The sequence below is a fragment of the Aquarana catesbeiana genome, linkage group LG10 (assembly GCF_042186555.1).
Source record: "Aquarana catesbeiana isolate 2022-GZ linkage group LG10, ASM4218655v1, whole genome shotgun sequence".
Lineage (NCBI taxonomy): Eukaryota > Metazoa > Chordata > Amphibia > Anura > Ranidae > Aquarana > Aquarana catesbeiana.
Window position 1 is genome coordinate 221,535,804 of NC_133333.1, and position 134,770 is coordinate 221,670,573.

Sequence of the window (134,770 nt, forward strand, 5' to 3'; positions counted from 1 at the left end):
GGTGTATTATAGTAGATAAGTGTATAAGGGAGTAGAGAGGTGTATATGGAGTAGAGAAGTATATAGGGGTGTAGTATAGTACAATAGAGAAGTATATACGGAGTAGAGAAGTATATAGTATAGTAGAGGGATTGGCGCTGTCCGTGGTGTGTGGTACTGAATTGCGGTGTATGGGATGTACAGTATATAGGGAGTAGCTAAGTGTATAGGGGTGTAGTATAGTACAATAGAGAAGTGTATAGGGAGTAGAGAAGTATATAGGGGTGAATAGGGTGTAGAGAATTATATAGGGGTTGTATAGGTAGTAGGGAAGTTTATAGGGGGTGTAGTATAGTAGAGTGGTATATAGGGGAGTAGAGAAGTATAATGGGGGTGTAGTATAGTACGGGTTTATAGGGAGTGGAGAAGTATATAGGGGGTGTAGTATAGTAGAGAAGTATATAGGGGTGTATCATAGAACAATAGAGAAGTATATAGGGAGTAGAGAAGTATATAGGGGGTGTATAAGGAGTAGAGAAGTATATAGGGGGTGTAGTATAGTACAATAAAGTAGTATATAGGGGTTGTATAGGGAGTAGAGAAGTATATAGGGGGTGTATTGGAAGTAGAGAAGTATATAGGAGGTGTAGTATAGTACAATAGAGAAGTATATTGGGAGTAGAGAAGTATATATTGGTTGTATTATAGTAGAGAAGTGTATATGGAGTAGAGAAGTATATAGGGGTGTAGTATAGTACAATATAGAAGTATATAGGGAGTAGAGAAGTATATAGTATAGTAGAGGGATTGGCGCTGTCCGTGGTGTGTGGTACTGAATTGCGGTGTATGGGATGTACAGTATATAGGAGGTGTATTGGGAGTAGAGAAGTGTATAGGGGTGTAGTATAGTACAATAGAGAATTATATATAGGGGGTGTATTATAGTACAGTAGAGAAGTATATAGGGGGGTGAATAGGATGTAGAGAATTATATAAGGTGTATAGGGAGTAGAGGAGTATATAGGGAGTGTATAGGAAGTAGAAAAGTATATAGGGGTGTAGTATAGTACAATAGAGAAGTATATAGGGAGTAGAGAAGTATATAGCATAGTAGAGGGATCGGTGCTGTCCGTGGTGTGTGGTACTGAATTGCAGTGTACGGGATGTACAGTATATAGAGGGTGTAGTATAGTAGAGAAGTATATAGGGGTGTATAATGGAGTGGAGAAGTATATAGGGGTGTAGTATAGTAGAGAAGTATTTAGGGGTGTATAGGGGAGTAGAGAAGTGTATAGGGGTGTATAGGGAGTAGAGGAGTATATAGGGGATGTATATGGAGTAGAGAAGTATAGAGGGGGTGTAGTATAGTAGAGAAATATATAGGGAAGTAGAGAAGTATATAGGGGGTGTAGTATAGTAGGGGTGTATAGGGACTGGAGAAGTATATAGGGGGTGTAGTATAGTAGAGAAGTGTATAGGGGGTAGTATAGTACAATAGAGAAGTATATAGGGAGTAGAGAAGTATATAGGGGGTGTATAGGGAGTAGAGAAGTATATAGGGGGTGTAGTATAATACAATAAAGAAGTATATAGGGAGTAGAGGAGTATTTAGGGGGGTATAGGGAATAGAGAAGTGTATAGGAAGTACAGAAGTATAAAGGGGGTGTAGTATAGTACAATAGAGAAGTATATTGGGAGTAGAGAAGTATATAGGGGTGTATTATAGTAGAGAAGTGTATAGGGAATAGAGAAGTATACAGGGGGTGTATAGGGAGTAGAGAAGTATATAGTATAGTAGAGGGATTGGCGCTGTCCGTGGTGTGTGGTACTGAATTGCAGTGTATGGGGTGTACAGTATATAGGGGGTGTATAGGGAGTAGCTAAGTGTATAGGGGTGTAGTATAGTACAATAGAGAAGTGTATAGGGAGTAGAGAAGTATATAGGGGTGAATAGGGTGTAGAGAATTATATAGGGGTTGTATAGGTAGTAGGGAAGTATATAGGGGGTGTAGTATAGTAGAGTGGTATATAGGGGAGTAGAGAAGTATATAGGGGGTGTAGTATAGTAGGGGTGTATAGGGAGTGGAGAAGTATATAGGGGGTGTATAAGGAGTAGAGAAGTATATAGGGGGTGTAGTATAGTACAATAAAGAAGTATATAGGGAGTAGAGAAGTATATAGGGGTGTATAGGGAGTAGAGAAGTATATAGGGGGTGTATTGGAAGTAGAGAAGTATATAGGAGGTGTAGTATAGTACAATAGAGAAGTATATTGGGAGTAGAGAAGTATATATTGGGTGTATTATAGTAGATAAGTGTATAGGGGAGTAGAGAGGTGTATATGGAGTAGAGAAGTATATAGGGGTGTAGTATAGTACAATAGAGAAGTATATAGGAAGTAGAGAAGTATATAGTATAGTAGAGGGATTGGCGCTGTCCGTGGTGTGTGGTACTGAATTGCGGTGTATGGGATGTACAGTATATAATAGGTGTATAGGGAGTAGAGAAGTGTATAGCGGTGTAGTATAGTACAATAGAGAAGTATATAGGGGGTGTATTATAGTACAGTAGAGAAGTATATAGGGGTGAATAGGGTGTAGAGAATTATATAGGGAGTAGAGGAGTATATAGGGAGTGTATAGGAAGTAGAAAAGTATATAGGGGTGTAGTATAGTACAATAGAGAAGTATATAGGGAGTAGAGAAGTATATAGTATAGTAGAGGGATCGGTGCTGTCCGTGGTGTGTGGTACTGAATTGCAGTGTACGGGATGTACACTATATAGAGGGTGTAGTATAGTAGAGAAGTATTTAGGGGTGTATAGGGGAGTAGAGAAGTATATATGGGGGAGTAGAGAAGTGTATAGGGGTGTATAGGGAGTAGAGGAGCATATAGGGGGTGTATATGGAGTAGAGAAGTATAGAGGGGGTGTAGTATAGTAGAGAAATATATTGGGGAGTAGAGAAGTATATAGGGGGTGTAGTATAGTAGGGGTGTATAGGGACTGGAGAAGTATATAGGGTGTGTAGTATAGTAGAGAAGTGTATAGGGGGTAGTATAGTACAATAGAGAAGTATATAGGGAGTAGAGAAGAATATAGGGGGTGTATAGGGAGTAGAGAAGTATATAGGGGGTGTAGTATAGTACAATAAAGAAGTATATAGGAAGCAGAGGAGTATTTAGGGGGGTATAGGGAATAGAGAAGTATATAGGGGTGTATAGGAAGTAGAGAAGTATAAAGGGGGTGTAGTATAGTACAATAGAGAAGTATATTGGGAGTAGAGAAGTATATAGGGGTGTATTATAGTAGAGAAATGTATAGGGGAGTAGAGAGGTGTATAGGGAATAGAGAAGTATACAGGGGGTGTATAGGGAGTAGAGAAGTATATAGTATAGTAGAGGGATTGGCGCTGTCCGTGGCGTGTGTTACTGAATTGCAGTGTATGGGGTGTACAGTATATAGGGGGTGTATAGGGAGTAGCTAAGTGTATAGGGGTGTAGTATAGTACAATAGAGAAGTGTATAGGGAGTAGAGAAGTATATAGGGGGTGAATAGGGTGTAGAGAATTATATAGGGGTTGCATAGGTAGTAGGGATGTATATAGGGGGTGTAGTATAGTAGAGTGGTATATAGGGGAGTAGAGAAGTATATAGGGGGGTGTAGTATAGTAGGGGTGTATAGGGAGTGGAGAAGTATATAGGGGGTGTAGTATAGTAGAGAAGTATATAGGGGGTGTAGCATAGTACAATAGAGAAGTATATAGGGAGTAGAGAAGTATATAGGGGGTGTATAAGAAGTAGAGAAGTATATAGGGGGTGTATTGGAAGTAGAGAAGTATATAGGAGGTGTAGTATAGTACAATAGAGAAGTATATTGGGAGTAGAGAAGTATATATTGGGTGTATTATAGTAGATAAGTGTATAAGGGAGTAGAGAGGTGTATATGGAGTAGAGAAGTATATAGGGGTGTAGTATAGTACAATAGAGAAGTATATACGGAGTAGAGAAGTATATAGTATAGTAGAGGGATTGGCGCTGTCCGTGGTGTGTGGTACTGAATTGCGGTGAATGGGATGTACAGTATATAGGAGGTGTATAGGGAGTAGAGAAGTGTATAGCGGTGTAGTATAGTACAATAGAGAAGTATATAGGGGGTGTATTATAGTACAGTAGAGAAGTATATAGGGTGTAGAGAATTATATAGGGAGTAGAGGAGTATATAGGGAGTGTATAGGAAGTAGAAAAGTATATAGGGGTGTAGTATAGTACAATAGAGAAGTATATAGGGAGTAGAGAAGTATATAGTATAGTAGAGGGATCGGTGCTGTCCGTGGTGTGTGGTACTGAATTGCAGTGTACGGGATGTACAGTATATAGAGGGTGTAGTATAGTAGAGAAGTATATAGGGGTGTATAATGGAGTGGAGAAGTATATAGGGGGTGTAGTATAGTAGAGAAGTATTTAGGGGTGTATAGGGGAGTAGAGAAGTATATATGGGGGAGTAGAGAAGTGTATAGGGAGTAGAGGAGTATATAGGGGGTGTATATGGAGTAGAGAAGTATAGAGGGGGTGTAGTATAGTAGAGAAATATATTGGGGAGTAGAGAAGTATATAGGGGGTGTAGTATAGTAGGGGTGTATAGGGACTGGAGAAGTATATAGGGTGTGTAGTATAGTAGAGAAGTGTATAGGGGGTAGTATAGTACAATAGAGAAGTATATAGGGAGTAGAGAAGAATATAGGGGGTGCATAGGGAGTAGAGAAGTATATAGGGGGTGTAGTATAGTACAATAAAGAAGTATATAGGGAGTAGAGGAGTATTTAGGGGGGTATAGGGAATAGAGAAGTATATAGGGGTGTATAGGAAGTAGGGAAGTATAAAGGGGGTGTAGTATAGTACAATAGAGAAGTATATAGGGGGTATATTATAGTAGAGAAGTGTATAGGGGAGTAGAGAGGTGTGTAGGGAGTAGAGAAGTATATAGTATAGTAGAGGGATCGGCGCTGTCTGTGGCGTGTGGTACTGAATTGCGGTGTATGGGGTGTACAGTATATAGGGGTGTATAGGGAGTAGCTAAGTGTATAGGGGTGTAGTATAGTACAATAGAGAAGTGTATAGGGAGTAGAGAAGTATATAGGGGGTGAATAGGGTGTAGAGAATTATATAGGGGTTGTATAGGTAGTAGGGAAGTATATAGGGGGTATAGTAGAGTGGTATATAGGGGGTGTAGTATAGTAGAGAAGTATATAGGGGGTGTAGCATAGTACAATAGAGAAGTATATAGGGAGTAGAGAAGTATATAGGGGGTGTATAAGGAGTAGAGAAGTATATAGGGGGTGTAGTATAGTACAATAAAGAAGTATATAGGGAGTAGAGAAGTATATAGGGGGTGTATAGGGAGTAGAGAAGTATATAGGAGGTGTAGTATAGTACAATAGAAAAGTATATTAGGAGTAGAGAAGTATATATTTGGTGTATTATAGTAGAGAGTTGTATAGGGGAGTAGAGAGGTGTATATGGAGTAGAGAAGTATATAGGGGTGTAGTATAGTACAATAGAGAAGTATATAGGGGGTGAATAGGGTGTAGAGAATTATATAGGGTGTATAGGGAGTAGAGGAGTATATAGGGAGTGTATAGGAGGTAGAAAAGTATATAGAGGGTGTAGTATAGTACAATAGAGAAGTATATAGCATAGTAGAGGGATCGGTGCTGTCCGTGGTGTGTGGTACTGAACAGTATGGGTGTGGGATGTACAGTATATGGGAGGTGTATAGTACAATAGGGAAGTATATAGGGGGTGTAGTGTGGTGTACTGTAGTGTAGTATAGGATAGTGAAGTATACAATAGGATATTATGGTGTGGTTGTGTTGCACAGAGGATCGGCGCTGTCCGCGGTCGGTGGTGCTGAATTGCGGTGTATGGGAAGGGGGGGGGGGGATCCTGTATTCGGTAATGTTCCGGTTCGGGCGGTGATCGGTGGTGGGGGCGGGGAGACCTTGAACGGACAATGTTATCCGGGGCCAGGTGCGGTGCCGGGACAATTCTCGGTGCGGGGACAGAGGAGCCCCGGTGCTAGTTGGGGACCCAGCACTGCGCATGACACTGCGGCTGTCCTTTGGCCTGGCCCCACCCCCACCTTGTTGACTGGCGCCTCCCCCGACCAATCAGCGCCTCCCCTGGAGCGGGGCCGGCCAATGGGCGCGGTGAGGGGGCGGGAGCGGCCGCTATAGTCGGTGTCCGGTGCGGGCAGAGCGGAGATGGAGATCGGAGGGGGATGACACGGCGGGGAGGATGAGGCTCCAGAGCGACCATCGTACGATCTACTATGATCCGCTATGTGCGACATTTCATCGCCGTCATCTTCGCCGTGTGCGCCCCTCCCCGGGCTCAAGGTGAGACCGACCGACCCACCGGAGCTGCCCGCTCTGCCAACTACCCCACTACTTCTGCCTGACAACTACCCTGCACCCCCCTCCTGACTGTGTCCCCCAAACTGTCCTGACCCCAAGGTGCCCCCAACCCCAGATCCCCCCCTATACCCTTCTCTCTGTATACCCCCTCTTCTCTACCCCCTGATACCCCAACCCCCCCCCTCCCTATGATCATAATACCCCCTCTCTTCAGTGTCTGTGCCCCAGAACCCCCGTCTGACCCCCCAGTACCCTAATATACCCCTTCTGTCTCCATTCTAATACTGCAACCCCCCCCCCCACCTCTGGTGACTACTAATACCCCAGTACCCCCCCCTCTCTGCCTTCTTACCCCAGTACCCCAATTATTATTACCCTCCCCTCCCCCCTCCCCTGTCTGTCCTCTAATTCCCCCTTCATGTCTGTCCTGAACTCACTTCCCCATCCTTCCCATCTCTATACTTCAACCACTTCTCCCCCCACCCCCGATGTTCTGCCTTCTAATACCCCAATACTCCCCCCTGTCTGCCCTAATACCCCCCAGTACTATCTCTAGTACCCCCTTCCTCCTGTCTGTCCTCTAATACCCCCCATGTCCTCTCCTCCTTCCTCACCTGCCACCCCCATCTCTTCTCTTCTCATATTCCTGTCTGCCCTAATACCCTCAGTACCCCCTCTGATACCCCAGTACCCCCATTCCTCCTGCCAGCCCTCTGATACCCCCAGTACCCCCTCTGATACCCCAGTACCCCCATTCCTCCTGCCAGCCCTCTGATACCCTCAGTACCCCCTCTGATACCCCAGTACCCCCATTCCTCCTGCCAGCCCTCTGATACCCCCAGTACCCCCTCTGATACCCCAGTACCCCCATTCCTCCTGCCAGCCCTCTGATACCCTCAGTACCCCCTCTGATACCCCAGTACCCCCATTCCTCCTGCCAGCCCTCTGATACCCCCAGTACCCCCTCTGATACCCCAGTACCCCCATTCCTCCTGCCAGCCCTCTGATACCCTCAGTACCCCCTCTGATACCCTCAGTACCCCCTCTGATACCCCAGTACCCCCATTCCTCCTGCCAGCCCTCTGATACCCTCAGTACCCCCTCTGATACCCCAGTACCCCCATTCCTCCTGCCAGCCCTCTAATACCCTCAGTACCCCCTCTGATACCCTCAGTACCCCCAATCCTCCTGCCAGCCCTCTGATACCCTCAGTACCCCCTCTGATACCCCAGTACCCCCATTCCTCCTGCCAGCCCTCTAATACCCTCAGTACCCCCTCTGATACCCTCAGTACCCCCAATCCTCCTGCCAGCCCTCTAATACCCTGTTATGTCTGTACTCCACCCCACCCCCATTTTCTGCCTTCTAATACGCCCTCCTGTTTGCCCTAATACCTTCCAGTACTCTATGCAATACCTCAGTAACCCCCTTCCTCCTGTCTGCTATAACACCCCAGTGTCCCCCCCCCCTCCATCCCCTGTCTGACCTCTGTTACCCCCGTACCCCCCTTCTGTCTGTCCATTAACTTATCTAGAACGCCTCTCCTTCTGCCTGACCTGCCACCCCCATCCCTCATCTCTTCTGTGTTCATACCCCAAAATCTACCCCTTCCTCTCCTAGCACTGTTTGCAACTTTCCCCTCCCCATCAGGGCACTATACAAATCTGAGTACATTGCTGTCTACAAAGGGGACAGTAGAATTATTTTACTGGTTATTTGATGGGCCAGGGGCAGTAGGATTATATTGCTGATCATTGGATGGGGCAGTAGAATTCTCTCTTCTCTCATTGGATGAGGCAGTAGGATTATCTCTCCTCACTAAATGGGGCAGTAGGATTATCTATTTATCGGATGGGACATTAGATTCATCACTCTGATCAGTGGATGGGGAAGTTGGATTATCGCTCCCTATTGGTTGGGGCAATAGGATTATCCCTTCTCATTGGATGGGGCAGTAGTAGATTTATTCCTCTGATCACTGGCTGGGGCAATAGGGTTATCTCTAATCATTGGTTGGGGCAGTAGGATTATCTCTCCGATCACTGGTTGGGGCAGTAGGGTTATCTCTCTGATCGCTTGTTGGGGCAGTAAAGTTGTCTCTCTGATCGCTTGTTGGGGCAGTAGGGTTATCTCTCTGATCACTGGTTGGGGCAGAAGGGTTACAGTGCCTTGCAAAAGTAATTCACCCCCCTTGGCATTTTTCGTGTTTTGTTGCCTCACAACCTGGAATTAACATGGTTTATTTGAAGATTTGCATTATTTAAGTTACTGAACATGCCCACAACTTTGAAGATGTTTTATTTTTTATTGTGAAGCAAACAACAAATAGGACAAAATAACAGAAAAAGTCAATGTGCATAACTGTTCACCCCCCTAAAGTCAATATTTTGTAGAGCCACCTTTTGCGGCTATCACAGCTCTAAGTCGCTTTGGATAAGTCTCTATGATCTTGCCACATCTTACCACTGGGATTTTTGCCCATTCCTCCTTGTAAAACTGCTCCAGCTCCTTCAAGTTGGATGATTTGCACTTGTGAACAGCAATCATTAAGTCTGACCACAGATTTTCTATGGGATTGAGGTCTGGGCTTTGAGTAGGCCATTCCAACACATTTACATGTTTCCCCTTAAACCACTCAAGTGTTGCTTTAGCAGTGTGTTTGGGGTCATTGTCCTGCTGGAAGGAGAACCTCCGTCCTAGCCTCAAATGACACACAGAGTGGTACAGGTTTTGCTCCAGAATATCCCTGTATTTAGCACCATCCATCTTTCCCTCAAGCCAGTTTCCCAGTCCCGATTGCTGAAAAACATCCCCACAGCATGATGCTGCCACCACCATGTCTCACGGTGGGTATGGTGTTCTTTGGGTGATGTGATGTGTTGGGTTTGCACCAGACATAGCGTTTTCTTTGATGGCCAAAAAGTTCAATTTTAGTCTCATCAGACCAGAGCACCTTCCTCCATACATTTTGGGAGTCTCCTACATGCCTTTTTGCAAACTCAAAACGTGCCATTTTGTTTTTTGCTGAAAGTAATGGCTTTCTTCTGGCCACTCTGCCATAAAGCCCAATTCTATGGAGCGTACGGCTTATTGTCGTCCTATGTACAGATACTCCAGTCTCTGCTGTGGAACTCTGCAGCTCCTCCAGGGTTACCTTAGGTCTCTGTGCTGCCTCTCTGATTAATGCCCTCCTTGCCCAGTCCATGAGTTTTGGTGTGCGGCCGTCTCTTGGCAGGTTTGCTGTTGTGCCATGTTCTTTCCATTTGGTTATGATAGATTTGATGGTGCGCCTAGGGATCATCAAAGATTTGGATATTTTTTTATAACCTAACCCTGACTTGTACTTCTCAACAACATTGTCTCTTACTTGTTTGGAGAGTTCCTTGGTCTTCATGGCAGTGTTTGGTTAGTGGTGCCTCTTACTTAGGTGTTGCAGCCTCCGGGGCCTTTCAAAAAGATGTGTATATGTAATGACAGATCATGTGACACTTAGATTGCACACAGGTGGACATCATTTCACTAATTATGTGACTTCTGAAGGTAATTGGTTGCACCAGAGCTTTTTATGGGCTTCATAACAAAGGGGGGTGAATACAAACGAACATGTCAATTATCAGTTTTTTATTTCTGAAAAATACTTTTATGTATATATTTTTCTAATTTTACTTCACCAACTTAGACTATTGTGTTCTGATCCATCACATATAATTCAGATTAAAAAAAAACAAAAACATTGAACTAAAGGTTGTAAAATAACAAAATAGGTAAAAGGCCAAGGGGGTGAATACTTGTTGCAAGGCACTGTATCTCTCAGATCACTGATTGGGGCAGTAGGGTTATCTCTCTGATCACTGGTTGTGGCAGTAGGGTTATCTCTCTGATCACTGGTTGTGGCAGTAGGGTTATCTCTCTGATCACTGGTTGGGGCAGTAGGGTTATCTCTCTGATCACTGGTTGGGGCAGTAGGGTTATCTCTCTGATCACTGGTTGGGGCAGTAGGGTTATCTCTCTGATCACTGGTTGGGGCAGTAGGGTTATCTCTCTGATCACTGGTTGGGGCAGTAGGGTTATCTCTCTGATCACTGGTTGGGGCAGTAGGGTTATCTCTCTGATCACTGGTTGGGGCAGTAGGGTTATCGCTCTGATCATTGATTGGGGCAGTAGGGTTATCTGGCTGATCACTGGTTGGGGCAGTAAGGTTATCTCTCCAATCACTGGTTGGGGCAGTGATTACTGGTTGGGGCAGTAGGATTATCTGGCTGATCACTCTTTGGGGCAGTAGTGTTATCTCTCTGATCACTGGTTGGGGCAGTAAGGTTATCTCTCTGATCACTGGTTGGGGCAGTAAGGTTATCTCTCTGATCACTGGTTGTGGCAGTAGGGATATCTCTGTGATCACTGGTTGTGGCAGTAGGGTTATCTCTCTGATCACTGGTTTTGGCAGTAGGGTTATCTCTCTGATCACTGGTTGTGGCAGTAGGGTTATCTCTCTGATCACTGGTTGTGGCAGTAGGGTTATCTCTCTGATCACTGGTTGTGGCAGTAGGGTTATCTCTCTGATCACTGGTTGTGGCAGTAGGGTTATCTCTCTGATCACTGGTTGTGGCAATAGGGTTATCTCTCTGATCACTGGTTGTGGCAGTAGGGTTATCTCTCTGATCACTGGTTGTGGCAGTAGGGTTATCTCTCTGATCACTGGTTGTGGCAGTAGGGTTATCTCTCTGATCACTGGTTGATGCAGTAGGGTTATCTCTCTGATCACTGGTTGTGGCAGTAGGGTTATCTCTCTGATCACTGGTTGTGGCAGTAGGGTTACCTCTCTGATCACTGGTTGGGGCAGTGGATGGGGCCGTAGGGTTATCTCTTTGCTCATTGGATGTGGGTTGTGTCCATAGAGGTGTCGTGCTCTCTTGTGGAACATATCAGTCGCAGGACATCCCATATCCAGGTGTTGGCACTTCCTAACCTGCAGCAGTTGTTGGCATTTGCAGCACCGCAGTGGAGTCTGCCTTGGCATCATAGTTTTGTACAGGCTAGGCCTTGGCAGAAGCACAGAGAGGGCAGAGGAGGGACACAGAGTAAGCTGAAATTTCCCTTTATGTTGTGTGACCCCGCCATGTCCTCTCCAGCTCTCCTGTGCCATTCTGTGTATTTGATGGGAGCGATGAGGAAGGGGTTAATGGATGGCTGCTGCAGAGTGATAGTGAGCGGACTGTCCATGCAGCAGGGGCGGTGAAGGACTGTGACCGGGAGGGCTGTGGGGTGCTGACAGGCTCCACGTTTTTATCTTGTCAAATCTCATTAGTGTGAGTCAGTGTCACAAGTCGTGTAGAAGCACAGGAGGGAGATGACGGTCGGAGAGCGGAGGCTCTGGATGATGTCATCTGTAATTCATGAATTCAGTGCCATGTGACGGGCGGCTTGTCCCGGGTGGTTTTGGGTGGAGTTCGGAAAGGACAGATAGATATGGCAGAGCGTGTGAGGGATCGGTTCATTAGGGGGGGGGGGGGGGGGGATCCGGTCACGTCATTAGATGCGTGTGTCAAAGAAAGTTGGCATGACCGACTTGCCGAGGAGACCTCACCTGGAGGCACCGCGTATTCCTGGGAACCTTCTTTAGAGGCTTAACCCTTCCTCTGCCAGCTCCTCTGTGCCTCCCATCAGGTACCAGTCGGCTGCGGTGTTTCCAGCAGTGAAGGGGTTAATTTGTCTTGCGCACTGATTTAAAGGCCGCTGATTGATGACAGCTTGAAGTTTCCACCAGTAATTGCAGAAATGATCTTTGCTGAGCGTGGGATCCCTCCCCGCTCAGTCCTCCGGGCACAGAGACCGTAGTCTGCAGGAAGAGGGCAATACAATTTGGCTGCACTATTGGCAGTGCTGAGAGGAAATGACATTTTCCTGCTGGGGGAATTCAGTGATTGGTGGAGAAGCTCACTTTGCCATCACTAAGGTTCGATGTGTGTGGGGGAGGGGGGCTTACATCATTACAAATGAGTGTTCTGCTCCATATATTAGGACAGGGGTCTTCAAACTACAGCCCTCCAGTTGTTCAGGAACTACAATGCCCACCATGCCTAGTCATGTCTGTGAATGTCAGAGTTTTACAATGCCTCATGGGACGTGTAGTTCCGCAACAGCTGGAGAGCCGTAGTTTGAAGATTCCTGTATTAGGATGTTGCCGATGTAATCCATTTGAGCAGGTAGTGTGATGTCCCGTATTTACAGCACTGATTGACTTGGAGGAAGAGTTGTGTGAGTGCCCCCAGGGCTGGAGCTCCAGGAACTTTCAATGTCTCTCTGTGTGGGTGATGCTGAGCAGAGCATGATGGGTACATTGTAATAATTGTGCAGAGTCTGGGATCCCCCTTGATCTCAGCAGGCAACCACAAGGCCCAAGACAGATTGGACACACCATGTGTGCATCTCCACAGGGGACTTCTGGATTTAAGGGCCCATTTATACAAGATGCAGGTTGGTTGGATGCTGGGACCCCACCTGTGGTCTCATCATTCGCCTGCATATTCACTTCCTTCCTTGTTGGCACTGAGACATGTGGAGCACTTCCCCCATTTCCTGTGGACACTCAGGTCAAGAAGTGAAGTGAGTACTGGCTCCAGTTTTATGGTATGGTGGTGATCCGGGCACACAAATGACTCTTATGCCGTGTACACACGGGCGGACTTTTCGGCATCAAAGGTCCGACGGTCTTTCCGATGGACTTTTGACGGACTTCCGACGGACTTTTGAACGAACGGACTTGGCTACACACGATCACACCAAAGTCCGATGGATTCGTACGTGATGACATACGACCGGACTAAAATAAGGAAGTTCGTAGCCAGTAGCCAATAGCTGCCCTATCCTCGGTTTTCGTCCGTCGGACTAGCATACAGACGAGCGGATTTCTCGATAGGAACTGGGTGCGGTGGAGTTCCGGCAAAAAGATTTGAAACATGTTCCAAATCTAAAGTCCGTCTGATTTTCGACTGAAAAAGTCAGCTGCAGGTCCGATGAAGCCCACACACGGTCGGATTGTCCGACGGATTTGTTCCGTCGGACCAGTCTGGTCGAAAAGTCCGCCGGTGTGTACACGGCATAAGCCTGCATCTGTCCATATACAAGGAATACTTCTAGTACTAAGTCATTGGTTGGGAATGAGGGGGGGGGGGCAAGTTGTATTCACACAGGAGCCCTTTGCTGCCTCCATGCTCTATGAATGCCATCAATCCTCTGACCAGGAGAATTCAAGTAGAACTGTAGGCAAAACTTTTTTTTTTTTTTTTTCATTTTAGATACAATAAGGAAGGATTAGAAGCCATGCATGTTATTTTCTGCCATCTGTGTCAAATTGGAACGATTACCTTCACTTCCTGCCCCATAGCCAAAACAGGAAGTGTGAGGAAATCCCTGCAAATTAAAGGAATCCCTTTGGGAAAGGCCAAGATTTCCCCCTTATTACTGTTCTAGGGACAACCCAAAATGTGGGATTTTCTTTTACTTTCAATGATGGAAAAAAAATTTAAAGTTTTGCCTTTATGCACTGGTAGAATTTTATGTTACATTTTTTTTCCTATTTCAGGAATGTTTGATTTTCCAATCGTTAGTGAGGTTAAATTGACATGCAGTGACGAGAAACTTCGAAGGAGCAAGGATGGTAAATTTCCAGCAGTGGATGTAGTTTTTGTCTGGGAAAGTCCATTCATTCTGGCTGTAGATGACACTAAACAGACTCTCCACCCAGAATTTCTGGTGTCTGATAGGTGATAGAGATTTAAAGTATAAACTAAAGGCAAACTTCTTTTTTTTTTTAGTTTTGGATAGAGTGGAGAGGAAATAGAACGCCTATTAGGTTTTTATTGCTCTCTGTGCCCCTGTTACGAGAATGAATCTCACTATTTTTCCTGTTTACCATTATCATTGAAAGTGAAAGTAAAAGAAAATCCCACATTTTGGGTTGTCCATAGAAAAGTAATAGAGGGGAAATTTTTCAATGGGGACACTAGTTTGCAGGGATTTCCTCGCTTCCTGTTTTGGCTATGGGACAGGAAGTGAAGGTAAATCTCCCCAACAAGGTGGCAAAAATGGCCTGTAGTTCTTCTTTAAAGTGTCTAACCATATCTTTTCAAGGACTCCGCGTTGAGTTTCCTCATGTTAAACTGCCTCTATGAGTTGCCATGCTCCACCTGTATATGAAATATCACTTTTTGGTGCCTCAGGGCAGACTGTCCATCTTTTCAATGGCTGTGTACGTCATATTTTATAATCACTGGGTCTAGGATGGCATGATGTCCACTTCTCAGGCAATGCTCTGCTCCCGTCCTCAATACCCCCAGTACCGTGCTTTCTCTTTTACCCAGGTATGGGAAGAGATACATTAATAATGTGTTGCTAGTTCCATCTGTGTTTAGTTTGGGAGGAAAACCAAAAAGCATGCACTATTTGCAGGTCATGGGGCCAGAGTAACACCACTGTTCCTTATGGAGCACTGTGGAATATTGGGAGCTATTATATTCTGTGTATGATGAGCAGTGCATTGTGGGATATTGAGTACCATGAAATCCTGTGTGTGGTGAGTAGTGCATGGTGGGATATCGGGTGCCATGACTTCTTGCGCATTGTGTGATATTGGAAGCCCTGACATCCTTTGTATGATGGGCAGTGTGTTGTGAGATATTGGGCACCATTATGTCTTCTGTCTTCTGACCTCCCACATCTCAGACTTGAGAATTCCCTGAAGTGGATTCGGCGCCGGTCAGTCCTGGGAATCTTCTAGTGGGCACTCTGTATATCTCAGGCTTGGAAATGGCCAAGATGGAACTCTGGGCCTCTCATGCCGAGAATTTCCAAGATGGGACTCAGCAATTCTTAGGCCATGGAATGCTCTGAATGAGACTCCACACTTCTCTGAAGCGAAGGACATCCTAGCTAGTTAAGTTGTATATTCTTCCTGCTCAAGTTGCTTAAGTCTTTCTGTAGTTTCCTATAAACTGTGAAAGATGGAACTAGCAGGGTTTCCACTTCCATTTTTGTCAATGACCCTGTAATTGATGCCATGCCACATGTGTCTTGCCTGGGGTCTGTGTTATTTTGTCTCATCACTGCTGTCAGTAAACTTCTGCAGATTACACAATATTTCATTGCTGTCATGTCTACCAATGACGGTTCCATTTCTTCTCCGGGTTATTAGAAGATTCAATCCTTTTGTTTAGTTCACTACATGATATAGTTAATAGCCTGAAACATGCCACTTCTATAACTTCTGCTCTCCTTCCGCTGACCCTCTCTGCTCTCCTTCCGCTGACCCTCTCTGCTCTCCTTCCGCTGACCCTCTCTGCTCTCCTTCCGCTGACCCTCTCTGCTCTCCTTCCGCTGACCCTCTCTGCTCTCCTTCCGCTGACCCTCTCTGCTCTCCTTCCGCTGACCCTCTCTGCTCTCCTTCCGCTGACCCTCTCTGCTCTCCTTCCGCTGACCCTCTCTGCTCTCCTTCCGCTGACCCTCTCTGCTCTCCTTCCGCTGACCCTCTCTGCTCTCCTTCCGCTGACCTTCTCTGCTCTCCTTCCGCTGACCCTCTCTGCTCTCCTTCCGCTGACCCTCTCTGCTCTCCTTCCGCTGACCCTCTCTGCTCTCCTTCCGCTGACCCTCTCTGCTCTCCTTCCGCTGACCCTCTCTGCTCTCCTTCCGCTGACCCTCTCTGCTCTCCTTCCGCTGACCCTCTCTGCTCTCCTTCCGCTGACCCTCTCTGCTCTCCTTCCGCTGACCCTCTCTGCTCTCCTTCCGCTGACCCTCTCTGCTCTCCTTCCGCTGACCCTCTCTGCTCTCCTTCCGCTGACCCTCTCTGCTCTCCTTCCGCTGACCCTCTCTGCTCTCCTTCCGCTGACCTTCTCTGCTCTCCTTTCGCTGACCTTCTCTGCTCTCCTTTCGCTGACCTTCTCTGCTCTCCTTTCGCTGACCTTCTCTGCTCTCCTTTCGCTGACCTTCTCTGCTCTCCTTTCGCTGACCTTCTCTGCTCTCCTTTCGCTGACCTTCTCTGCTCTCCTTTCGCTGACCTTCTCTGCTCTCCTTTCGCTGACCTTCTCTGCTCTCCTTTCGCTGACCTTCTCTGCTCTCCTTTCGCTGACCTTCTCTGCTCTCCTTTCGCTGACCTTCTCTGCTCTCCTTTCGCTGACCTTCTCTGCTCTCCTTTCGCTGACCTTCTCTGCTCTCCTTTCGCTGACCTTCTCTGCTCTCCTTTCGCTGACCCTCTCTGCTCTCCTTGTGCGCATGGACCCTCACTGCTCTCCCTCCGTGGACCCTCTCTGCTCTCCTTGTGCGCATGAACCCTCTCTGCTCTCCTTGTGCGCATGAACCCTCTCTGCTCTCCTTGTGCGCATGGACCCTCTCTGCTCTCCTTGTGCGCATGCACCCTCTCTGCTCTTCTTGCACACACACGCTCTACATCAGTGACCTCCTAATTGCGGCCCAGGGGCTAGAAGCAGCCCTTTGCTTGCTTTAACCCAGCCCCTGGAGCACTATTTCTATCCACCAATACCAACAATTGGGCATAATTCCCAATGACACCAATGATGAGACACAATTCTTCACAATGATACAGATGGGGCACAATTCCTCCCACTGACACAAACGATGAGGCATGGCTTATTCACACTGACATTGGGATCTTTACTCCCAATGGCCTTAGTCTGGCCCTCCTTAGGTGTGAAGGATAGTAAACTGGTCCTTTTGCTTAGAAAGTTTGTAGACTTCTGCTCTACACTCTTCTTCCCTAAGTGCTCCATACTTCCCCTCTGCAGACCCTTTGCATCCTCCTTCCACAGACTCTCCAACACCTTCCTTGTCTTCTCACAATCAGTACTCTGCTTCTGCTTCCAAACTTCCCTCTGTGGGGAGAACTTCAAACACTGTGGATTAGGAGGAAGTGTTCAACTCATGATATTCTCCAGTAACTCTGTTCTCAGGCTCCACTCTGTATGCAGGAGGTAGAATTCCTAATCCCTCAACCTTGTGTAACCTCCATCTCTGTTCTGAGTGCTGACTTGTTAGACAGCCCAGAGTTCACTTCTGGCCAGCCTGTGTAACTTAAATGCTTCTTTATTGCTGGTTCTCTGCAATGCAAGCTCCTGTGATCACAGCCATTATCTCATATATTTTTGTTTTTTTTATAGTAAACTTTCAACCTAAACTTCATTTTTTTTTTTTTTTTTTTTTTTTCTAGAGCTTCTGATACCCCCACTGTTGAGATTTTCCTGCATTTCTGTCCACATCTCCTTGACTGAGGGAAACATTCTCAACTTTGATCTTTGTTACCAGAACACGTGTCCACGTTGAAAGATTCCCGTTCACACCCGGGTCTAGGGACCTCCATAACATTTTGTATGCTTCCTCACTTTCTCTCTTACCAGGACAATTAGAGAGGCTAAATCTTTTAGTGGAGATACAGTCCATGCATTGGCCGTAGCAGAGACAAATCTTTCCCACATGGTGCAGCTAAACTGTCATATTGCCGTATTTAAAGTCCTACTCCAGCCAAAATGTTCTATGGTATTATGAATGGAGTGGTGAGGAGTTGGGGAGATTTCCTCTTAGTAAACGGTTAGAACATTTTATTCCCTTCTGTACCTTCTTGTAATGGTGGCAACTGATTCCAAAATTTCTTGTATGGGAGACAGGAAGTGAGGTGAAATCGCTACAATGAGGTCACAGAAAAAATACCTGACAACTTTTTACTCTTGCTGAAGCAATATGAAACTGAAAACAGATTTTGGCTAGAAACAGGCTTTTTTTTGCCAATCTGTGTTCACCTCCAATCCTCAGATTTCCATGTCACCTCTGATCCTCCAGCTTCCATGTCCAATCCTCAGCCTTCAATGTCCTCCCCAATCCTCAGCCTTCCATGTCACCTCTGATTTTCCGCCTTCCATGACCCGATCCTCAGCCTTCCATGTCACCTCTGATTTTCCGCCTTCCATGACCAGATCCTTAGCTTTCCATGTCACCTCTGATTTACCGCCTTCCATGCCAGACCCGATCCTTAGCCTTCCATGTCACCTATAATCCTCATCCTGCCACATCACCCTGATCCTTGATTCACCTTCCATGTCACATCCGATCCCTAGCCTTCCATGTCACCTATAATCCTCAGTCTCTCATGTCCACCTTGTATAACCTGGAGGACAGTAAGGTGAGGAGCAAAAACATTTACCCCCCCCCCCTCCAATCATTGTTTTATACATGTCCTTCATGTAACTCTTCACGTGTTTATCTCAGATTCAGGCCAACACCACCCTGTATCTGTGCCGGTACGGGAACACCTCTCACTGTTGCCTCTTCCCATCCACATCTTTTAAGCAGATAAAGTTTATTTATAGATTTATGAGGATTTTTTTTTCTCTTTTTACAACTCTCCACTTAAAATTCTGATCTCAAATCGTAGTAAACAAGTTTGACTAGCGAGAAGGAGTGTTTGTTGCCAAGTGGCAGCTATAGCTCACACAGCGGCCCACGCGGACGCCCACTCACGCGTGTGTATTGATACAAAACATCTTGTAACTTCTCATAGCTGGGTATCACTTTCCATGGCGGGACCAGGAATGTAGCCAGAAGGGATCCCTGTCATCATATCATTGTTTTGACAATGTTGACTTTTTTTTTTCCCAGAAAGTATGCTAATGAACCAAAAAAGCTGAATTGTCTTCCAGCTGAACTTTTGTTTCTCCTGGCGTATGCATGAAAGTTGCTTCTAATAATGAAGCTTGGATATGCTGGAAAGGCCTCAAGTTAATGAGTGAAATGTCTGATCAGAGGCAGATAGGACAAGAAGCAGTTGACATAGTTTGGTGGCATATATAGAGGTCATCTATGTTCAAAACACACAGAGCATAAATAAGGATCTCTTGAATTGGGGCTCTGCTTAGTAAAACTTGTTGGTGAACTTACTTAAAGTGGTGTTCCGGCCAAAATTATACTTTTTAAATAAAAATACCCCTATAATACACAAGCTTAATGTATTCTAGTAAAGTTAGTCTGTAAACTAAGGTCTGTTTTGTTAGTTTATAGCAGTAGTTTGTTATTTTATAAACTTACAGCAGGCTGTGGCCATCTTAAGTGTGGGCATCTGAAGCCAGACTGTATTTCTTTCTGGGGCTCATCCTTGCAGATCGGCAGTGTCAGAGGAAGTTGCTGCCCCTTCCCAGAAGACATTGCAAACAGGAAATGATGCCATGGGCCACGGCCAGGGAGGAGGAAGTGAAAAATGAATACAGCAGATATACAGTAGGTGCTGAGAAAAAAAATTAAAAATATCCAATTCGTTTACAGTGCACCGCTTAGTGAGGGATGCTGAAGAGTTGTAAAAGTGGGTGGAACTCCACTTTAATCACATGTTATGTCCCCTGCTGTTCCCTTTTCCCTGCACCAGGGCTTGCAGATCCAAGCTGCTTTGTATAATCAAATGATGGAGATGGAAGAGGACTGGGAATCTTATTGAACGGCACTGTACAGAATTGCAGTTTTGTTTTCTTAACCTTATAGAAGCAGGACATTGTCAGGCTTCATTTCCTGGCGTAGGCCCAAAACATTACAGATCCTCAGGCCCCTTTCACACGGTCTGTCCATTTTTCATCCATCTGTTGACGTACTCCTATGGGCAAATGGATTTAAATGGATGGTCATCCGTTTACATCCAAATCCATTCTAAGAGTGTGGCAAATCCAGGGCCATGCACTCTTCCCAATATTTTAGAAAAAAGGTTAAAAGACTTTCATTTCTTGCAGTTCGGTTTTCAATCCGTCATGTACTTATATAGCTCTAATAACTAATAAAGTGATCCTTTTTTTTTTTTTTTTTTGATGAATGGTGGTTGTAGGAGCCCTGCATGTAAAAAAGCAAGTTTTCTTTGAGAAGATTAGGCGCACTTGCTGAATCTAGTGAGCTGTGGAATGTCACACTTAGAAGGTGGCAGGGAGATGTGATCACAGCTGTATGTAGGCCATGTCATATATTAACAGGCGCCTGTAGTGTGAGCTGTGTGTGCAGCACTTATCTCATATTGGAGTCACAGTAATTCCTGCCATAACCCCCAACATACACCTCCCATACCTGTATTAGTTACTTGGCTTCAGCACCACAGACAGCTCCCCTCAGTGACACTGATCATAAAAACTTGCCCTTCTGATGATCCGCTAGCACTGATGGTCTCATTAATGCCTACAAAGCACTGCATGTCTCAGAGGGGGTCAGGTATTGATGTCTGTGTCAGAGCTGATCAGGTATTGATGTCTGTGTCAGAGCTGATCAGGTATTGATGTCTGTGTCAGAGCTGATCAGGTATTGATGTCTGTGTCAGAGCTGATCAGGTATTGATGTCTGTGTCAGAGCTGATCAGGTGACGATGTCTGTGTCAGAGCTGATCAGGTGACGATGTCTGTGTCAGAGCTGATCAGGTGACCATGTCTGTGTCAGAGCTGATCAGGTATTGATGTCTGTGTCAGAGGGGATCAGGTATTGATGTCTGTGTCAGAGCTGATCAGGTGACGATGTCTGTGTCAGAGGGGATCAGGTATTGATGTCTGTGTCAGAGGGGATCAGGTATTGATGTCTGTGTCAGAGGGGATCAGGTATTGATGTCTGTGTTGGAGCTGATTAGGTGGCACTGTTGGGCTCAGAAATGATTAGATAACACTTTTGGTGTCGGAAGTGATTAGATAACATTGTTGATGTCAGAGGTAATCAAGTAACCCTGTGTCAGAGGTAATCAGGTAATGGGTTCTTGTATGTGTATGGATTTTGTGTCTGGTGTTTTCATTTTTCATGGTTGATTGGGTGGCGTTGTCACTCTTGCAGGTGATCCAGCAGCAAGGCTTATGTCATTGGTTATCCAATAGCTTTGTCAGTCTGTGAGGTGATCTGATATCATTGTTGGTCTTGGTGATCCAGTTAAGGTGGTGTTTTTTTTTTAAAGGTCATCTGGTATTATTGGTTTTGGGTGATTCCGTTAAGAAGCTGATCTCAGAGGTGATCTGGTACTGTTGTTGATCTTTGGTAATTCAGGTAAGAGGTTGGAGGTGATCCAGTTTAGTTATTGGGCTTGGAGGTCATCTGGTAGCACTGGTGAACTTGGAAGTGGTGTGGTAATGTTATCACTCTAGAGGGTGGCAGCACTGGTGTTGCTTGAAATGAAGTAACACTGTCAGTCTCAGAATTGATCAGATGGAGTTGGGGGGGCGGGGCGGGCATTTTCTTATCACTGCAGATATACAGCTCTCTATAATGTATGGGGGGACAGGACACCCCCCTTTTTTTACTCAATATACATCCTTGTACAATGTATGGAGGAGGGGTACGACACCCTTTCTTATTGCTACAGACTCGGTTCTGTATAATGTATGGGGGGGGGGGGGCAAGGACACCCCTTTTAATCACTTTAGATGCAGCTCTGTTCAATGTGTGGGATCGGCAACAGGACACCCTCCAATAGCTTATTCCCCGCAGTTATTACCGTTTGTATCTCTTGACCCTCCCTCTTAGATTGTAAGCTCTGTATACATTTACCCCTGGATGTTGTAAGGCATCAGAAAAGAGCATTAACAACAAATCTATCTTTATCGTGAAGAGTTCCTTCTTCAGTGTCCCTTCACCTATAGGGAGTAACCTCCAGTTTTGGGTGGCGTAATGTAAAACATTGCTTTTTTTTTTTTTAATGTGGCAAATCATAAAAAATTGAAAGAGGACTGGACCCCCCCTTCTCTGCTCTGTATAATGTATAGGAAGACTGGACCCCCCCCCCTTCTCTGCTCTGTATAATGTATAGGAGGACTGGACCCCCCCTTCTCTGCTCTGTATAATGTATAGGAAGACTGGACCCCCCTTCTCTGCTCTGTATAATGTATAGGAGGACTGGACCCCCCCTTCTCTGCTCTGTATAATGTATAGGAGGACTGGACCCCCCCTTCTCTGCTCTGTATAATGTATAGGAGGACTGGACCCCCCCTCTCTGCTCTGTATAATGTATAGGAGGACTGGACCCCCCCTTCTCTGCTCTGTATAATGTATAGGAGGACTGGACCCCCCCTTCTCTGCTCTGTATAATGTATAGGAGGACTGGACCCCCCCTCTCTGCTCTGTATAATGTATAGGAGGACTGGACCCCCCCTTCTCTGCTCTGTATAATGTATAGGAGGACTGGACCCCCCCTTCTCTGCTCTGTATAATGTATAGGAAGACTGGACCCCCCTTCTCTGCTCTGTATAATGTATAGGAAGACTGGACCCCCCCTTCTCTGCTCTGTATAATGTATAGGAAGACTGGACCCCCCCTTCTCTGCTCTGTATAATGTATAGGAGGACTGGACCCCCCCTTCTCTGCTCTGTATAATGTATAGGAGGACTGGACCCCCCCTTCTCTGCTCTGTATAATGTATAGGAAGACTGGACCCCCCTTCTCTGCTCTGTATAATGTATAGGAGGACTGGACCCCCCTTCTCTGCTCTGTATAATGTATAGGAAGACTGGACCCCCCTTCTCTGCTCTGTATAATGTATAGGAGGACTGGACCCCCCCCCTTCTCTACTCTGTATAATGTATAGGAGGAATGCCCCCCCCCCCCTTCTCTGCTCTGTATAATGTATAGGAGGAATGGACCCCCCCCCCTTCTCTGCTCTGTATAATGTATAGGAGGAATGGACCCCCCCCCCCTTCTCTGCTCTGTATAATGTATAGGTGGACTAGACCCCCCTTCTCTGCTCTGTATAATGTATAGGAGGACTGGACCCCCCCCCTTCTCTGCTCTGTATAATGTATAGGAAGACTGGACCCCCCCTTCTCTGCTCTGTATAATGTATAGGAGGACTGGACCCCCCCTTCTCTGCTCTGTATAATGTATAGGAGGACTGGACCCCCCCTTCTTTGCTCTGTATAATGTATAGGAGGACTGGACCCCCCTTCTCTGCTCTGTATAATGTATGGGAGGACTGGACCCCCCCTTCTCTGCTCTGTATAATGTATGGGAGGACTGGACCCCCCTTCTCTGCTCTGTATAATGTATGGGAGGACTGGACCCCCCCTTCTCTGCTCTGTATAATGTATAGGAGGACTGGATCCCCCCCCCTTCTCTGCTCTGTATAATGTATAGGAGGACTGGATCCCCCCCCCCTTCTCTGCTCTGTATAATGTATAGGAGGACTGGATCCCCCCCCCCCTTCTCTGCTCTGTATAATGTATAGGAGGACTGGACCCCCCCTTCTCTGCTCTGTATAATGTATAGGAGGACTGGATCCCCCCCCCCTTCTCTGCTCTGTATAATGTATAGGAGGACTGGATCCCCCCCCCTTCTCTGCTCTGTATAATGTATAGGAGGAATGGACCCCCCCCCCCCTTCTCTGCTCTGTATAATGTATAGGTGGACTAGACCCCCCTTCTCTGCTCTGTATAATGTATAGGAGGACTGGACCCCCCCCCTTCTCTGCTCTGTATAATGTATAGGAAGACTGGACCCCCCCTTCTCTGCTCTGTATAATGTATAGGAGGACTGGACCCCCCCTTCTCTGCTCTGTATAATGTATAGGAGGACTGGACCCCCCCTTCTTTGCTCTGTATAATGTATAGGAGGACTGGACCCCCCCTTCTCTGCTCTGTATAATGTATAGGAGGACTGGACCCCCCTTCTCTGCTCTGTATAATGTATGGGAGGACTGGACCCCCCCTTCTCTGCTCTGTATAATGTATGGGAGGACTGGACCCCCCTTCTCTGCTCTGTATAATGTATGGGAGGACTGGACCCCCCCTTCTCTGCTCTGTATAATGTATGGGAGGACTGGATCCCCCCCCCTTCTCTGCTCTGTATAATGTATAGGAGGACTGGATCCCCCCCCCCTTCTCTGCTCTGTATAATGTATAGGAGGACTGGATCCCCCCCCCCTTCTCTGCTCTGTATAATGTATAGGAGGACTGGACCCCCCCTTCTCTGCTCTGTATAATGTATAGGAGGACTGGATCCCCCCCCCCCTTCTCTGCTCTGTATAATGTATAGGAGGACTGGATCCCCCCCCCCTTCTCTGCTCTGTATAATGTATGACCCCCTTTTCCTGCTCTGCAGAATGGATGTGACCCGCACATCACACACAGCTGTCCTCTCGGGGTGTGGATATGTCAGTGCTTGTCACTCGGGGTCACCACCGTCTCCTCCATCACTGACTTTCTCCTGTGTGTCAGAAATATCCACTGATATCACTCCCCAGAGTTGGTGATGTCACCGGCAGCCAATCAGGTTGCTGGCAGAAAACGCTTGCTGCAGTCTCGTAGCTGAGTCCATGTAACCCCTTCCTTGCTGAAAAGAATCCTGTGCATGTTCAGCCATCCTTCTCCTTCTAGAGCCCCCTTCCCCCACCCCATGTTGCTGTGTGACCGGTGACATCACTGAGGAAACGTGACCCAGCAACAGAATCCGTGCGACTCCTTCCTTCCCGCAGAGCATTACAAGGAAGCATCTGCAGAGCATCTCTACCTTTTATTTATCAGACAAATGAGAGAGAAGATGTATTGCAGATGATGTAGTGTGTCCCCCTGTGCCCGCTGTCCTGGCTGGAGGGTCCCATTCACTGAACACATACAAGTCATCACAGGCAGCTTATCCTAGTAATCTAAATCTTCTAAAAGGCTTGATTTGTCTTTAACTTCCATTTTCTTATGAATTTCCACATTAAAAAAGCAATGCTCCTCTCAGTGTCTGTAGGGGTCTATGTATACAGAGCTCCTCTCAGTGTCTGTAGGGGTCCATGTATATAGAGCTCCTCTCAGTGTCTGTAGGGGTCTATGTATACAGAGCTCCTCTCAGTGTCTGTAGGGGTCCATGTATACAGAGCTCCTCTCAGTGTCCGTAGGGGTCCATGTATACAGAGCTCCTCTCAGTGTCTGTAGGGGTCCATGTATACAGAGCTCCTCTCAGTGTCTGTAGGGGTCCATGTATATAGAGCTCCTCTCAGTGTCTGTAGGGGTCTATGTATACAGAGCTCCTCTCAGTGTCTGTAGGGGTCCATGTATACAGAGCTCCTCTCAGTGTCTGTAGGGGTCCATGTATACAGAGCTCCTCTCAGTGTCTCTAGGGGTCCATGTATACAGAGCTCCTCTCAGTGTCTCTAGGGGTCCATGTATACAGAGCTCCTCTCAGTGTCTCTAGGGGTCCATGTATACAGAGCTCCTCTCAGTGTCTGTAGGGGTCCATGTATACAGAGCTCCTCTCAGTGTCTGTAGGGGTCCATGTATACAGAGCTCCTCTCAGTGTCTGTAGGGGTCCATGTATACAGAGCTCCTCTCAGTGTCTGTAGGGGTCCATGTATACAGAGCTCCTCTCAGTGTCTGTAGGGGTCCATGTATACAGAGCTCCTCTCAGTGTCTGTAGGGGTCCATGTATATGGAGCTCCTCTCAGTGTCTCTAGGAGTCCATGTATACGGAGCTCCTCATGGTGTTTGTAGGGGTCCATGTATACAGAGCTCCTCTCAGTGTCTGTAGGGGTCCGTGTATACAGAGCTCCTCTCAGTGTCTGTAGGGGTCCATGTATACAGAGCTCCTCTCAGTGTCTGTAGGGGTCCGTGTATACAGAGCTCCTCTCAGTGTCTGTAGGGGTCCATGTATACAGAGCCCCTCTCAGTATCTGTAGGGGTCTATGTATACAGAGCTCCTCTCAGTGTCTGTAGGGGTCCATGTATACAGAGCTCCTCTCAGTGTCTGTAGGGGTCCATGTATACAGAGCTCCTCTCAGTGTCTGTAGGGGTCCATGTATACAGAGCCCCTCTCAGTGTCTGTAGGGGTCCATGTATAGAGAGCCCCTCTCAGTGTCTGTAGGGGTCCATGTATAGAGAGCCCCTCTCAGTGTCTGTAGGGGTCCATGTATACAGAGCCCCTCTGTGTCTGTAGGGGTCCATGTATACAGAGCCCCTCTGTGTCTGTAGGGGTCCATGTATACGGAGCTCCTCTCAGTGTCTGTAGGGGTCCATGTATATAGAGCTCCTCTCTGTGTCTGTAGGGGTCCATGTATACGGAGCTCCTCTCAGTGTCTGTAGGGGTCCATGTATATAGAGCTCCTCTCAGTGTCTGTAGGGGTCCATGTATACAGAGCTCCTCTCAGTGTCTGTAGGGGTCCATGTATACAGAGCTCCTCTCAGTGTCTGTAGGGGTCCATGTATACAGAGCTCCTCTCAGTGTCTGTAGGGGTCCATGTATACAGAGCTCCTCTCAGTGTCTGTAGGGGTCCATGTATACAGAGCCCCTCTCAGTGTCTCTAGGGGTCCATGTATACGGAGATCCTCTCAGTGTCTCTAGGGGTCCATGTATACGGAGATCCTCTCAGTGTCTCTAGGGGTCCATGTATACGGAGATCCTCTCAGTGTCTCTAGGGGTCCATGTATACAGAGCTCCTCTCAGTGTCTCTAAGGGTCCATGTATACAGAGCTCCTCTCAGTGTCTCTAGGGGTCCATGTATACAGAGCCCCTCTCAGTGTCTCTAGGGGTCCATGTATACGGAGATCCTCTCAGTGTCTCTAGGGGTCCATGTATACGGAGATCCTCTCAGTGTCTGTAGGGGTCCATGTATACAGAGCTCCTCTCAGTGTCTGTAGGGGTCAATCTATACAGAGCCCCTCTGTCTGTAAGGGTCAATGTATACAGAGCTCCTCATGGTGTTTGTAGGGGCAAATTTACAGCAGAGCTTCTCTGTGTCTGTGGAGGGCCCTATTTTCTCCCTTTAAAGACCAACCAGTATCTGTCTCTTGCAGGGGCCCATGTCTGTGCCCAGTGAGGGCCTTTATCTGTCCTGTTAGGGCCTGGGTCTACCCCATGCAAGGGCCCCCTACCTGTCCCCGTGAGGGCCAATATTAGTCCCTTGTAATGGGGTCTGTGTCTCCCCTGTGATGTTTCTCCTCTGAAGGGTCATATCTGTCCCTCGTGAGGGCCCATGTCTCCTCCCAATGAAAGCTTGGCCGCCCCCTGTGAGGCCCTGTGTCTGTCACCTGTTGGAGCCCCTTTTTTGCCTCTGTAAAGGGGTCATGCGTCCCCTTTTAGGGCTCATATTTGCCCCCTGGAGAGACTTGTGTCTGTCCCCTTCAAGGTAGCATATCTGTTCCCAGTGTGGTACCATATGTCACCTGTAAGGTGTCATTTCTGTCCCCTACAAGGGCCCCCAATCATTCTCCTGTTCCCAGTGTGGTGCCATATGTCAGCTGTAAGGGGCCCAAGTCTGTCCCCTGCAAGCTACCATATCTGCCCTCTGTGAGGACCCATGTATGTCCCCTCTGAGGGTTTGTATGTGTCTCCTGTGAGGCCCCTATTTTCCCACCGGGATGTCCTGTGCTTGTAGTCTGGAAAAGCTATTTGTGTATTGTGAGTGTCCATGTCTGTCCCATACAAAGGCACCTGGGGGGATAATTAGATATCTGTTCTGGGTTAGTAATACTTGTGTCTTGTGGGCCCCATGGCATGATCTGTAGTGATGATGGATGGGGAGGATCGGGGTTGGGCAAGGTAAGTACGGAGGTCCTGTAGGGAGCCCCTAGTCCAGTGATGGTGAACCTTGGCACCCCAGATGTTTTGGAACTACATTTCCCATGATGCTCCACTACACTGCAGAGTGCACGAGCATCATGGGAAATGTAGTTCCAAAACATCTGGGGTGCCAAGGATCGCCATCACTGGACTAGTCTATATGACAGGTGAGTGTGTGTGTTGTAGGTGTTGGGCCCTTTCATATGTTGATTTCTCCTCTATGGATGTCTGAACTACATTGGGAAGGCTCTTCACCTTTCTAAATCCAGAAATGTGTTGTATTGCAGGAGCAGGGGGCCTGCGGGAGGAGCCACAGTTTGTGACCGCGCGTGCTGGAGAGAGCGTCATCCTGAGGTGCAACGTGGTCCATCCGCTCACAGCGCATCCTCCGCCCTACGTTGTGGAGTGGTTTAAGTTTGGTGTTCCCATTCCCATCTTCATCAAGTTTGGCTTCTATCCCCCACATGTGGACCCAGAATATGCAGGTAACTGTTTGCTGGACTGTTTACCGTTTTTTGCTACATGTAATAAGGTTATGTAATATGTAATAATGTTATATGACAGTATGTAATGTTACGTGTGATATTACATGTAATAATGATATGTAATAATGTTATATGACAGTCTTTTATCCTTGCACATTGTGGAAAGAACTGAATCGGGCTCACATTCTCATAGTCATTTTAAACCCTTAGATATACCCAGTAAAGTATATATGGCCTCAGGTGATACAGAGATAGAAAAAAAAAATGCTCCTACATAAGTTGTACCTGTTTATCTGCAGCCCTCTCTTCTTTACTGCCTTTCAAAGTGCTGAATTTTTTAAAGCTTGTCTGAGCTGTCAGGAAAAAGGGGGCGGAGAGTTGAAGTTAGACTCTGCAAAGCTCAGTGAGGAGAGCTCTGATAGCTGATTGGAGGTAAGGGACACACTCCCCCTTTACACAGCACAAGGAACAGAACTGAGGCTGTCAGTCACATGCTGTGTGCTGGTGCTCCCTCCCCTGTCACTCTTTTTTTGTTTGGTGTCAGGAAAACTTGTCAGAAGTGATTCATGCTGATGGAGGAACAAAACAGCAGACAGAAATACACTTAATGCTCTTAATTGAGACAAGCACACACTATAGAGAGGGATGCTTTGCTCATATTTCATGTTTGAGGTTTACAACCTCTTTAAAGGCGTTGTAAAGGTTCACATTTTTTCACCTTAATGCATCCTATGCATTAAGGTGAAAAAACATCCGACAATGCCGGCCCCCCCAGCCCCCCCGTTCTACTTACCTGACCCCTCGAAAGTCCCGCGCTCGCTCCTGACATCCTCTTCGCCGCTCAGCCTGGTCGTTGATTGGCTAGAGTGGATGGATTGAAAGCAGCGCAGCCATTGGCTCGCGCTGCTGTCAATCACATCCAATGACGCGGCGCGCCGGGGGGGTCGGGGCCGAGCGATACAGTTGGCGGCTATAGCCACCGGCTGTATCACGGGAGCGCGCCCGCAAGAACTAAACACCATGCGAGAGAGCTCACATGAAAGTATTTAGCTCTTGCAGGGAGGAGCTGAGACAGCCGCCGAGGGACCCCAGAAGACCAGGTTCGGGGCCACTCTGTGCAAAACGAGCTGCACAGTGGGGGTAAGTATAACATGTTTGTTATTTAAAAAAAAAAAATACCGTTACAATCCCTTTAAATCTGACCCCCAGCCTTCCCTTTAATCTTGCACAGTTTTACAGGCTTCTGTCCTCTGCTAAAATGACATACTCTGATTTCACTGCACACTGTGAGCTTCTCACATTGTACATTAGAAGCTGCAGCAAGTCATATAGAGCCCGCCTCATTTCCTGGCTGTAGGAAGTCCAGCATCATTTAGCCCTTTCCTCTTTAGTTGTACTGTCCCAGTCCTGCCCCTTTTTATTTATTGAACTTGAATTCCTCCGATCATGGAGACTCAGTATCACATGTGGGCATTGCCTAGGGTGGTCTGCATGCAAATACAGCCTGCCTAGGAATGCCCACTTCTTCAGACTGACATTCACCCATCAAGGCAAATTTTTAAATTCTATTTTTTATTGAGTTTTAAAGAAAAGTAGGGACAAGTATAATAGCATAATGTGACATAAGGGTCAGGTTGCACAGTGACCAAATCATAAAAGAAAAAAGTTGAATCACATATAAAAATTGCCACCTGGATGTAGAATATACAATGCACAGCTTATAAGTGTAAACAGTGTCCATCATCTATTACACCTGTATACCATTATATATCTCAGTACAATAGGACATTACAAGCTTGATTTTTTTTTTTTTTTTTTTTTTTAACGGTTTGCTGTTCAGCATGATTGGCACTGATGTGTGGGCACCTCCCAAACTGGACACATAGCGGGAGATTTACTAAAACTGGAGCACTCAGAATCTGGTGCAGCTGTGCATGTTAGCCAATCAGCTTCTAACTTCAGCTTGTTCAATTAAGCTTGGACAATTAGGCCTTGCTCACACTGGTACGACAAGACAATCATACGACTGTGGATCCGACTTTACCCTGCGACTTGAAGTCCTACATCATTCCGACTTCAATGAATGGGGATCTTACTTAATGGAGGCACTTTGAGTCTGGTATGAATCTTTAGGGGGAACTTCACGTCAAATTAAAAAAAAAAAAAAAAAAAACGGCATGGGTTCCCCCCCAAAGACCATACCAGGCCCTTCGACCTGGTATGTCACCACCCGGGGCATGATGGGTAGTGATGTAATAAGGGGCGGGGCCTCCGGGTGATTGCCCCATACCAATATAAGTATTGGCACACTACGCACCCAGCATTAGAGCGGGAGAGAGCATTGAGTCAACATCGGAAGAAGAACAGAGGGAGAAGACAGTGGAGAAGACCCAGCAAAAGAGCGAGAAGACAGAGAAGAAGACCAGGCAGAGGCAGAAGAACCGGAGAGGGCTAGAAGACATCAGCGGAGAAGACCCAACAGGGGAGAAGAACTGATAGAGGCAGAAGACATCAGCGGAGGCAGAACAGCCGGTGCTGTGTTAATAAATTACTTTAAAAAACCTGTCTACTGCATTTTATTTTTTGACACTTTTTAGGTGAGTGGGTAGGGGTACAATGTACCCCATACTCATTCACATAGGGTGGGGGGGCCGGGATCCGAGGGTCCCCTTTGTTAAAGGGGGCTTCCAGATTCCAGTAAGCCCACAGCCCCTGAAAACCAACGGCCAGCGTTGTCGGGAAGAGGCCCTTGTCCTCATCAACATGGGGACAAGGTGCTTTAAGGTGGGGGGCGCAAGGCCCCCCTGCCCCAAAGCACCCACCCCCCCCATGTTGAGGGCATGCGGCCTGGTACGGTTCGGGCTGACCTGCTGGGCTGCGTGCTTGGATAAGGGTCTGGTATGGATTTTGGGGTGACCCCATGCCGTTTTTTCGGCGTTGGCGTTCCCCTTATAATCCATGCCAGAATGAAGGGCCTAGTATGGTCTTGGAGGGGGAACCCATGCCGTTTTTTGTTTTTGTTTTTTTTAATTTGGTGTGGAGTTCCCCTTCAAGATCATCAGAGCACAAGTCGCATGCCAAAGTCGGATCAGTTAAGATGGCGATCCAACTTTGATCCGACTTCAGTGATAATCAATGGGCTGAAGTAGGATCAAAAGTCGGACCAAAGTAGTGCAGGGAGCATTTTCAAAATCGGGCTCACTTGTGTCGGACCAGTTAAGACGGCTCTCATAGGGAAACATTGTTTTTTACACGTCATGCTACATGTGCTCCCAATGTCGGAGCGTTTGTCGTACCAGTGTGAACCCGGCCTCAGCCCTCATTCACATCGAATGTGGCTTTGTGCTACTTCAGCGCGCTCATATGGTTTCAAAGCTGCCAGTCAGTGCGATTTCATGTGAAGCTTGTCGAAATCTGTGCAACTTCATGCACAGGTGTCAATGCAAGTCACACATGAAATCACCAAAAATAGTGCATGAACCTTTTCAAAATCAGTGCAAGTTGCACCGATATGAATGATTCCTTAGGCAGAAATAGAATGCAACTTGTCATGCGCCTTTGATCTAAGTCAAACTGATGTGAACGGGGGCTAAACCTCTTTTCAAATTCTGTGTGCACCAGCTTTAGTAAATTCCCCCCATAAAGTATAGCAGCATAAGCTTATTTGCTGACAGAGCTGGCTGTAGCTTTAAACAAGTATTTAGCAAGCTCCGGACAATATTTACTAACCATCTAGTGTTTGCAGAGCCCAGGGTGTCCCAGAGCTTGCTGAATTCTCCCTGAAGCTCCATGATGGTTTGCACAAAGCGGTAGGGAGAGCTTCCATTGAAGGCTACTGTAGAAGTGAAGGATGTTTCCAAAGCTCCAGAAAATCGGCTAAAAGCTCATTAAGTGCTTTTTAAATGCTGTTTATATTAAAATATACCTAAGAGGGTGATTATAGGGTTTCTGCAATAAGAAAATAATAAAAGTTGTTAGTTCTAAATTTGGGAGGAGTGAGAAGGAATTGTGAGTCATAAGCTCCATAGTAAACAGCCCTGGAGATCGAAGGAGAGGAGCTCCTTTTAAAAGCTCCAACTCCCAATAACTTTAGAAGATACAGAGACTGTCACTGTTTTCTTATCAATAAAGGTGAGGATTCAGTAGCTTTATAGGTCTGGATGACTAAACTCCTGACATGTCACAATATATTGCAACAGTATCATTTTGCATTATAGCTCCACCTTTTATCATGAAAAAGCCACCCATTAAATTCTCCCAATAACGTCAGAAAATATGGAGAGCATCACTGTATTCTGTTCATCAATAAAGTGAAGGGGTCAGTGACTTTAGAGGTGTGAAAGAATCAATCCCTGACATATAATATTCCATATTCCCATCACTCATTTTCCTGGATAAGGTTCTAGAAGTTTTTTGGGTGCTGGAAACTGGATCAGGAAGCCACCTTGAGGATATTTTGCAGCACATCACGGATCGTCAAGTAGCGTCCAAACTTTTTTTTTATTGAAGCATGATCACATCACAGAGCAGGTAGTGCAATGTTTCGGAGTCACCCAGGACCCCTTCGTCAGGCATGCCTCATTGTGTCAATCCCTGACATGTCACAATACATGGCCACAAAATCATTTTTGAAAAGCTCCACCTTTTATAGTTAAAAGCCAACCTTATTCTCCAGACCAATGACTTTGTCCAGGTTGAGGTCATGTCTCTCTGTAGTAGGCATGAGAAAGCATTGCCTCAAACCCCCCAGGAACAGCAAAGACACCAAGATTTACATGATTATGCCATCTCTGAGCTATCATCTCGGTCCAGATAATAGACACTGGCCCTGATGATGCCTGAACAAAGATGGTGAAATCCTTCTGGGGAGAGAAGAAGATAAAGGCATGTGGGATTACGGTGATCTCTATGAGAGGCGATACATCTAATAAAACAAAAAAAAACCTGGAAGTGTTACACTGACACATTGCTTTGCAAAGCGTACTGGAGGGTGTAGCTTCTTAATATGGAAGGCCCTCTCTTCATGCTGTCCTGGAGACTGGTATTATTAGAAAAGAAAACAGAAAAAAGTGGGCCCACCAGCCTTGTGCATTATCCTTTGATATATTTATTTATAAGAAAAATTATTAAAAACTACTCACAAGAGTGGAAAGAAAATCACACTGTAACAATCTTTGGCTTGTGACAATCCGTCTACTTATAGCAGTCTCCAGATCCTGAAGAGAGGACGTGCGAACTGCAGCTGGCTGATGCGTTTCGAAGGATTACCTTCTTCCTCAGAGCCTGGTATTGTTAGACCCTGTGTATGGCACTCTCTCTTGGAGTTGGGTAATATGAAGGTCCTCTAGCTCAGTGGTTCTCAACCTCAGTCCTCAGGTACCCCCAACGGGTCATGTTTTGGGAACTTCCCTTAGATAAAATAGCTCTTATCAATGCCATGTCATTGATATTGATTTAAAGCAGCTGTGCAAAGTAAAGAAAAACATGAAAACATGGCCCATCGGGGGTACTTGAGGACTGAGGTTGAGAACCACTGCTCTAGCTCATGATGCCCTGGAGGCTTATAACTTAGTGGCCCTCTATCTCATGCTGTCTTTGATGCAATTTAATATAGAGGCCTTCCATCCCATGCTCTCCTGGAGGCTGGTAATGTGGAGGCCCAATATCTTGTGCTATTCTGGAAGCTGGTTATATGAAGACCTTCTAGGCAATGACCACCTCGAGGCTGGTAGTATGGAAGCCTTCTATCTTATGCTCTCCTAAAGGCTGCTAATAAAGAAATCCTACCTCTGATGCTCTTGTGAGGGCCGGTATAATGGAGGCCCTCTGTTTGATGCACTCCCTGGAGGCTGGTAATATGGAGGCCTTCTATGTCATTATTTCCTACTGTAATATAGAGGTTCTCCTTCCATTGCCCTCCTGGAGCCTGTTCATATAGAGGTCTTCCATCTAATGCTGTCTTGGAGGCTTGTAATATGAAGGCCCTCTGTTTAGTGCCCCCATAGAAGTCTTATAAATCTAGAGCCACTCCACATACAAGAATCCTAAACATTGTGTTTGGTAATATATTGGCTGACTTTTACTTATTTTGCTACCTTTCTAGGCCGTGCCACCCTCCATGACAAGGCATCGCTGCGCATTGACCAGGCTCGCTCACAAGATCAGGGCTGGTACGAGTGCAAAGTGCTGATGCTGGAGCAGCAATACGACACATTTCACAACGGCAGCTGGGTACATCTGACAGTGAACGGTGAGTATGGTGTATGGGCAGCGCCTGAGGTAGGGGAATTGTCAGAACACGTGACGGGGTGTGTTTTTGGGTCTCATTATATTCGCACTGCCAGGTACAGGACAAGGGGTGGGTGAAAGGGACAGCTGCCCTGGGCGCAATAGTTTACTGGGGGCGCTTTCCTTCTGTTGCAAGGTGGACAGCAGCAGTGATTTTGATAAGCAAGTGACTGCTGGGTGCAGGATCCCCTAAACTTGCACATCATGAGCGGGGAAGGGGGGTGCAGTTTGGGATCTTTGCCTTGGGCGCTCGATGACCATGTCCCGGCACTGCGCACTGCTTCCTCTGTGCTGGGTCTGACTTTAGGCAAAATCTGACCAGTTTCAGGACATGCTGCAACTTTTCGTTCTACAAATTAATTTAGCCTTTGCTTTATGAATATTTTATGTCTGGGATGAAGAACCTTAGCTGACCAGTTACATCCAGCTTGGACACTCTTCATATAGAATCTGGAAATATGCATCAAGTGCAATAGGGGCAGCCCCCTACGTTGCTTTTTATCTACTTCTCTACTCCCATTTCTGCCCTAAAAGTCCAAGAGGGCTTCCCCTATTGCACTTGATGCATATTTCCTTTTTCTGTATTTAGGATGTGTTGCAGTTTTGCACATTCAATTCCCATAAACGTTTTTTCTTCAAACAGAATCTGACATTTCAAGCCTCTTTTAACTAGCTTACATGGGAAGAATTTTTTTTATTTAAAGGGTAACTCTGCTTTCATGGGGAAAAAAACTTGGCAAGGAAAAAAATATAAAATATAGCATATACAATTGTGACACAAGGCATATTTTAATTGAATATAATTAAAAATTACCTTTCCTTTTCAATCTTCAGCTCTGTAATTTTTTGTAAAATGCAATATGGCAACCTAGAGGCATTCTATGCACAGATGGTGTACAGAAAGCCCCCCCCCCCCCCCCAAAAAAAAAAAAATAATTTCCTGCTTGTGTGATTGGCTCTATGAGTTTCCCAGAAGTCTGCACTATGATACCAGTCAGAGCCCTGCAGGTGCAGCAGATGATTGATAATTATCAAACCGCTCCCAAGCAGATTCACTGTACACATGGACAAAGACAAACAGCTATTTCTTCAGAATTACAAACGGTAGGAATCTGCAACAAAGTTTGTTAAAATCCTTATAATGTACATAGATCACCCAGAGGGGAATGATTTTTTTTTTTTTTTCTCACCCAAAGTGGGGTTACTATTTAAAGCCGAACTTCATTAAGGATATCGGGGAACTGGAGAAAGTGTGGCGAAGGGCAACCAAACTGATAAGAGGCATGGAGGAGCTCAGCTATGAGGAAAGATTAGAGGGACTGATTTTATTCTCTAGAGGATATTAAGGGGGGATATGATCAACATGTACAAATAGATAAGGGGTCCATATAGTGAACTTGGTGTTGAGTTATTCACTTTAAGGTCATCACAAGGGACAAGGGGGCTCGCTTTAGGTCTAGAGCAAGGGTCTCCAAACTACGGCCCTCCAGTTGTTCAGGAACTACAATTCCCATCACGCCTAGTCATGTCTGTGAATGTCAGAGTTTTATAATGCCTCATGGGACGTGTAGTTCTGCAACAGATGGAAGTCCGTAGTTTGGAGATCCCTGGTCTTGAGGAAAAGAGATTTCATCTCCAAATACGTTAAGGTTTCTTCACAGTAAGAGCTGTGAAAATGTAGAATAGACTCGCTCCAGAGGTGGTTCTGGCCAGCTCAGTAGATTGCTTTAAGAAAGGCCTGGATACTTTCCTAAATGTACATAATAGAGCTAGATACTAACATTTATAGGTAAAGTTGATCCAGGGAAAATGCCTCTCGGGGGATCAGAAGGAATTTTTCGCCTGCTGTAGCAAAGTGGATCATGCTTTGCTGGGGTTTTTCGCTTTCCTCTGGATCAACTGTGGGTATAGGATTGTGTATGTGGGATTGTATTTTTTTGTGGGTTTTTTTTGTTTGTTTTTTTTGTTTTTTTTCAACCTAACTATGTAACTATGTAAGTCTTGTACAGATGAGCAGGATGTGACCTACTTAAGTATATAGGTTGCAAGTCTGGCTCTTTTTGGCCTACTGAAGTGACCAAGATAGTAATTTCTTTTACTTACCCATTGGACCAGCCCTTCTCTGCCTACAGGTCTGCTCCAAGGTATGTCAATGAGTATGCTTTTCTGGGGAACTTTCATTAGTGTTCCCTGACCTGTGTGACTTGTAGACACAGAAGATGTTATATTTGTCTTTCTCTCAGCATTCAAGTTACTGAATGGGCTGAGGAGGTATTTCTTAAGACAAAATAATAATAGTGATCCTGTGATGTGTTGTGCTATAGTGCACAGAATACAGTATTACTGTTCTGGCTCTGAATGGTTTTGTATTGCTATAATTTGGAAATACTTTCCCCAGAGGAGTGATCAGGAAGAAGTTGGCCCTGTGTGGCAGAGTTGGCCTCAGTTGCCCCCAAGGTGGCTATTTTTATTTTACTCTGCAGTTGGTGAGAGATGGACTTGGCAGATGAGTCTTTATTCATCCGTCTTCCCTGTTTCAGTTGGGAACCCCATATTCCAATGTATTTGGGATGAACATTTGGTACCTGGAGTGGTATATTTGTGTTCTTTCATGGTTCTGTCTTTTTCATCTGTTTGTTCTGTGCAATACAATGTGTCATAATTACAGTAATTACACATTTCCATTTCTTCTCCTAAAAGTCGCTTGCTGTTCAGACATTCAGAACTTTTTATCTTCAGCTTTTTTGGGGGGTTTGGTTGGAGAATGTGTATTGTTTATTGTACAGATCTCTGCTGCTATCTGTGTGTATATGCAATCTGCGGTCCCTCAATGTCCTATTGTATTACTTGGATTTCTGGTTGTCATATTGTATATCCCTGATCCCTTGTTGTCGTATTGTATATGTCCAATCTATTACAGTTTTAGTGCTTATCTATAATACCCCACTGTCATATTGTAGATCTCTGATCCCTCACTGTAATAGTGTAAATCTCTATGCCCTGGCTGTCATATTGTATATCTCTAATCCCTAACCGTCATATTGTATGACTCTGATCCCTGGTTGCCTTATTCTATATCTCTGATCTCGGTTGTCTTATTCTATATCTCTGATCCCCAGTTGTCTTATTCTATATCTCTGATCCCCGGTTGTCTTATTCTATATCTCTGATCCCCGGTTGTCTTATTCTATATCTCTGATCTCGGTTGTCTTATTCTATACCTCTGATCCCCGGTTGTCTTATTCTATATCTCTGATCCTCGTTTTTTTTTATTCTATATCTCTGATCTCGGTTGTCTTATTCTATATCTCTGATCTCGGTTGTCTTATTCTATATCTCTGTTCCTCGGTTTTTTTATTCTATATCTCTGATCTCGGTTGTCTTATTCTATATCTCTGATCCCCAGTTGTCTTATTCTATATCTCTGATCCCCGGTTGTCTTATTCTATATCTCTGATCCCCGGTTGTCTTATTCTATATCTCTGATCCCCGGTTGTCTTATTCTATATCTCTGATCCTCGGTTGTCTTATTCTATATCTCTGATCCCCGGTTGTCTTATTCTATATCTCTGATCTCGGTTGTCTTATTCTATATCTCTGATCTCGGTTGTCTTATTCTATATCTCTGATCTTGGTTGTCTTATTCTATATCTCTGATCTTGGTTGTCTTATTCTATATCTCTGATCCCCAGTTGTCTTATTCTATATCTCTGATCCCCAGTTGTCTTATTCTATATCTCTGATCCCCGGTTGTCTTATTCTATATCTCTGATCCCCGGTTGTCTTATTCTATATCTCTGATCCCCGGTTGTCTTATTCTATATCTCTGATCCCCGGTTGTCTTATTCTATATCTCTGATCCCCGGTTGTCTTATTCTATATCTCTGATCTCGGTTGTCTTATTCTATACCTCTGATCCCCGGTTGTCTTATTCTATATCTCTGATCCTCGTTTTTTTTATTCTATATCTCTGATCTCGGTTGTCTTATTCTATATCTCTGATCTCGGTTGTCTTATTCTATATCTCTGATCCCCGGTTGTCTTATTCTATATCTCTGATCCCCGGTTGTCTTATTCTATATCTCTGATCCCCGGTTGTCTTATTCTATATCTCTGATCCCCGGTTGTCTTATTCTATATCTCTGATCTCGGTTGTCTTATTCTATACCTCTGATCCCCGGTTGTCTTATTCTATATCTCTGATCCTCGTTTTTTTTATTCTATATCTCTGATCTCGGTTGTCTTATTCTATATCTCTGATCCCCGGTTGTCTTATTCTATATCTCTGATCCCTGTTTGTTTTATTGTATATCTTTGATTTCTGTTTACTATTTTATATATTTCTGATCCCTCAATGTCTTAAGGGTTCATCTAGCATACATTTCCCACATGTGCATAAAATGCCTACAGATAGCCTTGTACATGAACTCTAATACCCCGTACACACGATCGTACATTCAGACAACAAAATCCATGTTTTTTTTTCCGACGGATGTTGGCTTAAACTTGACTTGCATACACACGGTCACACAAATCTTGTCGGAAATTCCCGAACGTCAAGAACGCGGTGACGTGACATGTACGATGAGCCGAGAAAAATGAAGTTCAATAGCCAGTGCGGCTCTTCTGCTTGATTCTGAGCATGTGTGGCACTTTGTGTGTCAGAATTGTGTACACACGATCGGAATTTACGACAACGGATTTTGTTGTCGGAAAATTTGAGATCCAGATCTCAAATTTTGTCTGATAGAAATTCCGATGGAAAATGTCCGATGGAGTCTACACACGGTCGGAATTTCCAACAAGCTCCCATCGAACATTTTTCGTCGGAAAATCCGGCCGTGTGTACGTGTGTACGGGGCATTATTGTGTAGATTTGAACCCTGGCTGTCTTACTGTAGAACTCTCATCCCTGGCTGTCTTATTGACCGTTAAATTGTATATTTCTGATCGCTGTGGTCTTATTGTATATCTCTGGTCCCTGGTTGTCATACTATATTTCTGATCCCTTTATATCTTACCATATGTCTCTGATCTCAAGATTTCAGATTGTACATCTCCGATCCCTAGTTCTCATATTGTATACCTCTAATCCTTGGTTGTCTTATTGTAAATCTCTGATTCCTGCTTGTCCCATTTTGTGCCTTTTATCCCTAGTGGTTATATTGTCAAAACGATTGGGACACCTGCCTTTTTACACGAACATGAACTTTAATGACATCCCAGTCTTAGTCCGCAGGGTTCAATATTGAGTTGGTCCACCCTTTGCAGCTATAACAGCTTCAACTCTTCTGGGAAGGCTGTCCACAAGGTTTAGGAGTGTGTCTATGGGAATGTTTGACCATTCTTCCAGAAGCATATTTGTGAGGTCAGGCACCGATGTTGGATGAGAAGGCCTGGTTCGCATTCTCCACTCTATTTCATCCCAAAGGTGTTCTATCGGGTGGAGGTCAGGACTCTGTGCAGGCCAGTCAAGTTCCTCCACCTCAAACTTGCTCATCCATGTCCTTATGGACCTTGCTTTGTGCACTGGTCCAAATCATTTGGTGGAGGGGGGATTATGGTGTGGGGTTGTTTTTCAGGGGTTGGGCTTGGCCCTTTAGTTCCAGTGAAGGGAACTCTTAAGGCGTCAGCATACCAAGACATTTTCAACAATTTCATGCTCCCAACTTTGTGGGAACAGTTTGGGGATGGCCCCCTTTCTGTTCCAACACGACTGTGCATCAGTGCACAAAGCAAGGTCCATAGAGACATGGATAAGTTTGGGGTACAGGAACTTGACTGGCCTGCACAGAGTCCAGACCTCACTCAACCTCATAGATTACCTTTCGGATGAATTAGAGCAGAGACTGTGAACCAGGCCTTCTCATCCAACATCAGTGCCTGACCTCATGAATGAACTTCTGGAAGAATGGTCAAACATTCCCATAGACACACTCCTAAACTTTGTGGACAGCCTTCCCAGAAGAGTTGAAGCTGTTATAGCTGCAAAGGGTGGGCCAACTTAATATTGAACCCTACGGACTAAGACTGGGATGCCATCAAAGTTCATGTGAGTGTAAAAGCAGGCGTACCAATACTTTTGACAATATAGTAAAATTTATGATTTCTGTCTGTCTTATTGTAAATCTCTGATCCCTGTTCATCATATTGTATATCTCTAATCTTTGATTGTCACATTGTATATCTCTGATACCTGGTTATCCTATTGTATATCTCTGATTGCTTTTAGTCTTATTTCCCCCATTTCTATCTTTTTATAGCTCCCCCAACCTTCACTGAGACCCCCCCACAATACCTGGAAGTGAAGGAAGGAAGTAGCGTCACTCTAACTTGCACTGCTTTTGGGAATCCAAAGCCAACCGTCACATGGCTGCGAGAGGGCGAGTTCCTCGGGGGAACCCCAAAATATCAGGTTGGTAAAGACTTCCAATTCCCCCCTGACCTGTAAAGTGAATTTGTGTGGGTTAGTTGGCATTTAGGTTTAATTTTGTTGTGTAGAAGAAGGGCAATATAGCAGGCTATGCAAAAACCATGGCATTTTTTTTTATGGACACTCAGAACTGAGCAGATATTTCAGTGACAGCCCAGGATCGGAGTAGGTGGAAGTTGGGGGTCGCTGTGGGTCATACACCATATAGGGTGTAAGTGTCAGTGGTTGCAGTGAAGGTGTCAATGACATGTTGTATGTTCCTTGTAGATGAACGATGGCAGTCTGACCATTTCTTCGATTGGGCGTGAAGACCGGGGCTCATACACTTGCCGCGCTACCAGTATTCAGGGAGAAGCAGTTCACAGTACGCGGCTTCTAGTACAAGGTAACGGCGTCTCATCTGCTCCAGGCTGCCATGTCCCCGGGGTGTGCCCTCGCTGCCTGGCCTCCAGGTGACAACATGGCCTGTTTTGGGCAGCTGAGGTAATGTTTCTTCTGTCCCCAGGGTCGCCTTTCATTGTTTCCCCTCCTGAGAACATCACCGTTAACATTTCCCAGGATGCCCTGTTCACATGCCAGGCTGAAGCGTATCCAGGAAACCTCACCTATACCTGGTACTGGCAGGAAGAGAATGTGTTCTTTAAGAAGTAAGTTGTCCCAATAACCGTTTTTTCTGTCAGATGATTATATCTATCTAATTCAAGCTCTCTGTGTGTCTAAGCATCCATCCATCCATCAAATTGCGTGTAATTGTGTGTGTTAAAGTGTTCATAACCTTAAAATAAAAAAATTGGATCCTGTTACTTTAAAGCATGTTATACAGCACAGTTCTGTGTAATTTGGCCACCTGTATCACCTGAAATACCTGGCTGATCCTGGCTGGCTATGCCCTCCCCCCATGTAAACTGACCACGGTATATCATGGCTGTTGAGCCCTGACACTGTAGTCAGTTTACATGCCTCCGTTATCTGCTCTCTCCTCTGTCCCCCTCTCCCCCCTCCATGCCTGTCAGCTTTTACCAGTGCCCGCCCCTCCCTCCTGCTGCTGAAATAACTGTAGAAAATACACAGGATCCCCTCTGTTAGAAAGCATCCTATGCTGCAGCGTCTGTTCTTTGTAAAAAAAATATGCCCATACTACCTAATTTCAGTGTGCCACTCAGCGCTCACGTGATTCCTCGCCACTCCCCTTCTCCCTGGCTGACGTCTTAGCTCTCTCCTCCCCTCCTCCCAACTGACGTCAGCGAGGGATTCTCGGCCCCTCCCACTCTAGATGTCAGATCAGGAGAGGGAGCAGCGAGGAGTCACGTGAGCGCTGAGCGGCGTTGTGAAATAAGGTAGAAATGGGCATCTTTTTTAAAAAGAACATACACTGCAGCATAGGACACTACCTCATGCCCTGTACACACAATATGATTTTCCGATGGAAAATGTTCTATGGGAGCTTGTTGTTGGAAATTCCGACCGTGTGTGGGCTCCATCAGACATTTTCCATCAGAATTTCGGTCACACAAAATTTGAGAGCTGTCGTAAATTCCGATCGTGTGTACACAATTCCGACACACAAAGTTCCACGCATGCTGGGAATCAAGCAGAAGAGCCGCACTGGCTATTGAACTTCATTTTTCTCGGCTTGTCGTACGTGTTGTACGTCACCGCGTTCTTGACGTTCGGCATTTCCGACCAACTTTGTGCGACCGTGTGTATGCAAGACAAGTTTGAGCCAACATCCGTCGGAAAAAAAACATGGATTTTGTTGTCGGAATGTGCGATTGTGTGTACGCGGCATAACGGTGTGAACTGCAAGATTAAATGAAGCTTTCATCAAGGTTTTGGTAAGCTTCAAATAGCTTTCTTGAAGCTTATAGGCCACATTAAGACTTGTGGTTGGGGGAGGGGGGCAGCAAAAATGCGTGGTTGAGTTTTACCCCCCTCCCCTTAAGCTGCAATAGGCAGCGGATGGGGATGTTTACATGCTGCAGCTGTGATGATTTACTTCATGCCAATGGAAAAGTTGGCCCAACTTGTGATGGTCAGCAGGCAGCAAGCCCTCTCAATGCTACACATTCCATGTCAATGCGGTTGCGGTGCGTTTGTCAGCAAAATTGGGGTTAAAACAGGCGGTGAGGAGGCATCAAATCGCTTCCTCCCTGCCTGAACATTGCCTCTGAGGTGCAATTTGAATGCAGATCAGGCTTCAAAGGCAAGGGAGATTTAGACAGTCAAAATTTACCCTTGAAGCACCATTCAGTTCCAGTTTGGGATTGTTAAAGTTGTACTAAAGCTTTTGTTTTTTTTTTCTGATCCTCTACTTTTTGGGTCCCCCGCCGCTGTTCTTGGCTCCTTCCCCTCTAGCAGTGCCCCCAGAGAAGGCTTCTTGCCCTGGGGGACCACTGCATGCTCGCCCCCTGGCCGCTGCTTTATGCGTCCATAAGTTACATAGAGCCGCGTCCCCCCCCCCCCCTCATTGACCCTCTGGCTGTGATTGACAGCAGTGGAAGCCAATGGGCTCCCACTGCTGTCTCGGCCAATAAGGAGGGATAATCCTGGGACAGCTGAGGCTATCATGAACATCGCTGGATCGGAGGGAGCTCAGGTAAGTATTAGAGGGGCTGCTGCACACAAAAGGTTTTTTACCTTCGTACATAGAATGCATGAAGGTAAAAAAAACTTCAAACTACTTTTAAAAACAGACCTTAATGGGAGTGCAGACTAGAGATGTGCTTGGGAATCCTCTGAGCTCATCTTTCGGAACTCCATATTTGTGCCCTAATGAGCTTGTCACGTAAACAAAGAGGTGTGGCTCATTTAAACAGAAGTGTGTGTATACAGATAGAGTGTGAAGTGTGTTATGTAAAAGGGCTGAATAGCAGCCTCATCTGACTGTGCAGTACTAACATGTGTTGTGTTTTCTCTCCTGTGACAGTGACCTGAAGATGAGGGTCCGGATCCTCATCGATGGGACCCTCATCATATTCCGGGTCAAACCAGAGGATGCTGGGAAGTATACTTGTGTGCCTAGCAACAGCCTTGGACGCTCTCCATCAGCATCGGCATACCTCACCATCCAGTGTAAGTGCAGAGTCTGGGTGGAGGATGGCTTATAAGGACGGGGGCTTTATCTAAACCAGCACACACAACTAAGTGGTTTAAGGGGGAGTCATTGTCCTCACCCACGACCTGAGACTCTTGGGGGTCTCTTAAGTTTCCAGATACCTATAGAGAATGTAATACAGAGATGTGTCTAGTGGGCAGAGCCTGTGATAAATGGCATAAAGTGTCCCTTGAGTGATATAGCTCATCTATCGTCTTAACAGATCCTGCACGAGTAATCAACATGCCACCTGTCATCTATGTTCCGGTCGGTATTCATGGTCAAATCCGCTGCCCTGTGGACGCTGTGCCGCCTGTCACCCATGTGAAGTGGAATAAAGATGGCCGACCCCTGAAGATGGATAAGGTTGGTGATAGGTATTGCAGTCGGAGTTCCCCATTCATCTTGTCTTTCTCCACTACTTTTGGTCAGGTGTCCTTTGTGGTTAAAATAACTGGCAGGTGATTTGGTGGTTGATGCGCAGCCGGAACTTTGATCATCCAGGGAGAGTGTGGGAGGGTACTTTTTGTACTTCAGCCCATCCCCTCCTTTCTCTCACTTCACAGCCCGGCATGCTTGGAACAACCAGATCCCATGCTCATGAGGTTGCTGGTAGTATACATCACAGGGGCCCTGGGTGCGCATAGCTCTGTTGCATACATTTGTAAATGTAGAAGCTGCAAAACGTTCCATGATTTCTCTAAAAAGCATAGTTCTACCACAATCTAGGAGTACCAACATTGGGACCTGCATAGCAATAAATAGTGAATAATAATGAGCAGCTTACCAGGAGGTTATGCCATCCCTGTCAGCTGCATACATTGCAAATATATGTGGATGTTCTTCTCATAAGAGGAGGGGGAAGACAGATGAACCTCCAGGAATATGCCATGTTTGTACTGTGACATCGCAATAAATACATGGAGGTTTTGACTTTAAAATTCAGGTTGGCATTCACTGCCTTTTCCTGTCACTACCTGCAGATAAGCAGTTCCCTCTTTGCTATATACAGCCCTAAGGTGCTCTCATAGATTAGAGTGTGCTGGCTTTATAACCTATGCAGGGACTCTGCATTAAAGTGATACTAAAGTCTCGTTTTTTTTCGTTTTTTTCTTTAAAAATAACATGTTATTTTTACCTGCTCTGTGCAGTGGTTTTGCACAGAGCATCCCAAATCCTCCTCTTCTCCGGTCCCTGTTCGGTGCTCCTGCCCCCTCCTCTCGAGTGCTCCCACAGCAAGCAGCTTACTATGGGGGCACCCGAGCCGAGCCGAAGCTCTGTGTGTCCATTCAGACATGGAGCCACGGTTCGGCTCCGCCCTCTCTCCTGATTGGCTAACTGACTTTTTTTGACAGCAGCAGGAGCCGATGGTGTCGCTGCTGTGTCTCAGCTAATCATGAGGGAGAGTCCTAGATGGCCGAGACACTCGTGCACACAGCTGGACAGAGATGGGGCTTAGGTAAGTATTTGGGGGGGCTGCTTCACACACAAGTTTTTTTTCTATCTTAATGCATAGAATGCATTAAGATAGAAACAAACTGCCTTTACAACCACTTTAAGCTGGAGTGTCTCTATCCAAATAAAGTGTTTGCAAGGGGGCTGTAGTCAGCCTAAACTGTATTTATGTTATTTGGGTTCATTAGGTTTCTCCTAAGCCAAGGACATTGTTCTGCCTGCTCCTGTTGAGTGTAGACAGAGTGAGGAGATATAGGGATTGATTTACTAAATACAAATAGACTGTGCGCTTTGTAAAGTGCAGTTGCCCTCTACAAGTGCAGTTGCTCCAGAGCTTAGTAAATGAAGTAAATACCCAATCACATGCAAGGAAAATAAAAAAACTGCATTTTTGCTTGCATGTGATTGGATGATGGAAGTCAGCAGAGCTTCATTCTCATTTACTAAGCTCTGGAGCAACTGCACTTTGCAAAGTGCACAGTCGATTTGCCTTTAGTAGATCAACCCCACATTTTATTTGGTTATGGATATTTACTTCAACCTGGCCAATCACACAGGGATTCATTCCAGTGATGTGGGCTGGGGAAGAGGAAGAGGAAAATATTTGGAGAGACCTTCTGAAGGGATCCTTCTCTTCCAGGCTTTGCCTGGTGAGGATATGAGTGTAGCAGGGTCCAATCCTCTCTTCCCAAGATATTGCCTGGGGAGGGTATAGCTCCAAAGAGGTTCAGCCTTTGACCCCCTAGACCTTTTACTTGGAGAAGAAAGCCAACACTAACGCCCTTCACACACGATCAGATTTTCCGACAACAAACCAGTGGATTTTTTCCGAAGGATGTTGGCTTAAACTTGTCTTGCATACACACAGTCACACAAATGACGGAAATTTGGAACGTGAAGAACGTGGTGACGTACAACATGTACGACGAGCCGAGAAAAAGGAAGTTCAATAGCCTTCTCCATGATTCAGAGCATGAGTGAACTTTTGTGCAACGGACTTGTGTACACACAATCGGACTTTCCGACAACAAATTTTGTTGTCGGAAATTTGAGAACCTGCTCTCAAACATTTGTGTGTGGAAATTCCGACAGCAAATGTTCGATGGAGCATACCCACGGTCGGATTTTCTGACAAAAAGCTCACATCGAACATTTCCCGTCGGAAATTCTGATCGTGTGTACGCGGCATAAGAAGAGGCTTTGTTCTGCTAGCTGCCTGTCTGGGTCTAATGTCCTAAGCAGGCCTGTGGCAAATGCCGAAGAAGCTGAACGTTAGATGACCATTTGGGTGATCTGAAGCTACACTGACCTGTGGCAGAGGCCCAAAGAGTCCTACAGCTGACCTGTGACAGAGATCAGAAAGATACTAGCCCGTCCTGGCCTGAAGAGCTCTTTGAAAAGTTTGTTGTGTTTTGGGGTATCCTGTACCCCTATCCCACTCTCAACAATAAATAGGCAATAAATTTTAATATCTGTCTTGTCGATATGCAAGTATGTTTGTCAGTGAGTGTTTGGGTTTGGATGTGGGTACAGGGCAGGTCACCTTTAGGAAGAGTAGGAGAGCCTGAAAAAATCCAGCAGCTCTTTCAGAAGTAATGCTTCACAATATTAGAAATAGATTTCATTAGCCCCATTTGCTATCGGAATACTGGGAATGGTCCCACATCGTTGGTTATAAAGCAATGGAGCGACTGCCATTTTCTCTTTTTGCTGTGTGCCCATTTCTGTTCAGAGTTGGGGTGCACGGGACTATCGCTCTTGAAGAATAACCTGTTTCTACTCTTTTTTCCTCATCTTTTTAGGTGTCAGGTTGGAAAATGTTGGATGATGGATCTATTCACATTGAGGAGGCGACGGAGGAGTTGCTGGGCACTTACACCTGTGTGCCTTACAATGCACTGGGGACCATGGGCCAGTCCCCTCCTGCACGGCTGCTGCTGAAGGTAAGTAGAGTAGGTGGATGATCTCACTCATGTTAGTTTAGTGCCTAAGACAGATTCCTGTAGCTTGATTGGCAGTATCCGCAGAGTTCTGATTTTTATGTTTGTGCGGTGTACGGTTTGATGTTTGTATGCAGGTGCAGTCAAAGCGGTCACCTTCTGCCCAATCATTTAGCACATACATGGATAGGGGGCCCCATAATGGGCCTAATAGGGCACTGATTGCAGATTGTATTTGTGAATTCTAGGTGGGCGGGAAATTTATAGAAAGCTTTCTGATTGTTGAGAGGTGAAATGAACAGGTTGTTTTCCATTGGAGAGATTCCTGGAATGGAGAGCAGCAGCAAATGTCTGCCTTCCTAATGTGTAATATCCCAGTCTCCTCACCATTATAAGCATCTTTATGAGACATGAATTATGTATTAGTACTTTCCAGTGGCTACACCCAATCCATCCGTCCGCTTGCCTACAAATTGCCACGTAGAAATGATCTTGTCTAATTAACCCCTCGGCCTGTTGAAGCCTTATTAAGGTTGTTGTAGTTTCTCGCCTACTCTCCTATTACTCCTGTTGTGCCTTTTTTAAGTCTATTTACAGCATCTTTCTGATGTATTGTCTCTTATTCTGTTCACCATATCTTTCATTCTCATAGGACCCGCCCTATTTCACGGTGCTGCCCGGCTGGGAGTATAGACAGGAAGCTGGGAGGGAGCTGCTGATTCCTTGTGCTGCTGCTGGAGACCCCTTCCCCTCTATCACATGGAGAAAGGTATGTGGACTAACAGACGCTGACTTGCAAGAGGTGGGTCTAGGTAGGCAGAGCATTATTTTGGAGAAGGATCTGGAAAGGCAGTGCACTGTTCTGGAGAAGGCTGTGAGCAAGCAGTGCATGTTCTGAGGCAGGGTTTGGATGGGCAGAGCTGGAACAGGGTCTGGACAGGTGGAACATTGTTGTGTAGCAGAATCTGAGTAGAACGAGCATTGCTTTTGAGTGGGTCTCAGTGGGCAGAGCATTGCTCTGGAGCAGGGTTTGGGTAGGCGGAGCATTGCTCTGGAGCAGGGTTTGGGTAGGGGGAGCATTGCTCTGGAGCAGGGTTTGGGTAGGCGGAGCATTGCTCTGGAGCAGGGTTTGGGTAGGCGGAGCATTGCTCTGGAGCAGAGTTTGGGTAGGCGGAGCATTGCTCTGGAGCAGGGTTTGGGTAGGCGGAGCATTGCTCTGGAGCAGGGTTTGGGTAGGCGGAGCATTGCTCTGGAGCAGGGTTTGGGTAGGGGGAGCATTGCTCTGGAGCAGGGTTTGGGTAGGCGGAGCATTGCTCTGGAGCAGGGTTTGGGTAGGCGGAGCATTGCTCTGGAGCAGGGTTTGGGTAGGGGGAGCATTGCTCTGGAGTAGGGTTTGGGTAGGCGGAGCATTGCTCTGGAGCAGGGTTTGGGTAGGCGGAGCATTACTCTGGAGCAGGGTTTGGGTAGGCGAAGCATTGTTCTGGAGATGCATCAAGATAGGTGTAGCATTGTTCTATGGAGAGATCTGAATATGTGAAGCATTGTTCTTGAGCGTAGTATTGATCTGGAAAGATAGGTCATTATTGGGGTAGTATTTCAGAAGCAATTTACACGCACATGTGATGGAGAAGGAGTTATGTGGGGGATGGTGTGAAAAGTCAGATGTGAAAAAAAAAAACGGCTACCTATATTTAGGGCATACACAAGCTTGTTTAATAGCTGGCTGAGTCGGTGCTACATTCAGATATAATGGTCGAGGGCAGAATTTGAGGCCATCAGATTTTGCGCAGATCTTCACTAAGCTCTGTGCATCTTCATTGGTAACATATCGGGCAACTCTCCTTCTTGTTTCTGGAGTTCACAGAACTGTAATGCCTCGTACACACGGTCGGAATTTCCGACCGTGTGTATACTCCATCGGACTTTTGCTGTCGGGATTTCCACCAGCCAAAGATTGAGAGCTGGTTCTCAATTTTTCCGACGGAAAAAATTCCTATCGGAAAATCCGATCGTTTGTTGCAATTCCGACGCGCAAAATTCCTACGCATGCTCGGAAACAATTCGACGCATGCTCAGAAGCATTGAACTTCATTTTCTCGGCTCGTCATAGTGTTGTACGTCAACGCGTTCTTGACAGTCGAAAGTTCAGAGACCGTCTGTATGCAAGCCAAGCTTGAGCGGAATTCCGTCGGAAAAACCATCCAAGGCTTTTTCGACGAGAATTCCGATCATGTGTACGCGGCATAAAGCTCAGATAGAAAGAAGTGTGTCACTGAAAACCTTCTGCATTGCTGCTATCATTTATGTATTTGCTTGCCCCATTCCTCTGCATTTTCCACCCCAGATACCAGCACACTGTAAGCCATTCCTCTTCTGCGTTCCATCCCCTGAGACAAGTAGCAGGAATTCCATAAACTGGAACAGTGACAGAGCTGCCTGCTACTTCCTTCCATGCAGCATTGTGTGACCCAGATATCATTGGAAGGTGCATAACAAACCTCTCTCCCTCCATCGTATATCCACAAGATGTTTATCTTCTCTCTTGCTGGAATCCACATTTCCCATAGCGAAGCGCTTTTCGTTTAATACTAGGCAGTGTCATTGGTTTCAGGAAGTGGGGGGTGAGTGAGATTAGGGGTTCTGTTCTGGAAGGTGCTGTACTCTGTGTCCAAGGGTGGTACTGTATGTTGTGGCACACCCTGTCTTCAATATACTTTGCGCCACGGGATTGCAATATACTCTGTCCTAGGGCTGCAGTATATGCTCTGTCCCATGGTTGTGCTATGCTTTGTGTCCTAGGGTTGTGCTATACATGGTGTCCCCGGGTTGCAGTTTAATCTGTGTCTCAGGATTGCAATATTCTGTGTCAAGGGAGAGTTGCATTATACTCTCTATATTGGGGTTGCACTATGCTTTGCCAGAGGGTTGCAGTATACTTCATTCTTCTTAGATAATTGATAATTGTCCACAAACAAGGGGGAGCACCTCTATTTTTTTGTATTGCCTTCTGTAGCACTCCTTAGGGGTTTTCATTCACACAGAAGTGGTAATTCTCTTTGGATAAAAATGATAGGCAGGCAAGGCATACTAGTCTGTTGTTATTAGTATTGGAGGTGGTGCTATACTCTGTGTCGTGGGGTTGTGCTGTATGCCATGCCGTGGGTTGGTGCTGTACGCCGTGCCTTGGGGTAGTGCTGTATGCGGTGTTGAGGGGTGGTGCCGTATGCGGTGTCGTGGGGGTAGTGTGGTGTCATGGGGTGGTGCTGTATGCTGTGTGGTGGGGTTGTGCTGTATGCCGTGTCGTGGGGTGGTGCTGTATGCCGTGCCGTGGGGTGGTGCTGTATGCTATGCTGTATGCGGTGTCGTGGGGTGGTGCCGTATGCAGTGTCGTGGGGTGGTGCCGTATGCGGTGTCGTTGGGTGGTGCTGTATGACGTGTCCTGGGAGGTGTTGTACTCTGTATCCTGGGGTGGTGCTCTACCCTGTGTCGTGGGGTGGTGCTGTACGATGTGACATCTGGTGCTGTCCGCTGTGTCGTGGGGTGATGCTGTCCGCTGTGTCGTGGGGTGATGCTGTCCGCTGTGTCGCGGGGTGGTACTGTCCGCTGTGTCACAGGGTGGTGCTGTCCGATGTGTCGCCGGGTGGTGCTGTACACTGTGTCGCGGGGTGGTGCTGTACGCTGTGTCGCGGGGTGGTGCTGTACGCTGTGTCGCGGGGTGGTGCTGTACGCTGTGTCGCGGGGTGGTGCTGTACGCTGTGTCGCGGGGTGGTGCTGTACGCTGTGTCGCGGGGTGGTGCTGTACGCTGTGTCGCGGGGTGGTGCTGTACGCTGTGTCGCGGGGTGGTGCTGTGCGCTGTGTCGCGGGGTGGTGCTGTGCGCTGTGTCGCGGGGTGGTGCTGTGCGCTGTGTCGCGGGGTGGTGCTGTACGCTGTGTCGTGGGGTGGTGCTGTACGCTGTGTCGCGGGGTGGTGCTGTACGCTGTGTCGCGGGGTGGTGCTGTACGCTGTGTCCTGGGGTGGTGCTGTATGTTGTGGCACACCCTGTCTGCAATATACTCTATGTCCTAGGGCTGCAGTATATTCGCTGTCCCATGGTTGTGCTATGCATGGTGTCCCCGGGTTGCAGTTTAATCTGTGTCTCAGGATTGCAATAATTTGTGTCAAGGGGGAGTTGCATTATACTCTCTGTAATGGGGTTGCACTATGCTTTGCCAGAGCGCTGCAGCATACTCTGTTTTGTGGTTGTGCTATTCAGTGACCCAGGGTTGTCTTGCGCCCTTTGTTTGTGCTATAGTCTATGTCTTGGGGTTGTGGTACACTCTCTGCTCTGGGGTCGAGCTACACTTTTTGTGTCCCAGGGTTGCAGTATACTCTGGGTCTCAGGATTGCAGTATATATACTGTCCCGCGGTTGTGCTATTTTCTGTGTCTTTGGGTTTTGGTATACTCTGTGTCTCAAGGTTGTTTTCTGGAGTGGTGGTATATTCTCTGTCCCAGGGTTGTGGCATATTCTCTGTGCCAGGGTTGTGGTATATTATATTTCCCCAGGTTGAGGTATATTCTGTGGCCTGGGGTTGAACTATACTATGTCACAGGGTTGTGCTGTACTTTGCGTCCTGAGGTTGGGTGTTGTGCTATATTCTGTATCCTGATGTTACTCTATACTTTGTGCCCCAGGGTTGCGCTATGCGCTGTGTCCCAATGATGGTGTTTACTTTGGGTCACAGGAGAAATAAAATAATGTGGTCTCAATTTGTCTGTCTTGTAGGTGGGAAGACCCTCATCCAGTAAACACAGCGTGCTGCCTAGTGGCTCCCTGCAGTTCCGGTCACTCAGTAAGGAAGATCACGGAGAATGGGAATGTGTTGCTAGCAATGTTGTGACGAGTATCACTGCCAGTGCACACCTCACTGTTATTGGTAAGTCAAGATAAACTAGTACTGTGCACGTTGAGGAAGAATAAGAGATTCTTGTTATACAGCTGCTGGATTCTGTTCATAGAACATGGCTTCACTTCATCAAATTGTTCTGGAAATCAGAGCCACTATAAATATCAAAATGTACCAGATAGGTAAAGTGGCATGTGAGCACCAAATGTCACCAAAAAAGGTTTTGGTTGTGTGCACCAGACACGAGTGATGCTTCAGATGTCACCAGACAAGTTGGGATGTCATCAAACATGATTGTGACCAAAGATGTCACAAGATATGGGTGAAATGTTAGAGTTCTATAGAAATGAGCAGGGTGCCACTATAAACAAGTAAGACGTTACAAGACACAGATGGGATATCAGATGACACCAGACATCGGTGGGATCAAACCAGAGAGAGGTAAGATGGTAGGTGGTAATAGGTAAGATGTCACAAGTCATAGGTAAGACTGGATTGGACGCTGTCATGACCGTATCCAATCATGGCTCATTGCTCTTAATCCCGCCCCACTCTATAAAAGTATTCTTTTCATAGCGGCCATTTGTAGTGTGATAGCGGTGTGGAGACAGTGTGCTATAGACAGTGTGCTATAGACAGTGTGCTATAGTGTTCTATTCTGATTCTGTTGTGAGTGTTGAATATCTTGCAAATTATAAGATGAAACAATCAGCGCCACAAGTAAGTAATATTGTGATGTTTAAATAAGATAACCTAATAATAAACGTGCACGGCTGCTAAACATTCCAGGTGGTACACCACACTCATTTGAAAATGGATAGTAAATAATAAATGTAGCGCTATGTGTAAAATTATAAATATAAAGTGCAAATCTCTAAAATAAATACATCCTACATATAAATGAATAGTCCATAAAATGAAAAAATGAAGAAATAAAACATGAAAAACTCTTCTTGTGATCAGTGTATCCACACAATTCCACCACAGTGATTGTTCGTCCTCAAAAGGAGTGCACCCCACCACCAGTAAAAATGCGCGATCACCACCCAGATGAGTCAAAACTCATATGCGGATCTCCCCACAAGCTTTTTGCTCTAACTTCCTCTTCCCAATCAATGGTGGGTAATCCAGATGGCTCTTTTCTTAATGGTAACTCAGCTCATTAATATCCAAAGAAGCAGATCATCTCCCAGCTTGGCTCAAGATTCCATGAGTTCAGGACATGTAAATAATAAGTATAGAGACCATAGCGTTCTCCGTATACAAATTTATTCAAAGCCCCCAAATAGACAAGTTGCACTTACAAAATAAAAACTTTAAAATCACATAAAAACCTCCAGAGTAGCACCATCGTGTCCACATACAGAGTGCTTGGCTGGACGTGACTATCAGCTTCTCCCTTCTAGACGCGTATTGGCCAATCACAGGCCTTCCTCAGTAGTCCACTCTCTACTGAGGAAGGCCTGTTGTGTTCCTTGTGGAGCAGACTCTGCATGGCATTATGGACAGGGCACTCATGGCAGAGCAGCGGGACAAAGAGGAGGACTTTCTTTCCTCTCAATACCCACTTGCAGACACCATTATTCCTATGCCACAAAACACACAAGAGCAGAGAGAGGAAGAGGATCCTGGCAGTGTTGGAAGTATTGAAGCAGAGGAAGACATACATAAAACAGTAAGAGATGGGTTTTCCATCCGCAGAACCCTTGGGAGTAGTACGTGGCTGGGAGGAGGCAGTTTCAGATGCTATAATCCTCAGTGACCCAGAGGAGTCTGCTTCTCATGCCTCCACAAATTTGCGGTTCATGGGCTTCCTCATGCTTCAAAGCCTGCGAAAGGACCCAAAAATACGTGGTGTAAAGGAAAAGAATCACTATTGGTTGGCAACCCTCCTTGACCACCGTTATAAGGGGAAAGTCTCAGAACTTATCCCGTCCCCACAGAGTGCAGAAGATGAAATCTCTTAAGGACACCTTAAAGAGACATTTATTGAATGCTTTTCCCGACTCTGGTAGGTTACAGTTTCGTGGAAAACATCGTTTCAAGGCTTTTTTGGTCAAGTGATGCATTTCTCTATTTTTTTAGTCCTCGCCACCCAGGGCTGTCAGCTTCCACATCCCATCAGCAGCATCTGTATCATGTGGTAGACCATTATCTAGGGGTGAAAACAGAGATGGAGAGCTTTTCAGTCGACGATCCACTGGCTTACTGGGTCATGAGAATAGACCACTGGCCAGAACTTGCCCAGTATGCTATTGAGATGCTGGGCTGCTCTGCATCCAGCATGCTTTCTGAACGGGCATTCAGTGCTGCTGGAGGTTTTGTTGCTGATCATAGAATGCGTCTGTCCACAGACTTCGTGGACCCTCTGACTTTTATCCAAATGAATCAGTCCTGGATTACCAGCAGCTATGAAGCCCCTGATGCCGATGTCACCGATTAAGTGTTTTTGGGATGTGGAATCTCTGCAGGACTTCTAGAATGCCTAGTGTTGTGGGTGTTGATTTAATCTGGAAGAATGTTTTTGGTGTAGGTTTCATGGGCACAAGTAACACCCAAAGACCAATATTTCGCACCTGTTTGACAGGTGCATATCATTACAATTTTTGACAGCAAGGCCAATTCTTGCTTTCATCAAGAGTACCTCTATAGCAGGGATATGCAATTAGCGGACCTCCAGCTGTTGCAAAACTACAAGTCCCATCATGCCCCTGCTTCTGGGTGTCATGCTTGTGGCTGTCAGAGTCTTGCTATGCCTCATGGGACTTGTAGTTCTGCAACAGCTGGTGGTCCGCTAATTGCATATCCCTGCTCTATAGGGTTACGGTGTGAAGGCGCCACCGACACTCAAAGAACAATTTTTCCGCAGCCGTTACAGAAGTAGAAATCCAAAGTCTGTAGTAGAGAGACCAGAATTTATCCAAAATCTCTTATCTTGCTTGTTCCCAGTGCACTACATTGTGGCCTCATTATACAAACTGGCTCTCCAAGCCGTTGCTTATAAAATAAAGAAAGCTTGCAGGGAAAATTTCATTTTTTGGGCTTTATAAATGCAATTATTGCTGCAGCAGCTTCTATACACAGTACAGATGTGCCACTTTACAGGTGGACTAAGGGGACCCCCCAGGCACTATATTGAAAGGAATTTTTCATTTTTATACTTTCACTTTAAGCATCAATATATCAATGTTCATTTAAAAGTGACGTTTTTTACAAACTTTTTTTTCATTGATACATGTGCAGTACTCAGACCAGCATAACTATTGTATGCCCAATTACTTGCATATAGGCCTTCGTAATGGGCACTTTTGATTTTTCAAGTTTGGGTCCCATAGATTTGAATGGGGTTCGTTATTCGGTTCCAAACTTTCCCGAAGTTTGAAAGTTCTGGTGTGAACCGAACAGGGGGTTGTTCGACTCATCCCTACTCAAAGTCATTAAAATGTGTTGTCACCAGACACAGGTGTCAAATGTCATCACACAGAAGAATAACAGATGTCACCAGACACAGGTGAGATGTCACTAAATGTGGAAAAGATTTTAGATGTCTCCAGACGTGGGTGGGGTGCCACCAGGAATGGATAAGATGTCAGAAGGCACAAGTGGGATATGAGATGTCATCAGGCACAGGTGGTATATCTGATTTCGACAGACACAGGTGGATTATCAGATGCCACCAGGCACACATGGAAAGTCTCAGGATATATTTTGGATCTTGCCATATATTAGATGTTAGCAGACACAAATGTGATGTCACCAGATACACGTGGGATATCACCAGATATAAGCAAGGTTTAGGTGTCTATAAACCTAGGTAGGGTGCCACCAGAAACAGGTAAAATATGAGATGTCACCAGGCACAGGTGGTATATCTAATATCACCAGGTACAGGTGGGCTATAGGATGTTGCAAAACACAGGCAAGAGATCAGATATACTCAGACATGAGTGGGATGTCAGCAGCACACACCACCACACCACTCTGGCACTGTGAGCAGCATGTATGCACACTGTCTGCGAGATTTGGACCTCCGGGAAGCTCACCACTTTAACATCTCTGTCCATATTGGTCAGGATCAGGTTGAAGGGTCATACCATCACCACCTATTGGTGTGCTGAGATGAGTAAACACTATTGCAACTGTGAAGGAGGACCATTCATTCCCCCAAGGCTTTGACATCCATCCAGTCCACTACATATAAACATACAGACCAGACTCGGTTCCCAAAGGTTCAGAGGAAGAGGAAAAATCCTCAGAACGCATCAAACGAGTACTTCATCTCACCATCCCATGAGACATGGCTTTTGTTTTATGACCTCTTAGAGGAATAATGTAATGTTATTCAAGATTTCAAATGTGAGTACTCCACTTACTTCTGCTCTGTAACAAAACTTTTTACCAAGTGTAATGCACTAGGCCACGCGCCTTTTTCTTTCTTTACTTGCTTTAGTTCTTTGAACTCCCCCTAGTTGGCTAAGGCAGCGGGGCGTGCAAAATCCATCCATCAAGCACCTTCTGGAAGTACAACATTTTTATCTAGGCCCTCTGCACAGCGCAGGAGAGATTTTTCAGTTGATGAGTAGGATGTCCCCAGACACAAGTAGCATCTCAGATGATTCCAGGAATGAGTCCAAGGTCAGATGTTGCTAGACACAAATGGGATGTCAGATGTAACCAGGCACAGGTGGTATGTCACCATATGTGGGTGAGATGTAAGATGCCTTCTAGACTTGAGTGCAGTGCCAACCTAAACAGATAAACTGTCAAATCACTAGACGCAAATAGAATATCAGGTGTCACTAGGCAGAGGTAGGATATCAGATGTCACAGGCACAGGTAGGATATCGAATTTCACCACAAGTGGCATATCAGATGTTGCCAGACACAGGTGAAAGGTCAGATGTCATCAGGCATAGATAGGATGTCAGATGCCAGCAGAAAATAACGGGATGTCACTGGACACAGGTGATATGTCAGATATCACTAGGATATCAAATGTCACAGATAGGATATCGAATGTCACCACAGGTATCATATCAGATGTTGCCAAACACAAGCTAGGAGTCATTAGGCATAGATAGGATGTTCGTTGTGAACAGAAAATAACACAATGACACAGGTGGTATATTACCAGACATGAATGAGTTGTCACATGTCACCAGACATGGTTGGTATGTCACCAAGCATGTGTAAAGCTGGCCATACACTAATAGATTTTTTATTCAGCCTGTAGGCTGAACAAAATAATTTTAACAGATTTCTCTGTCCACTCTAAGCAGCGCAGATTATCAAATCACCTGCTATAGCTATTGTACTCTGACAGCTGGGGCTGCCGGGTGTCAAAATACTTGAACAGTGTCTGCATCTGCAAGAATGCAGGTGCTCTTCTGCTGACACTTGTTCACCCGGCTTCATCAATTAAAAAATCAGGCATTGTGGTGCTAACATGGCCACCTATTGATCAAGTTTTGGCCAGGTCATTAGTCAACTTGAAATGCCAGATGTTTCCAGACAGGGGTAAAATTTCAAATAAACATGGGTGAAATATCTGATGTTATCAGACCCAATTGAGATGTCCGATGTTATTAAACAGAAGTGGGTACTAGATACAGGTAGATTGCCACCAGAAATGGGTTGGATATATCAGAAGTCACCAGCCATGAGTTACGCATCAGATTGTCCTAGACATGACTGGAATGTTTCCATACATTGGTTATAATTTTGCTTCCTTACCATATAGTTGGTTATTTATATTTACCACTACATATAGATATTTAAGAATAAATTGACTTTTTTTTTAACTTTACATATTAACTAAATTATTCACCACACTTTTTTTTTTAAGGTTGTCTGATTAATCAAAACAATAATCGGACAACTAATCGATTATGAAAATAATCGTTGGTTGCAGCCCTACTTATGTTAATTGACCCCTCCAGAGTGGCACCTTGCATCTATTGCCCCCATCAGAGTGCCCTCTTACATCAATCAGACTCGCTCATGGATCAATGGATGTACTCTGAGCAAAACAAATACTCTTGCGCACGAATGTGTTAACCAGACAGTCCAAAGTTCAGAGTGGACAATAACTTTCGGCCTTGCTGCCCTCCAGGATAGGGATATCCTAACAGTCAAACGAGAAAACAGAAAAGAGAGAGGGTGTACCAGCCTTGTGCATTATCCTTTGATACATTTATTATCACACTGTAACAATCTTTGGCTTGTGGCAGTGCGTCTACTGATAGCAGTCTCCAGGTCCTGAAGAGAGGATGTGCGAACTGCTGCTGGCTGACGCGTTTCAAAGGATTACCTTCTTCCTCAGAGCCCAGAGGACCTGGAGACTGCTATCAGTAGACGAACTGCCACAAGCCAAAGATTGTTACAGTGTGATTTTCTTTCTACCTTTTGTGAGTAGTTTTTAATAATGTTTCTTCTAAATAAATGTATCAAAGGATAATGCACAAGGCTGGTGCGCCCTCTCTGTTCTGTTTTCTCGATGTACTCTGAGAACTGGGGAGGGTGGGGCAACTAAAATGTATATGGGGGGGGGGTGCAGCTGACCCAACACTTACCTAAATCTGCCTGACATCTTACCTATGGTAATGGTGACATCTGACATCCCACCTGTGTATGGTGACATCTGACATCCCACCTGTGTATGGTGACATCTGACATCCCACCTGTGTATGGCGACATCCGACATCCCACCTGTGTATGGCGACATCCGACATCCCACCTGTGTATGGCGACATCCGACATCCCACCTGTGTATGGCGACATCCCACCTGTGTATGGCGACATCCGACATCCCACCTGTGTATGGCGACATCCGACATCCCACCTGTGTATGGCGACATCCGACATCCCACCTGTGTATGGCGACATCCGACATCCCACCTGTGTATGGCGACATCCGACATCCCACCTGAGTATGGCGACATCACCCCTGTGTATGGCGACATCCGACATCCCACCTGTGTATGGCGACATCCGACATGTGTATGGCGACATCCCACCTGTGTATGGCGACATCCGACATCCCACCTGTGTATGGCGACATCCGACATCCCACCTGTGTATGGCGACATCCGACATCCCACCTGTGTATGGCGACATCCGACATCCCACGTGTGTATGGTCAAAAATGTGGGCAGAGGTCAGCTCCAAGCTACTTAGACACAATATGGTACCAACATCCCTGAATTTTAAAGAATTAATACATTGGAGATTTGGGACTTTAAAGGTACATAGTGTAGGAAATAACTCAAGTTTGATATAGAAAATATAAATTATTTATTAGAAAAACTGATAAAAAGTAAGGAATACAGTTCAAATCAGTCGTAGGTACATACACATTGCTTATCATTGACAGTGAGATACTGTAGTCACATATTGATATCACGTCCAAATATTTCAACATGTTTCGCCGGTGTGGCTTCGTCAGGAAAAGGACGTAAAGGTTTACTTAACAAGTATAAAGGAGTACATTTCTCTCAGCTTTAGGTGTATATAGAGAAAGAAGAAAAAAGACAATATTAATATACAATATACCTGCAACTTTATATGATACAAATTAGCACGCACGTGGCTATGGGTCATTCATGAATCAAAACAAAACACGGAAACCAAATTAAGAGACCCCCCCATACCTCAAAGGATGGGGCATGAGAGTATGTTTTGGTGAATGGTGTATGTGACATCCGACATCCCGCCTGTGTATGGTGACATCTCAAATCTAATTTTTGTATTGAACTGAGCACTTGTTGCTATGTCATATTGCTTTCCTGTCTGTGTAGGTACCAGCCCGCACGCCCCTTCCAATGTGCGAGTTGTGGTGTCCATGAACACGGCCAATGTGACCTGGGAGGCCGGGTACGACGGAGGATTTGAGCAGACATTCTCAGTTTGGTATGGAGCTCTGTGAGTCATCCCAGCATGCTTTGCAGCTTCTATCTCCACACTGTCTTTATGTGTCTGTCATGCTTTGTTGGGGATGTTAGCCTCGCATTCCTGCTGTGACATATAGAGAGCCTACCTATATGTCTGTATGATATATGTGTGTTTGTATATACACCAGAGATGTATATATTATACCGCACACATATAAAGGATGCCACTTCATGTATGCAGTATGATAATCAGTAATTATTAATCATGTGTTATAAGATTTAAGTATGATATTTGCATCTGGTGACACACCACAGACTGAGATTGCATCTCTTCCTGTCTTGTTTTGTTCTACATTTTGTACCCTGAATAGAAAAATATGCAAATAACGGGATGACAGTAACAGTGTGCAGGAGAGCAGCAGAAAGTGTATTTCCACAAAAAAAAAAGGCCCCCCTTCACCACACACTTTGAGCACACATTCTGCATTGCTCCTCTTCTCTACACCCTGACCACACACTCTGGAATGCTCCTCCTCACACCTTGACCACACAGTCTGAACACACCTTAAATCGCTCCGCCTCTTCCCTATACCCTAACCACACCCTTCATTGCTCCTCCTCTTCACACACTGACCACACTTTGCATTAGTCCCCCTCTCCTCAGTCTGAACAGACCTTGAATCACCCCATCTCTTAACACCCTGACCACATACCCTGCACCACTCCTCTTCTTCACATCCTGACCCCACCCCCTGCATCACTTCTTCTCTCCAATTCCCGACCACACACCCTACACAGCTCCACCTCTTCACATCCCAACCACACACCCTGCATTGCTTCTTCACTCTACATTCTGGCCACACACCCTGCATCACTCCTTCTCTCCACACCCTGACCACAATGTCAGAAAATGTCATGCATTGCTCCCCGTCTCCACACCCTGACCACACACCTTGCATTGCTCCTCCTTGCTATACCCCGACCACACACTCTGCATTGCTCCTCTCTACGTCCTAACCAGAGAGTCTGAACACTGCCTCCATCCCTCCTCCTCTCCACACCCTGACCACAGTGTGAACAAACCCTGCAATGCTTTTCCTCTTCACATTCTAACCACACAGTTTGCACACACTATCACTCCTTCTCTCCACACCCTGATCACTCAGTCTGAACACAGCTTGCATTGCTCCTCCTCCGCACACCCTGACCACGTACCCTGCATCATTCCACCTCTTCACATCTTGACCACATACCCTGCATCATTCCTCCTCTCCACACCCTGACCACATACACTGCATCATTCCTCCTCTCCACACCCTGACCACATACCCTGCATCATTTCTCCTCTTCTCACCCTGACCACATAATTTGCATCATTCCTCCTCTTCTCACCCTGACCACATAATTTGCATCATTCCTCCTCTTCTCACCCTGACCACATACCCTGCATCATTCCTCCTCTTCACACCCTGACCACATACCCTGCATCATTCTTCCTCTTCACACACTGACCACTCCTCTTCTCTTCTCACCCTGACCACATACCCTGCATCATTCCTCCTCTTCACACCCTGACCACTCCTCTTCTCACCCTGACCACATACACTGCATCATTCCTCCTCTTCACACCCTGACCACATACCCTGCATCATTCTTCCTCTTCACACACTGACCACTCCTCTTCTCACCCTGACCACATACACTGCGTCATTCCTCCTCTTCTCACCCTGACCACATAATTTGCATCATTCCTCCTCTTCTCACACTGACCACATACCCTGCATCATTCCTCCTCTTCACACACTGACCACATACCCTGCATCATTCCTCCTCTTCACACACTGACCACATACCCTGCATCATTCCTCCTCTCCACACCCTGACCACATACCCTGCATCATTCTTCCTCTTATCACCCTGACCACATACACTGCATCATTCCTCCTCTTCTCACCCTGACCACATATTATGCATCATTCCTCCTCTTCTCACCCTGACCACATACCCTGCATCATTCTTCCTCTTCACACACTGACCACTCCTCTTCTCACCCTGACCACATACCCTGCATCATTCCTCCTCTTCTCACCCTGACCACATAATTTGCATCATTCCTCCTCTTCACACACTGACCACATACCCTGCATCATTCCTCCTCTCCACACCCTGACCACATACCCTGCATCATTCTTCCTCTTATCACCCTGACCACATACACTGCATCATTCCTCCTCTTCTCACCCTGACCACATATTATGCATCATTCCTCCTCTTCTCACCCTGACCACATACCCTGCATCATTCCTCCTCTTCACACACTGACCACATACCCTGCATCATTCCTCCTCTTCACACACTGACCACATACCCTGCATCATTCCTCCTCTTCACACACTGACCACATACCCTGCATCATTCTTCCTCTTCTCACCCTGACCACATACCCTGCATCATTCCTCCACTTCTGACCCTGACCACATACCCTGCATCATTCCTCCTCTTCTCACCCTGAGCAGATAATTTGCATCATTCCTCCTTTTCTCACCCTGACCACATACCCTGCATCATTCTTCCTCTTATCACCCTGACCACATATCCTGCATCATTCCTCCTCTTCTTACCCTGACCACATACCCTGCATCATTCCTCCTCTTCACACCCTGACCACATACCCTGCATCATTCTTCCTCTTATCACCCTGACCACATATCCTGCATCATTCCTCCTCTTCTTACCCTGACCACATACCCTGCATCATTCCTCCTCTTCACACACTGACCACATTCCCTGCATCATTCTTCCTCTTCACACCCTGACCACATACCCTGCATCACTCCTCCTTTTCACACCCTGACCACCCTGTCTGTTCCCCACAGAAAGGGATAAATCTGAATGTTGCATTAAATTATAGCCATTACCAATCTGGGCAATTCAAGCTGAGAATATGATGATAAAATACGTAGGTTATCTTCATTGAGAAGCAGAGATTTAAACTGCTAATGTTTCCTGTAGAAGTCAGACTTGGCTTCTATCTCCCAAAACCTACATGATGGTTCTTGTGGTCAGGCATTGGACATCAAAATAATTACATTTATGTTTACTTAACAAGCATGAAAATGCCTCTCAAACAAGCTTTTCCTGGTTCCAATCTGTGCAGGCACTAAGCAGTAATTCAATCTGGAGCTTCAGGCCAGAGTGACTTGTAGTCAAGCCCTGCATCTGCTTGACTCTGCTACCCACCCTCCCTTCTGTGTCACTGCAACCTCTCCATCTGTCTTCCTGTCTCCCTTCTTGTGCTCTCCTTGACAGGCTGTAGGATGTAAATAGTGCCTGTCAGGAATGTACTGATACAAGTTGGGGCACTGTAATTGCACTGCGGGTGCCGCAAAGTGGTCATGTGAGCTTTGCTTAGGAGCAATCAGGGACAGATTAAAAGCCCGGGTACAATGTCTAGGCATCTGTCACTGAGCTGTCCTAGAGGAATCCAAGATAGCATTTCCCAAAACAATGCAACAGCCCTGTACAGGGTAATTAAAAGAGTAGTATGGACCTTTTTTTATTGTAGAATCATACTTACCTAGGTGGATGCAGCATTGGTCTGATGCTGCATCTATCCCACACCGTCTTTAACAATGAGAACTGCTGAGAGGCTGAGCCAGGTAGCGGTCCAAGCATATGGGTGGATCCCGACTTCATTGTCGCGATCTTGCCCGAGCTTGGACTGGTTCTGTGACGTCATCTGACAGCAGGCTTCACACCCAGGCGCGCAGTGTACATGCGCGAGCCGTGCTGTGCGTTGTGAATGGCCGGGCAATCTTCTAGGACCTGTGACGTGTCCCAGAAAATTGCAGGGAGGGGTGAACTTCCGCTCAGCGCCGTGGCGCCAGGAGAGGAAGGAGGAAGTGGGAGCTGGGTACCTGTGAAAACTAGGTACTCCCCCCCCCCCCCCCCCCAAAAAAAATGACATGCCAAATGTGGCATGTCAGGGGGTCACAAGTATTGACAGCTGAAGTTCGATTTTTGGGTGGAACTCCACTTTAATTCTAGTCATTTTCATTGAGCTAGAGATTGGTGTTTCCACGGTCTGGGCACAGGTTTGCTTTAAAGAGGTTATAGCATTGAAGGGTATTAAGCTAGAGAAGCCATCAATCATAATTGTTACAGGAAGTTAAGATCTGCCTAAAACTTCAGCTTGCATTCTCTCTGGACCCATTGATTGGCTTGACATTTTTCATAATAAGCAATCTCTGTGTATCTGTGTGTTCATTTTTCCATCATATGCTCAGTTTCAGTTGCCCAGGTTTGTGAAATTTCTGAAACTACACGGGTTTCTAGTTCTTTAGCTGTCATAGCAATCCTCTGGCTTCAGTACCTCTGAGTTACTAAATTGAAACAATTGTCCAATGTAATAACATTACACTAGCTTTGCTTTCTGCATGCTTGCTACTGGTCAATAATTCAGTAAGTACTGAGACCAGAAACCGCCAGGTAACTACCATGTCCAGATTGATGGCATTTTTGGCAGCCCCTTTAAGCCTTTCAGTATAGGGGTCTCTTAATTTTTTGCAGATAGGACCATATAAATTGGCTTCCAGGGACACAGCCTACCTGGTGACTATCAAATACACTGGGGTGCCCCATTTGCTAAATTCTCATCAGCTGAACCTATGAATATGTAGCCTGTATGTTCCATGGTTCTGGGGCTACCTACTTCAACCCTGCTTTCATAGGCTATAGCAGGGGTCTCCAAACTTTTCAAACAAAGGGCCAGTTTATTGTCCTTGAGACTTTATGAGGGCCAGATTGTGGAGAGTGGGGGCAGAAAATTTCTTAGGGCCCAGCACCAGTGGAAATAAATATGGCCTCAAGGTTGGTGGTCAGTAGGAGAAGCAGTAGTGCCCCTAGTAGCAGGAATAGTATCCCATCAGTGGAAGAAATGGTGCCCCCTTGTTGGTGTCAGTGGGAGAAATAGTGCCTCAAATTGGTGGAAGGAATAGTGCCCCAAGGCCCAGATAAAGGCTAGCAAAGGGCCACATCTGGCCCTCGGGCCGCAGTTTGGAGACCCCTGGGCTATAGTACAAAAAGCAGCATCCTATAGCTAGAGAGGGCAGCCCTTCTCAGATGCAAGTCAATTGAATTAGGTTGCAGCAGGTTTTATAAAACGGATACAAAATAAACTGGTGGGATTTTTCTAGCTATTACAATGTTAGTACTTGTTGCAGTAGAACATCTCATTGGTTGCTGCAGGTTATCAACTCGCTTAATAAGTAGTTGGGCTAATTGACTCTGATGTTGACATTCACTTCTGAGTGAGAAAATTGTGGGTGGAGCTTAGGAGGACACACAAAGTGGTGCAGCTGTGTGTAGTAACCAATCAGCTTCTAGGTTTTATTGTCAAAGCTTAAAGCGGTTGTAAAGCCTTAAAGTGGATGTAAAGCCTCACAATATCCCCAGTGAAGTGAACAACCTCAGATGATACACAGAGATGAAAGAAATCTCCCTACATAAGTTTTACTTGTATATCTGCTGTCTTCAACTCTCTAGACTGTTTAGAAAGTGCAGATCATGTTAGGAGATTTTCTCTTCCTGGTTAGCACTGCAGTGAAGCCTGGGCATACAGCCAAGACAGGCACCCCCCCCCCTTCCCAAGCATCCTCCCCAACCCATATAGCATCCTCCCCAACTCAAAACTCAGGCTACTTTTATCATATGTGATGAAGACCTTGTCAGGAGTTATCAGGCTGATAACAGAAGAACGGAACAGGAGACAGCTACGGAGCATGGTGCTTTGAAGAGAGATGGCAGATATATGTGCCCAGCTTAAATATCTTGAATCAAGTTTACAGCCACTTTAAGGTTTTTCACCTTAATGCATTAAGGTGAAAAACCTTCTGTGCTGCACCCCCCCTGTTCCTTAGCTGAGCCTGATCCGATCCAATGATGTGCATGAGCGCAGCAGCTCCAGCTGCTGCCGCTCTCCTCATTAGACACATTGATAGCAGCAGGAGCTATTGGCTTCCACTGCTGTCAATCGAGAGCTGTGACATGGGAGGGGGGCGGGGCAGAGTCCTGCTGTCTGTGTTAATGGACGCAGCAGCAGGACTTGGGAGCGAGCCTGCACACGGGTGCCCCCATGGAAAGCGATTTTCGGTGGGGGCACTTGATAAAGAGAAGGGGCTTGGAGCACTGGTGGGGCACCCCAGAAGAGGAGGATCAGGGCTTCTCTGTGCAAAACCACTGCACAGAGCAGGTAAGTATAGGCATGTTTTTTCTTTTTATTTAAAAAAAAAAAAGCAAGGGTCTACAAACACTTTAATTGAACAAGCTGACGTTAGAAGCTGATTGGTTACTATGGACGGCTGCACCAGATTCTGTGTGCACCAGTTTTAGTAAATCCCCCCCCCCCCCCATTAATTGACATTGTAGAAAGTGTTCAATGACCTACGTTGGACACCATAAAAAAAAGAAATCACAGAACATGACACATGGCAGGCCATTGAGTGTCATTCTGAGATGGTGAAGAAAAGCTTCATGTAGACCAGAGATATGCAATTAGCAGACCTCCAGCTGTTGCAAAACTACAAGTCCCATCATGCCTCTGCCTCTGGGTGTCATGCTTGTGGCTGTCAGTCTTGCTATGCCTCATGGGACTTTTAGTTCTGCAACAGCTGGAGGTCCGCTAATTGCATATGCCTGATGTAGACGATCTTCCTGAATTATTTCCACCCATCCTTCGTACTGTCTGCTCAGGAGGTAGTGTACATTAGCCATTTTTCTAGGTTCCATACTATTGGAGAAGACTTTGTAACTCGCAATGACTGGCTGAGATGTGAAGATACAATTTAACTAAATGTTTTTTCTGACCTTTTTTTTCCTTTCTGCAAAGATTTCTTCCTACGTAAACAGGTCTTGCCTGATTAAATGCGATTGTTATTACTGTATTTCCATCTTCTGGCTTCCTACAGGATGAAGCGTGCTCAGTTTGGACCTCATGATTGGGTCTCCATGCCCGTAGCCATTGGAGCCGCATTCCTGCTCATAGAATCTCTGGACTCAGAGACGGAATATCAGTTCAGCGTACTTGCACAAAACAAATTGGGGACCAGCTCGTTCAGTGAGGTGGTCACGGTGCAGACTTTAGGTGAGGTACAGATAGGCTTCTTTTATGAACTGAATGCTGACATAGAGCTGTCATAAGGTGTCCTCTAATAATGCCATATTCCTGACAGCCTTCCCTCTCACAACTCCGGAGCCTCTTCTGGTTTTGACCTCACCCCGCTGCCTAATAGCCAATCGGACCCAGCAAGGTGTGCTGCTCTCCTGGCTCCCCCCAGCCAATCACAGCTTTCCACTCGATCGTTACATCATGGAGTTTCGCTTAGCAGAGAGGTGGGAAATTCTCGATGACTCGATAGCTGGACCTGAGACAGAAATCTTGGCAAAAGAACTTTCCCAGGTAGGTGAAAAGTGTGTGGGACTTTCAGTCATAATCTTCTGTTCTGTGAAATAATTTGTTTTTACCTGTTAGGACTTCTTATATTTCTTCATCTGACTATCATGCCTTTTTGAGAAATGTCTACACTTTAAAGGTTACGTCACTGTTTAGTTGATGCTGGGGAATGTAATGCCCTGATCATTCCTTCTATGCCTCTGGGACTCTATTGGTGCAGTCTCTGTTCCCAGTTTTGCAACCCTGCTGCAGGAATTACTAGGACAATATTATAAAGAAAGTAACCCCCAAGGAATACTAGGGACTTTTCAGGCAACTAATCAATGATTGATTAAAAAAAATTGAAATTTATTATTATAAAAAATATAGGTGTATATAGCACCAAGAATAGAAATTTTACATATAATTAATATGTAACATTTCTCTTCTTGGTGTTATATACACCTATATTTTTTATAGTAATACATTTCAATTTTTTTATCAGTCCTTGATTAGTTGCCTGAAAAGTCCCTAGTATTCCTTGAGGGGTACTTTCTTTATAATATTGTTCAAATTTGGATATTGGCAACATATGGGTCTTCTCGGGTGGTCTCTTATAAATTACTAGGAGATCTTAAAATCATTACGGAATGTATGTGTTATGTTATGGGCAGGGGCGGACTGACCATTCGGGCTCTCGGGCACTGCCCGAGGGCCCCATATCACTAAGGGGCCCCATCAGGGTTGCCAGCCTCAATAAAACCAGGGACAGTATGTAAAAATCTGTGTTTTTTTGAAAAATCCCAAGATTATAGCTGCCCCGCCTCTCCAATACCTTTTCAGTGTGTGTATGTGTATTCTGTGTATATACTGTGTGTCTGTGTGTGTATACTGTATGTGTGTGTGTATACTGTGTGACCCCGTAATTTATTGCCTGGGGGGCCCCATAATCTCCTATTGCCTGGGGGCCCCATAATCTCCTATTGCCTGGGGGCCCCATAATCTCCTATTGCCCGGGGGCCCCATGAGTTGTCAGTCCGTCCCTGGTTATGGGGCATTAACAGGAGGAGTATTGACATCCAATGTTAATGGGCACAAAAATAGGTATGTCAGCATGATCTCATAGTTCATAAGAAGGTGATTCAGCCCAACAGACTCCACCTTTAATTAATTTTTCTCTTTTACGAGTCTTGATGCTAAATCACACAAATCCTGCCAGAATACCACTTGTGATTCAATGATTTGTTGTTTCCACCTCCCTAGAAGATGCATGCTAAAGTGATTGTAAAGGTTCATTTTTTTTTTTTTTTTTTTAATAACAAACATGTCATAGATACCTGCTCTGTGTAATGGTTTTGCACAGAGCAGCCCTGATCCTCCTCTTCTCAGGTCACCACCTGCGCTCCTTGCCCCTTCTTCCTGCTGAGTGCCGCCATAGCAAGCTGCTTGCTCTGGGGGCACTTATGCGTGCTCACTCACGAGCTGCTTCTGTGTGTCTATGAGACACACAGAGCATGGCTCGGCCCCACTCCCTTCTCACTGACCAATGTCTCCCACTGTTGTGTCTCAGCCAATGAGGAGACAGAGACCCGGGAGAGATTCTGCTCTCATGCACAGCGCTGGATCAGGTTCGGGCTCAGGTGTGTATAAAGGGGGGCTGCGGGGGGGGACCTGCACACTGAAGGTATTTTACCTTCATGCGTAGCATGAAGGTAAAAAAATGTCAGCCTTTAGAACCATTTTAACTGCTTGCCGACCAGCCGCCGCAGTTATACTGCGGCAGAATGGCACAGGCAGGTGAATCGCCGTTATGTTACGTTGGTTCCAAAGGCAGCCACTAGGGGCACACGCGCGCCGGCAGCTCGCCCCCGAAGCTGATGCGAATGACCGCCGGGCTCCCGCGATCGCTCGTAACACGGCGAGAGCCAGGATCTCTGTGTGTAAACACAGAGATTCCGGTTCTCTGAGGGGAGAAGTGACAGATCGTCTTTTCATACAAAGTATGAACAGCGATCTGTCATCTCCCCTAGTCAGTCCCCTCCCCCCTTCAGTTAGAACACATATTAGGGAACACAGTTAACCCCTTGATCGCCCCCTAGTGTTAACCCCTTCATTTTTATAGCTCTGATCGCTGTATTAATGCCAAAGGTCCCAAAAATGTGTCAAAATTGTCCGATGTGGCCTCCATAATGTCGCAGTCACAATAAAAATCACAGATCGCGGCCATTACTAGTAAAAAAAAAATAACAAAAATGCTATAAAACTATCCCCTATTTTGTAGACGCTATAAATTTTTGCACAAACCAATCAATATACGCTTATTGCGATTTTTTTTTCTTTTTTTTTTTTTTACCAAAAATATGTAGAAGAATACATAGCCTAAACTGAGGAAAAAATGTTTTTTGAATATCTTTTGGGGAATATTTATTATAGCAAAAAGTAAAAAATAATGCGTTTTTTTCAAAACTGTTGCTCTTTTTTTGTTTATAGTACAAAAAATAAAAATTTATGGGAAAAAAAGGACGTCAATTTTGTTCGGGTACAACGTTGCGCGACCGCGTAATTGTCAGAGCGACGCAGTGCCGAATCGCAAAAAGTGCTCTGGTCAGGAAGGGGGTAAAATCTTCCGGGGCTGAAGCGGTTAAGAGACTTGCCATGATGTAGGTCCCTACCCTCTGTTTTGCCCATCATGGGCCCCTACGCTGAGATTTCCCACATTATGGAGTCATGATATTTCTTGTGTTAGGGGTCCACGTTCAGCAGGAGTAAGTCTCGCCTTATAACAGGATGCTTGTTAAAAAAATGTCACACATTGCGGGTCCCTACACTAAAGTTTCCCACATTACGTTTCCCTACCCTGAGATTTCCAACTTTACAGGCCCCTACCCTGAGATTTCCTGCTTTACAGGCCCCTACCCTGAGATTTCCTACTCTACAGGCCCCTACCCTGAGATTTCCAACTTTACAGGCCCCTACCCTGAGATTTCCAACTTTACAGGCCCCTACCCTGAGATTTCCTGCTTTACAGGCCCCTACCCTGAGATTTCCCACTCTACAGGCCCCTACCCTGAGATTTCCCACTCTACAGGCCCCTACCCTGAGATTTCCTACTTTACAGGCCCCTACCCTGAGATTCCCCACATTCTCCTTGCCCTGAGAATTCTGACACTAGGTTTGTCTACCCTGAAGTTTTTTTTCCCACATTATGGGTCCGTACCCTTAGATTTTCTACATTATGGGGTTATGAAATGTCCCATGTTGGAGTTCCTCGTTCAGCAGTGGCATGTCTTGCAGTGTTCTGTTTTGTTGCAGGAGACATGGTACGAGTTCCGGGTTCTGGCCGTGATGCAGGATCTCATCAGTGAGCCCAGTAATATTGCCGGATTGTCCAGTACAGGTTAGAGTCTGCAGATTCTTATACTACAGTATATATCGTTATGCTTACTGTGATGTGTGCTACAATTGTGTCTGCACAGTGCCAGTTTAGTTTATACAAAGCTCAGCTGTGCCAGGTAATCTGTGCCAATCAGATTTTGCTTGCATGCTTTACTGCATGGGTGTTCAACCTGTGGCCCTCCAGCTGGCAGAACTACAAGTCCCATGAGGCATTTCAAAGGCGATAGTTACAAGCATGACTCCAAAGGAAGAGGCATGATGAGAATTGTAGTTCGGCAACATCTGCAGGGCCACAGGTTGAGCACCCATACTTTACTGGGTGTATTCTATTGGAGCGCCCTCTGCTGGCTTCTCCCAACTACATCACATTATGTCAGATGCTGCATTGCGCACGAAAACATCCAATATTATTAATATACTTATAATAATATGGATCTATAGATTTGACTAGAATAAGTATGAATATTTATGTTATCAGTAAACAGCTGAGCATAAACCAGTGTGGGACAGTACTTAAGTCTCATTGGTTGTTTTAGGTTTCATTAATGTTAGTATTTCTTTGAGAATTTCACTTTTTTTCATCTTGCAGATGTCTTCCCCTCTCCAGAACTTAGTGATGAAGGTTTTGCTCGCCCTGTTCTTGCTGGAATTGTCGCCACAATCTGTTTTTTGGCCGCAGCAGTTCTGTTCAGCACCCTAGCAGCATGTGTGGTCAACAGGCAGCGAAAACGCAAGTTGAAAAGAAAAAAAGGTGAGAGTGGAGCTCACGGTGGATTTTCTTCTCTTGGATATCTATTGAACACAGAGCAGGAAAACGATTAATTTCTTTCCAAGCACAAAACATCTGCCTGTCCCATATTCAGTCTACACACAGAAGAGCCTCTCACAACCCTAGTACATGACCTCACAAAACATACACTGCTCTAATACATGAATCGTGTGCGTTTCCCAGAGACTTAACCTCAGGACACGCTTCTCTAATCACTCTTATTAAATTATAACGCTGCCCCACAATTTATTTTAGTATTAGTTGAAGTAGAGAGGGGCTAAAGCTATCTAGTACTTTTGTTTGCCCCATCTCTGTGTTGGTGTACCTGTACCCACATCCCTTTTCCAAAATACAACTATTGTCTGCCCCGTACCTTTGCCACAACACAGTGTACCTGTACCCCCATCTCTTCTCCAGAATACATATATCCTAATCGTACAGTACAGGACGCAGGCAGGGCCGTCTTTAAGGCAGGGCAAAAGGGGCAGCTGCCCTGGGCCCTGTCATTGTTGTGCGGCCCAAAGCAGCTGCCTCATACTTGCCAACTATCCCAATTTAAATTCTACCTTTGAAGTTTTAGTCCTGTGCTGTGTCCCAATATCTCAGTGTGAAGTGCTGGTACTAATGCTGCCCAGCTCTGCCCTATTGTTGTGTTCAGTTGACTCACCTGCAGACCCTGTGTTAACATGTAAATAACCGGCATTCATATGTAAATAGCGGCGGCATTCAAAAGTATATAGCTGCGGCTGGCGGCATTCATATGTAAATAAAGGTGGCATTCATATGTATATCGTGCACCCCTGCAGTGAGCAGATGATGTGCTGTAACCTCTAGCAACCAATCAGTGAGCAGTATTACTGTACAGTAATCTCTAGCAACCAAGTAACAAGCAGAAATCATTTGCTGTAACCTTTAGCAACTAATCAGTGAGCTGTAATGTGTGCTGTAACCTCTAGCAACCAGTCTGATACAGTGATCCCAGTCACTATCCCAGTGATACCAGTGATCTGATACAGTAAACTGATTTTGAGTCTAGCTGCCATTTATTGTATGTCTCAGAGCAGGTGGAGAGTGACATTGCATGGAAGGGGGGTGGCCCAAGAAATTTTTGGCCAGGGTCCAATCAATATTAAAGACGGCCCTGGATGCAGGCTGAGTATTCATAGACCCTGGTTTAGGGGCTTGAACCTTCAGGTGATTGGACACAGGAAAAGCTTTTGTGGACATGCCCCTGGGCACTTCCCCTATAACCCTACCCCACTTCATGAATCCTCTGGTTTTTTTTCGAGTGTCCTAAGGTGATGAACCTCTCTTAGGGGGAAAATTACTCTTTGCCTAGTTAGTTTATTATTTTGTCTTCGGATTATTCAATCAACTCTTCACTGTCTTCTAATACCACAATAGAAGCAGTGCACCCGGATCGGTGCACCTTTTGGTAAAATCTTGGGAGCCATACCCAGACCCCATGCCGAAGGCAATGGCCTGTACTGTTGCTTCAGGTGCTGAATCCTGCATTGACGCTCACCTCAGAACTTTGTACAATGCGCAAAGTCAACCTCAGTGTGTTATACAGGTCCAAGACCCTGTTCCATCCCTATAGAACCCAGACCCAGAAGACCCTTTTGTGGGTATGCCCACCGTGATGGACAAAGCCTGGACTCTGTATAGGGTCCAGGGTCATGAACGGGTAAGACGGGGTCACCCTGTATCTCTGACTGTTACTGTATAAAATGGGGCCATGTTTAGAATGTATTCACTATACAGTGTAAACTTTTCACACTTGGGGTGTTAATCACAACACTGATCGCACACTTTACACTTTGCACACCTGCCTAGAGCCCATAATGGTACTTAGGCACTTCCTTTCGCCGCAAGGACTTTGCTATAGCACAATCTACATCCTAGTTGCTGCATACTCCTTCCAGATGAGCTTATTTTATATTCCTGACCCTACTCCTTGAGTACCCTACACGTGAATACTCTCACCCGTTACTATTGCGGTAACCAGGCGAAAGGGAGCCATGGCAGAAATTCAAGTGATTATTCCCTCTGCAGAAGGCCTGTACAACACTCAACCTCAGAGTGACAATGCTTACCTTGCAACAGAGCAGGACCTGATTTTAATGCCAGTCTCTACGTCTGACTCTAGTTCCCTTTCATGCACACAAGTGCCCTACCTGACAAAAGAAGACTTTTCTGCAACTATGTCACAATTTCTTGGACAACTAACAGCTTCAATACAGCCATCTCTGTCCAGGGTTCCAAAATACCAAACCCCTCTTCCAGCTCCTCTGTTTCTTCCTGAATCAGATCCTAATGTTCCCAGCCTGGATGAGGTGGATACAGAAGGGAATCAAGAGGATGCAGTGGGAGAGTTATGCCCTGTACACACGACTGGTTTTCCCATCGGAATAAACTCTGAAGGTTTTTTCGACGGAGGAAGTCCTGACGGAATTCTGCTGAAACTGTCTTGCGTACACACGATCACACCAAAGTCCGACCGCCAAGAACGCGGTGATGTAAAACACGTATGACGGGACTAGATATAGCCAGTAGCCAATAGCTTCCATCTCGTACTTGCTTCAGAGCATGCGTCACTTTTGGTACGTCGGAACAGCATACAGATGAGCGGTTTTCCTGATAGGAATTGGTTCCATCTGAAATATTTAGAAATATTTAGAACATGTTCTCTTTCTAGGTCTGTCAGACTTTTCGACGTAAAAAGTCCGATGAGGCATACACACGTTCGGAATATAAAATGAAAAGCTCCAGTTGGACTTTTTCTGTCGGACATTCCGCTCGTGTGTACGGGGCATTAGAAGGGGATTTCTCACTCCCTTACAGCGTCACAAAATACACTTGCTAATGTGGATATGCTTTCAGCATTGTCACACTTGATTCTTCTCTATCTGGCAATGCTGCTTTGAGTACAAAAAGACCTGCAAAATCTAAAAAGACACTCCCCATTTATGCACAAATAGAATTGGCAATCTATGACAATTAGGTCAATCCAAAAAAAGATTGTCACTCCTCCAAAAATCATTGATGAACTCTATCCAGTGGAAAAAATGTTCACTAATACGTAGACTGTTCTGATTGTTGATCGTGCCATCTCAGTCTTAAACAAATATCTCACTATACCAAATTTAAGATGTTATTTCCTTCAAAACTCCTACTTCCAAAGAAATGCAAAATTTTAGTAAAAAATACACTCAAGGAAAAAACTTAGGCACACTTATGCCCCGTACGCACGGTCGGACATTGATCAGACATTCCGACAACAAAATCCTAGGATTTTTTCCGACGGATGTTGGCTCAAACTTGTCTTGCATACACACGGTCACACAAAGTTGTCGGAAAATCCGATCATTCTGAACGCGGTGACGTAAAACACGTACGTCGGGACTATAAACGGGGCAGTAGCCAATAGCTTTCATCTCTTTATTTATTCTGAGCATGCGTGGCACTTTGTGCGTCTGATTTGTGTACACACGATCGGAAATTCCGACAACGGATTTTGTTGTCGGAAAATTTTATAGCCTGCACTCAAACTTTGTGTGTTGGAAAATCCGATGGAAAATGTGTGATGGAGCTTACACACGGTTGGAATTTCCGACAACAAGGTCCTATCACACATTTTCCATCGGAAAATCCGACGGTGTGTACGGGGCATTACAGTTAAAATACTTGAAAGACAGCATGGGTGATGGGAATCGCCAAGGTGGATACAAAGCAAGGCTGTGTGCAGGAATGGGAGCTCCAGATCCTCTGGTCGGCATTACATGGACCTGCTCTGACAGCTGTCAAAATGTTTGGCAGACAGTTTGGCTGTCTGCCAAACTTCAGCTGACTAAACTAGGGAACAACCAACACGATCCTGTATTTCAGGACCATCCCTTAACTAAGCATCTACAGCAATTGCCTTCTGCTCTGCTCTTTTGTTGCGGATGCCTTAGAACAAGTAATGAAACACATTTCCAGAATAGCTCTAATCTCCATTCACATGTGCAGAATCTTGTGGCTCAAAACCTGGACAGCTGAAGCTGCTTGTAAAAGATGCTTCACATGTGTGCCCTTTTGAAGGAGGACTTCTTTTTGCTGAGGCAGTTGACAAATTTATTATTGATCTCACAAGAAGGAAGGTTCTGCTTCCACATTGGATGGTTCAAAAACCTCCCTCTTCAGGGCTTCTGCTTCTTTGAAACACAGAGCACCTAAATGCTTTACTCAGGCTGCAGCATCAAAACCTAAGTTCAGCCATTTCTTTTGGTGTAAGCCTTGGCCCACAAAACAAAGCCCACCCTCTCTCCTAAGTGTAGCGGGACATCTGTTACAGTTTAACTCTCTCTGGCTCCTAGACGTCCCAGACCTGGGTTCAATCTGTGGTTTCAAAGGAGTACAAAATAGAGTTCAGATTTATACTATCTCACCGCTTTCTTCTCTCAAATCAGCCTAAGGACAGTCAGATTTGCAGAATGCTCTGAACCATCTCCTGTCCCAGGAAGTAGTTGTGTCAGTGTCTCCGCAAGACCAGTTAAAAGGATTCTGTTCAAACTTGTTCACGGAACCAAAGCACATCAGGGTATTCATCCTATTCTGGACCTAAAATCCCTTGCAGCTCTGAAGGAATCAAGCCAGATAATCTTGTGGATGGAGATTACTGACCAGCGATCTCTGGCATCCATATTATCCACCGTCCACATCGCCTGGATCAAATGTAATGGGCCCTTCACCCTGACATTTTCAGCCTATTATGGAAGACATAGCTAGCATCAGATGCCTTGATAACACCCTGGTCTCAGTTCAGGTGAATCTCTGCCTTCCCTCCAGTGCGAATTGTCTGCTCCACAAAAGAGCAAGAGAAGAAGTTGGCAATTCTCATTGCATCAAACTGACCCAGAAGAACCTGGTACACAGACATACTTGGGCTACTAGGAGACAACCCTTGCTTCTGCCCAACCTACTGTCTCAGGACCCCCTGTTTACCTGAAAGCATGAGGCTTTAACACAGGGCCCATCAATACTCAGCCTGCATTCTGTACTATATTCTAATATATGGAATTTACAGGTAAGTCAACATTCCTCTATTTCTCTGCCCCAGAACTCTATCACAATACAGTGTGCCTGTACCCCTATCCTGCTTCCAAAATATATATCTGCCCATCCCTCTGACACAGTATAATGTACCCATAACCCCATCCTTCTTTCAGAATACATCTCTCCTTTGCCTCATCCCTCCTCCAGAATTCGTCTCTCCTTTGTCCCACCCTTCTGCTACAGTACAACGTACCTATACCTCCATACTTCTTTCAGAATACTTCTCTCCTCTGCCCCAACCCTCTGCCACAATACATATCTCTTCCAGAAACTCATCTCTTCTCTGCCCTGTTCCTCTTCCACAATAAAATTTACCTTTACCCACATCCCGCTGCCATAATACATCTGTCCTATGCCATAATACAGTGTACCTGTGATCCCATCCCACTGCCAGCATACATCTCAACATACATACATCAAAACAATGAAAACATTCTTATTTAGTAAACAGGGGGTGAGAGCCCTTGACTTAACGCGTTTCCCTGATATAAATTCTGCTTCTTCAGGAGTACAGATGAGATGCATTATCTAGGATGAACAGATATGCAACAAAATATAATAAGTACAAACAGATGGATTCATATAGTGAAACCATCACCTGCTCTTCTCATGGGTAGGTCTCCTCTGTACATGAGTGGGCAGGGGGGTCACTAAAAACATACCTACATAAGGTAAAAAACGTAGCTATATTGAAGTGCTGGAAACTGTTGCTACCAAAAGCCTGTCAGGCGATTCAGTGAGGCAAGCCACAGGGTAAAACATCAAAACTTCTACACAAGTGTAAGAGCCAACGTAGTTCACTAATGATGCCGTAGAGAATATATAAAGAAGATTAAAGCAAGTAAAAGCATGTGAACCCATTGGAATTAACTGGTTTTCTGGAGTAATTGGCCATAAAATGTGATCCATTCGGCTGGCTTCTGTCAGATGTGCATGATAGATATATATATATGTGTATGTATGTATATATGTGTGTGTGTGTGTGTGTATATATATATATATATATATATATATATTACACATACACACACACACACACACTCACCGGCCACTTTATTATGTACACCTGTTCATTTGCTTGGTAACACAAATTGGTAAGCAGCCAATCGCATGGCAGGAACTCAATGCATTTAAGCATCTAGGCGTGGTGAAAATGTTAAGTTAAGTTCTGAAGTTAAAACTAAGCATCAGCATGGGGAAAAAGAGGATTTAAGTGACTTTGAACAGGCTGGTTTGAGTATATCAAAAGATGAAACCACCCAGTGCATGACAGAGGAAAATCTGCACAGTTGATCAGAAATAATAGTCCTTGTTGTAAATAATGTCTATGACTACTGTAGTACAGAAGAAAGTTCTGGTGCCAGCCATCCCCAGAGCATATCCGGAAACTCTAAGAAATATGATGGAAGAAAAGGAGAGAGGTGCACCGAACTGTAGTATTTAGAACATAGTTTAATGCACAAAGTGTTGCACTTACAGGATTGAATAAATCATGGGCATGTCTGTCATAAAAACATCCTCCTCGAGGGGTGCTTGCTATCTCTATCAGCCCTCAAAAATTCCACTCGCATTTCGCGAGTGGATTTTGAGGGCTGTCGAGCTATGGCTGCCTGGGAGCAGGGGGGTGAGGAGCACCGCCGGAAGTCGGGTTGTAAGGGAGTCCTTCTCCCAGCGCTTGCAGAGGGGAAGAGAGAGGAGAGCAGGCGGCCGGATCATCAGAGCACGAGGAACATCACTAGCTGCTTTCATTTCAATAGCATAGACAGATCACCCACCCAATCCCAGGACGAGTGACGTGTATCAAAGTTCCCCAGCCAGGGGGCGGGGCTCTATGTGACGCAGAGTGGCGGGAACACACTGCTATTAAAATGAAAGCTGTTCCAGTGATATTCCTCAGCGGTCTGATCATCCGGCCGGCAATCTTCCTCTCCTCTGTTCCCCTGCATGGTGGGCACAGGTAGGGTGCATTGGTGGACACAGGTGAAGCAGCATTGGTGGGCACAGGTGAGGCTGCATTGCTGGGCACAGGTGAGGCTGCACTGACGGGCATGGATAAAGTTGTAGTTAATATTAATTCTGCATAAAACATTTAAGTGTCATTTCATAAGGTGCTTCCAAGTGGGGGATCGAGTAGCGGTGTTGATTCCCACTGTGGAAAGTAAATTCTTGGCCAGATGGCAAGGTCCTTTTGAAGTGGTGGAAAAAAATGGGGGAGGTAAATTATAGAGTCCACCAGCCAGGCAAGAGGAAACCGTATCAGATATACCATGTAAACTTGTTAAAGCCCTGGACGGACAGGGAACCGGTGACCTCCCTGGCTAGTGCAAGACTTGAGCCTCAGGTTGGGGTGGAGAGTGTCCAAGTAGCAAATACCCTGTCAAAAATCCAAAGTCGGCAAGCAAAGGAGATCTTGCAGAGAAATAAAGAAAAATGTTCAGACTTGCTAGGTCTAACTAGTGTCATAGAGCACGATATTATCACGGAACAAGCAGTCCAAGTTTTTGTCCGGCCCTACCATATCCCTGAGGCCCAAAGAAAGGCCGTTTCAGAGTAAGTGTAGAAGATGTTAGACCTGGGGATTATTGAAGAATCACAGAGTGAGTGGTCGAGCCCGATTGTGTTGGTACCGAAGCCAAATGGGACTCTGCAATTCTGCAATGATTTCCGGAAACTTAATGAAGTTTCAAGGTTTGATGCCTACCCCATGCCCCGGGTAGATGAGTTTATCGAGAGACTAGGTCCAGCCAGTTATATCACTACGTTAGACCTTACTAAGGGGTATTGGCAAATCCCGTTGACTAAGGCTGCTAGGGATAAGACTGCTTTTTCTACCCCAGAGGGGAGTTTTCAGTACAAAAGAATGCCTTTTGGACTAAAAACTGCTCCAGCCACATTCCAGCGAGCAATGTTAGGATTTTACTACCTCATCGGGAGTATGCCTACTTGGACGACATAGTCATTTTTAGCAGAGACTGGGAATCCAACTTGCCCAAAGTCCAGACAGTGCTGGACTCCCTCTGGAAGGAGGGGTTTACAATAAACCCTAACAAATGTGCTTTGGGAATGGAGGAGGTGAAATACCCAGGATATGTTGTGGGTATGTGCATTCCTAGGCATGGTGGGATATTACAGGAGGTTTGTGCCCAACTTTGCCACATTGGCGGCTCCACTGACCGACCTTACTAAGGGTCGGAAATCGATCATGGTGGAGTGGAATGCAGACGCTGAGAAGGCTTTTTTAGAGCTCAAGTTGGAACTGTGCCAACACCCTGGCCTGATAGCATCCAGTTTTTCAAAAGAGTTCATTGTCCAGACTGATGCTTCCGATGTAGGATTGAGAGCGGTGTTGTCACAGGTCGTTCATGGCGAGGAGCACCTGGTAGTCTTCCTCAGTAGGAAGTTGTCATCAGTGGAGAAAAACTACACTATAGTTGAGCGAGAGTGTCTGGCCATTAAGTGGGCTCTAGAATCCCTCAGATATTATCTCTTGGGGAGGAAGTTTAGTCCGAATTCTGACCATGCCCCTTTAACATGGATGAGACAAGGTAAAGGGACTAATGCCAGGATTACTCGGTTCCTGGCACTCTAGGAATTTAAGTTTGTAGTGGAGCATAGGCCCGGGAGACTGCATCAAAATGCAGATGCTCTCTCCCGAGTCCATTGTTTTAGCTCCACTGTTGCCTCCACCTCCTTGGCGTGGGGCAGAGGGGGGGGGGGGGGGGGGGGGATATGTACAGGACGCCATGGCTGGGTCCTGGAAGGACGCTATATTTCCCCTCTGTTTGGACTGTGATCTCTTTAAGGGAACAAAAGGGTTAACTCACCTGTCAGAGGAAGTGGGTTTAAAAAAAGACAGGAAGTTGTAGGTGGGTGTGGAGGAGTGTGGTTGAGACGGTGGATGGTGGTTTTGTGTAAAGCGATAAAAATAAAAGACCGTGTCCTGCCTGGAAGCCTCCTGCCAGGGAAAGTTACCTGCGACAAAAAACCAAGGACTGTTTAACTGTGATAGTAGTTCTGGACTCTGCAAGTCGGTGAGACTGAAATTTCTTTCTGTTGTTTTTGCTGCTGTGAAGCTGTTTAAGTTAAATAAACATTCTTTTGATTGCAAAGCCCGTGTCCTGCGATCTAGCTGGCTCCCCGAACTTGACAATACATGCATACATACATACATACACACGCAAGAAAAAGTATGTGGACCCTTAGAATGAACTGGCTTCCTGCAGTAATTTGCCATAAAATGTGATCTGATCCTCATGATCTATTTCCTGATCTCAAAATGGGATAGTCAATAGTTGATATACCATAGGCAATGAATGCCATTAATCCAATCATCCATGGAACACTGTAGGAAAGGGGAGCCCACCAGGGTTTTTTTCTATCCTATGCTCAATGGTTTCTACCATCTCTTCTCTTTTATAGTACAATGTACCTATATCCACATCCCTCTTCCAGAGCACATCTGTCTTCTGCCACAATGCGGTGTGCCTGTACTTGCATCTTTCCTCCAGAAGTGCATCTCTTCTTCCACTGTACAATGTACACCCATCCCTCTGCCACAATACATCTCCCCTCTGCCCCATCCTTCTTTCACAATACAGTGTACCCTCATCCTTTTTGCTAGAATACATCTGCCAAAATGACCATGTACATGTGACAGAATCCATCTCTTCTGTGCCCCATCTCTTAGAATACTCAATTCCCGTGCCCATACCCCTTTGCCACAATACATGCTTCTTGTGACTGTAACCTCTGCAGGAATTAATCTCTCCTCTGTCTTTATACTGTACCTCTTGGGCAATTGTCCCTCCTGTGCCCCTATCCCACTGCCAGAATACATGCCCCCTGTGCTTGTATACTTCTGCCCGTATCCTTTTCTCATGCACCCATATCCCTATGCTAAAGTACATGCCTTCTGTGCCTGTATGCCTCTGCCAGAATTCATCTCTCCTGTGCCCGTATACCTCTGCCAGAATTTATCTCTCCTGTGCCTATTTAACACTGAAAGAATCCATCTCCCATGTGCTCTTATACCTCTTCAAGAATACATCTCTCATGTGCCCTTCTCCCTCTGCCAGAATCCATCTCCTTTGCTCTGACTCTGCTGTCACAGTTTAATTCCTCTCACCATACAATGAAACTTCTATACTTTTTGCAGTTATCACCTTTTGATTGGTTTGATGCTTTGAAGTTGACCAATTTTGTGATTGTGCTTGTGTCTCCTCAGATCCACCACTGTCCATTACTCATTGCCGGAAAAGTATGGAGTCACCGTAAGTGATATTGTATCTTATGGCTGCATATAGCACACAGTGCATATCAAGACAGCCTTCATAGATGGAACTATACACACAATGCTTATAGACTACCTTATAGACCTGTCTACACAAGATTAATAGATCTCGCACAACTATTCATGATACAGATAAAACAATATGCACAAAACACAAAGAACTAAGGTATACATAGTAATATATACGTGTAGACCTAGCTAGATAGTACTTGACATTTGTCACATGCAGTATTGTTACTAAAATAAGTGGATATATCATTCATTTCCTATGTTCAGCTTTACCTGCCACATTTTAACTTCCACCTCCCTCATCATAGGTTATCCTCTGGAAAAATCAGCCCGGAGAGCGTTCGGACTCTCCATGCCCCTTCAGAATCTTCTGAAGATCAGGGTCTGCCATCCAAGAGGCCCCTTAGTCCTGGCCGTGAGAAAGAGCTGTCCTTGTATAAGAAGACCAAGCGTGCCATGACCAGCAAGAAGTACAGTGTAAGCCAGGCAGAAGCAGAGGTCACCACACCCATTGAACTGATCAGCCGAGGGCCAGATGGGCGTTTTGTCACAGACAGTCCAGACCAGGAGCCAGCTTTGCGCAGTCGCCGGATACAAGGTTTTCCGTTTGCAGAGGAAACTGACATGTACCCAGAGTTTCGACAGTCTGATGAAGAAAACGATGAGCCAACTGGATTGAAGTCCCAGCTCACCCCACTGTCATCCAGCCAAGATTCTCCCCTACAACCTCCGGCCTACAGTCCCAGATTCCAGCATCAGCCCCCTGAGGGAAGGCAGCAGGCTTCTGGTCAGTCCCGACCTGGCGGATACCATCATGGTCATATATATGGATATCTTAGCAGCAGCCCTCGTGATTCTGAACCTCCTCCACCATTCTATATGCCAGAAGTCAGTCCTCTAAGTTCAGTCATGTCCTCTCCACCTTTACACCCTGAAGGATCTTTTCCACCCATCCCAGAAGAAAATGGAGAGAACAGCTCTACCAGTACCTTGCCTCTCACTCATACGCCCACTGGGGGGCGCTCTCCAGAGCAGTGGGGAACACCAGAGTTCCCCTTCGGAGGCTTGGATGCTCCCCCATCTCCTTCTATGTTTCTCCAACACCGCTATGAACCTGGGGAGATGAGACGTCCTTTGCCTCCACCGCCACCAGATCCATTTCCACGAGGACGCCCACCTCCCAGCTCCTTGCAAGTTCCACCATATGCTGCCATCTTGCCTCTGGAGCTCCATCCAGGATGGTCAGGTCGGCTACCTGGTCGCGGCCCTCATCCTCCACACCCAGCGTCTTGGCACGATGCAGCTATGCAACTGGCTGCTCAGAGCCAGCTCCGGCACACTAGCCAAGGGATGGGAATACCGGTGCTTCCATACCCAGACATCCCCGAGCCAGGGTCCTTCGGGATGGATGCTCGTTGGTTTGAAAGCCGGACACGTCAACAAATGAGCCCCAGACAGCATCGTAGACTAGAGCCAAGTATACATCAGGTGGTGCTACAGCCTTCTCGTCTTTCCCCACTGACACAGAGTCCACTAAGTTCAAGACATGGCTCACCTGAACTAAGTGCTAGAGCCAGGCCTCGGCCTGGCCTGCTTCCCCCACCTTCAGACTGCACTGGCATTGCTCTACAGCCTCCAATCTTTTTACACAAATCACCTCCTTCCTCTGGATCCCCAGCAAAGAGCAGCCATGATAGTCCTAGCTATCGGCCTACCCCACCTAATGCTTCCCCCCATGCAGATGGACGCAGAAGAGAAGAGCGTGTACATGCAGAGACAGCGGTGCTGTGCACTGCAGGGTGAGTCCAATGCTGCTAGTGTGAGAATTAATGCAGTATTAGGGAGTTTCCAGTGGACAGTGTACAGATCACATGATAAAGAGGAATCATGGTACAATCAATTTTCCTTGAGTGCATTTTCTTTCACGTTAAAGGAAAAATAAATGTACGATGTGTGGAAGCATAAGCTTTCATTACTTTGAAAGCACACTAGGTTCCCTTATCTGATACTTTGCTCTTATAGACTGCATGCAAAGTCACCAAATCTTCCAAAACTTGCCATAAAGTTTCTGTCAGCTCCAACCAAGCTTCAGACCTGAAGAGGAACTCCAGCCAATTTATGGAGCATCTGGAGAAAAAATACAATCTGCCTTTTTTATTTTTTTATTTTTTATTTTTTTTGCAATTTGTTCCTGATGGCGAAATTTCATGTGGCTTTTTTTTCTAAATTGAAAAACAAAGTTTTGCCTGAAGATCCACTTTAGTGGAGTTATGCCAATGTGCCATTATCTATTAAAAGATATTTCTTTTTTTTTGGTTGTGCTGACAGAACCAGGCTTGTTACCAAGAGGTCCTGTTTAAAGCAGATTTGCCATCAGTACCCAGCATCCCTGTGTTTGGGAAGTAAACAATGCTGGCTTCCAGGGACACTTTAAAGAGAATCTCGGCCTTCCTTTGCTTGGTGAAATTTCCTTCATGATGTGTGCATTAGGGACCAATGGGGTGATGTTGCTTAACTCCAAGGATTGCATCGCCAGCACTGCAGCACACTGAAAGTAGGGGATTTCACCCAACAGACCAAGCCAAGAGAAACGTTAAATGTGTAATATTGATATTGCTTTCATCATGTTATAAAGATTCCTTATTTTATGTTGGTAAAACATTGCCACCATACTGAGTCATCTGCTGTGACCAAGAACTAATATTATGACCTCTAGTGACAAGCAAAACGCACTTTATTAATGGGGATTCTTGATTTTTTTAGATGGCCATTTTATGTTCTGCAACCGATAACTACCCAGAAAATGGACCTGTAATTACCCAGGGGCCCCATGCGGCATTGCACACTATCATACTCCAACAGAGCAGAACAGAGATGACTTCCTTAGGTTTGGATCATCCCAGTTGAGTATAAACAATTGTAGATGTAGTTACTAAAAACACACAAACTTAGTTTTGTGAAGCAGCATCACCTGTCACATAATCACTCAGATCTGCTCTTGATACCTCTGGTGAATATTATAGGTTCTTGTGCCATACTAAACACAATGTGCCAAATTCTACATTCTAAACCTACAACATTCTTAGCTCTGTCTGTAGATAATCACAGAGTTGAGGTCAGCCTTTTACGTGGCCTGGACATCATAAATAAGCAGAGTGCGCGGGTTATACTGTGTTCTGTTGTAGATGTGAGGTGCGCTCTGTAAGAACATGGCACAGACAGCCTTATCACTCATGTTGTGTGTCAGTAAATGGCAATAAATCATAAAATTGTTGCTGTAACCTTTGCATTGTATCACATGAAAATAAAACGTATTGTGCTCTCTGCAATTCTTCTCATTGTTCTTTGTTTTCCTAATTCTTAAGACTTTAGGAGAACATTATAAATGTTCCACACTTTATATGCACAACGCATACACTTCAGGGTGGAGTGAGAACATGAAGACTGTATAGTTCTTTCTGTGTTATGTTCAATGTCTGTCTGTCTCTTATTGCCCCCCCCGGACAGCATTTTCCCACAATCCATTGATTAAAATGTACCATTTTCTGCATCTGCAATTAGTAGAAATAAGTCTGTTAGAAAAACAGTGTTTATATGCCATATAATAAGTGATTTTTTTTTTTTTGGATCATCACATCATGCACAAAGCATAGACATTAAAGAAAGAAGTTCACCTGGTATCTCCAGATCATAACCAGATGGTGAATTCAAGCTACATAAGACGAAGAAGGCATTATCAGGCTCTTACCAGAGAGAAAAAACACAATTGTTCTATTATTCCGTCTTGCGTGTCTTATCCCACCAGTTTCTCAGTAAAGTGGCAATGAATATTACCAATGTAATCCCCTCTGTCTTGTGTCATTGTGTTTTCTTTTTTCCAACTAAGCCTGTTTAGATATCGACATGAAGATCTGATGTATAAATGGAGGATTCATGTTGATATCTGCTCTACAAAGAAGGGCAGAGATGGCAGCTTTTTAGGAAAGCTACAGAGAGCAGAGTACAAATGTTAGAATATTATGTGTATAGATTTGCTAAGATCTTGTTATCAAGCTTCTCCAACATGTTAGAATCAAGCTGAACATTTATATGGTAGCTTCCATAGTGGCATGTACACCCCCCACTTTAGCCTCCCCTGCCTCCCCTGCACTGCCCTGAGTAACTGTGTCTATTTCTGATTGATCTCAGCTATCTGAGCAGTGTTGACGTCATGAGCTCCTCCGTCCAATAGGTAAGGGTGATCCATGTCTGAAGGGGGAAGAGGGAAGCGTGGGGTGGGCTCCTGGTGGGTGGGCAAAACATGGGCCTTTCATTCCCTCTGTTTATTAATCCCAACGTCTGCTTTAAAGGGGAACAGAGCCCAGAATAAGACAAAGTGGTCATCAAAACTCAACCAATGGGTTTATCACTTCTTGTATATGAACACTTCTTCTTGTGTCGCTTCACTCTCAAAAAACACAGCTTCTTCCATCACACAAACCCTATATTTCCACCAGCATTAGGTTTAGCACAGCTTCACCCATCTCACAAGTCTACATGATGACAAGGGGGAGGTCTGATACCGGTCTTCCACATATTTCTGTGAGGCCACCAGATTCAGGCCCATGATCTGCTCACTTCCTGTGAACAACACTGGACCCCATTAATTCACCCCTGAACATTACAACATCTAATTAGGACAGATAAACTCTACACATGACCCCTCCACAAATGGAAATCACAAACACCATTAAAGGAGGTATGTCTATGTGATTGTGTATAACAGACGCACTGACCTTGTTTAATTTTCAGGTTGTAGCATTCAATAAAAGGGTTCTCATTTTAAATTAACTGAGATCTCCAATAGGCTTCCCTACGCTGGAAGTGTGCAGTGAAGACAGAATAGGGAGGTGAGGCCTACTCACAGAATTCCTGAAGTTTCCTCCAGGCCACCATAACCTTAGGAGTGTCCAGTAGAGACAGTAGAAAGAATGAAGGCTCACTCCCAGAATTCATGAGGTTTTCACCAGATCACAATGTTTTGGGGTGCCCAATATAGACAGGATAGGATGGTGAGGCCTACACTCAGAATTCTATAGGTGCCCATTAGTCCCTCCATACTGTGGCAGTGCCCAGTATAAGTAGGATAAAAATGTGAGGCCTACTCCCAGAATTCCTGAGGTCTCCACCAGGCCACCATACCATAGGGATGTGCAATATTGACAGGATAGGGAGGTAAGGCATATTCCAAGAAATCATAAGACAGACAGGATGCAGAGGAGAGGCCTATTTCTTGAATGCCTCAGATCTCTACCAGGTCACCCCACTCAAAGGAGTTTCCTTTACAGACCAGAAAGGGAAGTTAAACCTACTCCCAGAATTCCTGAAGTCTCCATCAAGTCACCATACCATGTGTGTCCAGTATAGACAAAATAGGTAGGTAAACCCTGCTTTCAGAATTTTTAGGTTCTCCATCAGGTCACTGTACCCCAGAAGTTTCCAGTATAAAACAGAATAGGGAGGTGAGGTCTACTACTAGTATTCTGAAGTGTGAACATGTTGAGACTTCAACGTGAAGGTCTTATATATGAATGGAGGATTTGCTTCAAATATCAGAAGAATATGTGCAGCATAGACAGGATTGGGAGTCAAGGTCTACTACTAGAAAGTCTTCAGACTTTCACCAGGCTAGGATAGACAGGACAGAGAGAGGTTATGTATACTCTCAGAATTCCTGAGGTATACATGAAGCCACCATAGTCGGCAGTGCCCAGTATAGACAGGATAATGATATGAGTCCTACTTCTAGAATATCTAGAGGCCCATGAGTGCCCACTATGGACAGAATAGGGTGGTAGGGCCCACACTCAGAATTCCTGAGGTATCCATCAGGCTGCCATACATACCATTACAGTGCCCAGTATAGTTAGGATAAAAATATGAGGCCACTTTACCATGGGAGTGTCCTGTATAGACAAGACAGGGAGTTAATTAAGGCCTACGCCCTACTCTGGGTGGGTCCAGTAAAGACCGTTGGAGATGGGGCCTACTTTCAGAACCCTTGAGTTCTTCCTTTAGGCCACAATACAATGGGAGTGATCAGTATAGGCATGAGAGGGAAGTGAAGCCTGTTCCAAGAATTCCTGTGATCTCCAACAGACCACTATTTCATTGAAGTGACCCATATTAACAGGAGAGGGGGGTAAGGTGTTTTTCCCATAAGTCCCGAGATCTCCACCAGGCCACTTTACCATGGGAGTGCCCAGTATAGACAAGATAGGTAGGTGAGGCCTAATTCTAAACACAGGTCTTCATCAGGCCACCGTACCCTGGGTGTGACCAGTATAGATAGATTACAACGTTATGTTTTTTCCGTTACTGAAGTGACAAGTAAAGGCAAAGAAATCCTCATTTTGGAACTGGAAAAAGTGTGTTAATTTTTTACTATCAGACAAATCAGAAGGTGTCATATGTAAGTTGTTTGACATAAACCTGATTCCGACAGTCAGAAGAAAGCAGCAAGGTTTTGGGACTCCCTAGTAGTAGCTTGGATTCCAGTTGATGGTAAACTCCAGATGATTTCTTTGTCATTACAACTGACATTGTAGCAAACAATGCTTTTTCTACAATTTTTTCTCTTCTAACTAAAGTAAAATATATCCTCCTTACTATTCCACGCAAGCAACAATTTCCTATAGTGACATACAATAGTTTTCTTCTATTACAGTCATCTTTTAGATGTATCATGGCCATTGTAAGAATAGAAAATTATTATAATTTTGCACAGATTTCTAACACAATACACAAACAGTTATGGCCTATAGCGTCTCATTAACTGTACCTCCTCAGATCAGCATCAATTTGGGTAAAACAGCTGTCCACTCTTTGTGTAGGCTGTGTAAGAGAGCCTGGTCCAAGGCTGGCCCTGGGAATGGGTTTCTTCAAGGGTGCCAGGTTCCCCTTTAAAGGAGACCTCTGCAACTCCTGTGCATGACAAAGCTTTGTCCTAATGCTGTGACTGTAGCAACCTCTCCCTCCGTCTTCCTCCCTTCCTGTCATGGTGAGACCCTCATCCAAAGAGCCATCCTGGCAATACTCGCTGGTGCTTTTAGAGTGACATTTTCCTCCTTCACGGCCTGTAGTGAAGTTCCTCCTCACTGTGTGTCTGTCAGTGTGATCACTGCAGTCTTGTTTTTCAATAACAAATTTCTACAGTATGTCTTTCCTTCAGTGTCCCTGCTTGTCTATTTGAGTGTATGTTGAGTTCTGCAATGTTCTCACATCCCTTTATGGCAACATGAAAGAACTGATTAAAGCTGAAGTATTTGTTTCCTGCCCAGAAGGGGGACACACATCTCCCGCCTGTTGGTTGCTTGGCATTCTGTTGCCTAAACGGCTAGTATGTGGTTGTCTTGTATATGTGTTTTTTGCCCCCTGTTGTGAATGTCTGTCTTCATGTAGCATAGACTGACAGGTACATCATTTCCTGTCCAATCAGTAAACAGAACTTGTAAACCATCCCATCATTGTAGGCAGATTAGAGTAAACTCAGTGTAACCCGTTTGGTCGGTGTATAACCCTTCTATGGCAGAATAATGGAATGTCTTTTCTGAATCCTAGAGGTGGTGCTGTCTGCCAAGCATTTCTTAATAATACCTGCCATTTCATCTCTGTGGAACATTCCACCAGCAATTCTGACTTCTGCCATTTTAATGTTATGCCGTGTTGCTGGGTCATCATGCTGTAATCAACCAAAACACCAGTAACAATGGGATGGTGAGGTGTCCATGGCCAGACCAGGTGCATTGAATGAGCCTATTCTGTAAAAGGCAAAAGGTTATTACAAATGGAAGAGAAACCAGAGTATGAATGAGCCCATTCTGAGTGCAGACTCCAGAATATGTGTAATGACAGCATCGTTATGTGTGTTTAGGCTTTTGAGTGCAGTTCATACCAGCCAGAGCTGAAACGGGCACCAAATGATGTTTTTTTACATCCTGAGACAAACACATCCAGACAAAACAATTGCTATTGTCTTTCGAGTCACAACAAGGGCTATTACATGGCAGGACCATATACATATACACTGTGTTACCAAAAGTATTGGGACGCCTGCCTTTACACACATGAACTTTAATGACATCCCAGTCTTTGTCCATAGGGTTCAATATTGAGTTGGTCCTCCCTTTGCAGCTGTAACAACTTCAACTTTTCTGGGAAGGCTGTCTACAAGGTTTAGGAGTGTGTCTATGGGAATGTTTGATCATTCTTCCAGAAGCACATTTGTGAGGTTAGGCACTGATGTGAATGATAGCAGAGAAAAAAACGCTCCTGCGCACAAGTGGATACCCAGACAAATGTGTAATGGCATAGGCCTTGCTGCCCTCAAGGATGGGGAAATCCTAGTAGTCAAAGATAAAAGAGAAAAAAGAGGGCACACCAGCCTAGTGCATTATCTTTGGATAAAAATTTATTAAGAAGATAAAAAAAGCCTACACTGCTGTACTCTGAGGAAGGGGGGACTTACCCCTCGAAACGCATCAGCTGGCAGTGATTTCTGTGATTGCCTCCATGACCTCTGGAGTATTGTCCATGTTCAACTGAATGATGCTACTTGATGACCATACACTGCGATTATGTTATTTATGTTTTGTAAGTAGGCTTTTTTTATCTTCTAAATACATTTTTATCCAAAGATAATGCACTAGGTTGGTGCGCCCTCTTTTTTCTCTTTTATCACTGATGTGAATGAGAAGGCCTGGCTCGCAGTCTCCTTTAAAATTCATCCCAAAGGTGTTCTATTGGGTTGAGGTCAAGGCCAGTCAAGTTCCTCCACCCCAAACTCGCTCATCCATGTCTTTATGGACTTTGCTTTGTGCACTGGTCCAAATCATTTGGTGGAAGGGGGATTAAGGTGTGGGGTTGTTCTTCAGGAGTTGGGCTTGGCCCCTTAGTTCCAGTGAAGGGAACTCTTACGACGTCAACATACCAAGACATTTTGTACAATGTCATGTTCCCAACTTTGTGGGAACAGTTTGGGGATGGCCCCTTCCTGTTCCAACATGACTGCGTACCAGTGCACAAAGAAAGGTCCATAAAGACATGGATGAGCAAGTTTGGGGTGGAGGAACTTGACCGGCCTGCATAGAGTCCTGACCTCAACCCGATAGAACACCTTTGGGATGAAATAGAGTGAAGACTGCGAGCCAGGCCCTTTCGTTAAATATTAATGCCTGACCTCACAAGTGTGCTTCTGGAAGAATGATCAAACATTTCTATAGATACACTCCTAAACCTTGTGGACGGCCTTCCCAGAAGAGTTGAAGCTGTTATAGCTGCAAAGGGTGGGCCAACTCAATATTGAGCCCTACGGACTAAGATTAGGATGCCATTAATGTGCGTGTAAAGGCAGGCGTCACAATACTTCTGGTATTGTAGTGTACATTTATATACAGTGGTGGCAAAATTGTGGACACTTTTGCTAATTTTAATGTTTTTCAATTTTGCAGGCTTAGGCTCCTTTCACACTAGCTGACTTCAAAGTTTTGATAAAACTCTAACACACTCTGGCATTGAAGTTGTGTCAAAGTAGTGCAGGAACCTTTTCTGAAGTCGCAGCAACTTCAGTAGTATCAATTGGAACAGCTCTCATGGCATTTCAGATGTCTTGCGACTTGGGGTCTCACAAGTAGGATCCTATGTCACACAAGTGTGAAAGGAGCCTTATAGGAAATGTTATTTTGCACCAAATGTTATTTTATGCCAATTTAAAGAAAATTTAATGCTGAATTCAATAAAAGAACAGAATTCAAATATATGCAGTACAAAAAGTTATGCTTACTTTAGTCTAAAAAAGAAACAAAGTGTGAAGACCAGGGCTTTCCTGACACTTTTTCTTTACATGTAAAAATCAGCTTTTTTGGTAGACAATTACTTAGCATCCCCAAACATATTTATATATTATATATATATATATATCATACACAGTATCTCACAAAAGTGAGTACACCCCTCACATTTTTGTAAATATTTCATTATATCTTTTCATGTGACAACACTGAAGAAATGACACTTTGCTACAATGTAAAGTAGTGAGTGTACAGCTTGTATAACAGTGTAAATTTGCTGTTCCCTCAAAATAACTCAACACACAGCCATTAATGTCTAAACCACTGGCAACAAAAGTTAGTACACCCCTAAGTGAAAATGTCCAAATTGGGCTCAAGGTGTCAATATTTTGTGTGGCCATCAATATTTTCCAGCACTGCCTTAACCCTTTTGGGCATGGAGTTCACCAGAGCTTCCCAGGTTGCCACTGGAGTCCTCTTCCACTCCTCCATGATGATATCACAGAGCTGGTGCATGTTAGAGACCTTGCGCTCCTCCACCTTCCGTTTGAGGATGCCCCACAGACGCTCAATAGGGTTTAGGTCTGGAGACATGCTTGGCCAGTCCATTACCTTTACCCTTAGCTTCTTTAGCAAGGCAGTGGTCATCTTGGAGGTGTGTTTGGGGTCGTTGTCATGTTGGAATACTGCCCTGTGACCCAGTCTCCGAAGGAAGAGGATCATGCTCTGCTTCAGTATGTCACAGTACATGTTGGCATCAATGGTTCCCTCAATGAACTGTAGCTCCCCAATGCCGGCAGCACTCATGCAGCCCCAGACCATGACACTCCCACCACCATGCTTGACTGTAGGCAAGACACACTTGTCTTTGTACTCCTCACCTGGATGCTGCCAGTGGCGTAGCGAGGGGGGGGCAGGGGAGGGTTGCCCTGGGCGCAAAATTTAGAGGGGCGCAGTGGCAGGCAGCAGGTTACCTGCAGCTCTTCTCCTGCGCTGTACAGTCTAGGAGACTGTGAGCTCTTCTGCTTCGCTATGAGGAAGAAGTTGCGGTGCAGTCCCGGGTTAGGCTCCAGCGGTGACACTGACACAGCAGTGAGTAAATGAACACTGAAGACCATCCATGATGATCCCAGGGATTGTGACCATGCAGAGACTGGGGGGGAAGGAGGAGCGAAGGCGACTCACGAGGCCTCTTCTCCATTACAAGCCACTCCCCAGTCCCACACACAAGGTCCAGGATCCCGGCTCGTGCGACATACTGTCTGTCCACTTAGCCCACCCCACAGCCCGGACTTCCGACCACCGCCGCTTCTCCTGAGTCCTGCCTGTGCCTGTCAGTGTGCTGCTATGCTACCCCGGTGTTTCTCGACAGGACACCGGCACTCTGACCCTGCACCGACCACCTCAGGACTGGAGGAAGAGGCATCATCCACACAGACAGAAGCCCCTCCTCACCTGCAGCTGCACGGACATTGTGAGTACTCCTCTACAGAGGAAAGCTATGTACGGGATGATGGCAGCTGGAGGGGGGCTGGGGCTGAGCTCTGAACTGGAATCTGTGGGGAAGAGAGCTTTGTATTTGGGGGGGAGAGATGTACACAACCCTGCCAGCCACACACAACGCACCCCCCTCAACCCTGCAGGCCACACACAGTGCATCCCCCTCAACCCTGCACGACACACACACACACACACACATATATATATATATATATATATATATATATATATATATATTTATATATTTATATATTTATTTATTTTTAGCAGAGGCCCTAGAGAAAACAATGGGGGGTTTTGCAATTTTTTATTTCACACATCATTTGTGCAGCGGTTTTTCGAACGCAATTGTTTTGGGAAAAATACCCAATTTTTTGGTAAAATCTAAAAGATGGAGTTACGCCGAGTAAATGGATAACATAACATCCAATGGGACAGAGGTCCTGAAGAGGCACCGGCGGGCGCAGGACAACCCCTCCTGCTGCCTGTAAAAGCAGTCCAGTGGCTAATTATATATTTACCAAAAATTTGGTATTAAATTGTGTTTGTGTGCATTAAGCCCTGGTTCACATTGGAGTGATTTGGCATGCAATTTGACATGTCAAATCGCATGCCAAATCGTCGATTTGGCGACACATGATTTCATTCCTGCTATCAGTGTGAACCTGGGCTAAAATTCATTAAAGGACAAGTTCACTTTTTTGAGAGAAAAAAATAAACAAATGCAATTTTTTTTTTGCTTGTAAAAAAATGTCCATTTATTAATTTTTTTAATTTATTTTGGAAGCTTGTAAGGCATTGCACCAGCCATGCAGGTCTCCAGTAGATCTGCCAATGTATCTGCTTGCCCATACATCCCATATGGGTAAGCAGATACAATCTGACAGGAAGCATGAATGAACAACCACGGCACCCCACAGCGCAGTGGTAGTTCATTGAAAACTACAAGCTGACAGCCGCAAAGGCTGCAGGACCTTGTAGTTTTCCATGAACAGAGCTCTGTCAATCAGCAAAACAACTGGGTAGGCGGCACATTGCTCAGCCACGTTTTTTTTTTTAAATTGTGCCAGCTAGCGAGGAGAGAAAAGAACCCCGCTAGCTGTCACAGCGGGGATCAGGGAGGTGCGGGGGTCGGTCTGCTCATCACATGTTACACCTTGAATATGGGTGTAGCATGTTACAAAAGGTGTACTTTTTTATCCAAAAAAATTGTGTTTGAAAAACTGCTGCACAAATACTGTGTGACATAAAACAATTGCGAAACCCACAATTTTTGTCTCTAGGGTAACAGATAAAAAAAAATCTATAATGTTTGGGGGTTCTAAGTACCGTATTTATCGGCGTATAACACGCGCCGGCGTATAACACGCACCCCAAGTTTAGGTGGGAATTTTAAGGAAAAAAAACTTTTAGGAGGGAAGTTTAAGGAAAAAAACTTACATTAAAATGTTAAGAAAGGCCTGGTCTTCACACTTGTGTTTCGTTCTGTAGACTAAAGTAAGCATAACTCTTTGTGTAATGCATATATTTGAATTCTGTTTTTGTTTTGAATTTAGCATTAAATTGCCTTTAAACAGATATATAAACATTTGCATTTGGTGCAAAATAAAACTTCCTATCAGCCAGCAAATTTGCAAAACATTACAATTTCCAAAAGTATCCACAATGTTTGCCACCACTGTATATATGAGTTCTTTGGGATATCAGCAAACATGCTCCCTTTAATGTGTCGTCGTCCCCCTGTCCTTACTCTCCACCATTGTCAAGGTTTTGGGAAGGTTGCAGGAGCTTACACAAGCTTCACTTTCATCCTATGAGGTCAGATGAAAAGGTGCACAGATAGAAGCAGGCTTCTGATGAATTCACCTTCATAAACCACTCAAGAAAAAACAGCAAGGTCATTAAAATTGGAAATGCAGGGATTGGGGTGCCATATCCATAGCAAATCTTACTGGTGCCAGACTGGTACATGGGGGTTCTCTTAGGTTTCTGTGGATATTTGAACAGTGTTCTAAATTTAAATGTTCTTGTTGTCAGTGGCATGTACAAAAAAGTGGCATCCACCCCAATCTGTGACTGGTCTTTGCAGCAAGATGCACATGGAAGGGCAATGCACATCACAGACAAAAGATTTCCTAGCACACTTACCAACCAGCCTGCAAAACAACCGAATTGGCCCTTTCTAACAGTTTACATTTATATTTGCAAATACGTGCAAACATAACCCCCGTAAACAGCAGTGCCCACGCCAAGGGACCTCTGTATATACTGTGGTTCTAATTGTAAATGTCCAGAGCCTCCATAGTAGGAGCACATCTATCAATGGATAGGTTAAGGGCAGGCATGCCTGGAGGGAGCCCATACCTCCTTAAAGGCACAGGGATACATGTGACGTCCAGCAAGGGCACGATTGCAGGGAAGGCATCCAGTACGTTCCCTGCACCCAATTTTAGCACACTTTCCATACATCCTTTGCTGCTTACACTGTTTTATTGAACAAAACCCAACAATGACACTCTGGTATAATGGTGTCGCTTTTAGTAGTGGAATAATAATTAGTCAACTATGTTCATGTTAACTACTTGCCGCCCGTATAACTGACTTTTACGGCGGCAAGGCGGCACTACTGTGCCAGATCACGTACCTAGTACGTGATCTGACACTTCCCAGTCTGCGGCGGGCATGCGTGCCGCCGCTGGCCTGCTCCCACTGTGCTTATACACAACCGGAGCTGATCTGCGGGTACTGCAGACACAGCACACGCCGATCATCCAGCACAGAGGCAGAATGGCAGTCTACAAAGTAAACAAAGCAGATCACCATTCTCTCAGTAGGGAAGGCATGAATCCATGCCTTCCCATAGTAAAAGCACCTCCCACACGACACTAAAACACTGGCTTGGCACACAGTTAACCCTTTGATCGCCCCTGATGTTTAACCCCTTCCCAGCCAGTGTCATTAGTACAGCGGCCATGCATATTTTTAGCACTGATCACTGTATTAGTGTCCCCAAAAAGTGTCAGTTCGTGTCTGACTGTCCGCCACAATATTGCAGGCCCGCTAGAAGTCGCTTATCACTGCCATTGCTAGAAAAACAAAAATATCCCATAGTTTCTACACGCTATAACTTTTGCGCAAACCAATCAATGTATGCTTATTGGCAATTTTTTTACAAGAAATTGAAGAAACTATATTTTTTTTTCGATTTTTTTTTTTTTTTTTTTTTATTGGATGTGTTTTATAGCAGAAAGTTAAAATGCTTGTTTTTTTTTTTTTTTAAATTGACGCCACCAAAGACAGCTCTATTTGTGGGGAAAGAAGGACATATATTTGATGTGGTTACAGCGTCGCATGACTCTGCGACGCTGTTGAGAGGAATTGTCAGTTAAAGTAATGCAGTGCCGTATAGCAAATAATGGCCTGGTCATGAAGGGGGGTAAATCATCTGGAGGTCAAGTGGTTAATAAGAGAAATCAACACATTCATATTAACAACTGGTCCTTGCCGTTTTTGGCAAAAAGTACAATTACTACGTACAGTGAGGATTTACACCTGACTGGCTAACACCATCTCTTAGGAAATAAATACAAACTTGCATAGCATTGAGATGTCCGGAGTGTTGATCTCTGGTAAGTCATCCACTCATTCAGTCAACAAAAGCCCCGTTTACACTGTCATTACACATATTCTGTGACCAGCACACCAAATTCCTCAAACTAAAATATTCTGTCCACGCATGCTCGGAATCAAGCAGAAGAGCCGCACTGGCTATTGAACTTCATTTTTCTCGGCTCGTCGTACGTGTTGTACGTCACCGCGTTCTTGACATTCGGAATTTCCGACAACATTTGTGTGACCGTGTGTATACAAGACAAGTTTGAGCCAACATCCGTCGGAAAAAAAATCTACAGTTTGGTTGTCGGAAATTCTGATCGTGTGTACGCAGCATAATAGTTGAAAAGATTGGTGAATGCTGGACGCACTCTGGGGTCTGGTTAGTGCATCAGAGAAATATATACCGCGTGTATATATAAAGGTGTGGATAAAAGTTCTGAGAGTAAGAAAGTCAATGTTTGGAAACAGTGTTCAGGGGGGTGAACCCCTTTAAATGAGTGTCTGGTGTAATTCCTGCAGATGGTGACGAGGCTGCTTCAGGCACGGGCTGGGGACCCGAGTACTGGAGAGGTTGCAAGGAAGAGCAAAAAAGAGAAGCGCCAGGCCAGTCCTAGTGCAGCATTATTTTATTATAAAAATATATATAAGTTGTTTCCAATAAACAATGCACTTACCTACGCACATGCTCAGCAGGTGAAAGCTTGTCATGTCCAACAAGGGACAACACAGGCTCTTGAATCCCTGTGATGTGTAATCCACAAGCGCCATAATGCCGCGTACACACGATCGCACATTCCGACAACGAAATCCTGTGATTTATTTCCGACGGATGTTGGCTCAAACTTGTCTTGCATACACACGGTCACACAAATGTTGTCGGAAATTCCGATCGCCAAGAACACGGTGACGTACAACACGTACGACGAGCCAAGAAAAATGAAGTTCAATAGCCAGTGCGTCTCTTCTGCTTGATTTCGAGCATGCGTGGAATTTTGTGCGTTGGAATTAACCAGCTCTCAAATTTTTGTTGTCGGAAACTCCCACAAAAAATGTCCGATGGAGCCTACATACTGTTGGAATTTCCGACAACAAACTCCCATCGAACATTTGTTGTCGGAATGTCCGATCGTGTGTACGCGGCATTAGACAGCGGGACACTGTAGCCTCCTACTGAGCACTATGAAAGTGCATCTTTTACTGGAAACAATTTATATATATATTTTTATAATAAAATAATGCTGCACTAGGACTGGCCTGTCACTTGTCTTTTTTTCCCCCTTCCTTCCAACCTGTATATGTAGTAAAGCATGCTTGTTATACTCACTGTGGACTTCTCTGATCCTCCCCTTCTTCCACAGTCCCCAATCCATCTTGTAATAATACAGAGCTTAGGGGGCACTCTGCACATGCTCAGTTTGGTGTGTATTGCTAGAGAGGTGTTTTTTTGTTTTCTTTTTTTGGGAGGGTGAATGTGATCAGCACAGGGACAATCAGCACTGTCCAGACAGAGGGTCAGGGGTTCAGCAGCCTCATAGGACAGTTAGAGAAGAATGAAAACTCCTACAAACTTTAACCAGTGCTCAGCCAGACACTGATAGAAGTAAAAAGACTGTTATATACTGCTGATGATTACCAGTTTATATTTACTAAAATAATTACATTTCCATGTTCTGTGTACTTTGGGAGATGAGATATAGTGAATGCAGGGTCCTGGGTTTAGTAACACATTCATTCAAGCAGTGCTGAAATGGTGAAAAGTAAACCAATTGATTTGGTTGGTCAGTTGTGTTTTTTTTTCAGCAAACTACATCTAAAATCCATAATAACCATAAGGAAAAAACTAAATAGTTTTGGCATTTTATAAATAGACCCCTACAGGCTCCCAGTGATGATAAATGGATGACATTAATAGACAGAGCAGAGAATAAACTCAAGATGGACATCCAATGATATCAGAGAATAAATTGATGATGTTTGGGATGGAGCTGTGTGATTGGCTGCAGAGTGTGAAAGGATCCCTCCCCCTTGGAGTTACAGGTCACCATACTTATTATTGCATGAAGTAAAGTGCAGTAACCAAACCAAACCAAAGTGACCAAACATGACCCTTCTCTTCAAAAGACTGAAATTGGATTGCTTGCAACGAGTTACTGTGATCTGGTCATGTGTAGTGGCAGTGCCTACTGTTGGGTAGATGGTCCTTGTGTTTGTATGAACCTCCTAGCAGGATGTCATTTAGCTGACAAGGGTCTCCGTCTGGCCGACCACTCCCCGTGCACTCCATACTAACATGCAAACGTGTGCTCAGATGGGATGAAGTGTCTTGCAGAGGCTGTCCAACTCCCAGATTGCCTTGGCAGTGATGTGGTGACAGTGAAGGGGCAGATTGCTCCCACTATGGCTCTGACCACTCTCTTCTCCCCCTCCAGGCTTGGGTTAGCTGCTGTACCTGAGAGGTCTGAAGTCATAGATGACCGCATCCATAAGCCCAAAAAATCTAGCAAGGGCAGATCAAAATCCAGGAAGCACTCTGGTAAGAACTGCTGAATTCGGTGCTGTCTGTATAATTTACTGCACATAAAGAACATTGTTACTTGTAGCAACGGGTCTTCTTCTGCTCCCTCTATCTACACTATATTTCCAAAAGCATTGCGTGTCTTCTTCTGCTCCCTCTATCTACACTATATTTCCAAAAGCATTGCGTGTCTTCTTCTGCTCCCTCTATCTACACTATATTGCCAAAAGTATTGGGACACCTGCTTTTACACGCATGAACTTTAATGGCATCCCAGTCTTATGGGGCGTACACACAGTCGGACTTTTCGGCTACAAAAGTCCGACGGACCAAATCCAGCGGACAATCCGATCGTGTGTGTGCTTCCCCGGACTTTCAGCGGACTTTTCCAGTCGCAAATCTGACGGACTTTAGATTTGGAACTTGCTTCAAATCTTTACGTCGTAACTCCGCCGGACCCAGAAATCCGCTCGTCTGTATGCTAGTAAATGACGCTAGGGCAGCTATTGGCTACTGGCTATCAACTTCCTTATTTTAGTCTGGTGTACGTCATCACGTACGAATGTGTAGGCAAGTCCGGTCGTTAGAAAGTCCGTCGAAAGTCTGTCGGACAGGCTGTCGGACTTTTGTAGCCAAAAAGTCCGACCACGTGTACGCCCCATTAAGACCCGTACACACGGTCAGAAAATCTGAAGATGATCTTCGTCCGATGATCTGCTGATTTTCTGATCGTTACTATGCTGCTTTTGACAGCCGATTACGAATTTTTGGCAGACAAAAACTGGATGTGCAGGCTTGAAAATTTTTGTCTGATGTGACCACAATGTCTGATTTTCTTTTCATTAGTACGGTTTTCTGACGAAAAAAAATCTGAAGAGCAAGACTAGGCATGCTCAGAAATGAAAAAACACATACAAAACAATTCGACACATTACGTCACTTCTGACGTTGAATTCTGTCCTTAGAAAATGTTATGATGGTGAGTACCCCCTTCACCTCCGATTTGAGACTAGCATCAAACTAAAAATTGACGAAAATTCGTCCAGTAATCTGACCGTGTGTACAAGGCTTTAGTCCGTAGGGTTCAGTATTGAGTTGGCCCACCCTTTGCAGCTATAACAGCTTTGACTCTTCTAGGAAAGCTGTCCACAACGTTTAGGAGTGTTTATGGGAATGTTTGACCATTCTTCCAGAAGCACATTTGTGAGGTCAGGCACTGATGTTGGACAAGAAGGTCTGGCTCGTAGTCTCCACTCTAATTCATCCCAAATGTGTTCTAGCGGGTTGAGGTCAGGACTATGTGCAGGTCAGTCAAGTTCCTCCACCCCAAACTTGCTCATCCATGTCTTTATGGAACTTGCTTTGTGCACTGGTCCAAATCATTTGGTGGAGGGGGGATTATGGTGTGGGGTTGTGTTGCAGGGGTTGGGCTTGGCCCCTTAGTTCCAGTGAAGAGAACTCTTAAGGCGTCAGCATACCAAGACATTTTTGACGATTTCATGCTCTCAATTTGTGGGAACAGTTTGGGGATGGCCCCTTCCTGTTCCAACATGACTGCGTACCAGTGCACAAAGCAAGGTCCATAAAGACATGGATGAGCGAGTTTGGGGTGGAGGATCTTTACTGGCCTGCACAACCCTGTCCTGACCTCAACCTCATAGAACATCTTGTGCCTGACCTCATAAATACGCTTCTGGAAGAATGGACAAACTTTCCCATAGACACACTCCTAAACCTTGTGGACAGCCTTCCCAGAAAAGTTGAAGCTGTTATAGCTGCAGATGGTGGGCCAACTCAATATTAAACGTAAGACTAAGACTGGGATGCCATTAAAGTTCATGTGCGTGTAAAGGCAGCTGTCGCAATACTTTTGGCAATGTAGTCTTTTTCAGGTCCCTTTCTGATCATCATGTGATATAGTCTGCCACCTCTTATCTCCTCTTTCTCCATTACGTAGTTTAGAAATGAGTCAGTGTATTAATGTGCATTGTCTTCTCTCCACCAGATGGATCCACCTCGCAGGTCTACCAGCCGGCCACAGCCATGTATACTGACACTCGCTGCATTCGTAGGAAGAAGCGTCCATCTCGACAAGACCCCCTGTCTCGCCTGTCCGCTCTGAGGGATGAGCTTTGCCACCGTTCGCTGTCTGACGACCGGGCTGCCATACTGACCAGCACCGAGCCTGACGATTCCAGCGGCCATGCCACCCTTCTGTGACCATCCTTAGAGAGAGGCCTGTATTATGGGCCCTTTCTGTCTCTTGGTGCTGACACAATCCACCCTCCCTCTGAAAAAAAACAAAACGTGAGCAGCAAGTTGTGCGTTCATTCCTACCTCACCAACCCTGTGTGTGCACGGAGGAGAGACTTAGCCTCACATGTTGCAAACATGTACAGTGTTAAGATGGCTGCTGGTGGGGGGCACACATGCTGGTCACAGCTTGGCACTTTGTATGACCATAGCACATGTGGCAGCTCTGAGAACAAAGCCACGTCTCACAGCCCAACCCACCCAATGGTGTTTTTATGTGAACCGTAGCAGAGAGTCGTGCTGTGAATCTAGCCAAGCCGTTTACATGAACATGCCACGGCGTGTCTGTGTATACATGTGTTTGTACGTGTACCCGCTAATGGGTGCGCCTTGACTACGCAGTACATAGAGAGAATATTTAGACATAAATGATATATTTTATTGTGTAGGGATTAGACTGATTAGATGTTTGTATTATTGGGGAAGGACATCACTAAAGCTGCTGAATGACATCCATCTAGTTTGCACTACCTATTCATGTGTTTAATCATTATTGTTATTTATTTTATTTATTTTTCTTGTGGCCGGCTTCTCCGGAACCTTCATTAGCAGTGCAGCCCATTCCCATCTCCGTCTCTGGAGGGGCCAGCCACGACAGAGGGGATCTTACCTGGGGTGTTCACATGTTGTCGTGCTGGGTGGGGAATTTGGGATGCATTTTAAAGGAAGCCTGTCATAAGAAAAACATTGCTGACTTAATGCTGGTCACCTGGCTGTTTTCCTAAGTTCTTTTATTTCTGATTCACTAACCGAAAAAAAGTCAGTACATCAGGAAAGTCAGAAGTCCTCATCTGCATCCTTGTTCGAAGTATCGAAGCCAGAAGGTCAGCCGATTGTTGTTTTGAAAAGGAGAGGCCATCAATGGTGGCCTCCTAAGTTTTTGTCATGACAGGTCACCTTTAAGCACATGAAGAAGTAGTACAAGCTGTTCTGTAACTTCTTTTGTTGCCGTTTGTTTTTCTTAAAAGCTTCTTTTTTTTTTTTTATGATGTAATGGGGATAAAGCCCTCCTGGTCCGGAATCATATGGCAGGGGGTCCCACAGATCGCATTTGATATTCTCCATAAGCTGCTACTGTGATAGCTCAGACGTTGGAATGCGATGGTTGTGGCAGAGGGAATATTTGAGGTAATCTTGTAAGCAATAATTTCCAGAAACTGCTGCAGATGGTTTAGCTCTTTCGTCACATTTCCTCCCAGAATGTCTTGTATCACCGGGTCACCTTCTTCCAGGACTGCTGAAACGGAACGCCTGAAAGTCCCATTACCTAGGTGACTGCAAACACATAAGGTTTTCACAAACCCATATTAGTGCCAACGATACAGAAGAGAAATAAAGTACTGCTCAGTGACGGGAAGGGGCCTATTGGTCATCCCCATCCATCACACGCGGTCCTTAATGTGGTCAGCTGTTCCTGAGCAGAGTTGTCCTCTTTAGATTAGTTTATGTCGAATATGAAAAGAATCTGTTGTGTGTAAATCCTGGAATGAACAGACCACAAATTATGAATGCTTTGGGTATTCCATTAACACCACAGAACCTCAAATAGCTCCCATCCTACAAGATGACGTGTCCACCGTGTGATGGCACTAGCACAGTCCCAAGTGTACTTGGGTTTCATAAGTATAAGGTCCTTTGTTTATTAGATGGACTGCAGGCATGTATTATCTTTGGATGGATTGATCCAGATGTAGACGCAGGTCCATTCATCATTATTCTGCCCCCCTTACAGGAGGCAGTCTGAGGGGCAGCTATAACCTGAAACATGAGACTGTTAGTGGATTTTCTGTAAAATCCCTTTCATTTGAGACAGATTTTGTATTTCTGTTTGATGAAAGTGAATGGCGTTGGATCAAAAGTGCGGTCAGAACTGCGTTAGATTTGAGTGGTGGCTGTGATTGGGGTTAAATCTGAGTGGAAGTTGTGAGATTGACATTAGATCTAAGTGGTGAGTGCAAATGGTATTAGATCTAAGTGGTGGCTGTGATTGGCATCTGAGCATGGAATCTGAGTGGCAGCTGCAAACAGACCTACAATTGTGCTCATAAGTTTACATCCCCCTGGCAGAATTTGAAATGCAGTTTATAAAAAAAAAAAAAGTGATAAGACCAAACACATGATTAAAGTGATTGTAAACCCACATCTTGTAAAACAGCCCATTCAGTTTAAAATAGAAATGAAAGGCAAAACATTTGTGTGTAGATTTAAAAAACATTATATACACCTTTTTTCCCTTTTTTATAAGTGATCACATACCCTCTGTTCCGAGTGCTTTCCGAGTATTTCTGAACGGCTCCGAACTAGTCCGAGTGTCTCCGGTGCCCCCGCACCTCTGGCCAAATGGGGTACTGCACACCCCATTAGCTTGAATTCTGCTCGTTTTGCGAGACAACACTCGCAAACCGAGTCAGAATTTAAAAAAAACAGTTGCTCGTCTTACAAAACACTCGTTAACCGCGTTATTCATTAACCAAGGTTCCACTGTACATGGTACAGCAGGCACATATCAGGAATATGAAGTGTTGGAGTAACATATTCTTTAAAATAAATTGTTAAGCACCACGGAATAGCACTATCATTACACAAACCATAGCATTACCAGAAAATAATAAAATGGTCTTAAAGTGGTTGTATAGGCTCCAGGTTTTTTTACCTTCATGCATTCTATAAAAAAACCTTCTGTGTGCAGCAGCCCCCAAACCCACCTAATACTTACCTGAGCCCCATCTCGATCCAGCAATGTGCACAAGAGTCTCATCTCTCAGGGGACTCTCACTTCTCATTGGCTGAGGCAGCAGCAGGGCCCATTGGCTCCCGCTGCTGTCAATCACAGCCAGGGAGCCAATCAGTAAAGGGAGGGGCGGGACCTAGCCACAGCTCTGTGTATGAATAGACACACAGAGCTGCAGCTTGGGAGCGAGTCCACTTGGGTGCCCCTAGAGCAAGCTGCTTGCTTTTGGGGGACACTTGGCAGGAGGGAGGGGCCAAGGGCGTCGGTGGGGGACCCGAGAAAAGGAGGATCTGCTCTGTGAAAAAACACTGCACAGAGCAGGTAAGTATGAAATTTTTGTTATTCAAAAAAAAACAAAAACAGGACTTTAATAACACCAATAACAGCCTATAATGTGTGATAGTTGTGAAAAAGGCTCTTCATTTTCTCGTGATAGTTATGATTGAAGCTCTTTTTTTTTTTTTTTTTAATGTAGCAAAGCTGCCAGGTCCTGTACATTTTTTGGTTGTATATCATGAACTGTGTGTCTTATGCCGCGTACACACGGTCGGACTTTTCGTCTGCAAAAGTCCAACGGACGCCGACGGACTAAAGCTGGCTGGTAATCCGATCGTGTGTGGGCTTCTCCGGACTTTCAGCAGACTTTTTCAGCCTCAAATCCGACGGACTTTAGATTTGAAACATGCTTCAAATCTTTACGTCGTAACTACGACGGACCCCGAAATCCGCTCGTCTGTGTGCTAGTCCGACGGACAAAAACCCATGCTAGGGCAGCTATTGGCTACTGGCTATGAACTTCCTTATTTTAGTCCGGTGTACGTCATCACGTACGAATCCGTCGGACTTTTGTGTGGTCGTGTGTAGGCAAGTCCGTTCGTTAGAAAGTCTGCTGCAAGTCCGCCGGAAGTCTGTCGGACAGGCTGTCGGACTTTTGTAGACGAAAAGTCCGACCGTGTGTACGCGGCATTAGATCTTTCTAGCATGGATCAATGAGTTTGTGATGGCCACTGCAGAACCTTCTTTTTTTTTCTGCTTCAGCTACTGAAGGGTCAACTTGTTTTGGATCATTGTCATGTTGGAAAGTCCAAGTGTGCGCCATTGCGCCATGTGTGCTTTCCAGACTGATGAATGCAAACTGTAGCCACTGTAGCTCACACACCCCAAGAACAGCAGGGGATCCAGGGCCATGCTTCACTGTAGGGATGGTGTGCTTCTCTTCCAAGGTCCTGTTGACTCTCTCCTAACATAACATTTATTGTTGCGACCATTAAGCTCAATTATGGTGTTATCACTCCAGATGATTTTGTTCCAGAAGTTTTGAGGCTTCTGTAGGTGATGTTTAGCCTGTTGTAAGCAGGCCGTTTTGTGGCATTGGTGCAGCATAAGTAGCTAACATTTTACAAACTCTGCTAGGTGTATGTAAACTAATGAGCATAACTATATATCTGAATGTTGGCTGCGATTGGCATGAGTTCTTAGTGATGGCTGTGAATGGAGTCAGATCTGAGTGGCAGCTCTGAATGGCATAAGATCTATGTAACAGCTGCAAATATAATTAGTTTTGAGTGGTGGCCACGATGATTGGCATTAGATCAGAGTGTTGGCTGTGATTTGCATTAGATCTAAGTGGTGAATGTGAATGGCATCAGATCAGAGTGGCGAATTACGTTGAATCGGAGTGTTTGCCAGCTTCATTGTTGCAAACCATTCTAGCGAAGGTCTCTTAGGATTCCCTTCTCATTGAAAGACTCATGTTCATCTTGCTGTGAGTTTGGTGGAGTTATTTGGGGTTCCTGTTGATGGTCTCTCCGTCCTTCCTATTAATTATAATGTACTGTAGTATTAATTGAAGCGGTGCTCTGGTTTCAGCAATAATGTCAGTGCTGGAAGGACAGACAGCTGCAGACTTCTGTGATCTGTGTGTCCATCTGTGGTTCATTCTCGCTGTCCGGAGATGCGAGAGTAGATGGATATGTGTTGCTTCCAGCTGTTGGATGGTGTTACCCATCTGCCGTATACCACAGTGAGGAGACAGGAGAGAGCTCCTGCTTTCATCTCTCTTCAGTCTGTTTGTATTCACAGTTTGGTCTGTTCACTCCCAGTATATATTGCAAGGTCTTGACACTGCAAAAGCGGGCACTGGATAAGAATTTTTGGCCAGGCGATATATTTCCACAGAGCGGATAACTCTGATGAGAGGTGCTACCCTTACATGATGAACTGTGTCATGTACACATGGTACATATGAGTCCAGCGTAGGTCATGTCACGTATATGTGGTACATACAAGTCCTGTGTGCACAGTGTAGGTCATGTCACGTATACGTGGTACATACAAGTCCTGTGTGCACAGTGTAGGTCATGTCACGTATACGTGGTACATACAAGTCTTGTGTGCACAGTGTAGGTCATGTCACGTATACGTGGTGCATATGAGTGCAGCGTGCACAGTGTAGGTCATGTCATGTATACGTGGTACATACAAGTCCTGTGTGCACAGTGTAGTAAGTGTCATGTACACGTGGTGCATATAGTTTCTGTCTGCACAGTTTAAACTGTGTCATGTTACTGACCGTATCTGCACCATTTTGGTTTAATTCGGCACATAACTTGCTTAGTGGTGAAAAGAGGGTCACTTGCTCGGGGCTCATCTTGTACATACCCGTTCATTATTAATCCTTTGGAGCTTTTCCTTGTTTTACATGGCCGAAGGTATTCTTGTTGTTTCTATGTGCTAATATCAAAGTCTACATATAAGAATAATATATATAAATCTATATAGAGAAATATATATAGTGAGAGAGAGAGAGGAAGAGACTTTATCTATATATAGTATCTTTTATTTTTCTATCAAGCTGCTGCTAGCCACAGGGCTAGTTGTGAGTAGTAACTGGCCCCTGTGGACAGAGTCATCTGATTCCCTCTGGAGATTAGCACGCTTCCTCTCTGGTCAGGATCGGCTGTCGGTGCTATAGACGTCTGGCTATCATTTCAGTTGTTTCTTTGGTGCATAGGAATAGCCAGATAGCCATTACTATTTGATCTCTGGCTAAACCATTTATCTTGCGTGCTGTACAGCAGTAAACTGACATTACGGGGGGGGGGGCATCTGACTGTTGCCCGCAGGGTGTCTGTCTTACAGTGCCGTCAAACCTTCCACAGATTCACAGTTCAGATGATTGTCGCTCAGGTGTCTGACTCCTGGCTTCTAGCTTTACTCATATGATGGCCTATTGCCTTCCTAATCACCAGACACCTCAATATTCTGTACTGTGCAAAACCAGCCAAGGAGCGAGTGCCACTGTTGCCACCCGCAAGATATTCGAGGGCCCTATTTTTATTTTAGGGTCCATCTATGTGCGGCTGGAAGGTGACGAATTGGGAGACATTAAGAAGAAGCACATTGGGGTACCTGTCCCCGGAGCATTGCAGAGATTCCAGGTGTGGTTAACCTCTCTGGGCAGAATGCGGTCTGCAGCTGGAGGGGGTGATCTGCTGGTGCCCCTTCAGTGCCTTATTGCCATCAGAAGCACATATGCCATCTCAGATATACCTGTTGAAGCCTTAGCTTGTCAGTAGAGAAGAGGTGATAAGCTGGTAGGGTTTGTCTTACATTGAAGGGTGCTATTCATAGACACATTACCTTTCACTGCTCATCCAAGGTTTTCTTTTGTTGCCGGTGACCAGTTCTGGTGCTCTCTGACAACCTTCAATCTACATTGTGCCAAAGTTTCTAGATATTTCTTATTGAATGTGTTCACCGAATGGGCTCAATCATTCCTACAGGAAGCAAGCTGCCATTCTTCCAGCAACAAATAAAGTTTTGAACCCAGGTAAATGAGAGACAGGTGAAATCCTCCCAGGCAATTTTATAGAAACTAAAGTAAGACATCTTTAAACTGCTGCGCTTTTTTGCAAGTAGATGAGCTACACTTGAAATATAAAGTTGCTGAAAACACTTTTAGTAAAATAGTTCAAATAATTCTCTGAATTGCTTTAAGAAAATGAGACGGTGAATCCGGTCACCGTAGCATTTTTCAGTGCTGACTTATTTTCTTGCAGAACTAAGTCATTGATTGCGTGCTAATCTCTTGACATTAGAACCAATATTGGCTTATCTCTTGGTGGTTAACAGACTGGCCACAAATGACCTGATAAAAGCAGGCATTGAGGCAAATTTGTCAGGCTTTCTACAGGTGTGGTGAAAGCTTCTATACTTGAAGTGATTGTTAGTGTACATTTTCCACTGTTGGAAACATTTCGACCAATAGGAGAAGAGATAAGGGGAACGAAGCTTTGAACACATTTGTACTGCTGCCACTTTCAGCCCCATAAGGAAGAAGATCCCAGCAGCTCCCCATGGCGGCTGAGTTGTGTTAGGGTTGGCAGATGATTCTTATGTTTTTTCAGACATCTTCCATTGGATCCTAACAATATCTTATGAAGGCTTATTATTTCACTAACATACAATGAGCCCCTAGTCAATCTCCCAAATCTCTAAGTAGCCAGGGCTTTCTCCATGATTGCTAAAATATAGTTGTGTGCAAAATACAGAGGGGGACATCCCAAAAGGGGCACTGGCAGTCTGCTTGCTGCTTTAGGCTTTGCACTGAAAGACACCCTCTTCCCACTCCTTTGTGTGACATGCACTATAGATTGTAAGCGCCAGGAGTTCACGCCATCATGTCAGTTCCTCATTCCCCAGTCTGGTCACCCATGTTGGGGAATATCTTGATTCCTCCCAGGAGGGTGAAGAAAGGAGTAGCGCAGTGGTGACACACTCACGTCTATTACACTTGTGTATTGCGTGCTTGCAACAAGCGTGACCTTTGTGCATTTTCCTATTAGCCTTTAGACACAAGCGGAGCACGAATGAAGCGCACATTGACACCTGACATGTCCTGTCACTCGTCTTCTGCTGTCGGGTGTTTCAGTATAGAGGTCACAATTATTTTGGAGTTTGTGTTCCTATTCCTCCCCCCTATGGGGGTGTTTCAGGGCAGATGAAAGGATGAACAATGTCCTACTCTTCTAATCTTATTAATAATAATAATACGGGAGTGAGGCAAATGATCAGGGTCTTGGTGATGAGGTTCAGACTTCAGAAAGCATATGTATCAGAGTGTTACAATAAGAAGCAAGCCTGCTCTGATCTTCAGTGTGTGGCACAAGACAGATTTTCTGAGTTCTGTCATTTCTGTGCACAGCCGGCGCTCTGGGATTTTAATAAGATCATTCCACCCAAAACTGATATCTTACTGGTAGATACTAGATAATTCTTCCGCCTTATGGTTACTCATATCTCTTAGGGATTTTGGCTGTGACCATGATGAGGACTCCCTCTCTGCTTGCTAGATTATAACTTTATATTATACTATGGATAATAAAGCAGGAGGACTGGGAGCACCCAACAAGTGGGCAGAACAAAGCCACAAAATCTGACAGGGAAATTTCATCACTGGAGTTCCCAAGAGATATAAGAAATCAGTAAGGGACTCAGCCCATCATGTTCCACCTGTAACTGAACTATCACTTTTTGGTGGAGTAACCCGGCTCTGTACCACAGAATGTAATCCCAGCAATGAGAATGTCAGACCGGCACTGGTGCTCCGGCTGTTTTATGTTAAAGGTTTCCAAGAGATTCTCCCGCTGAACACACAACCCAGAAACCTTACATTGGTGCTTGAAACATTACGGAGCAGAATCTGGGTCTCCGGTTTTATCAAAGTCATTCGAGTAATAAACACCTCACACCTAGAAACCAGACAGAGTCATTTTCAATAAATATTTGTACAAGTGAATGCATATTTAATGAAACAAAGAAAACTCTTACAATAAATATATGAAATCTGTTTTACATTCTTTCTTCTTGTGTCTTCATTGCCGATAAGTAGATTTTGTGATCTAAGGCCATGAGAAGGTAGGTGATCTAATGGGACAGGGCTCGCCAGAGGTGAAATCCAAGTCAAAACCATGTCTGGTAATAGTCAAGCCCAAAGTAAGGGGATGGCTGGTTGACTGTTCTGAAACCAAGACTAATAAAGTGACACCAAGACTCTCCAAGCCTAATATACAAGACTTGGCATACTTCCCCACAGACACCAGAGATCTTCAAAAGAGATTTGAATCTGATTGTGGCTTATAGATAGGAAGAAACTGGGGAGTTTATAGCTTCCAGGTTTTATTGCCAAAGCTTAATTGAACACGCTGAGGTTAGAAGCTGATTGGTTTCTCTGCAGAAGTTAGACTGATTTTGCACTCTTCAGCTTTAGTAAATAAACACCTGTATCTCTTCATAAACAAGCATTTACACTTTAGACTTTGTGATGGGCAATATTACTATCAGGGACTAATATCCTATTGAGAATCCATACTATAATAGACTCAAAATCTATGGAGAGTCCATCTAGTACACATTATAGACCAAAAATCTATAGAGAATCCATTATACACTATAATCGAACAATAACCTATGGACAGTTTATCCATAAACATTCTAATAGGCCAAAATCCTATAGAGATTCCATGCCTTTATAAACTATCATGGACCAAAACCTATTGTGAATTGGGGGTGTTTAGCTCAGTGGTAGAGGCGTTTTTACAGTGAGTCCACGTCACATAGGAGTTATAGTCAAGGGCCCGTTAGCCCACTTTTATTAAACAAAAATTAAAAGGTCCATCCAGGATTCCTATGCAGGGGTTTCAACTTCACTCAGCAACAAATAATTAAAAAATACCAAGCCGCCTGGCTCTTAGGCTCACTGAGCCTTGTTTGCAGTACCTTACTGCACAGGCCCACTCCTGGCCTCCAGATATGGTTCTCCAGCCCTACCTAGGTTTCTTCACTAATTTCAAGAGTTCCATGCTTCCTCCAGCCTCCTTAAACTCGCTAGCCACATTGGCTTTCCCAGCTTCCTAGACCCTCTATTGGTCTACCAAGCTTGTGTAGCCATCCTGGCCTTCCAAATCCTTTGGGCATCCCCTCACCAGGGATGCAATCTCTGACAGAAACAACCAGGTCTCCTGACAGGGGTCTGTCTCCACATGGCAGTAACTGCCCAGAGCTATGCTCAGATCTGACTTATAACAATCTTGGCCACCTGTACACTCACACAGGCTGTAGGCAACTAGCAAAGCCCAAACACAGGATTGAAGGCTCTGTCCCAACAAATACACTTATGACGTGTACATACGACCAGACTTTTCATCGGACTGAACTCCAAAGGACTTTTCGACGGAGTTCCAACGAAATGGACTTGCCTACACACGATCACATCAAAGTCTGATCGTTGCGAACGTGATGACGTATGACCGGACTAGAATGAGGAAGTTCATAGCCAGTAGCCAATAGCTGCCCTTGCGTCCTTTTTTGTCCGTTGTACTAGCATACAGACAGATTTTTAGATCGGACTGGAGTCCGTCGGAAAGATTTGGAACGTTCTATTTCTAAAGTCCGACAGATTTTTCTACAGAAAAGGTCTGATGAAGCCCACACACGATCGAATTGTCTGACGGATTTGTTCTGTCGAACCTGTTCGGTCGAAAAGTCTGGTCGTGTATAAACAGCATTAGGAATCTTCAAGCTTTCAGCCCCGATCCATAATGACCAAATCTAGAGAAGACTTAAACAGTTTTCGCTGCTCACAGAGCATCTGCTGGCGCTTCTCAAACTGACTTTGAGAGTCCTGTGTCCTTTTTAAACCCATTTATATAGTGACAGGGACTCTCACTGTCACACTATAGAGACTCCACACTATACACTATAATAAATTAAAAACCTATAGACTATCTGGTATATAGTACACAATAATGGACCAAAAGCCCTTTGGTGAGTTCATCCATTATACACTATAATAGTCCACAAACCTATGGAGAGTCCTTATATTATACACTACGATATGCCAAAATGTATACATCCATCTGTTCATCAGTTATATGCTATAACAGACTGATAACCTATGGACAGCCTATCCATTAGGACACTATAGTAGACCACAAACCGATGGAGAGCCCATCCATTATACACTTTAATAGACCAATAACCAAAGGAGTCTGTAGCCAAAAACCCATGAAGAGTTCACCCATTATACACTATAATGAAATAATCAACAGCCAAAGGAGGAGAGTACACATATATTCTGTAATATACCAATAACCTATGGAGAGTTCACCCAGTATACACTGTAACAGACCAAAAACCCACACAGAGGCTACCAATTGTACACTATAGTAGACCAAACACCAGTGGAAAGTTCATCCAATATACACTATAATAGATCAATAATCTATAGAGAATCTATCCGTCATATACTAAAATAGACCAATAACTTGTGGAGACTTCATTCAGTACAGGCATACCCCGCTTTACGTACCCTCACTTTACGTACACTCCCAAGTACGGACACATTGGTGTCAATGGGAAATCTTGATCAGCTTGTCACGGCACTGCTTCTGAACCATAAGTGACAGGGACACCAAACTTTGGGAGCCCTGAGAGGGGACCCACGACTACAACATATATGATTTTGGGATCAGCCAAGTTGCCTAGTTAATCTACCATGTCATAGTCCTGGGTCCCCAAGTTTGGTGTCCCTTCACTTATGGTTCAGGAGCAGTGCCTTTTCAATTTGACCAAGATTTCCCATAGATACCAATGTTAAATGTTAAAAACCGAGTTTTTAACATTTAAAACTCGTGTATTTACATGCATTGAGAAGTGAAAAAAGGTATTGCTTCACTTTAAGTACGTTTTCATTTTATATATATGCTCTGGTCCCATTGTGTACTTAAAAGTGGGGTATGCCTGTATACACTATATTAGACCAATAGCCTATGAAGAGTCAATCCATTTTACACCATATTAAACCAGTGAACTATAGAGAGTCCACCCAATTTATACTATTATACACCAACAACTCATGGAATTATAAATTATAATACCATGGAAAGTTCACTTTACACTATAACAGACTGTCCATAGAGAGTCCATCCAGTATACACTATAATGCCGCGTACACACGAGCGGAATGTCCGTCAGAAAAAGTCAGATGGGAGCTTTTCATCGTATATTCCAACCGTGTGTTCCTCTTGGGAAAACCGCTCGTCTGTATGCTGTTCCGACGTACCAAAAATTATGCATGCTCTGAAGCAAGTACGAGATGTTGTACGTGTTGTCCCGTTGTACGTCACCGCGCTCTTGACGATTGGAATTTGGTGTGACCATGTGTATGCAAGACAGCTTGAGTGGAATTCCGTCGGAGAAACCTTCAGAGTTTATTCCGACGGCAAAACCGCTCGTGTGTACGCGGCATAAGAGACCATTAGCCTATAGAGCAGTGATGGCGAACCTTGGCACCCCAGATATTTTGGAACTGCGTCTCCCATGATGCTCAACTACACTGCAGAGTGCATGAGCATCATGGAAAATGTAGTTCCAAAACATCTGGGGTGCCAAGGTTCACCATCACTGCTTTAGAGGGTTCACAGCATTATACACTATAGTAGACCAATATGCTTTAGAGCAGGGGTGGTCAATCATGTGGCCTCTGGTGTGGCTCGGGACCTCAAACGAGGGAAGTGCATGCCCGTGTTCTGGGATGGTGGGTCAGCAAGCCAAGATCGCAATCAACAGGTTGCTGACCCGCCATCCCAGAGCAACAGAGTGCATTGAGCCAGCAGCAGGAGAAACAGAGGAAACAGAAGGAGCAGGAGCCGCATAAGCCGGTGCTTCCTCTGTGGCGCCAGCTGCTGTCCCAGGCAGAGTGATACCAAGTGCATTTCACCTGGGACCTTTCTAGCAGTAAGGAAAGCGAAAGCGATGCCAGCAGAGGTTGGAAGAGGAAAAGGTCAGTGTATTAAATATCACAAACACTGCACTTTTGCAAAGGGCATATTGGCACTTATAAAATAGGGTCATTAGGTTGTTTTAACACTGATCCGCAGGTGCAACGTAGTGCGCCTGCAGCTTCCTGCGGGTTAGCTGCACTGAGTAATAGACTTCTATTATATCCTGTGGGTTTGGTGCGCTTTTTGAATGCGCACCAACACTCCTGAATGAAGGAATTTTGGTGCGCTTTCAGAAAGTGCACCACATCCTCAAGATATAACAGAAGTCTATGGCTCAGTGCAGGAAAGCTGCACGTGCAGTGTGGTACAGGTAAACTGTAATGCATCCATGTGAAAGGGGGCTCAGGACAGTAAGGGTCAGTTTACATTTGCGGTTTAAGGGGGGGCAGTAAAACCCTATAATTTATTGTGGCCTGCGATCAGTTACCAAATCGCTTAAGTGGCCCTCGCTCTTCAAAAGGTTGAGTCCATATGCTTTACACTATAATAGACCAATAGATGCGTGTGTAGATGCCTTTTTACAGTGGGTCCACGTCACATAGGAGTTATAGTTAAGGGCTTTTATTGAACAAAAATTAAAAGGTCCATCCAGGATTCTCATGCAGGGGTTTTAACTTTCACTCAGTAACAAATAATTTAAAAAATACAGAGCCGCCTGGCTCTTAGGCTCACTGAGCCTTGTTTGCATTACCTTGCTGCACAGGCCCACTCCTGGCCTCCAGATATGGTTCTCCAGCCCTACCTAGGTTTGCTCACTCATTTTGAGACTTCCAGACTCCCTCCAGCCTCCCTGGACTCGTTAGCTATATTGGCTTTCCCAGCCTCCTAGACCCTCTCTTGGTCTACCAGGCCTGCGTAGCTGTCCTGACCTTCCCAGTCCTTTGGACATGAAGTCCACCACACCAGGGATGCAGAGATAGACCGATAACCTAGGAAGATCCATCATACATTTTAACCACTTCCTGCCCAGCCTATAGAAGAATGACGGCCGGGCAGTGGTTTTGTTATCCTGTCCAGACGCCATATGACGTCTTTCAGGATAACATGCCGGCGCGCAGCACGGCGATCGGTGGTGCGGTGTGTCAGTCTGACACACCGCATTTGCGATCGTGGTAAGGACCCTCCTTACAACGTGAGCAGCTGTGACCAATCACAGCTGATCATCGTGTGAACCAGGAAGTGCCGGTAACCGGCTTTCCTCGGTTCGCACTGACAGGGAGAGCCGTTCGGCGGCTTTCCCTGTCAGAGGGGGGGTCTGCGCTGATAATTAGCACATTGATTATCAGCCCAGCCCCCATGAGAGGTGCCCACCACAGTGCCAATCAGTGCCCATCAGTAACACCTGTCAGTACCTCATCATCAGTGCTGCCCATCAGTGCCATCTATTAGTGTCCACCAGTGCCACCTGTCAGTGCCAATCAGTGCCGCATGTCAGTGCCCATCAGTGCTGCATATCAGTGCCCATCAATTGTACATATTAGTGCCTCCTCATCAGTGCCACCTTATCTGTGCCGCCTCATCAGTGCCCGTCAGTGAAGTAGAAAACAACATTTTATAACAAAAACAAAGAAAAACTATTTTTTTTCAAAAATTTCGTTTTTTTTAGTTTCTTTAGCAAAAAATAAAAACAGCAGGAGGTGATCAAATACCATCAAAAGAAAGCTCTATTTGTGGGAAGAAAATAATAAAAATTTAGTTTGGGTACAGTGTTGCATGACCGCGCAATTGTCATTCAAAGTGCAACAGTGCTGAAAGCTAAAAATTGTCCTGGGCAGAAATAGGGAGTCCATTCATTATACACTATAAAAGACTATTAGCCTATAGAGAGTTCACAGCATTATACACTATAGTAGACCAATATTCTTCAGAGAATCCATAAGTTTTATACTATAATAGACCGATATCCTATAGAGAATCCATCCATTATATACTATAATATATAGAGAAGCTTTCATAAAACCGTTTACACTGTGAATATAGAAAGCAAGCTCTTACATTAGAAATGACTGAACTATAAGTAGCAAACTGATCATTTATAAAAAAATATTGTGCTTCACTACTTATATTTTAATTTAATGCACATGTACATCACTGATCTGATTTAATTTAAAATGCTTGCTACAAGAGTAACTGGTTTTATCTCAACAGGCAATAAATGTAGGGATGTTTTCCACAGGTTGTCATATACCAGTGACCACTAGAAGGTGCCTTTACAAATTTGTATATGAAATGCAGTTATAAAAATATGGAACATCAAGTATGCAAAATGTGAAAGTCGCAAAAACATGACGGTTAGGTAAACATTATGTTGGTATAAAGAAGAACTTGATTCTGGCAATGTCTTTTAAAGGCACAGTGACCTTTTTTTTATACTTTCATTTATTAGGATTTAGACCAGTGGTTCTCAACTCCAGTCCTCGGGACCCACCAACAGGCCAGATTTTAAGTATTACCTTGGGGAGTTGCAGGACTGGAGTTGAGAACCACTGATTTAGACAAATACATCCAAACAAGAAGAGTCATTAGAAATACTGGATATAGAAGTCAGCACCAAATGGAAGAAATAAAATTAAAGGCAGCGTGCAAAGAGCTCAATATACACAACCCTCCAAAGTGAATAATAAATATAAAGTTCAGCGCCTAAAATGTAAATATAAATACTCCAGATAAATAAATAAATGATCAAATAAATTAGTAAAACCTAATTCATCAAAGTAAAGAGCAATAAGTCCATCAAAGTAAAGTGCGATCCATCAGTGCCTGGGTTCCGCCTTGTAGTTGTGTGTTGGTGAGGAGGTCAAATGTTACCTTATTATTCAGGATTTTATCTAAGATCGGAAGATTGATCATTACATAATGTATAACAGAATGTCATTAAAGGGTCAGCCCATCCTGTAGTGATATCTTTGTCCTGGGTTCAGCATGATGATGTGTCAGCCCCTGGTTTCTTACTTATCCACTTGACGGCCAAGTCTTTTCTGGCACTTTTTGTTTACAAGTTTGAGGCTCGATTCACACTACTGTGTTTTTCAATGCTTTTGCATTTTGCAGAGATGCAGGGCAAGGACTTGTCAAAAACTGTCTATTGTCTTTTGCTACACTACTTTTTTATGGTGAATAGGTAGGGGTATAATGTACCCCATACTCATTCACATAGCGGGGGGAGGCCGGGATCTGGGCGCCCGCAGACCCCAACAACCACCGGCCAGATTTGTCCGGAAGAGGCCCTTGTCCCCATCAACCCATGCGGTCTGGTATGGTTCAGGATGGGGGCGCTCGCTTGGCCCCTCCTTTCCCTGACCTGCCGGGCTGCATGCTTGGATAAGGATCTGGTATAAATTTTGAGGGGACCCCACGCCATTTAAAAAAAAAAAAATCATACCAGACCCAAGATCCTGGTATGGACCTGGGGGGGGGGGGGATCCCATGCTTTTTTTTAGCCAGTAAAACTTTTTTTACATTCATCTGTCAGTGGGGAAGCCCACTGACAGTTGATGACTGTTAAGGACACAGTGTCCGGCTTCTCTTCCCCCTCCTTAGCAACCAGCTATACACTGTGTAAAAACACAAATCGCTGCAAAATCGCTGTGAAAATGCGGTTTAAAAAACCCACGGAAAGCACAGCAAAAAGCACTGCAGAAATGCTCAAAAGCAACATGCATAGATGTGAACTGAGCCTTAATCAGAAAATTACTTTGAACCCCCAAACATTATATATATATATTTTTAGCAGCGACCCTAAAGAAAAAAAAATGCAGATCGTTTTTTTTGAATTTTTGCAGCGACTGTGGAAAATTTTGCATTTCATTTGGAAATCAAGGTCCCAGAGTGGGGAGGCACAGAATCCACGTTGTATGAGGTCCAGTATGATGTTTCCACAGTCAGTGATGCCCATTGATTTCAATGGCAGGGGCGGTTTAGGAGCGGTGTATACACCGCTCCCGCACCGCCCCAAAGATGCTGCTTTTTTTCCCATCCTGCAAGCGCACCGCCCCAGTGTGAAAGCACTCAAGCTTTCATACTGGGGCTGCAGAAGAGGCAGTTTTCAGGCACTATTTTTAGCGCAAAAATGCATGTAAAACGCCAAAGTAGCCTAACTGCATATACCAGAACCAGAATATTTGTTTGTTTGTCCCACCAAAGTAGCCTAACTGCATATACCAGAACCAGAATATTTGTTTGTCCCACCAAAGTAGCCTAACTGCATATACCAGAACCAGAATATTTGTTTGTCCCGCCAAAGTAGCCTAACTGCATATACCAGAACTGCACTGGTGCAGCAACCTCCAGTAACTGCGCATAATGGAATAGAAATCTTTACTAACTGTGTACACAAGAACAGCATCCTTTGTTAACTGTGTATATCAGAATGACAACCTTCAATAACATTATATCCTGGAGGAGGGATCATCACAAACTGCACCAAAACGGTGACCCAAAATATGTACAATGGAACAGTGCAGTGTTGCCAACTGTCAGTATCTTCACGGGCAGCCAGTAAAAAATGGGCACTTTACTTCTGCCAGTATATGCCAGTGAAAGGAAAAGATTGGCAGTTAAAAATATGGCTGTGATGCTTGGTTTGGAACTGTGCATGCGCACTTCCGGAGACAAAAAGATTTTGGCTGCACACCACCACCGGTCCAACAGTGTTTATTAGAACAATACAAGTGACTGCCACCAGGACATAGGACACAGACGTGAATAAAGGTTGCCGCGTTTCACACTGACATCGATGTTAGTTTGAAACGCGGCAACCTTTATTTATGTCTGTGTCTTATGTCCTGGTGGCAGTCACTTGTATTGTTCTAATAAACACTGTTGGACCGGCGGTGGTGTGCAGCCAAATTCTTTTTGTCCTCACTACTACTACGGAAGTGAGCCAGGGCTAGCCCCCAGTCCACCCAATCCTCTTGGATTACACTCACCTGGAGGAGCGTACTGCTCTTTCTTTTCCTTATGCCCAGTTCCGGTCCAGAGACCTCCAAGACCACCAAGTGCCTGCTACAATGTGTTTGGGTGGCACTGGTGGAGGCGGGTCTGGCAGAGGCCATGCCTCTGCGTGCCCTGATGTCATAGTGCAAGGGAGCCAAGCAGAGCGTCCGTTGACTCGTGTGCGGGTCTGCAGGAAAGGAGCAAGACTCTTAGTGCTGTTTGGACTGGAATGGACTGAAAGGATCACCTGGTGTAGAGAGAGACTGTCACTGTGACTCAGCAAGGGACCTGTCGGTGAGGTGTCATCATCATCTGTGTTGCTGCACATTGCTGTCAGTGTCACTGTCATAGGCGTGCGCACAGGGTGTGCCAGGTGGTTGCTTTATTAATCGTGACCAATTATGTCATATGCCTTTGCTGCGGGAGCTCCAGGAGAATAATCCGGATGATTTTCAGAATTCTCTCCGGATGACGGACCCCTGCTTTCACCAACTCTTGGCATTGGTGACCCCCTATATTAAGAAGCAGGACACATGCATGAGGCTTTTATTTTATTTTTTGGTTGAATAATAATGATTTGATTTGGTATATTTTCTATATTTTTGGATGCATAGAATGCACTTTTTGGTTAAGTTCTATTGGCAGATAGCATGTCTAATTTTATTTGTTTTCTTTTTTTGCACAATAAAAACATTGTGTAGAATAATACTTGACTATGTGTTTTACATCAAATGACAGTTTGGGAGTAGGCAGTTACATTTAAAAAAATACAATGTAAAATTGACAAGGGACACCAACATAGTTGTATCTTTGATCTTAAAAACTACGGGATAATGGTGTTGTGGTGACGTTTGCAATAACTCCATCAGTATCACCAGAAAAACAGCTTCATTAAAGAAGAAGAAGAGAATTGTGCGCTGCATTTCGAGATTTCATAATTTGCCACGTCACGAATGTTAATTCTCCATTACGAACGCTAGTTTACAAGACCGACCACTTCTGGCTCATCCTTGCTTCCGAGCATGCGTGTTTGTACTTTGGACTTTTGTCTGACGGACTTGTGTACACACGCTCGGAAAATCTGACAACACACATTTGTCCGCGAGAAAAATTTTAAAGCCTGCCATCCAACATTTGTCCGCAGAAAATCCGACAACCTTTGTCCGATGGAGCGTACAAGCAGTCGGATTTTCCGCCAACAGCCTGTCATCACACAATTCCCGTCAGAAAATCTGATCATGTGTACGAGGCTTTAGGCTCTGTTTCCACTACTGCGAGTTGTTGTGCGACTTGACGTATGTGACGTCGCATTACATGTCAAAATCCATTTTTTGAAAATGTTTAGGTGTTTTAAATAGCCTTTGCGGAGGTAAATTTCTTTTTTGCATGTGTGCACTGTAATATTTTGTTCTGTTCTATGGTCTGCATCTTTAATGCATCTTTTAGGGTGTGCCCCCCAGATATCTTGTTTGTCTATTGTATGGATTCTGACCAAATCCTTTTGGGCAGGAGCACCCAACTCCCTCATCAGTGCCTCTCATTAGTGTCCACCTGTGTCATAGTGTATGTCTCCCATGGTTCAGAGAAGCAGGATCTCCCATTCTATGGATAGTGTAGGACCCACTAACTATGGGGTACTTTGTCGCAGTAAGTGGGCATAAGCACCATATAGCAATATGGTGTGACTAAATCCCCATATTTTTTGAAAATGTTTTTTGAAAGTGTTTAGGTGTTTTAAATAGCCTTGCAAGAGGTAAATGTCTTTTTTTGCATGTGTAATATTTTGTTCTTTTTTTTTTTTTTTTGACACATGTGAAGTCTCATTACAAGTCAAAATCCATGTATTTCGATGGTCCCCGTTCTAATTGGAGCGTCTCAAGTCGCAGTGACGCCAAAGAATGTTTTTGTACTACTTTGTTCCAACTTCGGTGCAACTCGTTCTCCCATGGTTCTCACCAGTCGCATGACATTGCATCAAATTGCATTGCAACATTGCACTGTAAATCGTGCAACTTTGGGGCCGCAATAGTGTAAACCTAGCCTTATGCCCCATACACACGGTCGGATTTTCTGACGGAAAATGTTCGATGGGAGCCTGTTGGAAATTCCGACCGTGTGTATGCTCCTTCGGACATTTTTCATCGGAATTTCCGTCGCACAAAATTTGAGGTCTGGATCTCAAATTTTCGACAACAAAATCCGTTGTCGTAAATTCCGATCGTGTGTACACAATTTCGATGCACAAAGTTCCACGCATGCTCAGAATCAAGCAGAAGAGCCGCACTGGCTATTGAAGTTCATTTTTCTCGGCTCGCCATACGTCTTGCACGTCACCTTGTGTGACCGTGTGTATACAAGACAAGTTTGAGCCAACATCCGTTGGAAAAAATCCATGGATTTTGTTGTTGGAATGTCCAATCAATGTCCGATCGTGTGTACGGGGCATCATAGTGCATTTTGCAGATTTGCACTACAGAATGTGTTCCATAGCAAACCATGTTAAATGGACTGTAGTGCAAATCTGCAAAAAGCACAAAAATGCATAGGTGTGAATCAGGCCTAACTGCATACACCACAATGGCAGCCTTTAATAACTGTGGATATTAGAAACACAACCCTAATACCTCTGTATAATGGAATGGTTACCTCCAGGAGCTACATATGATGAAACAGCGTCATCTCTTTCCATGTGAGGTCCTTCGGCGCAGTCAAGGACATTCAGTGGGGGAGAGATTTACTAAACCTGGTGCACACAGATTTCGGTGCAGCTGTGCATAGTAACCAATCAGCTTCTAACTCCAGCTTATTCAAATAAGCTTTGACAATAAGCCCCCATTCACAATGAACACGGCTTTGAAATCATGCGACTTCATCTAAACTTGCACGATTTCAAAGCCACATTGTCGGGTCAGACTTGAAAGACATCTGTGCGGCTTCATGCACAGATGTCTGTTGAAGTTGCAACTCGAAATCGGCAGTGCAGGAACTACTTTTGCAAATCGGTGCATTACAGCGTCATCTCTTTCCATGCAAAGTCAGCGTCGCACTGATTGGAACGGTGCCAGTGCCAGGAATAGGCTGCTACTTGTCATGTGATTTGACCTGTCAAATCGCATGACAAATTGCTTCAATGTGAACGAAAGCTAAAACCTGGAAGCTAATTGGTTACTATGCACAGCTGCACCTGATTCTGTCTGCTCCCGTTTTAGTTAGACCCCTTTCACACTGAGGCGCTTTTAAGGCGCTTTCACGCTAAAAAAGCGCCTGAAAAGCTCACGAAAACCTATTTCCATTCAAATCATTGAATGCTTTCACATTTCTGGGGCAGTGGGCTGGCAGGGCGGTGAAAAAACGCCCCTCTCCATTGAAATTAATGGAAAGCTCTTCAAAAGCGCTCAAATGTTTTACTGGCAGTTTAGAAGCGCCTCAGTGTGAAAGGGGCCTTAATCTCCCCAGACAGCAGGTGAATTTCACATTATTATAAATAAATAAAGACTGGACAATCTGAAAATAATTACAGAAATCGTGATTCCTAAATTGTATAGTTTTTCTCCACAGATCAGCCTCATTCACATGGAAATACTTTATAAAATTAGAAACTGGCGACTCTGCAATCCTCTGGATGATCATCAGTATTTCTGATGATTTGCCACCATCTGCTGGTCACATTCCATATTACACCCTTTGCTGGCTTCTACGCTATCCTTGAATGGTCTGTATAGGACTGAATGAAATAAATTCACATTAGAGGCAGAACCCCCAAAGCACATTGGGGGGCAGTCACATAGATGGAAAAAAAGACTGTTAAGTTCAACTGCAAAGAATCACATGCGATTTGAACATCTATTGCAATATGTGACTAAATATCCATATTTTTATTGCAAGTTTGCTTGGTTTTCATCCAGTATTTTTAGTCTTAATATGTGGTCACACCCCTTTAGCACCCGGTAGATTATATACATGGACAAGCTATTGGGATCTGAGCACAGGTCTATCTTGTTTCTATTGTATTGCAGGTCAGTGGCCAGACCTAAACCATGTTGCCCCCCCCCCCATTTTGTGTCTATTTGCCCCATGTTGGTATGGTGCCCACAGCAGCATTTGCAGTGGCAGAGCAGAGTAGGACTGGCTATAGAGCAGTGGTTCTCAACTCCTGTCCTTGGGTTGCCACCTCATCCCTTTAAACCCGAACACATATTAATTACACGTGTTCTGTGGCTGATTAAGGTGGTAATTAAACTCACTTAGACTCGGTTCACACAGGGACGACTTGTCAGGCGACCTAGTCGCCTGACAAGTCGCCTCCCGTTCTGTGCTATGGAACCGTTCTAAGGGGAGAGACGCAAGTCGCTCCGACTTAGAAAAAGGTTCCTGTACGACTTTGGGGGCGACTTGGGGTGACTTGCATAGACTTCTATACAGAAGTCGTTTTGCAAGTCGCCCGGGCAGTCGTGTGCAGGTCGCCTCGGTGAGGCGACCTGCAAGTCATGCCGCCTCTGGTGTGAACTGAGGCTTAGTGCCTTACCTGCATTCAATTAGCCACAGAACCTGTGTAATTAATGTGTTCAGGTTTAAAGGGATGAGGTGGCAACTCTAGTCCTCGGGACCCACTAAGGCTGGATTCACACCTATGCATTTTTAGTGCTTTTTGCATTTTGCAGATTTGCTCTACAGAACGTGTTCCATAGGAAACCATGTTTAATGGACTGGAGTGCAAATCTGCAAAATGCAAAAAGCACTAAAAATGCATAGGTGTGAATCCAGCCTTACAGGCTGAATTTATGTATTACCTTGGGGGAGATGCAGACTAGAATACTGCAATCACTGAGCAGCAAATCATATAACCTGTCATGTATTTCAGTTATCTTACAAACCTGGCCTGTTAGTGGGTCCTGAGGACAGGAGTTGAGAACCACGGCCATAGAGCGATCACTTTGACGCAGTTGGCCAGCATAAACATTTTTTGCAATATGTGTGAACTATAAATTCCTGTTTTTTTATTGCAAGGTTTGCTTGAAAAGGTATAGCAGTGTGCAGAGTGTTTATCCAGTATTTTTAGTTTGAACAGGAACCTACTTTCCATGCGTTTTCGATGCAGAAAAAAAAACCGCACTGGACTGCATGTGGTGTGCACTGGCCCTAAAGGTTTTACATAAATGAATAAAAGCTGACCATTGTAAGCACCCCCCTGTCAGTGGAAATGGTTTGCCTTGAACCTCTAACTGCTACATCTGCAGGACAGCCTGCTCTGAAAAATAAAAGTCTTACTGCCTGGATCACCAGGTGATAACAATAGAAAGAAAAAAAAAAAAAAGGAATGCAGCCATCACATCTAAGAATTGGTAAGCTGCAATATAATAAATGTTTGCTTTTGGCTTTAATACCGCTTTATCCACTTATTGAATTGTTTGCAGAATGTGTGTATAAGTCTCTCTGTGACTAGTGTCTACTGAATGTGCATACACCCTCAGTGCCCAGTTTCTATAGCAGGGATATGCAATTAGCAGACCTCCAGCTGTTGCAGAACTACAAGTCCCATGAGGCATAGCAAGATTCTGACAGCCACAAGCAAGACACCCAGAGGCAGAGGCATGATGGGACCGCTAATTGCATATCCCTGTTCTAGAGTATATATTAACCCCATCAGTGACCAGCTTCTTGATCATGTGTATTAATCCTTCAGGCTGGGTTCACACTGGTCCGACAAACGCTCCGACATTGGGAGCTCATGTCGCATAACGTGTGAAATTTAATGTTTCCCTATGGGAGCCGTCCTAACTGGTCCGACACAAGTCGTTCCGACTTTAGAAATGCTCCCTGTACTACTTTGGTCCGACTTTGATCCTACTTCAGCCTATTGGCTATCATTGAAGTCGGATCAAAGTCGGATTGCCGTCTTGCATGATCCGACTTCGGCACGCGACTTGTGCTCAGATGTTCTTGAGGGGGAACTCCGCGCCAAATTTGAAATAAAAAACCGGCATGGGTTCCCCCTCCAAGAGCATACCAGGCCCTTGGGTCTGGTATGGACCTTGAGGGGAACCCCCTACGCCGATAAAAACGGCGTGGGGGTCCCCCCCAATCCATACCAGACCCTTATCCGAGCACGCAGCCCGGCCGGACAGGAATGGGGGTGGGGACGAGCGAGCGCCCCCCCCCTCCTGAGCCGTACCAGGCCGCATGCCCTCAACATGGGGGTTGGTGCTTTGGGGGAGGGGGCGCGCTGCGGCCCCCCACCCCAAAGCACCTTGTCCCCATGTTGATGAGGACAAGGGCCTCTTCCCGACAACCCTGGCCGTTGGTTGTCGGGGTCTGCGGGCGGAGGGCTTATCGGAATCCAGGAGCCCCCTTTAATAAGGGGGCCCCCAGATCCCGGCCCCCCACCCTATGTGAATGAGTATGGGGTACATGGTACCCCTACCCATTCACCTAGGGAAGTGTCAATAAAAAAAAAACCACAGTACACAGGTTTCAAAATTAATTTATTGGGCAGCTCCGGTATCTTCTTCCGACTTCTCCCGGTGTTCCGCCTCTTCTCCCGGGCCCCGCCGCTATCTTCTTCCAGCTCTATTGCCAGCGAGGGGCCCGGTCTGCTGCCGCTGTCTTGTGGCCGCTGTCTCGCCGCTTCTTCTCTTCATCTCTTCTTCCGATGTTGACACGACGCTCTCCCCGGCTGGAATGCTCTCTGTGCGCTCTGCTCTGACTTATATAGGCGGTGACCCCGCCCCCTTATGCCGTCACAGTCTCTGGGCATGCTGGGACTGTGACGGCATAAGGGGGCGTGGTCATCGGGTGATGACCACGCCCCCTAAAACGTCACAGTCCCAGCATGCCCAGGGACTGTGACGGCATAAGGGGGCGGGGTCACCGCCTATATAAGTCAGAGCAGAGCGCACAGAGAGCATTCCAGCCGGGGAGAGCGTCGTGTCAACATCGGAAGAAGAGATGAAGAGAAGAAGCGGCGAGACAGCGGCGACAAGACAGCGGCAGCAGACCGGGCCCCTCGCTGGCAATAGAGCTGGAAGAAGATAGCGGCGGGGCCCGGGAGAAGAGGCGGAACACCGGGAGAAGTCGGAAGAAGATACCGGAGCTGCCCAATAAATTAATTTTGAAACCTGTGTACTGTGGTTTTTTTTTTATTGACACTTCCCTAGGTGAATGGGTAGGGGTACCATGTACCCCATACTCATTCACATAGGGTGGGGGGCCGGGATCTGGGGGCCCCCTTATTAAAGGGGGCTCCTGGATTCCGATAAGCCCTCCGCCCGCAGACCCCGACAACCAACGGCCAGGGTTGTCGGGAAGAGGCCCTTGTCCTCATCAACATGGGGACAAGGTGCTTTGGGGTGGGGGGCCGCAGCGCGCCCCCTCCCCCAAAGCACCAACCCCCCATGTTGAGGGCATGCGGCCTGGTACGGCTCAGGAGGGGGGGGGCGCTCGCTCGTCCCCACCCCCATTCCTGTCCGGCCGGGCTGCGTGCTCGGATAAGGGTCTGGTATGGATTGGGGGGGACCCCCACGCCGTTTTTATCGGCGTAGGGGGTTCCCCTCAAGGTCCATACCAGACCCAAGGGCCTGGTATGCTCTTGGAGGGGGAACCCATGCCGTTTTTTTATTTAAAATTTGGCGCGGAGTTCCCCCTAAAGATTCATACCAAACACAGTGCCGGGCATTGGCGGGGATCCAAGTCGGATCCCCGTTCATTGAAAGTCGGACACATGCCGGCTTCATGTCGCAGCGCAAAGTCGGATCCAAAGTAGGACGGCTGTCGTGTCGCACCAGTGTGAACCCAGCCTCAGTGATCAAACACTTAGCCTTTCAGTGGCCAAATGATAGATAACATTAATCCTTTTCTAATCTGTTGTTTATTGTATGTGCCTTAACCACTTAGTTACCAGTTTCCTATGTACGTGCAGAGCTGCTGATAAGGGGGGGGAGCACCAGTCCTCCTGTACGGGGCCCAGCACAGCAGAGGGGGGCCCGGGCAGCAGCGGAATTAGATATGGGTAGTGGAGGGGGTGATCCTTAAAGGGGGGTTAGAAGAACTGATCCCCTGGGTGTGAACTAAACCTTTAGTGAAAAGTCTCCTTTGACAAGTTCCCATGTATGTGCAGTGACCAGACTCCAGTGGATGTGTGTAAACCTAAAAAACTTCTATAAATGGCTAATGCCCCTTTCTCACAGGGCAGACTCCACCAGGAATCCACTTGCTCAGTGGTGAATCTGTCCGCTGATCCAGGCGGATGACTGGAGGGAGGGCTGACAAGAATGTGACTGAGTGGCATATACAAAGCAGGCTAGACCTTCATTTGATAAGTGGTTGTGGGTAGATACTTCTTACCAAACAAGGTGGACCCACCTGCCGTACGACAGTGGGTCTATTGGGCTTGGACTCGCCAAAAGCCAGAAGCTCATTGGTGATACCAACTTGGAGATGGTCGGAGCCAGTAGAGGGATCACTCCAGGAACAGATGTTAGATCAATCCGCAAGTATGGATCCAGATATGGACACCCAATCTCTAGCGCTCGGTTTGAGTCTTCAAAGCAGATAAGGTTTCAACCTCAATTGAGGGTCGGAAAGCCAGCGACCCCCCCCTTACTTAGGGAGGTCACAAAGCGCTTGGTTGGATCTATGATCCACTAAAAAGAAATGCAAATGTCTCTCCCCAGCAGCCTTGGATCGTATACACCACAATATACTCCATAATGACAACGTAAAAGAAGTTTGTTTGAAATCTGCAAATTTATTAAAAATAAAAAAACTAAACAATCCCATGTACAAGTACTCACAGCCTTTGCCATGACACTCAAAATTAGCTCAGGTACATCCTGTTTCCACTGATCATCCTTGAGATGTTTCTTCAACTTGATTGGAGTCCACCTGTGGTAAATTCAGTTAATTGGACATGATTTGGAAAGGCACACACCTGTCTATATAAAGTCCCACAGTTAGCAGTGCATTTCAGAGCACAAACCAAGCCATGAAGTCCAAGGAATTGTCTGTAGACCTCTGAGACAGGATTGTATTGAGGCCAGATCTGGGGAAGGGTACAGAAAAGCACAGTGGCTGCCATCATCGTAAATGGAAGAAGTTTGGAACCACCGGGACTCTTCCTAGAGCGGGCCGCCCGGTCAAACTGAGCGATCGGGGGAGAAGGGCCTTTGTCAGGGAGGTGACCAAGAACCTGATGTAATATTAAAAAACACTGCGCTTAGAATAAAGTAAAGCAGCAACAGAAACCATCTAATAGTGCTAATGTACAAGTTATAAATAAAGTTGCGCTAAATTGAAAATCTCTTATAAGAGACTAAATGGAGGTGAAACAAGCCAAAACAAATCAATCAAAGGGTACAAACACGTGCAATGAATAAATAAATGAAATATTGAAAATAAGTATCCATATGCGTCAATAATGCTATAAAAATAAAATTGTGGAAAATAAATTATACTCTATATACAACAATGGTGCAAGAAATAGTGTCCTTAAACTTGTGTACACAATTGATAAGTGTATGGAGGAATAGGTGAATATGGGTAATGAGGACCACAACAGATAGAATTCCAGGTGACCACCTTCGCCCTTTAATGCCACAACTGGCAGAAAAGGGTCTGCACTTGGAAGTGAAGCTCAATGTGTGAAAACCCTTACCAAAGCTGGTGGACCCCCTAAAGAGCAGGGTCATACAATCAGGCAGATTAAGCCCTCTTCGGGGGACACGTAGATATTCCAATATCTCCGATCGTTTGATTGCCTCAGGTGGTTGGTGGAGAATTTGTCAAATGCAATAATACACTCATCGGATGGATGTCCACAATCTCTCCATGTGTTCAGCTGGAGAGCTCTCAAGCTTAAGAACCTGATGGTCACTCTGACAGAGCTCCAGCATTTTTCTGTGGAGAGAGGAGAACCTTTCAGAACAACCATCTCTGCAGCACTCCACCAATCAGACCTGTATGGTAGAGTGGCCAGACAGAACCCACTCCTCAGTAAAGGCACATGACAGCCCACCTGGAGTTTGCCAAAAGGCACCTGAAGGTCTCTGGTCTGATGAAACAAAGATTGAACTCTTTGGCCTGAATTGCAAGCGTCATGTCTGGAGGAAACCAGGCACCGCTCATCACCTGACCAATACCAACCCTACAGTGAAACATGGTGGTGGCAGCATTATGCTGTGGGGATTTTTTTCAACGGCAAGAACTTTCAGACTAGTCAGGATCAATGGAAAGATGAATGCAGAAATGTACAGAGACATCCTTGATGAAAGCCTATTCCAGAGCACTCTGGACCTCAGACTGGGGCGAAGTTTCATCTTCCAACAAGACAACGACCCTAAGCACACAAGCCAAGATAACAAAGTTGGCTACGGGACAACTCTGTGAATGTCCTTGAGTGGCCCAGCCAGAGCCCAGACTTGAACCCAATTAAACATCTCTGGAGAGATCTGAGAATGGCTGTACACCGACACTCCCCATCCAACCTGATGGAGCTTGAGAGGTCCTGCTAAGAAGAATGGGAGAAACTGCCCAAAAATAGGAATGCCAAGCTTGTAGCATCATACTCAAAAAGACGTGAGGCTGTAATTGGTACCAAAGTATTGAGCAAAGGCTGTGATACTTATGTACATGAAATTTTTGTTTTTTATTTATAATAAATTTTCAAATATTTCAAACAAACTTCTTTCACGTTGTCATTATGGGGGATTGTTTGTAGAATTTTGAGGAAAATAATTAATTTAATCCATTTTGGAAGGCTGTAACATAACAACATGTGGAAAAAGGGAAGCACTGTGAATACTTTCCGGATTCACTGTATATTATAGTGACCCATTTGTTCCATCTGTGTAGTAGTTTATTGCTAGTGATTAAACTCTTGATGGCAGCCGCACCCATATATGTGGCCCTGTGTAAACCACTTACCGTGCTGAGAGCTCCCTGTACGGTAGCCAGCATGGATCGCTAAGCTCCCAATGCATACTTGCAATCTGGAGCTTTCCGATCATGTGACCCCGAATGGCTGCCTCTGCCTCTTGGCTTTTAGAACTTTTAAAGGGCCAGGAGGCAGTCTGCTCAAAGGGGTTAATCGTTCAGGAGCCAGTCTGTCCAGTCTAGGAACAGATAAACATCAGGGAACATGACTTTCTACTGTTAAGAAAACCTCACATTAGGTGTGGGCAGTAATTTGTAGGTATGTGGTCTCCTGCAATAGAAACAATTTCTGGTGAAAGTTGAATTCAGGGATAAGCAATTATTGTCTAAATACAACAGTCATGCACATTCTTTCTTGAATACTACTGTGCTTGGTGTATTTCTTCCACATCTGAGCCGTTGTGTGGGATCTTCCTGTAATAAAGACCGGTCACTGCAGCTCTCTCTCCTTGTGCAGGGTGATTGGTCTTGTCTCCGCCCCCTCCTGTAGTTTTCTGCAGGCAGCTTGTAGTGGGTGGAGCCTTCTGGGTCCCCCCCACAGCTCTGCTCTCTGCACAGGCTATGTACAACACAGTGATGATGTCATTGCTACTTTTACAAATTAATATCTAGGTTTGCAAAGGCATTTGGTGCACACAAAGTGGATTTATGTCCTTTGTGGCTACTGTGGAATCAATTTAAATGAGAGTCTTTGTACCTGGAGTTCAGGTTTAAAGCACTATACTGATTAATGGTCCTTATAGGGAAAGCTGAGGACTTACACTCACCGGCCACTTTATTAGTTACACACTGCTACCCTGTTTCCCCAAAAATAAGACCTAGCGTGATTGTCAGTGATGGCTGCAATATAAGCCCTACCCCCCAAATAAGCCCTACCCTGAAAATAAGACCTAAAAGGACTTTAACTAGGGCTTATTTGGGGAGTAGGGCTTATATTGCAGCCACCGACAATCACGCTAGATCTTATTTTCGGGGAAACAGGGTAGTACCAGGTTGGACACCCCTTTGCCTTCAGAACTGCCTTCATTCTTCATGGCATAGATTCAACATGATGTTGGAAACATTCCTCAGAGATTTTGGTCCATAGTGACATGATAGCATCATGCAGTTGCTGCAGATTTGTCGGCTGCACATCGCTGATGCGGATCTCCCATTCCACCACATCCCAAAGGTGCTCTATTGGATTGAGATCTGGTGACAGTGGAGGCCATTGGAGTACAGTGACCTCATTGTCATGTTCAAGAAACCAGTGGTGAGATGATTGGAGCTTTGTGACATGGTGCATTATCCTGCTGGAAGGAGCCATCAGAAGATGGGTACACTGTAGTCATAAAGGGATGGACATGGTCAGCAACAATACTCAGGTAGGTTGTGACATTTAAACGATGCTCAATTGGTACTAAGGGGCCCAAGACAATATCCCCCACACCATTACACCATCACCAGCCTGAACCATTGATACAATGCAGGATGGATCCATGCTTTCATGTTGTTTACACCAAATTCTGACCCGACCATCTGAATGTCGCAGCTGAAATGGAGACTCATCAGACAATGCAACGTTTTTCCAATTTTCTATTGTGCAATTTTGGTGAGCTGTGTGAATTGTAGCCTCAGTTTCCTGTTCTTAGCTAACAGGAGTGGCACCCGATGCTGTCTTCTGCTGCTGTAGCCCATCTTCTTCAAGGTTCGATGTGTTGTGCATTGAGAGATGGTATTCTGTATACCTTGGTTGTAAAGAGTGGTTATTTGAGTTACTGTTGCATTTCTATCATCTCAAACCAGTCTGCCCATTCTCCTCTGACAGCAACCAGGCATTTTCCTACACACAACTGACGCTCACTGGATATTTTCTCTTTTTCGGACCATTCTCTGTAAACCCTAGAGATGGTTGTGCGTTAAAAGTCCCAGTTTTTGAAATACTCAGACCAGCCAGTCTGGCACCAACAACCATGCCACATTCAAAGTCATATATACACAATAATTCTGCGCTACCTAAAAGGGGGGATGGGAAGCAGCTAACACAACCAACAAGTGTAAAAATTGCAAGGAGACAAAATAAGTGTAACGCTAAGGGAAGGGATAAAAAATGTAGTCTAAGAACTGGCAGTTCAAAGTTCAAGTGCTGACAGAAACATCCATTTAAATGAAAATTTATTAAAATTAAAGTAGACGTCATCTGGGTCTATGCAGACGAAACGCGTCGGGTAGGACCCCACTGTCGCCACTTCTTCACAGCGCTGTTTTTTAGACACTTTCCATGTGAGTGTATACTTTAATTTTAATAAATTTTCATTTAAACGGATTTACACTATCTGGCCTTTCCTTCTCTTCCTCCATTTGCTGTCATTGTTCTTCCAACACGGATTCGAGGGACACGACCTTTGGGCCTGACCACGTTTGAGGAACACAGCCACGTGGAAGTCATTCCACCATCCCTGCTCTTCAGGACTTACTCCAGCCCAGCACCACCTAAGCCTGATTGACCCTTCCTGGCGTATGCCTTGTCGGGTCCACCAAGTCTGGTAAGCCTCTTCATTTTCATTGGTGGTGTGTGGGCTTCTTCCACAGAGGATTTGTACCCTGGTTGAGACTTGTTCCAGAGGACTTTATATTCCATCTTCTCTCCAAGGATGTTTCTGTCAGCACTTGAACTTTGAACTGCCAGTTCTTAGACTACATTTTTTATCCCTTCCCTTAGCGCTACACTTATTTTGTCTCCTCACATTCAAAGTCACTTAAATCCCCTTTCTTCCCCATTCTGATGCTCGGTTTGAACTTCATCAAGTCGTCTTCACCACGTCTAGATGCCTAAATGCATTGATTTGCTGCCATGTGATTGGCTGATTAGAAATTTGTGTTACCAAGCAATTCAACAGGAGTACTTAATAAAGGGCCAGTGAGTGTATTTTATTCAGCCAATCAATTTTTTTTTCTTTTCTCTTACGAATCTACAAATGGTCTGAGCCAATTCTTCCCATAGATGTTTTTAAAGATAGACTTAGGGGGATCTAAACCTTCTGCATCTGTCTGATAGCTGTGCTGGGTCAGGCTGGTAATCTTGAATGCCACAGCTGATATGTCAGAGTCGTGAGAATTTGTGCAGAATTCTAAGAGATACAATCTGGGTGACAACAGGCACCTCCCTGGGGGCAACTTGTGACTTATGAGGAATGCCAATATACTTTGGGCTACGGAATGTTCTCTATCATTCTATGGAATGTTCTCTATCATTCTATGGAATGTCCTGTATCATTCTATGGAATGTTCTCTATCATTCTATGGAATGTTCTCTATCATTCTATGGAATGTTCTCTATCATTCTATGGAATGTTCTCTATCATTCTATGGAATGTTCTCTATCATTCTATCGAATGTTCTCTATCATTCTATGGAATGTTCTCTATCATTCTATGGAATGTTACAATAGTTTCACCCGCAGCTATAAATTATTGAAAGAAAAAATAATTTGCTCTATAAGGGCAGTTAACAATGGCAACCAATGTCCATTGCACTAAAGTCAGATTTGGGGATACTTTGAGTTATTGCACTTGGTACTGATAAAGTGAAGAAGCCAACAGATATGGAGGAATCAGTGGACGTCATTCGGTAAAGTCCACTTTATGGGAGGAACAAAAGGCACCAAGTGTAAGGGGGGGTCTTATACAGCCTACAATCACTGCACATAGAGAGAAAAACCCTGGACTGCCACAGTCATATCTTATGCATGAATACATCTAGTGAAAGGGGGGTGAAGTGTTGGATGCAGCCACAAGGTGGCAGTAGATCACCAGGATCTGGAGGAGACTATTACTGGAATGTGACCAGATGTGTGATCTGTCCATGGTGCTGAAATGAGAAGTGTCACCACTCAGCCCTGAACACAGCAATCATTGGGGGCGGAGTCTGATATGGAATGATTCCTGGAGGAGATTTACAATGTCTTTTCAAAGTCAGAATGTGTGTAGAAGCAACTCAGAAGCAGCTCAAAGAACCAGAAAACCATACTGGGAATGACTGGAGTATGGAATGCATATAAAAGAGCCCATTCATTATATCCAGATCTATGTATAATAATTATTCTTTTATTCTCTATATTTATATATTCCACAGAGATGCACAGGGAGTAGAAAAGTCTCTGTACCAGAAGAGCTTACATTCAAATATCCGTACTACAGTT

General features: G+C 45.2%; 1 protein-coding gene across 4 annotated transcripts; it reads left to right on the top strand.

The window, feature by feature from the left end:
* Positions 1-6,180: 6,180 nt before the first annotated feature.
* On the top strand, positions 6,181-110,708 carry IGSF9B (immunoglobulin superfamily member 9B). Of its 4 annotated transcripts, none has more exons than XM_073603343.1 (20): positions 6,181-6,373; positions 28,210-28,407; positions 34,511-34,657; positions 40,959-41,110; positions 41,396-41,513; positions 41,634-41,775; positions 44,055-44,200; positions 44,446-44,588; positions 47,480-47,620; positions 48,270-48,386; positions 52,384-52,534; positions 60,301-60,424; positions 67,359-67,534; positions 67,623-67,849; positions 71,135-71,219; positions 71,808-71,969; positions 82,309-82,354; positions 82,692-84,182; positions 99,755-99,858; positions 101,846-110,708. In XM_073603343.1, exons 1-20 carry the CDS (start codon positions 6,307-6,309, stop codon positions 102,058-102,060), a joined length of 4,152 nt encoding a protein of 1,383 aa, XP_073459444.1. In that variant the 5' UTR covers positions 6,181-6,306; the 3' UTR covers positions 102,061-110,708. The 4 variants fall into 4 exon arrangements, with proteins under 4 accessions (XP_073459444.1, XP_073459445.1, XP_073459448.1 ...); XM_073603344.1 differs by having other exon boundaries at positions 60,301-60,412; XM_073603347.1 differs by lacking the exon at positions 101,846-110,708 and adding an exon at positions 86,572-86,614.
* Positions 110,709-134,770: the final 24,062 nt, after the last annotated feature.

Bases quoted from the DNA above. Each gene is read 5' to 3' on its own strand.
- IGSF9B (XM_073603343.1), top strand. From the start codon at position 6,307: ATGATCCGCTATGTGCGACATTTCATCGCCGTCATCTTCGCCGTGTGC. The intron at 28,408-34,510 runs GTAACTGTTTGC...CTACCTTTCTAG, and splicing joins TGTGGACCCAGAATATGCAG to GCCGTGCCACCCTCCATGAC. The intron at 41,776-44,054 runs GTAAGTTGTCCC...CTCCTGTGACAG, and splicing joins GAGAATGTGTTCTTTAAGAA to TGACCTGAAGATGAGGGTCC.